The following is a 102,305-nucleotide window of genomic DNA, read 5'->3' as shown; positions in this document are numbered from 1 at the left end:
GGCAGAGATTGGGGGATTGTGGCTTGAGGCCAGTCTGGACAGTGCAAAAAGAAACTAAAAAACTTCATCTCCACCCATGGCTGGGAAGGGTGGTTCAGGGGCCAGTTAGTCCAGTGACGAGGGAAAGCACAAGTAGGAGGATGGTGGTCCAGGCAGCTCAGGCACAGAATGGGACCCTAATACCTTGAATATAGCAAATGCAAAAAAGGAGACTGGAGATGTGGTTCAAGTGATAGAATGTCTGCCTAGCAAACATGAGGCCCTGAGTTCAATCCCTAACACAATTGGAGGACAAAGAAAACAGACACTTGCATGCTCAAAGGTCCTAAAGCCCAACATCTAAAAAAACACTTGCTATATTTTGCCCATTGTTCTAGTTTTTATTGAGGGGGCAGGATTCTGGCTTACCTCACGCTCTCATGGTCAGTTGCAGAAATCTGCCTGTTTTTATAGCTATTATGACCCACACTCTGGCTTAAGCAATCCCTTAACACTAAGAATTTAGTGATGCTTTTCAAGTGGAGTATTTGGTTTGTTTTCTTTCTTGCTTTGTTTTGCTGTTGTTGTGTTGTTGTTTTTGTGCTGAGGCTTGCACTCAGGGCCTGAACACGATCCCTGGACTTTTTTGCTAGCTAGCACTCTACCACTTGAGCCATACCTCCACTCTTGGCCTTTTGCTGGTCCTGCCCGGTCTGGCTTTGTACCATGTTCCTCAGATCTCAGCCTCCTGAGTAGCCAGGATTGTGGGCATGAACTACCAGTACTCAGCCTTATGTCTCTAGTTTTTAAGATTATTTCAGTAATGTTTTTCTTCTGATTATTTCTCTATTTTTTAGAAAGTGATACAGCATACTGATATGAACATTATTTGAAAAACAAAATTTGCCAGTCCTGGGGCTTGAACTCAGGGCCTGAGCACTGTCCCTGCCTTCTTTTTGCTCAAGGCTAACACTCTACCACTTGAGCCACAGAGCCATTTCTGGCCTTTTCTGTTTATGGGGTGCTGAGGAATCGAACCCAGGGCTTCATGAATGCAAGGCAAGCACTCTACCAGTAGGCCATATTCCCAGCCCCCTTGACATGTTCTTTTTGTTACTGTTTTCAGCCAGTATCCTCCTGTAGAGCCCAGGCTGACCTTGTACTTAGAATTCTCTGCTTCAACCTCCCAAATGCGGAGATTGTAGGCTTGTGCCAGCCCACCAGGCTTGGAGAACAATTTCACAGTTCTCATCCGAGTACGTCCTTATTGTCCCCAGAGAGAGGAAAGTGATTTCCATTGCCACTAGGAAGAGCACGCATGTTTCTCCTGGTTGCTGACACTGGATTTCATCATTTTAATTTATTTTCTTTCATGAATAATGATGCCTAGAAAGTGATTACAATTACTTTTTTCTTCTATTGCTAGGAATGTTGTGCATTTTCTCATCAGATAACTAAATGGCTGGATTTTTCTTGTGCAGAAATTTCCTATGCATCAATTTTGATGATGTATCAGGAAAAATTAAGGACCTAATTTGAACCTAATTAAGTACCTATATTGTGGAGGCTCATTACATTTTGTAGGAGAGTACATTGTTACCCATTGTATTTTCTTTGTATTTTCTACATGACTTCATTCACTTTGTTTACATATAAGTTTTACATAGCTTACATATCTTAGTTAACATCGAGCTTGCCTCTTTCAGGCACACCTCTTAAAAGCCATGGATTGATCTATTTTTGTTCTCCATTTTCTCAATGGCTTCTCTTTCTCCAGAGGATGTCATCCTTTTTATCTCAGTAGAATTGGCACGTCTGTATTTTTACAAAGCATGTTCTAAGTGTATTTCCATTCCCTCTGTGGTGTGGTTGCTCTTTCCATTCATGGCTGTTGTAGGAGATGTGGACAGCTGGCTTTCCCTTCACTGGGCACTCACACTTTGGGGGAAGCCATGCCTGTGAGCTGCACCCCTCTCAGGCCCAATTCTGACCTCAGAGCCATTGGGGAGATCCACTATGAAGGCTCCCTGCAGACTCTGTGTGAATTCACCTCATCATCCGAGCTCTTTTATGAGAGGCAATTTCACATCTTGTGTTTCTCAGAATTTACGGTCTGTGTACAAGCGGTTCTGCTCCCTTGCTAACCAGGCAGCTAGAATTGTACTAAATTTCCTTTCCAGAAGCTTCTGTTCATTCAAACCTGCATTTTCCCAACCCCACAGACAATTCTTGCAGCCAGGGAGTTGGCAAATTCTTCTAGTGTTTCCCTACCCCCAAAGGAAAGGGCAATCTGATTTAGGTTAAAGGTCAAGTTAAAGGTCAACCCCCCCCTCCTCCCCTTTCATGGTCCATCTGACCAGGCCTGTGGGAATACTGACAATCTGGACTCTCATAGTTTTGTCTATTCTATCTTCTATAATTTAAATGAGATACTCCAATTTTGTTTTGTTCTTATCTCTCTCAGTGTACCTTCCTCCCCATCCTTAAAATAGTCTGCCTCCCCACCACCACCACGTTGAAGATGTTGAATAGAAGGTGTCTCCGTGGGAGCCTCTCTTCGGTGGATTCTCTCCTAGGCCTGCAGTGTGGTGGCCATCCAAGGTCAGAAGTTTGATCTTTAATCATTTCTATTAGCCCTGGCCTTTTCCCTGGAGCCCTGGATGAGGCTGGGTCTGCTTGTCCTATTCCATTTATTGAGTTCCTGCCAAGACTCCCAGGGCCTGTCCATCTTTCTTGTATTATAGTGCTTGCCTTTGTGATTTGGTTTTGATTAAGGTTACAGTACAGATACCTTCTACTTCACTGCGGGGCTCTCCGTGCCAAAGCAAAAACCTTCATTTAATCTCTGCACGAACCATCCAGAGAGAGCTTGGTTGAAATGAAATTCTATGTAGAAGTCCAGTTTGAGGGAAAAAAAAAATGTCTGACCCAGAGCTCCATCAGTCTGAGGTGTTGAGAGTGGAGAGAACTAAGGATGTCTGAAGACCTCCCCGCAACTTGCTCCATCCCCTGTCCCCCAAAATTCTGAGAGAGAACTGTGAGCCCAAGGGCTCTATCAAATACCTTTATTCACTTCATTTCTCTTATGGCAGATACTTTTCCACTTTTATTTACTCCTCAGTCAAATTTATGAGCTTTAAATCTGCCCCTAATGCCTTTCCTTCCTTCTTTCCCTCCCTCCCTCCCCCTCCCTCCCTCCTTTCTGGTATAGGGAATTGAACCTAGGACCTTACACTTGCTAAGCAAGAGCTCTACCAGATGAGCTATAGCTCAACTTTGTTTGTTTGTTTTTCAGATAGGGTCTCGTGCTTTTACCAGACTGGCCCCAGGCTGTGAATGCCCTACTTCTGCCTCCTGAGTAGGTGACATCACAGGCATAGGCCATGTGTGTGGTTCCACTTTCTTTCATAAAAGTCGTCACTTCTTATTCAATGTTTAATACTAACTCATATCTCTTACTTTTTATGCTTCCTTGAGGATTTTTGGAAATCCGGGTGGAATTGGTTAACTTTTTAAAACTATTTACACTTAGGGATTGTGAGGAAGCCAGGAAAGAAGTGTCTTGGATTTCGAAAATACACATATGGGCTTCTTTTTTATTTATTAACAGCTTTTATATATTTTCAATATTATTCCTGAAAGCAGCTGTTTCTTTGAAGTCTCTTTCACACCTGCCTGTCACTTTGGATTTTCATTTGTTAATTTACAAATCTGAATTAGAAGTGAGAAAAGCAGAGCACAAGGTGATTTTTTTCTGATTTGAAATTTTCTTTATATATCTGAGTGTTACTTAGAAGCTGGTACAGGCTGGGGATATGGCTCAGTGGTAGAGCACTGCCATGCACGCAGAACACACACACACACAAGCTTTTCTGGGTCTAATGGTATAAGCCTGCAATCTCAGCACTTAGCGGGAGGGCAGAGATAGGAAAATTGAGAGTTCAAGGCCAGCCTGGGGTATATAGGGAGACACTGTCTTTGCAAAGGATGAGGAAGAGGAGAAGTTAGAAAAGGGGGAAAAGGAAGAGGGGGAGATGGGAGAAGATGAAGAATTGAGGAAGGAGCAGTGTTTGGGAGAGTGGGAAGTTGCTGGGGAGAAAGGGGAGAAGGAGAAATTGGGGGTGGGGGTGGAAGAAGATGGCAATCAGAAGCTCAGACCATTACCAGCGAGGGTCACTGAAAGCAATGGCTTATTCTTCACCCCTAAATATTGTTTCCAGGTGTTAATATTAATATATCATTTGCCAAACATACTATTTCTGTTCCTCCACTACATTGTAAGACATTAACAGGATGAGGTCACTGTGGACCACAGAGGGCACCATTGCAGGTGCCAAGTGGCACTTCCATTAGTGAAATGGCCCCAGGACTGGCAGACAATGTGCAGGTAGCTCTCTAAGGTGAAATGCTAGGAGGAAACATCAAAACTGAATAGATGCAAGGTGGTTAGGGACCACTGGGTATGAGATGCCTTTATTATCTCTACTGTAAGTCCCCAGCAAGGACCTAGCACAGGCACAGACTTGCTGCCATTGGAATTGGCGGAACCCCGCACTGTGGGGGGCGGGGGCGGGGTGTCTCTCATGCTGGCCCAGGGCACAGGTGCTGCTGCCCTGCTCACCTCAGGACTGGGCTGCCTTACCTGGAGGGAATCCCCTGTATCAAGTTAGTGTTATTTCAAACACAAGGTGAGAGTAAAATAAACCCCCACCAAGCTTGGTTATTCATTCAGTCAATTTCCCATGCATTTATTGATTGAGACACTGAGAAATAGCAAAATGAATAAATGACAGTACTTACACTTGTCCTCGAATCAGCCTTACGGATTCTAAGATAATATAATTGACAGGAAATTATGTAGAATCTTAGTCTTTTTCCTGCTTCTATAACAAGATGCGTTGGTCTGGATAACTTATAAATAATGGAAGTCGTTTGGCTCACAGTTCTGGAGTCTGAACAGAACACAGCGCTGGCTTCTGGCAAGTCTTCACCCTATGTCATAACATGGGGGAGAGTAAGTGAGCCCACGTGGGACACAGACACAGAATCCAGTCAAGCTTATCCTTCTCAGCTGCAACCAACCTTCTATGATAAGGAAATTAATCCACGAGGGCACAGGCCTCTCGATCTACCACCTCTTAAAGGTCCTGCCTGATCGGGCATGATGGCTCACACCATTTAATCCAAGCTAATCAAGAGACAGAGGTCAGGAGAATTGTGGCTCAAATCCAGTCCAGTCCAGGCAAACAGTTGATGAGAAAGTCATCTCAGCAAATAAACCAGACATGGGGGGGGAGGGGGGAACCTCATACTTATCATCCCAGCTCTGCAAGTGGCATACATAAGAAGATTGAGGTCTGCAGCCAGTATGGCAAAAACGCAAGTCCGTACCTGAAAAATAACTAAAGCAAAAAAGGGCTGGTGGTGTGACTCAAGTCAGACAGCACCTGCCTGATAAGCCTAAGACCCTGAGTTCAAGTCCAGTTGCATACACACGCACACGTGCATGCGGCGTGCAGGCACACACACATGCGTGTGCATACACACACACACACACGAAGACCAAGCTCATACTTGATACAATGGCAATTAAATTTCAGTGTAAGTTTTGGAGGCACCATTCAAATCATAGCACAAGGCAAAGCACAACTTCGGATCTTGGAGTTGGGGGTGGGGTAGGTTTAGGCAAAGAAACTTCACTAAGATTGTTGTTGGCCTCCTGGAATGGGACTGAGCCTCTTCTCATATACGAGTCATCCAGAGTCCCAGAGAAATGCCATGACATTTCCAGTCGTCCTAATGAACAAACAGAGCCAGGCATGGTCTTGATCTTGAGTATGAACGGACAGCCAAGAATCCCATAAGGCAAAGAGAAAGAAAACAAAAACCCCCGAGGAAATAAGGAAGATTAAGCCAAGCAGTAGTGCTGATGTCTTACAAAAGGTAGGAGGGGCTACTGTTTGCATAAAACAAAAAACAACAAGAACGAGGAACCAATAGAGAATCAAAAGATTCTTTCAACTAGTGGCTCACAGCTGTAATACTAGCTACTCAGGAGGCTATGATGCAAGGATGGTAGTGCAAAGCCAGTCCAGGCAGGAAGTAGAGACGTGGCTCAAGTGGTAGCACACTAGCTTAATGGAGGAGATGGAGAAAGCTTAGGGACAGTGCCTAGACCCCGAGTTCAAGCCCTAGGACAGGCAAAAAAAAAAAAATTCTTTGAAATGGAAAATAGCTAGTTACAACACATCCAATGAAAAGGCAAGGAAATAAATATACTCACAGGAAGAAGGTTTGTAAAAAAAGATGTGAGAGGTGATTAATTTATCCAGGAGGCACAACATTCCACTAACAGGGATTCCAGGAACATAACATAGCTAACAAGAAATTATTTAAAATTTATATAGAGGATTTTCCCCAAAAGTAAAGGACAAACTGTGTGCTTGGCACAATGGATTTAAAACCCCACACCAAGAGATCTAATCACTACAAATTTCATAATACCAGAAGCAATCTTCCATAAAAGAGAAGATAGGCAAATAGATAAATAAAACTACCTTTTATCGGAGAACGCAAAGAATAAAAATGACAATATAATGAGTATCTTCTGGTTGAAAATGATGTTCCAAGCCATTGAGCTTCACACCTCTGATTCCCAGAACCAAAGCAAAATGTAGCGAGGAGGAATAAGAGTGATAAAGTCCTAAAATTGCTGAGAAAAGGGGTGGAGCCTGCATTCTCCGATTGTGAGGGTAGAAAGTAGGCTGGGTGACAGACAGAAGCAGGCAAGGGAGCAGGCCTGCCCCAGACAACAAACACAGGCAAAGAAACTGTAGGAAATCACCCAACAGCTTCCTTCCGCCTACCATTGATAGTGGCATTTGAGCCCAAGCTGGAATCCAGAGACATGTGCTCTAAAGGACTGAGCTAGGATTTAGAACCATTGGTGGCTGAGTCCTTAGAGAAAGCCATCCATCTTCAGACTTGAGGAGAAGAACTCAGTCTGTCTGCCTGCTCTGAACTTGGATATGCTCTAGAGAAAGCCTTTAGTGCTACCTGGATTTCATTGTTGGATATAAATGAGTAAAGATTCTAAGTCACCCAAGAAAATGCTACTGCACAAAGGAAAACTAGCACACAATGAATTCTATGTATTAGTTTGGGCTTTTTGAGGTAGGGCGTAGTATCCATGCTAGCTGGATGTATGCAACCATCCTATGACTACTCAGTGAACCAGATTCTATTGCAGGTATTACAGGAAGGGCCATGAACAAGGTAGAATAGGCCCCTCGTCTACAGAAGCCATCCAGGAAAGCAGCCAGGGCAAAGGTCCAGAGATGGGAGAAGGTTTTGTCTGCTGGTTCACCTTAGGAAGAGAAGGAAGGAAGACTGATGGGAGGTAAGTTCAGCTTACAGTGGATTTGGGGTCATTACGAAGTCTAGGCCTCTGAGTATGACTACCTTGTGATTTAGGCATTTGGTTTTTCTCGGAGTGCATGATCTAAGAGAGAGAGAGAGCTACAGAGTGCCTTAGAAGGAAGGCACAGAAGTCTTATTTCCTAATCTCAGAAGTGATGGCCCTGTTCAGTCAATGAAAAAAGAGTTCATATGCTCAGTCTGCCACACTGAAGGACAGCATATCATACTTGGGCACAAATACTGGGTGGTGAGAGTCACTGGATGTTTCTATGGCAAAATCATGCAGGCAGTTAGGAAAAAATAGGCTAGAAAGACATTTAGAAAAAAATGCAATTTAGCTGGGCACCGGTGATTCATGCCTGTCATCCTAGCTACTCAGAAAGCTGAGATCTGAGGATCAAATTTCGAAGCCAGACTAGGCAGGAAAGTCCATGAGACTCTTATCTCTATGTAACTACACAAAAAAGCTGGAAGTGGAGCTATTGCTCAAATAGTAGTGTTAGCAAGATATAAGCTCAGGGGCAGTGCCCAGGTCCTGGGTTCAAGGTGTAGAATGGGCACACACACATGATTTGGGGAATAAGTGAGTCTGGAAAGATATTATTATCAGGATTCATAATTCATTTACCAAGAATATGTGTATTACTAGGAAATCTTTGAAAGGACTGGAGGAGTCTGCTCTAGCATGTCGTAGGAAAGTCCTCAGGAATTGGTCTGGTAAGAGCTCTGCAGTGGCACTTGCTGATACCAGAAATACTATCCTGCCAGGGTGTCCCAAGTAGTTTCCTCTTGAAACTCACTTTAGAATCAAAGTTCTCAAAGGAACACATGTTGCTTGGAAGAACCAAAGTTTATACTGTAGTTACACAGTGGTAATTGTTTGGAAATACTTGTTATTTTAAGATGGAATTAAGATCAGGTACCAAAGTCTGGAGAGCATATTTGAAAGAGATGTTGAAATGACAATTGTCCATCTCATTGGAAAAGCAACTGAGCCGAAATTGGAGGTCATAAAATAAATCTAATGAAGAGTAACAAAGAGATATGGCTAGAGGCTTCATCTATTAGAAACTCCAACATGCTGACCATAAGAAGCAAAGAACTCGATGTACAATGTGAAAATTAAAGACATGAATGCAGAGATCAATTGTGAAATCATTAGGTTGAAGAAGTAAATAAGAAAATCTCCCAAAATACAAAAACAAAAAGACAAAGCAATGGAAAATTGGAAGAAAACAAAGACTATCAACACCTAAGATTGATCTAAGAATTGAAATTTAACAGTGATGTCCTAGAAAGAACACACACACACACACACACACACACACGCACACACACACACTTTAAAAAAAATCCTAGGAAGTAGAGTTATGACTCTAAATAGTATAGTGTTAGCCTTGAGCAAATAAAAGCTCAGGGACAGCACGCAGGCCCCGAGTTCAAGCCCCAAGAACAGCAAAAGAAAAGAAAGAAAGAAAAGAAATCCTAGAACAAGAAAGAGAAAATGGAAGGCATAGAATTTTTTTTAATTCCAGAAATAGCAGGACACCCGTTGTTCACGCTTATAATCCTAGCTACTCAGAAAAGCTGAGACTGAGAAGATTAGTGTTCAAAGACAGCCCAGGCAGATAATTCGAACTCTGTCTCCAGTTAACTAGCAAAAAAACAGACTGGTGGTATGGCTTAAGGGGTAAGAGACCCAGTTGAACAAGCAAGATAAACAAGCACAAGCCCCTGAATTCAAATCCTGGTACTAGATGGGGCTGGGGATATGGCCTAGTGGCAAGAGTGCCTGCCTCATGTACATGAGGCCCTGGGTTCGATTCCCCAACACCACATATACAGAAAATGGCCAGAAGTGGCGCTGTGGCTCAAGTGGCAGAATGCTAGCCTTGAGCAAAAAGAAGCCAGGGACAGTGCTCAGGCCCTGAGTCCAAGCCCCAGGACTGGCAAAAAAAAAAAAAAAAAAAAAAAAAAATCCTGGTACTAGAAAAAAAAAGTCGAAAAAAGAAGATATTTGAAAAAGTGTCCCAAATTCCTATCTCACAAGTGTAAAATGACCCTCATAACAAGGAAATCATGAACTTTCAGAACACTCAGGATGGACATTGATGAAATTGGTTTCAAGAAAAAAAAAAAATAGCCACCCCTGTTCTAGGTACACTGTGCCATCAACGATGCTTTAGCCACTTGAAATGCATGAGCTCATTTCAGCCTCATGGTAAATAATCTGAGTTAGCTACTGCTGCTATTAGCATTTTTTTCAGATGAAAACATATAGTGTATTTTCCCTGGGCACTCTAGCTAATGAGCAGCTGAACTGGGATTCTAATCCTAGCTTTATAAACATAAATATATTAATATGTAAAAATACATAAATGCAAAGCCTGAGCTTTATATTTTAACCACGCCTTCTTCCTTAAGTTTCATGAATTCTAGAGAGCAGTAAAGAAATATTTTAATATCCTGTAGATAAATTATTACAGATATCAAATTGCGCCAAATATTAATCAAGTATTAGGGGAGTAGAATGCGTTTTCGCACATACAAAAGCTTAGAACTGTCTGCCCAGGAGATTGTAATGGTCAGCTAGAGTTGAAGACCATTCTACAAAGGAGGAGACTGGCTCTGTCTCAGGAAAAACGTGTACCACGTGCTGTAGTCTGGATCGCCTATGTCCTCCCAAGACTCCGATCCATGGTACTACTGGGAGGTGGTGAAACCTTTAAGAGGTGAAGCTTCATGGGAAGTCTTCAGGTTATAGGTGTGTGTCCATGAAGGTGACTATGCTTCCCCCACCCCAACTCCTTCTTGCTTTCCTCTCTCTTTTGCATCCTGGCCATATTCTTCTTCATGATCTTCTGCCTATCACTGGAACTTTGAAACTGTGAGGCAAGAGCTGGGTGTGGTGGTACATGCCTAGATTCCCAGCACATAGGAAGCTGAGGGAAGAGCATCATTAGTTTAAGGATATATCCCACACCTGGGATACATAGTGGCCATCAGAAAGAAATTGGAAAAATGAGAGAGGGAAGGAAGGAAAGAGGGAGGAAGGGAGGGAGGCAAATTTATATCTTTCAAGATACAAATGCGAGAGAATAGTACTCTTGCTATTATTATTTTCAATGCTGTAGCTCTTCAGCACTGTTGAAATGGCATAGAACTGTTTACCACGTGTATTTTCTTAATACCATCCATTTCCTGCTACTTACATCATTTTTCAGGTTGCTACATTATACATCATGCCCCCAGTGAATACTTAATTACAAAGGTCTCTCAGATGTGATTATTGTGCTTTCTAAAAGCCAATCCTATCTAGAGTATGCAGGAAACAATGAGTGATAATTTGGCTCTGGTCATGTTCATTGTAATTTGCCATTTGGAATTTTATAGCATAAATGTAGGATGACAGTCTTCTCTTGAACTTTGGGGCTGTGACTACTGCATTCCTAACTTGTGGTCTTGCCCAGCGTCAATGGAATTCCTGCCATCCACATCCTGTCAGTCACCAGCCACATCCTTTCACAAGGTTTGGGAGTGGTACTCAGGGCCCAGGGAGTATGGGAAGCGTGGTCCCATTCCCCCATTGAAGCTTGTTTTTAGACTAGCACAACTTAAGAAAAGTACACATCACCATAGCAACCTGAGGCAAGAACACTGAGTAGAAGGGCCAGCTGCACAGCAGTTGTCTTAAGCATTTTGGGACAGGAGTAAATGGCACCCCCAAAGAGGTTCCATGAGGGGAGGTGAACAATCAGCAAAACAACCTGAGGTGGGCATTGGTAAGGCGGGAAAGAAAGCAAAGAGCAGCCTCAAAGGCAGAGGAAAGGAACGGTGTCAGGGGGAAAGACTGTCAAATGCTCTGAGAGATTGCTTAGTGAGACTTTTTGTTGGGAAATCATTTGGCAAAATGCAGGCTGTTGGTGACCTTGACAGGAATATTTAACCGTGAAATGCCAGTTCTCCCATTAGACAAGGCAGTTAGAGACATGTAGCAGGCAGCTGGGAAGTTGTGGATTAACTTGATGTGCTAGGCAGAATTGCCAAGATCTTTCATATCAATCTTATGTTTTACATGGGCCACATTTAACTGCTTAGGTATAGGTATATGGCTGTATTAAATCAGAGCTGATACTCTGCCCAGCATGAATGGATGGATGGATGGATGGATGAAGGAATCTAGGTGTGGTCACAAGAGGAATAAGGGAAGATGAACATTTAACACTCAAAACTGGTAAGACAGTGGATTGGAGGCAAGTTGGTAAAAGCCCAAGTTACCATTCTTCATAAACACCATATATAATACATCAGCCAGTCTCTTCTAAGAGAATTCCACACAAACAATGTTCTGTAGTTCATCAGAAAGGAACACATGAGGCGAGGTAAATATTTCTTAAGTTTTATTCTTATTTCAGAATACAACAATTAAGATGACAGAAGCCCACTATAAATGGGCATTTGACGTCTTAGGTAGAGTATAAGGCAACAAAGCCCAACTACTCAAAGACTTTTAAAATGTACTTCATTTGGCTAAATCATTGATAGTCTATGGCATGGAACTTTTTACATCTCCCAGAAAATACATTACCATAAGTTTCTATTTTAACAGGTTCTAAGAAATTTTATTTTTGAAAGAAAAAAATGGTTGGTGGGTAAGAATAAAAATATGATTTAAAAAGTTTATTCATGTGTAAATAAAGTATCTAATAAGTTAGTGCAATGAAGAATTTGGGAAATCAGGAGTTTTATATGGTATAAAAATAAATACTTTTATCTGAGTGTGGTAGCACATACCTGTAATACCAGCACTGAGGAGGGAGGGGCACGAGGATCTTGTGTTCAAGGCCAGCCTGAACTATAAAGTGAGATTGTGTCTCAAATAAAAAAACAAAAAAAAACCCAAACCTTTTAATTTACAATATATAAAACTGATAATAAATTACTTTTATAAGTAAAGAAGACATCTTATTGTAACTTATGTGAAAGCTTCCAAAGGCCAATCATCATTTTCAAAAGGATCTATATCTTTTTATAATTAATTCAGCTATTTGTGGCTGATTCCCACTGCCCCACCGCCTCCCCCCCCCCCCCCCCCCCCCCGCATACACACATGCTTTCTCAACATTCTATTGCCCTAACCAAGGCACAATCCTCATAGCCACACATGGCAAACCATCAGCTCTGGGGAAGGTAGCGGCAATCATATTCTCTATGAAATTAGACATTGTTTTCTATTCCTAAGTGTCCAATATACAAATGAAAAATTGTAAAACTAAAACAGGTTCACTATTTCATTAGGGTTCTTGATCTCGGGGACATGAATAATTTACAATTCTCACAATTTGAATGAATTGGATGGACGCTTTCCTGTCTGCAATCTGAAAGCTACAACAATACTGGATTTGTTGCCCTGCTGATGACTGCTCAGTCAGCTAGGTAGGTGCCTGGAACACTTGGAGGATCCCACAGAGATCTCAGGCCTGGACTTAAGAGAGTTCGTAATTTGGCCACTTTTCAGCCATGCAACTTCAACCACATAACTCCTGAGTTTCCCATATGCCAACTTCACAGGGATGGTGGTAAGTAAGTATAAAACAAGGCAATGTATTCAAATGGAACTCAGAAGGCATACTGCACCAAACTACACTTATCAGTTCGTGCTTTAAAAATGTAGCTTGTTCTGAATTCTTTTGTGGTCAAAAAAAAATCAACAAAAATAATTGAGAAATGTAAATGTTCATGAGTCATAGAGCTGGGTGTATGTAAGTATGTTACAAACACTTTACAATAACATCAAAGGTATTACTCATGGACTTTTTAAAATTAAAAACAATCTTTGAAGCTAAATATCCATCAACTTAAACTTATCCATTCTTTCATTTACAAGAATATTCACTAGAGACATTATAACTCTCCAAAGGAGAGATTCTATAATTAGTTCAGCTCTCTGCCCTAAACACTTAATTATAAGGCAGAAGAATGAAATAGTTTAAAAAATATATAATTCTACACCACAGCCCCATTATTTTAAAGCGCTTAATAAGAGTACTTCCTCAATATATTTATAAACCATCTAGTATCTATACAATAGCACTAACTCACAACTCGAACCACAATAATCCAAGTCAATGTGCATTTTATTCCCATTTAAATTATTAAAAATCTAATGTTGTTGAAAATTGCACTGCATTAAAAAATGAACAACAGATGAAAAAAATGATTACTATAGAACAACTAAGTGTTAGTTGAGTGTTTAGAATATAGGCCTGGGATTTAGAAAAACTATTAAAGAAATACAGCAGTGTCCATGGCAGGGTTCCAGTAGAAGTTGGTTTGTGCAATAGTTACCACGTACAGCCATGCAAACTAAGTAAGGTGACTGGCAACCTCTCATTCAGAGGAGCAAAGGAAACACTTCTTAAAAAGGGATCATTCTAAATCATATCTCTGAATTATATTAAGTGATACAGCTACTTTTAAGAGAGAGAGAGAAGAAACTTACACATTGTAATGTACATAATTACTACTAAATTTTGATCAGTAGCAAAATTTGGGGACCAAATGATGCAAGTATATCAATATGCTCAAGAATAACTTGAGGCTGCGCATTGGTAGCTCATATCTGTAATCTTAGCCACTAGGGAAGCTGAGATTTGGAAGATTATTGTTCAAAGTCTGGGCAGAAAAATCCATGAAACTCCATCTCCAAAATTACCACCAAAAGCAGGACTAGAAATGTGGCTCGAATGGTAGAATGCCAGCTATGAACTAGCAAGCTAAGATGTGTAAGGCCCTGTCACATAAAGCCAAAAAATTTAACTTCATAATGCTGATGTTTCAATAGTACTATGACCTTTTACTGTTGGCAACGGAGATTTAGTTCTTCATCAAAGTCTTCTGTTTCTCTTTGTTTCTGTTTCTCTCTGTCTGTCTGTCTCTCTGTTTCACTCTCACACACATTCGCACACATAAATTACCATACCATCTCATAGCTCATCCACCTATTAAGTTTTCCAACAAATCAATAGTCAAAATCAGCTCACTGCTTTCGTTGAAGACCTCTCAAGAGCTTTCTATGATCCCAGAACTCATGATGCTGAGGCAGGAGGATTGTGAATTTGAGCCAGCCTCCGCTAAACCCTGTCTTTGAAAAAAAAAAAGATTCTCTTTAAAGAGTGGCCTGCCAAGACCTTTCAGAGTGGAAGTTGAATTGGCATTGGCCGAGGGTGATGTTAGACACAGGGAGAGTTTACCCCATGCCATGTAGAGCACAGGCAGGTCATTTTAGAACCTTTACATTTGTCCCCAGATGGCACAGAGGGTATATTTAGCACAATGAGAAGCATGGTTAGTACCTTTCATTCGATAATGTCCCCTTTGCAGTACAACATACCTACCTATGCAAAGACAAAACAGCTAAACTTTAAAGCTCAGTTGCTTCTAACCTCCTGTTACAACTCAAACAATAATAAAGTATATTTCCGCTAGGTCTGTGGTTTCAAAAGTGTCCACTGTAAACATCCTGTACCCTTTCCTATTAAATTAACTTCAGAACTTGAGCTTGTAGCTATGTCTATGTCAAATTATTTATTCTACAAAAAGCAGCACAAATACCATTGATTCTAGTTTCAGTACAAGTTCCTTTAACAAGAAAAAAAAAGTTAAGGCCATTTCATGGAGCCAGGGCCAAGTGAAGATTACCCTGCAAAGTCACACAACTGACGCAGAACTTCTGGAAAGGAACCAGCAGTTGGTTCTCTTGAGTTTCCTTCCTCAGCAGCTGGAGGACAGTATGCAGGATTCTTTAGTCTCCAACATCTCCATCTCGGTCTCCAATAAGCCAAAGGAAGTGGAAACCCATGGCTAACAACGCTGTCCCAAGCAGGTCACCCAGTGCGGTCAGGTAGGGGATGGAGAAACTGTCCGGGTCCTTCCCTTTCCTCCAGAAGTGATGGACCATCCAGTCAGCGATCCACAGCAGGGTAAAGACCTAGGAGAGACATGAGAGATGACTTAGCCATCGCACAATATTTTTTATTGAGTGTTGCTGTCAAAATAATTTTGGAGGCAGGTGTGGAGGTGTACAGCTAAAATCCAGCCCTGTTACACATGGCTATGAGTAGGAGCGATGATCTCTCCAAGGAAAAGCATGCACCCAAGTCAAGTGCCATGCTGAAAAGAAATATTTAGTCAACAGAGTATTTCCTATTTGCAAGAAAAAATAGTGTGTGCTTGTAGTTATTAACATTTTTCTTCAACTTTTCACTTTCAGGCTCTCCTTCTGGCCAGCCTCCCTTAACAGCCACAATGGCCCTTATGTTCTAATAGCACCACAGGCTTTCCAAAGCACTGTGTGGCTGTTGCTCTTCCTGTGTGATAGATCTGTGATGAAGGAATAAGACCTACAAAGAAGGGACTGGAAATTAAAATGAGGAATTATTTAACAGCTTCTTATTTCAGGTGCATCAAAGGAAACAGGGACATAAGTTACGCCTGTTCACTAACTAAAAACTAAGCATTGGGACTGGGGATATAGCCTAGTGGCAAGAGTGCCTGCCTCGGATACCCGAGGCCCTAGGTTCGATTCCCCAGCACCACATATACAGAAAACGGCCAGAAGTGGCGCTGTGGCTCAAGTGGCAGAGTGCTAGCCTTGAGCGGGAAGAAGCCAGGGACAGTGCTTAGGCCCTGAGTCCAAGGCCCAGGACTGGCCAAAAAAAAAAATTAAAAAAAAAAAAAAACTAAGCATTATTTCATTAGGAAGATGAAAGCTGGAAACCTTCAATATTGCAACTAAAAGTCAATGGATAATTCCTCAAATTGATAAAGCAAAATTACCCAACAGGAAGTGGCGCTGTGGCTCAAATGGTAGAGTGCTAGCCTTAAGCTGAAGAGCTCAGGGACAGCACCCAGGCCCAGAGTTCAAGGCCCAAGACCAAAAAAAAAATAAAAAAAAAAAACCCAACAAATAAAACACAGGGATAAATAAAAGAAGAAAAACCAAAGGGGGGGCATGAGGGACAAGGCAACAAACAGTACAAGAAATGTATCCAATGCCCAACGTATGATACTGTAACCTCTCTGTACATCAGTTTGATAATAAAAATTTGAGAAAAGAAAAAAAAAAAAGAAATCTGGAGCAACATTAATGCTGGTATTTTACAGACATGTACATTTACATGCACATATCTATCTATATCTATGAAACTGCTCTTCAAAAACTGAAGTTTTTGGACAAAACAGAATTGTCTACACAAGAAAGAAGAACATATAGGTACACATGAAGAGTATTTCATAAACCTTTTGTTTGTACTTATACATGTATATGTATTTATACATACAACTATATGCTTTAGTTAAAATATTTTTTGTTGAGTGTTACTATCAAAATAATTTTGGAGGCAGGAGTGGAGGTGTACAGCTATAATCCATCATTTAAGAGGCTGAGGCAGGAGAATCATGAGTTCAAGGCCTGCCTGGACTATATACTGAGATTCTATATCATAAAAACTGAAAAATGAAATAAAAATAAACACTCCAAAATTACTCCTCCGGAAGTGATGCTGTGGCTCAAGTAGTAGAGCACTGGCCTTGAGCACAGAGAGGTTCAGGGACAGAGCCCAGACCCTGAGTTCAAGCCCCACAATTGACAAGAAAAAAGTTATCATCTAACAAATACAGTTTGCAGGTTAGGTTCTAAGATTTAATAGTTAATTTCTGGGTAGGAGAGAACCATGTCTCCTTTATATTTGATCCTTTGGATTTTACGAAAATACTAACAAATTATAAACCTTAAGCAAACAGTTGTGAAAGGGGCTCTATCTTTGAATATTATAGTCAATATGAAAAAAAATCTTCATGCCTGATTTTCTTCATGAAACCTACTGCACATGGGCTGGCTCTGCACAGCAATGGATGGATTATGTATGCAAAGGGCCATGCCCACGCCCATTTCCAGAACCAACTCACTATATTACATCAGTTACTGTACTGGCTCAGAACGTGTGTGGCCTTTATTTAAAAGGTTAATGGCACAGAAGCATGAACACTGGTTTCTAACATCAATGGGCTCCATGACTCCTGGACCTTGGATCTTTAAAATTAATGAGTGTTTTCACAGCCTGTTTTAGCTCTAAACTAGAAAGGTAAGTGATTGCTGCCATAAAATACAGTGATCACTCTACTCAGATTTGTGTTTTCCCCTCCCACACTCCCTCCTTACTCCCTTCACTTTGTGTATTTACATAATATGCCACGACTAAAGTTCCCTCCTGATGCAATTTTTCTCTTAAAGGTATTATGATGACTTAAGGTTTGAGAGCAGGTTTGAATTTTATCTATCTACTATTTTGCCAGTCCTGTGGCTTGGGACCCAGGGCCTGGCTTCTTCTTGCTCAAGGCTAACACTCTACCTCTTGAGCCACAGTGTCACTTCTGGCCTTTTCTGTTTATGTAGTGCTGAGGAATTGAACCCAGGGCGTCATGAATGCTAGGCAAGCACTCTACCACTAAGCCACATTCCCAGGTGGTTTGAATTTATTTTTTAAAACTCCTTTGCAAAACTCTTTTTTTCCTCAGAACTGTGTGTAATAAATTGTTAACAATTATATCAGCTCTTTCTCAGTGGAACATGTTTTGTTTCAAAATGGAATGATCATTGAAGGAATGCAGGCTTTCCACTGGGACAGACATCCATGTCAGCTCTCAGACCAAGGACAGACTGCTATGTTTTCACATCGTCTACCTTTTAAAAAAATTATTAAATATGCATAACCTCTCTAGGTAAATATGGCTCTATCAAGGCAACTTTGTAATTCTGGCTAATTATGCAAGTTACAGATGTACTGCTTGGATTTAAATAAATATGTAAGCAGCAGAATATATATTTGCTTTGGATGATCTTGCTTTCTAGGCCAAGCTCCTTGTCTGAGAATGAGCCTTCTCATGTATTAGTATCCTTGTAGTGCGGCCATCACCAGTAACAGCCTGCAGGTTGTGTAAAGAACCTGGGATAGGAATGCTTAGAAACACGGGACAAATAAACCCCACAAATGTCAAGTTAGTACAGTTCTTCCCAACCCCCAGCTTTACAGAGGTTGAATTCATGCCTCAACAAAAATCCACCCTTGTTAAAAAATCTAACATTTAAATGACTTCTAGGAATTATTTAGAATTCCCATTCATCAGGAATTCCGTCTGCTCTCCACAGACTGCTTTCTGTGAGGTGGCAGGTGGGGGCGGGGGAGTGAATGTTCTGCAAAGGCAAAGGCTTCCTGACCTTTTCCTTCCTAGGCACTGTGGCAGGGTTCGCACCTCTGTTTTCAGAGCAAAAAACCTAGGTGCACTAAGGCTTGTCCAGTCAGACCACTAGTTGAGACCTGTTTACCCACCGAAGCCCACGTGGCTTCCACTGCTATCGCTACTCCTGTGGAGCAGTGACTGAAGAAAGTATTTCAACCTGTAGATTAACACCCTCCAATAAAACTACACTTTACAACACACACACACACACACACACACACACACACATTATATAGTTCACTTGAAGCTCCTATTTTTTAGCAGCACTGCTAACAACCTTCCCAATGAAGACAAGCTAAAATGTTTCATATACTATAAGCAAGCAAACATCTTTTAAAAAATGCATCACTGCGTTGCATGGAGTGAAGAATGCCCAGAGGGAACCACATGTGCAGAAGGTCTGGAGCACCCAGGCCTGTGGCCCTCAAGGTAGTGAAGTGCCAGAATCAAAGCCCTGGTATTTCAGTTTTCTTTCTTTCTCTCTCTCTCTCTCTTCTCTCTGTCTCTCTCTCTCTCTCTCTCTCCTTTAAAGAGTAGACTTTAAGCACTGTCATCACAAATGAACAATTAAATGATTATATTTTATTAGATGACTTGAAAAACTTTGAGAGGCTAGGGTGTATCTCAGTAACAGAGTGTACCTAGGGTATACAAACCCTGGGTTCAATTTCCAGCACCAAGGAAAAAATTCCTCATTTTGAGGAAGCCCATAATATATATATATATATATATATATATATATATATATATATATTTTGCCAGTTCTGGGGCTTGGACTCAGGGCCTGAGCACTGCCCCTGGCTTCTTTTTGCTCAAGGCTAGCACTCTATCACTTGAGCCACAGCGCCACTTCCAGCTTTTTCTGTATATGTGGTGCTGAGGAATCGAACCCAGGGCTTCATGTATATGAGGAGAGCCCTCTTACCACTAGGCCATATTCCCAGCCCCCCATAATATTTTTTAAAACTTAGCTTTCCAATAAGGGAAGCATGGCTCTACATAGAGTGCCTGCCTACCTAACAAACACAGAGTGCTGAGACCAAATCTCCAATACTATTAAAAAAGAGAAAAATACAAAAACAAAGAATATATAAAGGATTCATGTCCAGAATATACAAAGGGCTTCAAAAACTATACAGAAAGGAACTAATACAACTGATAAATGAACAAATTAATGGAACAGATAATTCTCAAAAAAAGTACAAATGATTAATAAAAATATGAAGAAATTTTCAACATTCTTTTCTATAAGGAAAAGAAGAATAAAAATCACACTGCGATTCCATCTCATCCTAGTCAGAATGGCAACCATCAGAAAAACAAGGAGTTCTGGTGAGGATATGTGTGTGGGCTGGGGGAGGGCCCTGATACACTATTGGTGGGAAAGTAAATCAGTGCAGCCCTATAGAAATCGGTATGGAGGCCTCTCAGAATAATGAAAAATATGATCCTGATATGTCACTCTTGTTATAGTATATATCCAAAGGAGCAAATCTGAAAACAAACAATAAAGACACATGCACACCCATGTTTATAAGAGCACTATTCTTTTTTTTTTTGGCCAGTCCTGGGGCTTGGACTCAGGGCCTGAGCACTGTCCCTGGCTTCTTTTTGCTCAAGGCTAGCACTCTGCCACTTGAGCCGCAGCGCCACTTCTAGCCATTTTCTGTATATGTGGTGCTGGGGAATTGAACCTAGGGCCTCATGTATACGAGGCAAGCACTCTAGCCACTAGGCCATATCCCCAGCCCTATAAGAGCACTATTCTTGACAGCCAAACTATGGAATCAGACCAGATGTTCAACAATTGATGAATTAATAGAGAAAATTACATACACACACAGAATTATTAAGCCATAAAGATAAAATTATAAAAATAAGAAAAAAGAAAAAATATATAGAATAAACAAAAATAAATAAATAAATAAAATTATGTCATTTTCAGGAAAAAAATGGAATGGGAGTTCATTATATTAAGTGAAATAAGCCTGTTTCAGAAAGACAAATAGTATGTATTCTCTCCCATATACATAAATATATACATATACATATATACATATAATATATATGGAGTATATACATATATACATATACACACATATGTAAACAGAATGTCACAAATGTAAAACAGAGGGACAGTTTGGCAGAAGAAACCAGTAGGAAGAAGAGAGGGTAAAAAGGAGTAGGCCATGTAAAGGTGAACACAATCAAAGTACTCCATATGCTTGTACGGAATAGAACAACAAAACCTGGTAAAACTGTTCTATAAGGACGATAAGAAAGAGTCATAGAGGGCTGGGGATATGGCCTAGTGGCAAGAGTGCTTGCCTCGTATACATGAGGCCCTGGGTTCGATTCCCCAGCACCACATATACAGAAAACGGCCAGAAGTGGCGCTGTGGCTCAAGTGGTAGAGTGCTAGCCTTGAGCAAAAAGAAGCCAGGGACAGTGCTCAGGCCCTGAGTCCAAGCCCCAGGACTGGCCAAAAAAAAAACAAAACAAAAAAAAAAAAAGAAAGAGTCATAGAGAAGCTGGGAATATGGCCTATTGGTAGAGTGCTTGCCTCGTATACATGAAGCCCTGGGTTCAATTCCTCAGCACCACATAGATAGAAAAAGCCAGAAGTGGCGCTGTGGCTCAAGTGGTAGAGTGCTAGCCTTGATTAAAAAAAAGAAGCAGGGACAGTGCTTAGGCCCTGAGTTCAAGCTCCAGGACTGTCAAAAAGAAAAAAGAAAGAAAGAAAGAGTCATAGAGAGGGTAAACTGGATTGAAGTATGTTATATGCAGGCATGGGCATATCACAGTAAAACCCCTTTGTATGATGAAGATAAACTAATAAATAAAGAAAGAATTCCCAAAAAGTCCATGACAAGAAAGTGATTAAGATTTTCTGTTAAAGGAAACTCTTGTATTCCAGAAGACCCATATAATAACACAGCCATGATTTTTAATAGCAAAAAGCTAGAAACCAAGAAAAGGTCCATTAAAAATATGGGTGAACAACAATCATATACTAAAAGATCATATAATAACAAAAGAGTTGTATTTCAACATATTTTAGACATATTATTTAGACCTCTGAATATATTCAATAATATCATAAGGAAAACTAGATAAAACCTGCCCCCAGTTATATACATTCCGCTCCTGTCTAGTACCTGTCTAACAAGTACTGAGTTCAAACCCCAATATTACCAAGCAGCAATACTACTAATAAGAAAAAACATAAGGAGGATTTGAAAAAGAAAAGACAACTAATTTTATTGGGAGTATTCGGCAAGGAAAAAATGTGAAACTGAGAAAACAGCTCTTACCTTGTTATGAAAGAGCCTAATGCCACTGGTTAAGAATAGAATTTGGAGAAAATCAGGTAATAGAGTTTAGCATACAACAGGAAGAATCATGCTTAATTAATCTGATTCACATCTTGGAAAAAGCTGCCATGAAATATGACAAGTGTAAGAGTCTAGACATAATCAGCGTGGACTTCCAGAGGCTTGTGATGTAGTCTCACATAAGAACTTGCAGATCTAATTACTGAACTGCTCAAGTGCCAGCACACTAAGAAACAGGGAAGGGAGGATGCAAGTTTAGCAGAGTAACAATGGCAAAACATCTACATTTGACTTGGCTATTTAGCATATCTGAATATATAAATAAATGCTCAATAAGTAAACTGAGATCTACATAAAGAAGAGAGGTTGCAATGAAGAAAAATGACAAAGATTTCTTTTTGAAACTAAAATAAAAAAGATAAGTTATGCCTCAGATGAGTCACTTGTGGGCTCAACCGAGCCACATATCAAGATCCTGTCTCAAGAACAAAGCAAAAAAGGTAATAGTGTGGCAGTTTAAACTCAGCAAGCTACATACTTTACATACATATTTTACTGAACACCTTGATGTTGACTTTTCAATTGCCTTTTCATGTGTACATTGTGTGAGTGTGCCAGGTGCTGCCCCTGAGCATTTTTTGTTCAAAGCTGGCATCTACCACTTGAACCACAGCTCTACTTCTCACTTTTTCTTTTTGTTTTTTTGATGGCTAAGTTAACTGGAGAGAAGAATCTCATTGGCTTTTCCTCCCAGGGCTGGCTTTAAACCTTGATCCTAAAATCTTAGCCTCCTGAGTAGCTAGGATTACAGGTCAGCGCTTGGTTTCAACTTCCTTTTCAGGCTGCATATTTTACATTGGTATATTGAACAGTGTGTGACCCTTCCAGGAGCAGCCCACACAGCCTGGCTACAAATATGGCCTCGTATGGCACCAAGGTACACGGCTGGGAATGTGGCTTAGTGGTAGAGTGCTAGCCTTGAGCAAAAGAAGCTCAGGGACAGTACCCAGGCTCTGAGTTCAAACTCCAGGACTGGCAAAAAAAAAAAAAAAAAAGCACAGGGCACTGGAAGCTCAGGAAGCTAAGATAGAAGCCAATCCCAGAAAAATTATCTAGACTTTCAACTCCAATTAATCAGTAAAAGTCAGTTTTCAATTGGATGTTCTTTTATGGGAAAAGAAAGAAAGAGAGAAGGAAGGTAGGAAGGCAGGCAGGCAGGCAGGGAGGGAGGGAGGGAGGGAGGGAAGAGAGAAAGGGAGGGAGGGAGGGAAATAGGCAAGGGTTGAGGGAAGGAGGAAGAGCAACCAAATATACCAAGGCTATTGCCTTGGTATATTTAAATGATGTAAAATATAATTAGTTATAATTAATCTTGAAATGTCATAGTGAAGAAATTATATCTCTGAAATGCAAAGTATTTCTCATCTTTAGAAATTATTCTACCAATGGCTTCTGGTAAAGAGGACAAATTACAAAAATGCATGTACTCCAAAAATCCCATTAAAATGACAGTAAAAACAAAACAAAATAACACAAAGGAGAACCAGAGGTGAAGATCTAGACAATTCTTGACTATTTCTTTTGTAGCTTCAGTTGAATGAAGAGCAAAGGTGGGAAAACAGAATAAAGTGTTCTTGTAGTCCTAGGAAAAGACATTGTCCTCTAGCCCTGGTATTAAGTAGCCACCAGATGGCTTTAAACCTCCAGATGGTTTACAATCCGTCAATCAATAAACAACCTGGCTCACTGAAGACTGCCAATCCTAGTTTCTGAAGTAATCAATTAGGAACTAATCTATTCCAATAAACATACCAGCGCGGGCCACATCAACAGTGACACCCAAGTAACCATACTTGTTCAGATGACATCAACCCACTTATGTCTGAATGCCTGCCAGTTCCTGAAGTCATCTTCCCTAAGTCCCTACATAAGATCAATAGTGCCTTCTGCTGTGCTCATCCTGATTGGTTCCCTTATAACAGAAAATCAAAACTAACCATTGTCTTTTTATGCCAGCCACCAAGTAATGGTTTCATCATGCTGTGATACCATTTCAATAATTGCAAAAAAAATCTTTGAAATCTTTTTGCTTCAATGCATATTTCCTTAGATGGTCCAAAAGTTCATTTAGGTTACTTTCTTATGCTGAATTAATATGGACATTAATAAGGCTTACACTGGTAAAGGCTAAACATTTGTTTCTAAAAATAACTGAAAATATTTAAATCCTGAATGTCAGTATTTTTAGAGCAAAAAAGACCTAATGTCAAAATCAACTTGTTAGACTTTATTCTAATAAATATCCTGAGTAATGTTTTTAATGCTTTAAAATTATTAATGTATTTAAGTGCACAAAGGGGTTTAATTCATGCTTATAATGTATGTTTAACATACATTATTTGTATGAGATTCCCATACATACATATATATGTACTGTGATCAGAATCACCACCTCTGTTATTCTTTCTTATCTCCCCTATTTCAGACTTCTCTTTCACTAATTTAGTGGGTTTCATTATTTTACTTTTGCACATGCATATCAAGCACTTCATATTCAATCCCCCTTTCACCTTTTCCTTTTTGAGCTACTCCCTCTCTCTGGTTCTCCATCCCCAAACAGCTCCCTTTTATATAAATGACATTTTGGGGGAAGGAAGGTCTAGATTCTGCCTGAAAGAGAAAATGTACAATATCTGTCGATGTCTGACTTTGCTTAAAAATAAAAATCTCCAGTTTAAAACTGTTTTTTTAATTAAGTGCTTTCACACAGCTATGTTATAGTAATTTGGGAGGAAGATAATATGAAAATTCTTCTAAGTCATGTCTGTAGTCACAGCATATTCAGAGGATCAACAGGGACATCCTATAGAACCTTTGAGAAAAAATGGCTCAGCTTCTCTGACTCTCCCCCTTCACCTTCATCAGGATTGGTAAGACTGACAAGAGCTCTTTCCTGGGTCTCCCTCTATAGAGAGCTGGCGTACTGTATCTCCAACAAGGCAGACAGGCAGCTGAGCTTCTGTGCATAAGTGGCCTGGAACCCAAGCACGTCTACCTAAAGACTTCTTCATAAATATTCAAAGTGTCCCAATTTTAAAACTCTACAAACTAAGCTATAATAATAGTATAATCATACCACTATATCACAAAAATGAACAAGGCTTCTAAAACAGAATCCCCAAATCCACCTGCTTTGACTTTCTATCATAAGTTAACCATATTAGACTATTCTCAAAGTTAAAGTAGATATATTTATGCATGAGAATTCTAAAAACTGCATGCCTTTCCTTCACATCTCCTTTATTATCCTCTTTACACTTCCTCTCAACCCTCTCACATTTTGCCCGATTTGACAGAAATGAACCAAGAGACAGATAAAACAGTCACAGAAAGAATAAAGAGATCCTAACTTTGCAGTTGGAATCTGGTGGATTTAAACTCTGAGCAGCAAGAAGTTACAGAGAACGAAAATAAGAGTATCCCTTGGTTGCTCAGCTCTTTCCTTTGGCATGCTGTGTCACATGAGGTTCGAGTTAGTGTCATAATAATAATGATATGGTAGTGGATGTGGCAGCTCAGTGGGAGAGCAATTGCCTAGCACATTCAAGGCTCTGGCACAGATAACATCAAAGCCATAATCACAAATTTAATAAGGGATGACGATTTACCAGATACTCAAATACTGAGAGTACTATGTAAACAGAAAATATTAGTCTCATTTCACATGCAAGGACAATATTACAAAGACATTTACCAAGGCTAAGATAATTAACTCTTAGCTACTGAGTGGTTATCCGGAGATCCCAATGACAGTTATGTTGTCACCATATGGTGACATTACTCTACCCAAGCCAGGGAATGCAACGGGGTGCAAGAATTATTAAAACTGTTAATGTTAGCTCCAAAGTGACTTGTCCCAATAATCTACACTTACCCATGATCATGATGGTGGTAGTTACATTAAAATAAGAGGACAATGACATTAACAAAAACAACACACACATTATCTAATTTCATCCTCATCACAACTCACAGGTAGGTTTATTCTTAGCATCCTTTTCCAAAAGTGAAAACACAGTCCTAGATATGAGTTTGCCTAAGGCAATCCCTTTCATAAGCAAGGAAATTTCTTGTTATTTTCCATAAATGCCCTGAGTGTTCCCATGTACCAATACTCTGTTTTGCTGAAATGGCATTTTTCTATGGATTCCACAAAGCTAAAAAAAGTTTTTTCAGTCAGTTGTGGGGCTTGAACTCTGGGCCCTGGGTACTGTCCCTGAGCTCTTCAGCTCAGGGCTATACAAAGCAAAATTTTATCTACTATAAAACTTCCTTCCCATAGAGAACCACTCTCACTGGTGAAGTCCCACAGCACTTTGACTTTCCCTCTGAACATTCAAGATATGTTTATACTCCCACCAGATTCTTAATTGGCTTCTGTAGGCCTAGATTCTATGTGTATTTGGGCAACAAATACCTTTCTAAGGCTAAATGTCTATAAAGAAGAAATTGAAAGATAGAATGCAACCCAGAGGAAGGAACAGTTTTAAGCTCTGAAGGTTGCCATTCTAAAAGTGTCCAAGTTAATTTTTACAAAATACTCTGACTTTCCATTTTGCTGTTTGAACGTGGAGAAATCCTGATGTTTGTCATTTTCAACTTTACATATCAAGAATCTGTTGTCCTGGGGCACTGTAATCCTAGCTACTCAGGAGGCTGAGATCTGAGGATTGCAGCACAAAGCCAACTGGTGCAGGAAAGCCTATGAGATTCTTATTTCCAATTAACCACCAGAAAAGGAAGTGGCACTGTGGCTGAAAGTGGTAGATAACTAGCCTGAGCAGAAGGGGATAGCACATAGGCCTTGAGTTCAATCCCCATGACTAATAAAAATTGTTGTCATTTTACATTAAGGGAAACATTTTGTCCCTTCCATGTGAAAACACAGATATACCCAGGGCAAAGGTTGTTTTACAATTAAATTTTCACAATAAATTTCTCATAGAATTTCATGCTGCTTGAATTTTAGTAGAGCCCTGAATAATCTAATTTTCTTATAAAACAGTTTCTAAAATAGAGAATTAAGACATTCATCTTGGCTTACGAATTATGTAAACAAATACTCTATTGGAATTCAATAGGCATCAAAGACTAGACAAGTCTTGCCTTTTCTTTTCTTCTTTTTTTTTCCAGTCCTGGGGCTTGAACTCAGGGCCTGAGCATTATCCCTGGCTTCTTTTTGCTCAAGGTTAGCACTCTGCCACTTGAGCCACAGCACCACTTCTGGTCTTTTCTATATATGTGGTGCTGAGGAATCGAACCCAGGGCTTCATGTATACGAGGCAAGCACTCTATCACTAAGCCATATTCCCAGCCCTTGCCTTTTCTTTTCCCACTGAGATATTTTTCAGAGCAGAAAAATACTAACATGCACACATATATCTATAATCATAATAAAAATTCAAATAGTAAAAAGGATTTTATTTTGTGTCTAATAAAATTAGTGAAATAACTAGAATAAAATTAGTGAAATAAATAGAAGGCTTGAACAGTCACAGACTGAGTCACATTTAAGATCACCCATCTAACTACTTCCTTTTCCCTCTCCTTTTCAGATTGTCTACAATAATCATTCGCCTCTTCGAAGATGTCATCCAAATTTATGCTTTTGTCTTTTCACAGACAAAGGATGAATATTTAAGATTCTAATACAAGGAGAGCTGGTAGATAAGAAGACAAGTGAACCAGGATGTAATGCTGCTCTTGGCACAAGAGACTGCCAAGTATGCTTATTTGATTGATAGTTGTCTTTGTACTTTGTCAGGTTTATTATGCCATCTAGGTACTATGTCTGCAGTACGACAAACAAAGAGAAAGAAAACCTGAAGAAGAGTTAGATTTCCTTTGTCATATTTTAGAAGGAAAGCCAATGAAGTCCATCACAGCTTGGAATTCTGAATAATGCTTTTGATTTCATTAATTAAATGGCTTTGAGCAGTCAATGGAGCATTGGCAGGAGAAATCACTATTTGCAGAGAAACAATCATCTCTAAGTTTGTGGGGAGAAATGAACTAGGAAATGTCCTATGAAATAAAAGTTGAGTTGGGCTAGTTTGAGTTGGGTGAAAATCTGTTCTAAAACCAATAGTTGTACCGTTGACCACAGTGAAGTAGTCTCATATGCTGACCAATGACCCAAAAAGCCTAACAGGTATACAGGGTAGCGCGCTTGAAACCAATCCTTCCTTCCTGTTGAAGCAAAATGAACTCAAAATTGAGCATGAGTGCTGGTGAATTAAATATGAATAGATTTTAGCACAGCACTCCAGCTTTGACATGTTCCAACCATTCTGATGGATCTTGGAAATGGACAAGAATTTAAGTGTAAGTTCAATCTCTTGCAGCTACTCACTGGTCCACTAACCTACTGTCACATAACAGAAACACATTTGCTAGATTCCTTCTAACTGCAAAATACATTAAGTATGCTTAAGCAATGGGAAACTGAAATATAAGTGGGTTTTAAATTTTACCCTATTTTCAAAAACACCCTGAAGCTACTGTATATCAAGGGCAAATAAGAAGCAAACTCTACTGTTCCAAATCCCCCAAAATGTCAAAATCAAGATGACTTTTTACTTTTCATTTGAGTTAAGAAAATAGTCAGCTAGAGAACCAAAATCAGAATTGATACCCTTTGAAAAAAAATCCTGTGTTAACCTCCTGAAGTTAAAAACTTAATTAAAAACTTATTATAGAAAAATGTACACATATACACTAGATACACAAAAGTATAAGCCCACCCTTTCTCAAGAACCATCATTAGTCAGCTCCATCTATTATCAGCTATTACCAACTTAAGGCCAGTTTTATCCTTATTCTTCCTTTTCCCTAGATATCAGGTCATTTCCACTTGAAACATTTCAATAGAACCTTACATTTTAACTAATCACTGTTAGAATGCATGAGTTTTTGTGTTTTATGTTTTGTTTCTTTTATTTTGAATACCTATGTTAGTAAAAAGAGAATAAATTTATGAAAGGAAGGAGATGAAAATTTAAGAATTTTTAGTTCTCTGGAATTTCTGGAACATAAATACTGTTCTACTGAAGGTGGAGACAGAGCTGACAGGATGTGATCATTCAGCTTAACTAATAGTAATTGAGCACAGGAATGGGCTAGGTGCTGGGGATACCACAATGCATAAAACAAAGACTTTTTTAGAATGGGTGAGGCAGATACATAAACTAATAATATGGATACAATGTATAAAAGGATGGGTCAATGTTCACAGGGTATAATGGGAAACAAAATATAAGGTCATTCAGATTATATTACATATTCAAGAAAGGCTTCTAGGAAGGAAGGGCATCTGAACAAATGGAAACATGCTGCAAAAAAAAAAAAAACACCCCAGAAGTGTGTGTATATGTACCTATGTGTTTGTATATGTTAGTGTCAAGGACTTAAATCTGGTCTGAGAATTCACATTCTCATTCTATGCTATTCCAATGGAGTAATGTCAGACTGCAAGTGCAGAGTTCTATTCTAACAGTTATCTGACTCTTAAAACCGAGTGCAGGAGGGAAGACTTTTAAGTCTATAAAGGTGATATAAGAAAAAACAATAGGGGCTGGGGATATAGCCTAGTGGCAAGAGTGCCTGCCTCGGATACATGAGGCCCTAGGTTCGATTCCCCAGCACCACATATACAGAAAACGGCCAGAAGCGGCGCTGTGGCTCAAGTGGCAGAGTGCTAGCCTTGAGCGGGAAGAAGCCAGGGACAGTGCTCAGGCCCTGAGTCCAAGCCCCAGGACTGGCCAAAAAAAAAAAAAAAAAGAAGAAAAACAATAAATACTATTAGACATCTGCTAAGATAAGATACTAAAATGCAACCCAAATAGCATCTGCTATTCAGAGATCAATGGCATACATTTATATTCCATATTTAATAACAATAATAGCATCAGCTAAGATTTATATAACACCTACCATATAGCAAATCATATAAGTAATCATTTAATCATCAAAATAGCCTCTGAAGTAAATACCACTATGCCTTCCTTTTTCACAGAGGCATGAATGAGACATAGAGAAATAACTATTCTTTCTTAAACTCCAGTTTTCCAACTTTCAGTGGTAAGGATTGGGATCAGAGGTTTAAAAAAAGGCATATAACTATATTGTAAATAGAAACTGAAATCTCATTTTTTAGCAAACTCAGAAAATTGCTTAGCTTCTTCACCAACTTAAGTGAAATGATACGTGACATTATGTCAACATAGAACCATGAGCATAAGTGGCAAATCTGTGAGGCTGAAAGGCAGATTAGTAAACATGAACATGTCCTACCAAAAGCAAGCTTGTCAACAGAGGAAAGCATCTTCTCCATAATGGAGAGAAGAGCATCATGGTAAAGGGTCATCTACAACTACATCACATAAAGTAATAAAAATAGCCAGTAGCAAAAAGTATTTGAAATAAACTTGTGTCTGCTGAACAGTGGAAAAATATTATTTCCCAAACCCTGAAAGCACTTTACACATATGTATGCCCAGCATTTATCTTATATTTCAATTATCTATCTATCCATGTAGTAGACTGCCCTCAGTCTTTGATGTGTTTTATTGCTCCTGGGACTTAACAGCTATCCCCAAATCTAATAAAAGAAAGCCTTATTGAACAAATACACTATTATTTGATAGGTGATTTTCAATAAAGTCTAAAGATTAGAAAGCTTTCCAGGAAAATTTAAGAACTCAAATTGGAAAAGCTTGTTGTTTATGAACAGGTCCTAACCTCCTTCTCCTGACATTTATGGTCTTTCTACACCAGCCCCAATCTACTTTAAGACCTCTCTTCTTTTTTTCCTTCTTTATTGTCAAAGTGAAGTATAGAGGGGTTACAGTTTCATGTGTAAGGCAGTTTCATATGTTCTGCTCTGTCCTTTTACTACTCAATAATCTCCAAAAGTATTAGACTATGCACGTCTCTCATCATAAAATATTTGAGCACACTTATTTAATGTTATTCTACTGTTGATTACTAAGAAATCATAAAATAGAACAAAGTAGATATTTTAAGCAAAGAAGGTAAAGAAGTTTCATTTCTTTATTACTTTTGTGTATTCTACACTGAAAATCAAAGGAACAAATTGCTCATAGCATTTTGTGAGAATTAAGTGAAACAGAAGAGTTCTGCACACATAGCAAACCCTGCACATGCCAGTTAGCTCCATTATCATTCTTAGCACCAACTCAGCTTCTTTGACCAGACACAGATCCACATACCTACTCTCCAGCTTCATTCCTACAGGTCAAGTTGCTTTAATGCCAAAATCAAATGCTATTTATTCAAAGAATTATTTGAATTCATCTTTTAAGGAATAGAATTGTTCACTATAGGAGGCACTAAATCTATAAAGTTTTAACAAGAAGTCATGCCCGAATAAATACCAGAATAGATAAAATATTTCAAAGTAATGGTTTATGAGACATGAAATTGGGAAAGTAGAGCCTTTATGACTATTTAATTTTTAAAACTTACAAGTTATATTGATAACACATTTTTTAAGTAGCAGCAATTTTATTACATTATGAAGTTAGATTTCTGAAGATTATCCTAAAAGTGGCCCTGCGTTTATCTACTTTAAGGTCAAATCATGGACTTTTGAAGTGGTAAACTATGCATGTGATTAGATGTACAGGGTTGAGTTTCACACCAGTATGAGCATCAAAAGAGATTTCAGGAGGCTTTAAGTCTTACCTGTAACACAGCAGCAAATAAGTACACAGCCACAAAAATTGCTGTCAGAGAAGTGTGGCCACTTTTCATCAGATGAATTGTGTAGAGGAAGATCAAGTGGCCAGGAATCACCAAACCCAGCAGAACTTGGGCAGACTTATTATTTACACCTAAAATACAAGGTAAAAGTCAATCAAATAAAATTATATTTGGGTTACTGATAGGCCATGATTAAAATTTGAAGGCCAATTTTAGATATAGTGTCTCATGGCATCACACAGAGTTCAATTGCTAAAAATTCAATTATTTACAATTCTCTTAATTCTTTGGAATTCCCACTTGGTGTTATCAGTGAGTAAATGAAGTGGTTGATTAAAAACTTGCTATGAAGGCCATCTGCCGAACTTTAATATCTATCACGGAATTAGGGACAAAAAGAAAGCACAAGGCTCTTCAAGCACAGAAATGTCTAATTTTATGTTTTCCTTTAGAGTTCTATTTCCTATACAACAAGAGTAGTAATTTCTGATTTTCATTCAAAAGTCAATAATCAGGTGGTAGATCACTTGCTTAGCAAGTATGAAGCCCTGAATTCAATCCCCAGTACTACCAAAAAAGAAAAATAACAGAAAACTATAAAAGTTATAATAATCCCATTTATTTTGAAGCTTAAACTTATTTTCTTATAGAAAAGTAGGGCAGGTACTACTTTTTTCTTTATAGAAAACAAAGAAACAGAGCCTTGGGACAAATAGCTAACCTTTTGAGGGTACTAAGCTAATAGGCAGAGGCCAGAACAAGTGTCCAGTTTCTGATGAGAAGCATGACTCTTTACCCCTCATCAAGCATCAAAACAAATTAACCAAGCAGCAAAGCTAAATGTTTTAAGTTTTTTAGTCTATCTAAACACTTTATTTCTACATTTACTCTGATTAAAGTTTGTGATGAAAGTCTGTTTGGTAAATAGAAACCCTTCTTAGCAATGTTTTGAGTGGCCCTAAATGAGTCACAAAATTCTGGAATCGTTCATCTCAAATGAGTAAGCTGGGAACCACAATTATAATACCTACAAAGCATGAGTTAGACAGGGAAGGGAGAAGAGCAATGAGGCTAGTATTTTCCCAATAAAAGGTACCTCAGTTCTTATTCTAGAAGTTCTGTGGGCTTGTGCTTACCACCAGAAGCATACGTTCTTCCCTCACCCTGAAGCGTTATTTAAATATATTCTTATTGTGTGTGTATATATCTGTAAGGGTTAGACTGTGCTCTCATTAGAATTACCTTAATTTTACTGAAATGATTTTGAGAGGGAAATGTATATGGAAAATTTGGCACAAAACATTTCTTTCCACAGTTAAATATGTGAAAATTTTTGTTTTAATCATTTAATTTTTAAATTATTTCAATTACTTCAATCCTTTAACTTTTAAATTAATTACCTTCAAGTAGTAGTAAAGAGAGGTTTAAATTCAACCTGTTAATTTGGGAAATTAAAAAAAAAAGGAAAGAACAAAAATCTCAGCACTAGCAAAGAAAGAGAGGAAAGGGGGATCAGAATACACTGTGGAAATATAACCAAGTCCCCCTTCCTCCCATACAACTAATATAAGTTAATCAAAAATAAAAAATAGTCTATATCTCCATAAATCTCCTGGAAATATTTCCTTTCGTGACTATTAAACAAGATATATCAAGTAAAATAATAAAAGGGAAATTTTAATCAAAGATTCTCAACAACTACAGAAACAATACAGATAATTGTGATCACTGAGATTAGCTCTCAGCAACAGGAAAGTTATACAACATTCGCAAACAAAATATATATTCAACAAATGTTGCCTGCTCAAAATCTCAGAGAGAATTCCACAAGCACATACCTGGACCAAAAAAAGTCCTAAGTGGGTAGTAACAACCTTTGGGTTCCTCAGGCAATTCTCCTGGGATGCTATGCAAGTGGAGGTAGGTAGAAATCCTGCTGGCCTGAATGGCCACCAAATTACCACCAATACCTGAAACATTGGGAAAACAAACAGCAGAGTTATCCTCACACTTTAAACAACAAAAACAACCCTCTTTGGGTCATATTTCCTAGCCAAGAAAACAAAATAAAGAGCTCTTCTGAAATTCAGGTTTGTTTACTGTTAAGGCAGGTATTCCAAAAGAATAAAAGAGTCACTGATAAGTGTTTCAAATCTGATTAGTGTGAAAGTAGACCAGAGGGTAATTTTTAAAAATTATTACCACTATTCAAGATATAAAGCTAGGTAAAAATGTTTATCACTTAATGAAAGAGGGAGGGAAGCTAGATTGATTTAAGAGAGGAAGGGGAAGTAGATTTATTCAAACAGACAGGCTTTGGTATTTTTCTTCCCAGCTTATTAAAGAAATTGGTATAAAGTACTGAAAATAATTATTCAAGAAGATCTGGATTTTGAATCTACCCTGGGCTACATAGAACCCTTTCAAAAGGAAAAAGAGAAGAAAAGAAAAAGAGCCAGGAAAGGGAAAGAGAGAGAAACAGGAAGGGTGGAAGGAAGAAAGGAAGGGAGGGAGCAAGGAAGTTTGTCAAGAAAGTCACCTTTTTCACTAGACTATCCTCTCATTAACTGAGGCAAATAGATGCCAAGACGGAAAATAAATTATGAAGGACAGAATGCCATCTCCAAGGCAAGGCAAGATATCCAAATCATTTTCTCTGCACAGTATGGAGAAAGAGAAAGCAAACATAAAAACAAGTAGGAGGGCTGGGGATATAGCCTAGTGGCAAGAGTGCCTGCCTCGGATACATGAGGCCCTAGGTTCGATTCCCCAGCACCACATATACAGAAAACGGCCAGAAGCGGCGCTGTGGCTCAAGTGGCAGAGTGCTAGCCTTGAGCGGGAAGAAGCCAGGGACAGTGCTCAGGCCCTGAGTCCAAGGCCCAGGACTGGCCAAAAAAAAAAAAAAAAAAAAAGCAAGTAGGAAGCCAGGCACCAGTGGCTAACACCTGTAACTCTAGCTACTCAGGAGGCTGAGATGTGAGGATTCAAGTTCAAAGCCAGCCCAGGCAGAAAAGTACCAGTGAAACTCTTATCTTCAATTAACCACTTAAACACACACACATACACACACACACACACACACACACACACACACACACACACACAAACAAACAAAAACCCAAAAGTGGCACTGTGGCTCAAGTGATAGAGTACCACCCTTGAGCACAAAGAGGCTCAGGAATAGTGCCCAGGCTCTGAGTTCAAGCTGCACAACTCACCAAAAAAAAAAAAAAAAAAGGTAGGAAGAAGAAATACACATATTTCAAACTCCAAAGTGCTGAGTGTGTACTAACGTAGTGTTGTAGGATGGGTGAGTGTTCTAGATACAAAGAGGGGCCAGTTATTTTCTATAAGCCCCTACCAGGTGCTTTCAAGGCAGACTGTGGCTGGCCAGGAGACTCAAGGAAAAGAAGCTCAGTGGTACACAGGTAAGAAGTCACACCCATCTCCAAATACAGCCATATATTTATCACGTACAGCAAAAGCTACCTCAGAGATGGAGAAACACTTCAGCTACATAGTCCTGGACAAAGATGGGTTTCACTGTTGATGTAATATGAACAAAACCGGTTTGCTGCTGTAGACTAAAATCTTCTTGCTCAAGACCAATCTGGTAGAATTTGATTGCCAGTGGAGGAGGAGGGGGCATAGAAGTCCTTCTCTGGAGACTGAGCATACAAGGACTGCCAACAATTGTGGATAGGCAAGAGAATCTCAAACCCTATTGCCCCCACATATTTGAGCAAGAAATACAAGCAAGTTGCCTGCTGAAGAAGAGCAAGAATGCAGACAACTAAATCTGCCATGCTGAGGGCATATGGCATTCCAGTCTTCACACTCAGAATGAGGTCACAGGAGCCCATCATTCATCACTTTAGTGCTACCATGAAAACAAGCCAAGTTTAACCATTGACAATCCTACCATACTAATAACCAGTGAAAGAAAAGAGCTTTCCATTTCTAGGCATAAATAGTATTTATTTCAATCTCCAAGATATTTTATATACAATGCCATATAAGCATTGAGCATCAATTTACATTAGAGTGGAAAAAAAGACCCCCAAAAAGAAAATAGATCATTGTAGGAGTTAAGAAGTCAGCAGAACCAAAGACAGAAATGACTCATGTTAAAATTATTTGACAGAGCTGGTGGAAAGGTGAAGAACATGAGTTAAAGAAGAAAGAAACAGGCCAAGCATGGTGGTATACGCCTGTTTGCTATCCAAGCTACTTGAAAGGCGGAGATCAGGCAGATCATGGCTCAAGGCCAGCCTGTATAAAAAGTTCACAAAACCCCATCTCAACCCACAAGCTGGTTACAAAGATTCATGCCCAGAGTTCAAAGCCCAGTACCATGAGTAATAATAATCACGATCATCATTTGAGGACATTAGTGAAGTAAAAATATGAAAAAAGATAAACCATGTAAATGCTAATGAAAAGAAAGCTAAAGTAGCTTAAATATTGGAGGTGGGGAAAGCATTAAAACAGAGTATTACCAAAAAAAAGGTGGACAATGAATAATGTTTAATAAAGACAGTTTATAAAACAGACCGAACAATACTAAATGTAGATGCACCTAAAAGTAAGCCTTCAACATACATAAAACTGATAAAACTGAAAGGACAAAAATAAATAAAAATAAAGCCACTCAAGTCTGTGTTTATACTTAAAACATTTGACTAGTCTCCCATTAAGTGAAAGACTACACAGACTTAAAAGTCAATAAGTATATAGGCTTTAAAAATACCATCAGACGGGCTGGGGATATGGCCTAGTGGCAAGAGTGCTTGCCTCGTATACATGAGGCCCTGGGTTCGATTCCCCAGCACCACATTTACAGAAAATGGCCAGAAGTGGCGCTGTGGCTCAAGTGGCAGAGTGCTAGCCTTGAGCAAGAAGAAGCCAGGGACAGTGCTCAGGCCCTGAGTCCAAGCCCCAGGACTGGCAAAAAAAAAAAAAAAAAAAATACCATCAGCCAACATGATGACATAAGTGAACATATCACCCAACAACAGCAGAACACGTTAGTTACAAGTGTAAATGTGGAACAGTCCTGATAACAGGAGGGACCACAAACCACACTACAGGCCTAAAACAAGGCTCCACAAATTTGAAATGAGTAATATGCAAAGATGAAATGATGCACAGAAATGATAGTCACCTGAGAAATTCCTCAAATATTTGGAAGGAATATTCTATACTTTTAAATGACTTATAGATCAAACAAAAAATTACAGGAAGATGTGGGAAATAGAAACAATGTATTGGAAATGAAAATACACTGAGGTGTGAGATGCAAAATAAAGTCCTTCCAAGTTCACAAAATCAAATACTTACATGATAAGCCTAACTTACCTGCATACTTACTACATGTGGTTTTCACCAAGTGTGGTCAATAAATAAAAGCAAAAAGAAATTTCAAAAGCAAAAATGTAAAATTCCTGTGTGTATATGGTTCACTTGAGGCAGTCAAGTTCCCCATTGGTCCTGTATTGTGGTCAATTGTGTTTATTGTATGATCTGCTGAATTTTGTTAAAATATAGTATGCCTTCCAAAAGCAAATGGTGCCCAAAAAGCATAGTAAAAATTAATGTGCTTAATTTCAGTGATAAAGTGAAAGTTCTAGATCTGTTGGAAGGCAGCATGTACTCAGTAGAAATTAGATTGCATGTTGGAAAAATGAATCAAGCATGCGCAGCACAGCACTGAACTCTATGACTACTAAGCATGTACTATTTGTCCTTAGCTGCAGTCCCCTTGAAATTAGATGCAGGCAGATAGCAATGATCTAGTATATTAGAAAAGAAAAAAGTCATATCAGTGACCTAAAGTTCATGGGTACAAATTAAACTAAAGGAAAGTAAAAAAGAACAGTAAGTGTCAGAGCATAAATAAATAAAATACAAAACAAAAACAACAGAGAAAATAAAGGAAACTAGAGCCTGGTTCTTTGACTAAATCAAGAATAGAGAAGACACAAGTTCCAATATCATGAATAAAAGAGAAGAGCTGACTCACATTTGTAATCGTAGCTACTCAGGAAGCTGAGATCTAAGGATCATGGTTTGAGGCCAGCTCAGGCAGCAAAGTCCATGAGACTCTTATTTCCAATTAAGCACCCCCAAAAAAGCTGGAAGTAGAGAGCTGTGGTTCAAGTTAGACTTGAGGAAAAAAGCTCAGGAACAGCTCCCAGGCCCTGAGTTCAAGACCCAGGTCTGCTCCCCCAAATAAAAAAACAATGTAAGAGAAGTCACCACTGCAGACCATCAAGGCCTTAGGAGGACATTTACATCAATGTCATAAACACACTCTCAGCAAATTAAATCCAGCAAAACATCAATCTATAACACACCTAAACCAAATTGGATTTATCCTACAAAATACGATACCAATTTAATAATTGAAAATACATTAGTAATTCAGCACATTAACAATTAAATACATTAATAGATGGAGGAAAATAGCATGACTGTATAAAGGGAAAAATGGTAATTTGACATTGTGATTAAAAACTCTCAGAGGAATCAAGAGGGACTTCAGGTTTCGGCTCATTAAGGGAATACAGATGTCTCTTCAAACTACCAATTTCATTTCCTTTGAATATGCACCCCGTAGTGGAATTGCTGGTGGTCATTTTTGTTTCTTATTTCTTAAGGAATCTCTATAGCATTTTCCATAATGGCTACAATAACTTGTATCACCACTAACGGTGTTCAAAAATTCCCTTCTTTCCACTCCCTCACCAGTACTTAGCCCGCGTCTTTTTGATAACCGTCATTCTTACTGAAGTAAAATGTTCTCTCATAGTAGTTCTGATTTCCATTTCCCGGGTGATTAGTGGTGCTGATGGCAACTTTGGGATCTTTTGAGAACTATTTAAGTCTATTGCTAGAACTGGAAACTTGAAAATAAATTCATTCAGGATTTCACTCATCTTACACTAGAAACAAGGTTATGCACTGCTAGATAACAGAGATGCAACTTGAGAATATGTTAGGTGATTTCCTTGCTGACTATCAGAGAGTACATAGTGTGCACACAAATGATGCTTGGCAACACAACTGGCATTGTCTTCACAGATGAGACCCACTGTTGACCAAACCATTATGCAGTGCTTGACTGCTGGCACAAGAACAGTAACAGAACAATTCCAACAGGATACCTGAACAAGGTGCTGAGAGCCAAAATCTCTGACCACACTAAAGAGAATAGACAGCAAACCGTTGCCAGGGCTCTCACTTACTTTGCACCCAAGTTTCTGGAAGACAGAGTGGAGTGACTTTGTTCAAAGTCAATCCATACCACCTGCTCCTACTCTTCTGAAGCTATAGACTGTATGATACTTACTGAAACCAAATAAAGCGATTGTGTTTCTTGGGAAATAATATTTGAATACTTTTAAACCACAGAATAAATAGGAAAATCATGGTCTCTTTTTATCTCAATGCACCAAAAATACAGTAATTTTAAGTATTATATTTTAAATCTAAAATTGTGACTTGATTTTACACTACATGCAGCTTTAAAATTTCTTCATCACATGTCATTTGGCAAACAGAAAATTCATTAAAAGCAAATGTGTGAGCCAAGTGTAGTGGTGCATGCCTATAATCCCAGCACTTAGGATACTGAAGCATTTGGGTCATGAATTTGAGTCCGCCCTGAGCTAGTGATCTTATCTCTAAACAAAAAGTAGAAAAGCAACACAAAACATGCTTGAGATAATTTTAAATGCATCCTATCATAAGCATGTTTTAAAAACCCTACAGCTTGGCTCATGCCTGTATTCCTAGCTACTTAAGAGGCTGACATCTAAGGATCATGGTTCAAAGCCAGCCTAGATAGAAATCTCTGAGACTCTAATCTTAAATTAACCAGAAAAAAAGCCAGAATTGGAGCTGTGACTCAAGTGTTAGAGCACTAGACTTGAGCAAAAATCCAAGTGAGACTACCAGACCCTGAGTTCAAGCCCCAGAACTAAAAGAAATTTAAAAATAAATTTAAAATAGCCATTAAAAACTGTCTTCTGTTTACTTGATGAATTTTCTAATGTAAATTTGTAATTATTATTTTTTAAAAAAACAGATTTCCTAAATCTGAGTTTCCTTTCTAAAGTATACAGTTAGAATGAAACATTACATCAGTGGCACAAAGTGGCAATCATCCACTTATTACATAAACGCAATAGTAATAACTTACTTCTCTCATTATAAGTAAATAGATCATAAAAATTGGAAAAGCTAAAAGTGTTTGCACTACAGAGTACAAGTGTTTTCACACAGAGTTTCTGGGGAAATCAGTAAAGTAGAAAGCAATTTAAAATGACTTAATGTTCACAACTTCTCAAAAAGGAGAAAAATTTGGTGTTAATGCATTTAGACACATTTTTTCAACACAAGATATTTTGCAAAGGAATGGACAAGCTGCATTTCACTCATTTTTATCTTCATTTACTGTTGGATTCTTCTGGGAGCAATGATCGGACTGGTATCTCATTAGATACAGAAGCTTTCATGCACATGCAGAAGGCATAGGCCATTAGGTCGCAGGATCTTGAGCTACCACTTCCCTTGGATTAAGTCTGAAACAAAGGCTACTAATGATTACCTTTAACAAATTTACTGGCAGCACTTTATAAGATGCTTTTGTCATTGCTTTTCTTTTACCATGAAACAGAATAGATACATGATAATAGCTTTTTAAAACGCTCAGAAAAAAAATCACACAACATCTTCTCTGTGTTCCCTGGATTGCTTAACCCTGCAGAGCAGAAAGGAGACATAACTGATGCTGCAATTGTGCTAAACTAAAACCAAAATGTACTAAGACTTTGAAAATGTACTGGTACAGAGCAGGGGACTACAACTTTACAATAAACAATGTAGTTAGTGAGGAGACTAATTAAAGGGTTAACCTTTCATGGTCTTAGCATGATCACTGGTTATATTTTTAAGTTACTGCAGAATTATTACCTTGGAATACTTTCTTTCATGTACAAGAATGTTTTCTTCCTACCATTCTATTAAAAGCTTATTGATATTACTTGTAAATTATTTAAATTCCCCAGAGACGAATTGCATTACTCAAGCCAGTGGAGAGCATCTAAAGATAGTTTCACAAAGAGCAAAAACATTAGTTAAAATAACTGGTCCATATACTAATTAGTGAGACTCCTCAGTACTCACAAGACCTGATTTTTGGTGTGTTAGGTTAGAATAAGTTGATCATGAAAACATTTGGTGTTAGGAAGAAATTATCAGCAGGCTTATGTAAGCACTGCTTTGGAACTCAATTATGTTTTGTTAAACTTGTTAAAAAAACGTTTGAAAATGCTTAGCACTCACATCATAGGATAGATTTCCAATTCTGTCAAGAATTCTTTTGTAAATTTTCAAAAATTAAAATAAACAAAAGTTTATTTTCTTAAAAATAAGCCCTCATAATCCACCTCCCATCAGACCCAACACCTACATACACCTAGAAATTTTACTACCTCTACCTTCCCCTGCCTTTTGATCTGCTTTTCTTTCAAGACACTGTTTTAGAACCCACTTACAATTTCTTCCACTTTCAAGAAATGCAAAGGGATTAAGAAACATGTCTTCCATATTTTCATATTTTTTCGGAAGAAATACATAGATTTTTCTCCTTCTTAGGATCCTTTCAGATAAATATGGGCAGGTACATTTAAACTCACCAGCCCAAGCCATCAGTTTTACCATTTCTTTCCTAATGCACTTCTGCACATGTTATCGAATGACTGATATGTGCTTTCCACATCCTCCACATATTCCTAATGAGGGCAAAAAATAGTTCTTGGGGAGAGAAAAAGATTTTACTTTTTTATGTATAAAGCACACATACATTACCAAGAAGCATTGTATTCCAAATCTGACATGGAATTGTAACCCCTTTATACCAGTACTTAACATTTATTATTAATTTATTTTATTGTTATTATAGAGGTGATGTACAAAGGGATTACAATTGCATGACTCAGGTAATGAGTATATTTCCTTTCGTACAGTATCTTCTGTTCCCTCACTCTCCCAGTCCTTCCCATCCATCAGTTTCATCAGTGTCCAGTGAGCTCCACTGTTGTACTTTTTCACCTTTTTCCCCCCTTGAGTTCTGTATCCTTCCCCCAATCCTTCCAAAGATATATACTTCAATACACCATATGTAAGGTAAAAAAAAAGAATAATCAAAAATAAAAACTAAAACCTAAAAAGACAGGAGAAGGGTTCTTGTTTCCATAACTTATCGTTTGTTTCAGTATGTATATTATTTTCTATTAATATGAAGAGGCACTTAGACATGGCGCTTTGTGTTCCTCTCCTATAGTGTCCTCTTTTGGTCTCATTCTGTGTGGATATCTAGAATCCTGTATAGTTTATCATATCCCAGTGTATTTTAGATCTAATTGCCTCATATCATAAATTTAGACCTAATTGCCTCATATCATAAAGAACATGCCCCATTTGTCTCTGAGCTTGGTTTCATAATTTTAAAAAGCATATACACTATATAGCATACATATAGTAAATGAATAAGCAGTGTATTTATGATGCTAATATTTCATGAGTTGGCATAGTTAGAAAAATTACTTTAGATGGCTCTTTCAAAGTATGCTCTGTGACAATGAAAAAGTTTGAGAAACCCTGCTCTGGGTCAAAACTCTCCAGCCTGCATGTCTCCAGTGGGTGACAGATGTATGGAGGCTGATCAGTTATACTCTAAGTATGTCTACAAGTAGCTACCTTCTCCATCTTAGTTTGCCATCTAGTATATTTTTCTATGGCTGCTATAGGAAATATCATCCTGAGGAAATGAATCTGCATGTTCTTTTGGGAAAACTAGACTATCAGTTGAACATCTCTTCCCCTCAGTTTCTTCTCTATCCCATACCTCTGTGTTGCCACCTATCTCTGTGCCTTGCTTCAAGTATCCTTTTCTCTTCACACCAAGGTTAAACTACTCTACCCTACTGGGCCCAACATGTTAACACTAAATAATTTCAACTTCATAGCCTGGGAAACAAAAAGCAAATTCTGATCTTTGAGAAAGGGACAAGATCAGGTTTGTCAGGAAGATAACAGATAAATAGATAAGTTAAATTGGACATGAGAAGAGGTAGGGGGGTAACTTTTCTGGCACTCTACCCAAGAAAGATAGTGAACAAAAGCAAGGATGAAAGAGGCATAACCAATCCAGAAGCTATTTCAAGAGCAGCTGAAAGTGGAGACTTAAGGAACAGGGTTTATGTGACTTTGAGATGTCTTGCTTAGTATTCTAGGGAGATAATGCCAACACTATCTGCAGAAGAAAGATTGGCTTGGGAAGAGGATAATGAATTGAGTTAGGAGCTTCAGGTCCAATTTGACATAGAGATCTGGAAATGAACATGTGTCAAGGGTAGAGATAAAGGGTCAAAACCTTAAGACCAAAACAAAGGATTCCCAAACGTTTGCATTTTAGTGAATCGACTGGGAATTTCTATCCTAGACCCTGAGATAAGGATATGACTGAACTTGGAACACTTTAAAACTCGGAACTACGCAATAAAAAGGCTTTAGCTGATGATCAAGGACAAAGTCTTGAAGAATACAAACACTTAAGGGGCAGAAAGAAAGCATGAGCCAGTAAAAAGGAAAATGAAGAAAAATTTCCAGAGTACTGGTTGAGAACTGGAAGAGTGGAAAAGAGGTGAATTAAACAGTATGGAAGGGCTGAATGGAATGAAGAATGAAAACAAGTAATGAGACAAAAATAATGAAAAGGTCAATGGAAAGATTGGTAAGTAAGTACAGTGAGAGGGAAGTAAAATACTGTAATGAATTGGGAAAATACAGACTATACTTGGGAAAGTATGTTTGTAAAGAGAAGAGAGAAAAACAAAGCTTGAGAGGCAGAACACTGTGAAAATGATCTAGATGAAAAACATGAACACATCTTTAAGTTAAAGGGAAACATGGAAGAGAAAATATGAGAGATAGAGAAAATGCTAAATTAACTGAGAGACTGAGAATTCCATGGAGTGATAAGGAATGGTATCCAGGAACATGGGAGAAAACTTCTCTATGAATATTTTTAGAGTAGAACTTAACATAAGACAAATTCATTGTGATGCCCAGCCAAGAGGTTTACCTCCTACCAGCCAACCTATGTGCCAGAGTGCTTATTTCCAAGGGGATACTTTAGGTAGCTCTATACTAGTTTCTTATGGAATGTAAATAACTGAAATACTCATAAAAACATGCCTCTTTTTTTTCTTCTCTATGGTTTACCCCTGTGTATCTGATTTTGGTACCCTGGGTATCGTATATATGTGTCTGAATCAGGGAACATCAAAATGGTGAGACAAATGGTAAAAGGAGAACCAATGCACCAGCAATACTTACAAGACAATATGCTATAAATCAACTGTACCACTTGGGTGGGGGAGGAGGGAGTTGGAGAGGAAGGGAGGTGGGAGAAAAATGAGGGAGGAGGTAACAAGTTTGACAAGAAATGTACTCACTGCCTTACTATGAATCTGATCCTCTCTGTACATCACCTTGACAACAACAATTTTAAAAAAAAACCCTTCCTAATGAAAGGCTTATTACGGTTGAGGCTTCTCACTAGAATAATGTTTGATATAGTTCTAAAATTAGTTTGTCAATTGATAGTCACTGAAGAAACTTTGAATAGGTAGAAGAAAAAAAGGTATTGAGTCCAGACAGCGAAAATGCGATAGTCTTTGTAGGGACACTATAAGAATATAGTAAGAATAACATGGAGGGCTGGGGATATGGCCTAGTGGCAAGAGTGCCTGCCTCATATACATGAGGCCCTGGGTTCAATTCCCCAGCACCACATATACAGAAAATGGCCAGAAGTGGCGCTGTGGCTCAAGTGGCAGAGTGCTAGCCTTGAGCAAAAAGAAGCCAGGGACAGTGCTCAGGCCCTGAGTACAAGCCCCGGACTGGCCCCCCCCCCCAAAAAAAAAGAATAACATGGAAAGTGGTATGTGTCCTTTCGTAATAAAGACCAATAGCATATGGAGGGTTTTGAAAGCTAGATAGGGGGATTGAAAGTTGGTTTACTACACCAGGAAAATCACTGTTATGTTGATCTTGTGACTGACATGATGAGAGCATTGTTTATAGAACACTACTCTCTTAGTGGCATTTAATTTATATGGAATAGGAGTACATCAGGAAGGTTACTTTGTTACTGAGACAGATGAACTCAGTGAAGACATTAGACTACAATACTGAAGCCTGCTTACTGTATATTAAGTGGATGAACAAGTGAATTATTTTTTTTTTCTTTTTTTCTTTTTTTTTTTTTTTGGCCAGTCCTGGGCCTTGGACTCAGGGCCTGAGCACTGTCCCTGGCTTTTTCCCGCTCAAGGCTAGCACTCTGCCACTTGAGCCACAGTGCCGCTTCTGGCCGTTTTCTGTATATGTGGTGCTGGGGAATCGAACCTAGGGCCTCGTGTATCCGAGGCAGGCACTCTTGCCACTAGGCTATATCCCCAGCCCTGAACAAGTGAATTATGTACAAAGGAAAGTAGACAATGTTTGGCCATCTTCATGGTAATGTAAAGAGCAAGGTTGACTCAGATGGCTCCTGATTTTTAAGGATAGAATGTGGGAGAACAGTAGCACCAGAAATACTGGGAGACACTTGTTACAGAAACTTCTTCACAGATATTCTAAAGGTAGAAAAGGTTTAATTGTTCAAAATAAATTTTAAATATGAAAGCTTGCCTTTATATAAAATTTTTGTAAACATTAAATGTAATTTATATTGCTAGGCATTGTTGGCTCACACCGGTAATCCTAACTATTAAGAGACTGAGATCTAAGGATCATGGTTCAAAGTTAGCCCACGTGGGAAAGTCCCTGAGACTTATCTCCAATTCACTACCAGAAAACAAGAAGTGCAGCTGTGGCTCAAAGTAGTAAGGTGCTAGCCTTGAGAAAAAAAAAGCTCAGGGACAGAGCCCAGGCTCTAAGTTCAAGCCCCACAAGTGACAAAAAAAAGTAATTTGTATTAAATGTATAGCTTATGCTGATAAGTTTTTCTTCAAGTATAATGTTCTTAAATTATACTAGTCTAGGCTACAATGAAGTCCAACTTAATGACAGCTGCATCCAAAACCAATTCAAACAAAGATCTCTGTGAATTTAAATATTGTAATTCCATTTTATGGAAAAGAAAAATGTAAGGCATATTTTAAAAGGACAAGCAGAGGAGTAATAGATTCCAATAAACCAAACAACTCAAAGAATAGTTAAACATTGCCAATGTTCAATTATTCATGACAACCAACAAAAGCAGCAACAAAATAATGCAAGAGAACAGAAAAGCCCAAAGTAAAAGATAATGCAGATCTGAAGTATCATACTTTACCACACTAGCTTTAAAAATCAGGTATGTCTAGCTGTCAAATTAATATCTTAATGATATGACTGAAAAGCAGCTTTTCCCAAAACTGTGATCTCCACATGAAGATCGGGGAACTTAATTTCTACTCTGCAAGGGGAGCAGCAGCTAATGCTTGTAATCCTAACTCTCAAGAGACCGAGAACAGGATTAAGGCTAGAGGCCAGCCCTAAACTGGCCCAGGTTAGCAAATCTGAGCGATTCTTACCTTCAAAAACCAGAAGCAGAGGTGTGATTCAAGTAGTAGAGAACCAGCCTTTCCAAGGAAGAAAGAACATGAGGCCCTGAATTCAATCCCCAGTAACATCATAAAAAAAAAAATTGAAAAAAAGATTTTATATCCTTATGAAACAGTACATCTAATTCTTACCATTAATAACTGGTGTGTAAACAACAATCCCAACCAAGTTTGGATCAGATACTGTTGTGTCCAGAATAAGGCCCCCAATGCTGAAAGAAATAAAATCACATTTTTTATGGAAGAAGGGAAAAGTAATTGAAGTAATTCTGTACCTATAAAGACTTCTGCTTTGTAAAATCAAATATTTAATCATTTCAAAAATAAAGTAGAAAGGAAGATAGTAAAAGTAAAACTCAATATGAATACTAAAAGGTTGGAAATTAAAACATGTCATAAACTAGAGCTCCAAATTTCAGGACGCTGATCTCTAAGTCTTGCCTTGGGTAAAAAGAAAAAGCCTATGCTTTCTAAATGCATCTGAAGTTTAAATTCATCAAAATGTCCAGAAGGACTCATAAGAATTTACTAGCCGTGTCTGCTTCCAGGGAGTCAGACTGCCAGGGGACTGATGTACATTGTATATCTCCCTGTGCTTGTTGTTTTTAAAATCATGTCATATATTATTCTTCTAATTTAAAAAATAACTATAAAAGACTACTTTCACATTTGAGGGAGTCAAAGCATTAAAAGGATGGTTTGATTGTGTTAAAACTATATATTCAGGGACAGGAGAATGAAACTGGGGGAAAGCAAAGGTTGGGGTGCCATTGTCCAAAAAAAAGGAATGTACTCATTACCTAACTTATAATGTGGTAACCCCTCCTGATAATAATAGTAAGCCTGACCTTACTAATAACAATAAAATTATATTTAAAAAAATAACTACATATATCTGGGTACCCATGGCCGATGCCTATAATCCTAGCCATTCAGGAAACTGAGATCTCAAAGCTAGCCCAGGCAAAAACAAATCTATCAGTCTCTTACCTCCAATTAACCAATAAAAAGAGAAAAGTGGAGTTGTGGCTCAAGTAATAGAGTGCTAGCATTGAGCAAAGAAGCTCAAGGACAGCACCCAGGCCCTGAATTCAAGCCTCAGGACCAGCACAAAAACCATCAAAAAGTGTAACTTTTTATAGGTAGGATATGGCTTATCACTGGTAAATTCAAATAGTAAGTTGTATTCACAGAAAGAGTTGAACTTGAGAAGCCTAGAAAATACTATGGATACTTCTATTATAGGAGTTAGCTACACACTCTGAATATCTCAATGGAACTTGGAGACTTTTAAGTTTCCAAAGTGCTTATAATTGGTTAACTTCAGATTGTTCATCTGTGAACTATAAAACACTGCCAGTATGCCTGGTTGCCTAATACCTTCAGAAATTGCAATCACATTACAGCAAAATGAACCACATGCTGATGCAGAATGGGACTGTTTGTCACAATATCAGAACAAATGTGCTTACCCCACTACCAGATAGTAAACATCAGGGAATTATTAGCTCTTTATAACTTAATTCTTGAGTAATATTAATGAATCTTGTCATAACGTACCTAAACTGTGGGAGTTTTCATTAAAAAGGCATATTGAAAGGTTCAAAAATAATATTTAAGATCTAATTTTAAATGTACATATTTCTAGAACAAACTACTTTTGATTCAGAGAGTAAGTCTCATTACCAGAACATTTATTAAAACACATTTAAAAATATTTTTGTTACCCTCTATGGCTGTTTGGGGAGATGAAGGTAAGCAGATGAGAAAGAGAATGATGAGTAAATAACATGCAAGAATAGAATGTATATGAAATTCCACAAGGAATCCCTCTGGAAGCTGTTGAACAATGGGAGTTGGAAGTTGGGGGGAAAAATAGAGGTTACTCTAATTTAAAGATAATACATGTACATGTGAAATAACATAGTGAATCCCCTTGGCACAATTAATATACACTAAAAAATGTGACTGATAAGAAAAATATCAGAGGCTGAGGATATGGCCAAGTGGCAAGAGTGCTTGCCTTGTATACATGAGGCCCTGGGTTCAATTCCCCAGCACCACATATACAGAAAATGGCCAGAAGTAGCGCTGTGGCTCAAGTGGCAGAGTGCTAGCCTTGAGCAAGAATAAGCCAGGGACAGTGCTCAGGCCCTGAGTCCAAGCCCCAGGACTGGCCAAAAAAAAATAAAGAAAGAAAAGAAAAATATCAGAGTGCTGGTATCTCACACCTGAAATTCTAGCTACTGAGGAGGCTGAGATCTGAGGACTGCGGTTCAAAGATAATTTATAATCTTGATATTATCTTGTCTTCCAAGATAATTTATAGGAAATAATTTAAAATTATACACAAAAAAGAATATAAAATGTAGTAACATCATTCAGATATAGTATATGTGTATACATACTATATGTACCACATTATACTATATATGTATATATACCATATATTCAAAGTAGAATATATGTATATACATTATAACTATATAAATACCATATATGTGTATATATATGGTATACATATACTGTTATACTATAGCCTTTCAGATATTTATTTATATATCTTATTTATTTAAATTGACAAATACGAACTGCACATATATGAAGTTTTGAAATATATACACATACATGCATACATACATACATTTAGAATGGCTAAATCAAGTTAATGCACATATGTATTATATCATATAATTATCACTCACCCTGTAGTAAGAACACTTAATATCTGTCTTAGAAATTTTCAGAACTACAACACATTCTTATTAATTATAGACACTATATTATAAAACGGAGATCCAGAATTTAGTCCTCCTATCTAACTGACATTTTCTATGCTTTTACCATCCTCATAACCATACTCATACATTTTGAGATACTTTTTTTAAAAAAATTGGATTAAGTTGGAAAAGTAGTTTTCTTTGTTTTTATTAAATATTATTGTATCCATCAAACATAAGTATATTATTGGAAAAGTAAGGGTACCATAAAGCTTATCATGAACCAGTAGTCCTTAGCATCACTCCTAGTCCTTGCCAGTACTAAGAATTCTTTTCAACTTATCTAGCTGTTTCTTCTAGTGCTTAATTCTATGCTTCTAAATAACATGCTTTTAACTTCTATTTCTAATTTTTAATTTTAGACATTTTTCTAATTACCTCCTACTACAGGAGATGAAGATTAGTCTCATTCTTCCCTCCCTACTTAGGTCACTTCACAAATCTTTTCTTCCCCTATTCTGCCATTTGGGTTATAATTTATGATGAAATATTTAGGGTTGATTTCATGCACATATGAACGATAAGTTTTATTGTAACAATGGAATCATTGCTCACTACTTATACACAAAGTATATTAGATATTCTCACATGTACTTGTTTGTTTTGTCTTGAATTTATTTCACTTTTTAAGTCCTTATTCCTAATTCATCAAATGTATAAGTTAGTAAAATATTTCTCCATACAACAGACTCAATAAGTAATTAATTAATTCTACATCTGTTCATTCTAGAGAGCCCTATCCTTATGCTCATTGTTCTTCTGACAAATTTGATGGTGGTCTCTAGACATAAGGTCCAGCTGTCCTGTTGAATCTTCCCTGAATGTTGGCTCTTGGTCTCTACACTATTACCAAATCCTAGTATCTCATAGGATCCCACTGCCTGAATTTCCCCCCCAAAATGAACCATAGCTAGCACAAAATGGGATTCCTCATTCCTGTTTCACCTTCTTTCTTGATTTGGTTCTCACTGTGATAGGCCACATTCTTTCTCCACTGTAAATGAAAGGGAAAGTAAATTCTAGGAGATCATATTTTCTGATTTGGTCCTTGTGACTGTGTTTAATGTCCAAAACCATTTCCCCTTAGAATTTTGAAAAAAATCAATTTTGATATTGCTATGAGACATTACTGTTACTAAGTCTTTTAGAGGTGACTTCTTATTTCTCTGAAAACTTTTGACTTATAATGTCATGCTTTAATTTCATTTCCTCACACTTATTTTTCTTTCAGTGCAAGGGTTTGAACCTAGGGCCATACCAGTTAGCTACACCCCATCCCTTGGTTCCCTCATGTGCTAATTCATTATGTTGAAATATCTTTAGTGAGCCCTTTCTATCTGAAAATCCTGCTTATCATTTGTTTCGTATTTTTCCCACTCTTTGCTTTCTATTCTAATGTCCAGCAAAGTTCTTCACTCTTCCAATGTTTTGACTTCTTGTTATTTATATATATATTTTAAATTCTCCTAATTATAATCTGTTCTTACATTATGGATGCCATAGCTTCTTTGTCAAAGAACAGTGATCAAAGTGTTTTGAGATCTTTTGGGTATCCCTACACTGTCTTCCATGTTAGAAGCCTTTCAAAATCTGCTGATCCTTCATATGTACTCTTCCTCAAAGAGCTCTGCAGGGCACATGTGGGACTCAGTGTGCACATGGGTAAAGCCTATTGTCAAGTGGACCAGTCAACAATCAGGAAGGCTTGCAGCTAGGCCACTAAAAGACCTATAAGGTCAGTATCTGCCAGCTTTTTCTGATGATGTTTCCCCAGAGACCAACTCTCTAACCTTTCCCTGGGAATCAAGTCTGACTATGAGTGTTCTATGAACAAAAAGAGAGAAGTGGGGTGGGTTCTCACTATTCAGCATTTATATCTTTTCATGTAGCCCTCCTGATTTTCACACAATACTTAACTCACATGCCCTTACTGAGCATGCCCATTTGAGTGGTTCTGAATCATTTTTCTAAGAGAAGGGCATTCATCTGGGTGCTTAAGCTGGAGATAAGTTGTTAACCGATATTCTTCATTTTGGCTTTCAGAAAACCTCAATAACATTATTATTATTTTTTTTTTTTTGCCTGTCTGGGTTTCTGGGGTTCAAATCAGCTGGCTTCTATAAGATAGGTGATTTTTTTTTTTTTGGCCAGTCCTGGGTCTTGAACTCAGGGCCTGAGCACTGTCCCTGGCTTCTTTTTTGCTCAAGGCTAGCACTCTGCCACTTGAGCCACAGCGCCGCTTCTGGCCGTTTTCTGCATATGTGGTGCTGGGGAATCGAACCTAGGGCCTCGTGTATCCGAGGCAGGCACTCTTGCCACTAGGCTATATCCCCAGCCCAAGATAGGTGATTTTTAGCTGTTCCTTCTGCTTGTTCAGTTAGCAACCATCCATCTTATTCCTATCTTTCTAATTGTCTTAATCTCTCACCTGCTGTCTTCTCTGCTCCCCCGTCTGTCTTATGGTTTTATATCATTTTTATCCTTTTGCTGTCATTTTAGTAGTTGCAGGGAAGAAGAAGATAGACATGTCTTAATTTACCATGTGTTACAGGAAATTCATACTCTTTCTAGGTTATTTTTCATTAAATATATTGAACATCTTTCCATAGTAATGAAAATGTAATAATGTTATTTTAAATATCTAATATTACATTGATGACTACACTACAACTTATTTAACCAACATTTGATTACTGAACTTTAAAGTTGTTCTCTATTTTTGGTTATTGAAAACTCTGTTATAATGAGGGTGCTCACAACTAGATCATCTGCATGCATCCTTAACTATACTCAAAGTCAGAGTCCTAGGTATGATATGTACATTCCTCAAGCTTCTGATACTTACCTGAACAACTTAATAGCTCTGTTGAGGTAAAACATACGTAGAAATTATTTAGGGAGCTGTTTTTGCTGAAAAGCACTCACTTTTAACATAGGCCTACAAATTCCAAAGCATAACGAAAAACAAGACATATGCTTTACATCCCTGTATCCTTTACTATTGCCAGTCACCGTGTAGCTACCTTAGAATTCAGGAAGAAAGGGCTAATGGAGAAGCATCCTGTAACTGAGAGGAAGCTTTTTCCATTGCCAGGCAGCAATGACTTTCTTACTGTTGCAAGGTTTGGCCTGACCAATCCTGAGGTAAAGAGCCAACTTGGGCCACTCATCTGATGGCAGAACACACCTGTAAGTAATACTGTTTAAGAATTATGCACATGTCCCTTATCCTATTCCTCAATCTTCCCCTAAATGTAAAGCTCATGTAGTAGCATAAAGTTGGGCTGAAGTGCTCACTTTTCTTCTTTCTTGTGCTGCACAAATAAGCTTCCCATGTCTGTCCTTCACCACTGAATGTTTCTTTATTTGTTGTTTTGGGATGAGTAGCTGGAACTGATATGTAGAGTTTGGGCATCTGGCCTAGAATTCCATTACATACACACCATTAAAGTTCAATCATCAATCTGATAGAAGGAAGTTTAAAATTGAGGATCAAAAGAGTTTCAAGTTTTTCTGATTTCAATAACTCCTGAAACTAACATCTTATTACTGAGAGGATTATAAGTGGGCTCTGTACAATGGTTTATCCAAGAAATAAAAACATACATACCTGTAGATACAGTGTACATACACATTTAATACTAACCTACTTATAACCATGGCTGTTATGACAGGCTCCCAGCCTGAGTGCAGGACTGTCCTTGTGGCTGGATGCTTGGCAGCTATTATAATCCAGATAGGAGTTAGAGCCAAGAAAAGGACACCGACTAGTGGAGAAACGTAGTAATAGGTCTCTGAAATGCAGAAAAAGACATTTCACTCCTCTCATAGTAGCAAATCTAAATGATCAAGAATATAATTTAAGGGCTGGGGATATGGCCTAGTGGCAAGAGTGCTTGCCTTGTACACATGAGGCCCTGGGTTCGATTCCCCAGCACCACATATACAGAAAATGGCCAGAAGTGGCGCTGTGGCTCAAGTGGCAGAGTGCTAGCCTTGAGCAAGAAGAAGCCAGGGACAGTGCTCAGGCCCTGAGTCCAAGGCCCAGCACTGGCCAAAAAAAAAAAAAAAAAAGAATATAATTTAAGGGGCTGGGGATATAGCCTAGTGGCAAGAGTGCCTGCCTCGGATACACGAGGCCCTAGGTTCGATTCCCCAGCACCACATATACAGAAAACGGCCAGAAGCGGCGCTGTGGCTCAAGTGGCAGAGTGCTAGCCTTGAGCGGGAAGAAGCCAGGGACAGTGCTCAGGCCCTGAGTACAAGGCCCAGGACTGGCAAAAAAAAAAAAAAAAAAAAAAAAAAAAAAAGAATATAATTTAACAGAAAGGATGATTCTATCAAATATGTTACTTTTATATAAACTCAAATTTAGAACTATAGATAAGTTAAATTTTAAATATTATAACTGAAAACTAAGCTATTTATTCAACAGACATTTATTATGAAATAGCTACATGGCATACAGGGGAAAAAAACAACAATAATAGTATTCCTTTTTTAAAAATCAAGTAAAAAAAGCTACCATTGAACAGATTTCCAAGACTTTGTTATACTTCTCTGTGATAGATGCCTTCCTTGATCATAATTATTCCTTTCCATTCTTATTATACTTGACTATATAGAGAGAAAGCCTTCCTGCCTCACTGACTTCAAGCATTGCATTTGTCTTGTTTTGTAAATATGATTTATGCCTTTCTGGACAAAAATTTAAAATGTGCTTTTAGAATTGGCTTAGATTTTTGTGTGTGAGTGTGCGCGCGTGCGTGCGTGTTCACACATGAATGTGTATAAGAACAGTTTTCAGATATGAAACAGCCGGCATTGAAAAACCACAGTTTCTGGAAAATGAGGGAAGAAAGGAAGAAATGAAAGAACCTTATCTAACAGACCTGGTTTTCTGATCTGATGACTCATGCCTGAAATCCTAGCTAATCAGGGGGTGAGATCTGATCATCGTGGCTCAAAGCCAGACTCAGCAGATAAATATGCAAGCAGAAAGTAGAGGGATTTCTCAAATGGCAGAGTACCAGCTTGAGCAAAAAAAAAAAAAAAAAAAAAAAGCCAAGGAAAGCTTGAGGCTTTGAATTCAAGCCCCAGCACCAGCACACACACATAAAATGAACACTTCATGATGTTGCACTCACAATGTCTAGCATCCAACCAGACACTGAGTTTGTAATATTTGATCCCATTGAAAGACCATTAGACATTCTATTTACTTTACATAGTTCACTTAGCTCATACATTTTCAAGTACTTAAAGTAATTCTTATAAATATAAGAAATTAAACTTATAATGACTAAAGTTTTGGTAAATAGCCAATTAATATATACAGTTTGGTGAGGTTCCTATTTAACAATCACAAGAATAAGTCAATTTCTTAACTTAATCTTTTTTTTTTTTTTTTTTTTTTGTCGGTCGTGGGGCTTGAACTCTGGGTCTGGGTACTGTCCCTGAGCTCTTCAGCTCAAGGCTAGCATTCTACCACTGGAGCCACAGGGCCACTTCCTACTTATTATTAGAATCAGAACCCTAACGTAACTTAGTGGGCTAAGTTACAAGTAGATACAGATGTAGTGTCCTTTTAGTGCAAAGCTGTTAATTCCATGAGTTTGCTTCACAATTATTTTAGGCTTAATTCCAAATTCCCTTTAGTTGGAAGTTGCAAGCTCTTTAAACAATTACATCATCCAAGGCACTTTTGAGGATATTATTTATCATCAAGATTTCAAGCAGGATCTTCCTGGAGTCTTCTTGATAATGCTAATATTTATTGAAACTATTAAGGGCTGTCAGAACTTAAAGACAGAGTTGCTCTCATGACCTTTCAGCCTCCCAACCACAGGTTTCAGTGGAATGTTAATTCATATTCTACTGCTTCACAGAACTCTGTAGCCCTTACCCAGCACTCATGCTTGATTGTAGTTCATAGTGGTTTAAAGATCTTCACATCTAAGACTACAATTTTTGAATGAGGTAGGATATAATATTTTTCCATCAGAGACAGCAATTATTTAAAACAACACCTAGTTTCCTTGTTGCTCCCTCTAGATTTTCAATCATGCATTCAAAATGATTTTAACAAAAAAGTCATTTTTATTTCCTTCCATTTAAAGAAGAATAACTAATGCTACACTTACAAGATTTTATCCATTACCTTTTAGAAGATGAAAAACACAAAACAGCTTGGCACCAGTGGCTCATGCCTGTAACCTTAGCTACTCGGGAGGCTGAGATCTAAAAATCACAGTTTGAAAGTTCATGAGACTCTCATCTCCAATTAACTACTAAGAAAAAAAAACTGGAAGTGGAGCTGTGGCTCAAATGCCAGCCTAGGCAAAAGTTCATGAGATTCCCTCATCCTCCTGCCTCAGCCTCCGTAGTGGTGAAACTACAAATGTGCACTACCACACCTAGCTTTTGGATTTGTAAGCCCAACACATGTCCATATAGTTTAGTGTTAGAGCAATTCTGTGCTGCAAATAAAATACATAAAAGTGAAGAAAATCAGCACAGTTAAAGTGGCTCAAATTGCTCTGATCCATCTCTCAAACATAATTACTCTCTTTTGTGACTCATGGCTTTCACCTTTTAAAAAATATTATCGGTGGCATTTTAAAACTATTATTATATCATTTCACTAATAGCTTTTATCATTCTCATCCAAATTCTTCTATAAACTGCAGCTGCTATGAGTGACAATTTTTATACATTAGCTATTGCTGGGCAAATAGCAAAGCAAGAAGCATTGTATACTGCATGCCATTTTTTTTTCTAAATAGCTATTATACTTTCTCAGGAACATCCCATGCTAGAAATACTTCTAAACTAAGATGACATGGTGCTAAAAAGCACTCAGTACAGTGATGCTAAAGATAAATTTTGGTACTGCTCACATCAGTACATCAAGTCAGAAATACTCTGGAATGTCTTATGGATAGCTAGGAGCATCGATAGTCTCACAGGATAGAAACCACCAGTCACTGGCTGCTGCTACCTTAAGCCATCTTTTAATATTAACCTTGAAGAATAGGAAATCAAATGTTGTTTCTAGGGGCTGGGAATGTGGCTTAGTGGTAGAGTGCTTGCCTAGCATGCATGAAGCCCTGGGTTCCATTCCTCAGGACCATATAAACAGATAAAGCCGGAAGTGGCATTGTGGCTCAAGTGGTAGAGTGCTAGCCTTGAGCAAAAGAAGCTTAGGGACAGTGCTCAGGCCCTGAGTTCAGGCCCCAGGACTGGCAAAAAAAAAAAAAAAAAAAAAAGGAAAACAAATTTTGTTTCTAGATCTTTCCTACAAACAGAAAAGCTGATCCTTTTTCTTCATTCAGTAAGTATCATGTAAATAAATGAATTATATAGGCACATAGTTATAAATACTTGAGAGTTCCTTAAATCCTAAATTATGTAAACAAGAAGAGAGAAAGGGCATCTGTCACTGGGGTGGAGGAGTATTCAGTTACTGCCTCAATGTTGGAATCTTGTTTTAATTTGTTTTTTTATTCAAACAGGATGCAGACAAGGCTGCACTTGAACTCATGAACTTCTGCTTTACCTCCTGCTTTACAATCTAGAAGGCTTAGATTTTATAGATGTATACCAGCTCTCACAGTTAGGTTCTAATAGCTTTTAAAGACAGGTACATATTTAAAGAATAACTGAAGGGACATAAATATGCCTTTGTATTTCTCTGTAAAACATAAAAAAGTGTATCACAGTTTAATTCTCTATTTCCTTTGCTATTTTCACTTGAAATACTTCTCTTTTAGCATATGTTGCCATCTTTATTTTTCTTCAGGGATACCTATCTTAAGCACTTTAATTTCACATGGGTAGTCTCACATTTTTTGCCTGGACAAGCCTCAAAGTTCGATTCTCCTGCCTATGGCCTCTGATGTAGCTAGGCTCACAGCTCACATAACTAGCTTTTTTATTAGGATGGGATCTTGCTATGTTTTCCCTCTGGCTGGCCTTAAACTATCATCCTCCTAATCTGTTTCCCAAGTAGCTGGAATTACAGGTGGAAGCCACCACACTTAGCAAATATCAATGGTGCTGGCAAAACTGGGTCAACACCTGTAACAAACTAAAACTAAATCCCTATTTATTACCCTGCACCAAAATTGATTCCAAATGGATCAAAGACCTCAAAGTAAAATCAGATACCCTGAAAACACTGCAAGAAGGGATAGGAGAAACACTTGGACTCCTTGGCACAGGACAAAACTTCCTTAAGAAAGGCCTAGAAATGCAACAAACCAAAGAAAGGTTGAACAAACGGGAGTACATCAAACTGCAGAGCTTCTGCACAGCAAAAGACATAGCTTGCAAGATAAACAGAAAGCCCACAGATTGGGAGAAGATCTTTACCAGTCATATAATGGACAAAGGCCTCATATCTAAAATATATGCAGAATTCAAAAAGTTAAATTCCTCCAAAACAAATATTCAAAGAACCAACAGCCCCCTGAAACTTTTTCAAAAAAATAAACTACAGGGAATATTATCAAACTCGCATTATGAGGTCATCACCTTGATACCAAAGACATTACAAGAAAAGTATAGTCCGATAGCTCTGATGAATATTACTGTAGGTCCTTGATAAAATACTAGTAAACAAAATTATTTTTAAATATATATTAAAAAGATTATGCACTACAACAATGTAGGATATATCCCTGGATGCTTAGTTGGTTTAACATATAAATCAATCCATGTGATACAGGATATTAAACAAATAAATGCTGAAAATATCTTTGAAAAAGTTCAGTGCCTTTTCTTTATGAAGAATAAAAACTTTTTATTTAAAAATGCCTTTATTACAAATTTAAAAATCAGGGGAAACTCTTTTTCAAGTCCAATGGTCCTTTATTAGTTTTCTGTTTGAAAACGAATGGGTCTAACCATTGTTGAAAGTGGGGTACTGTAGCCCTCTACTTTTACTACTACTACTGTATTGTTAACACCTCCCCTTAAATCTGTTAGTAACTGCTGCATATTTTAGGTGCTCTTATGTTAGGTGTACATATTTATATAATTATTATATCCCCTTGATGAACTGATCTCATGAAACTTATTGCCCAGTCCTCTGAGCCATGTAATATACAGCTTTTGTAACCAAAGATATAGCTACCAAGAAATCCTCTGTTTACAGACTGCTGAGTATATTCAATATAGTTCAGAAATTAAACTTTGCTTCTACATAGGATTCTCACCAAGAGGAATACTGCTTAAATATGCCTGTTCGGAATCTTTGTATTGGGAATAAAAGTAACAGGCATCCAAGTGATGATCTTATGGGGCCCCCTAGTGCTCAGAATGCAGATGCCTTAGCAATTTCAACACAATGTTCAAGTAACTATGAAATCAATCTGTAACCTATTAAAAAAAAAAATCCTGAGCTGGGTGCCTGTGGCTCATGCATGTAATCCTAGATATTCAGGAGGCTGTGATCTGAGGGTCGCAATTTGAAGCCAGCCTGAGCAGGAAAGTCCATGAGACTCTTATCACCAATTAAATCTCAGAATAAGCTGGAAGTGGCACTGTGGTTCAAGTGGTAGAGTGCTAGCTTTGAGCAAAAGACACTCAGGGATAGCGCCCAAGCCCAGAATTCAAGGCCCATGACGGGCCAAATAAAAATCCTGTTGGGAGAATCACTAACACAGATGACATGTAAAAGACCTATTTTAGTTAATTCAACTTGAGTTACTCTGAGACAGCTTTAAGAAGTAAAAATCTAAAAAGAGCCTAAGTAATATTTAATAATAATTTTTTTCAAAATGCTAACATTCCATTTTACTTTATTCCTTGATCCAGTTGAAATATTAATGTGTCCCTATATAACACTGAAAATATTAAAAATGTTAGATAACGCATTATGATGAAGTTTTTTTTTTATTTCTATCTTCTCAACACTGTTAAGGAAAACCTCTCTCTCTTCCCCTTTCTCTTTCTTATCTTTTATCTCTTCCTATCTCTCTAACTAGAAAGGCTAGAGAAAGTGGTAGTGAGCATGTCTGACTAGCTTTCTCTTTAAGGATGAGCCTGTTGATGACAGGATTCTTCTCCAGTTCAGTCATTCTTACACAGTGAGGACTTTAATTGTCGAGTGGAATAAGCATAAGAAAAGCCACATTTGCTTACTAGCCATAAGCTAATATTTCAATCCCTATACTATTTCAACATCCATACCTAAATTATACAATAATTTAGAGAAGGAAAAAAATCAGCTTATCACTCCCAAAATAAAAATTAGAGCAAATTTAAGATTATCTCTTTAATAACGTAATTCTCATTTTGAATAGGAAAAAGTGGAGTTGAGAATTAGCCTGAATGCATTGAACACACATCATTCTTGTATATTGTACAGTGACAAAAGGCTATACTACGGTGACAAAATCCTATATTCAAGTCATTACCACTTACAGTGCTGTGCTTTACCTCAAGTGAATGCATCTGTATCTTCCCAGTGGGAAAAAGGTTCCCGGAACATGCACTTCAAGCCTTACTGAATAGTGTCTTTATGTAACACATTAAACAGCTTAAGGCAATTTTATACACTAACTGAAGCTTCTCTTGACATCTCCAAAAGTTGTGAAAATCATGGAATTTAGGATGTTCTCAAATAGAGCCTTTTCAGATATGCTCCGAGAACACATATTTGAGACTCTTCTTCAAACCAAATACTAGTTCCATATATGTATATAGAACTCATAGAAATATGTAAGAATATGAATAGATGTTTGCTTTTAGCCTGGCTTGTAAACTCTGTTGCTTTTTCCCCTGTATTACCGTGGATTTGTTCTCTTTTTCTTTTTTGCCATCTAAAAAGCTGAAAGCACAATTATATTTGTGTATCATTGATAGCTGTCCCACAATACAAATTTGCATTAAAGCAATTCATTAGACTCTATAAACACTCTATCTGTATTCATCAGGAATTATATACATAATAAGTCCATCCCCACACAGCATTCAGGATCATTTCTATGGTGTTTATTTCCCCTTTTGTTAATTGCCATGAAGCTACTTATTGGTATCAGTTTCCGACAAGGGAAAATAATCTCATTGGTAAATGGAATCCATAGCATTGCTACAATAATATTTTTAAAGAGACTCTGAATAAAACATTATAATTTAAAGCCAACTTACCAAGACATGAGTACAAACCCTGACTTATCCAAGCTAAGATGGCAAGAGTTATAAGGTCTCCAAAACTAGCAGCAATGGGTGTAGCAACATTATCTGGATTGATACCAGTCTTCTTTGAGCCAACAATAACTCCAACCATTATTATCCCTGAAAAAAATAAGGTTGATTACTTTTAATGCTATGATTCAGAAAATCATTCCCCCAAATAGTAAAATACATAGACTAAACAAACAGCATGTCATTTCTAGTTACTCAGCTCAGAGAAGCTGATTAAGCAAACAAGACACTTTTTACTGTAATGCTTTGGCAAGATGCCCTTCCACAAACTCCAAGGCAAGGTCATGGAAGATTTGAGAAGTTCAGTGTTTAATTTATAATGCAAAAGTTACTATAAAATAATCTTAAAACTAAAATTTTGAATTGAGCAATGTATATAATACCTTGGATATAAAGTATGTGTGTATCAAACTCAAAGATTTAAATTTTGATTCTCAGGTAAGGCATGAAATGTAAGGTGAGTTGTATTAATGTGCATAGTAACTGAGAAGACCAATAAAAATCTACTTGTTCATGTGTGGTACAGAAATGCTTGCTTTGTTTTATTTCTTAAAGTGTTAAAGTATTAAGAAACAGGAAGTAATTAAATTTTGAGTACTACAGTCCAGAACACAAGAAATAGTCTTTGTGAAAGATAGTCTTTCAACCTAAAATTTCCATGTATAAACCTGAAAAGGAAGAGAAAAATGTAATTATGTACTTGGACTTTCAGATCCTTAATTTTTTGAATCATAGAAATGGGAGAAAATGATGGTATCTATGGTCAAACCCAACTGTAAGTTCTCTCATAGCAGTAAGTTCATGAAGAGGACACAGAACATTAAAATTTTTCAATGTTACTTCATTTATGTGCTAACTATAAGTCAACTAAATATACCTATGGAAAAGATCACCACGCTTTGAGAATATAAGTGACTGTAAATGTTTTGATCCCAGCATACTCAGTTTGTAAATAATGAAATTGAGATCTCAGGGAATAGTGCTTGAATTCTTGCTTAAAGTCACAGAGTTTGTCATTCTAGAACAGTATAATTTTTGGCTTCATTTTGTTTTGTTTACTCTAACCCACAAAGCCCAATCTGCAAAAGTTGAATTTTTCTCTAACATCAAATAATGTCCTCACATTATATTATATTCAATCATTTTGGCTTACTTTTTTCATAATACCATTAAAAAGAGAAAAAAAGAGGCTAGAATGGCAGCAAAGTTTTAAAATTCCAACAGTAATCCATAAAATGTAATCATACAGAAATGTTATTTTCTAAATGAGTATATTTAAAGATCTATGTTGAGCCGGGTGCCAGTGGTTCATACCTGTAATCCTAGCTACTCAGAGTGAGATCCTGAGGATCACAGTTTGAAGCCAGCCTGATCAGAACAGTTTACTAGACAATATCTCCAACTAACTGGCTACATGGGTAGTATTCATACAAGTATCTTGGTCCCAGGTCATACACAAGATTCATTATGAAAATAACTAAAGAAAAAAGAACTAGGAATTTACTCAAGTGGTAGTGGTAGAGAGCCTGCCTAGTAAGCACTAGGCCCTAAGTTCAAACCACCCCAGTAATGAAAAGAAGGAAGGGAGGAAGGGAGGGAGGAGGGAAGGGAGGGAGGGAGGGAAGGAGGGAAGGAAGGAAGGAGGGAGGGAGGGAGGGAGGGAGGGAGGGAGGGAGGGAGGGAGGGAGGGAGGGAGGGGAAAGAAAGAAAGAAATCCAAGAACTGTGGTGACCCACATCTGTAATCCAGCATTTGGGAGTCTAAGTAGAAAGATAGTGAGTTCAAGACCAGCCTGGGTTTCATAGTGAGCCCTGCCTCCAAAAAGCAACAGAGTGTTGGCAGAGGAAGAATAATCTAGCTGAGAAGCTCATGTAGGGGGTAAGGGATAACCTAGTTGAGAAATTCTAATGCAAATAGATTTTTAATCTTCTATTCTTTCTCATTATAGTCAACAATATGCTGTATTTGTAATGCCACAGAAACAATGAAGGTATTTAATGGGTTTGGGGGAGGTTATGGTTTGTTTATTGAGACTTGAAGCTTTAAAACTATTTGATAGAAGAACAGAAATTATAAAAATTCGCCTACTAAAAACACTTATTACTCAAGCGACAAGCCAATAAGTTACCCTACATGTTTTCCAGAAAGGAGCTTCGGAAGGAGTTTAATTTACAGAAACAAATTCCCTGATCTTATTTGGAAACTATACCTGAGTGCCTAGAGCCAGGAGTCAGTGGCAAAAGCCTGTTTCCAGAAAGTTTTATAAAGAATAAAATGTAAATGTATCTAAAGTAAAATTTGAAAGTATGTAATAGCATTTTTCTGCCATTTTAATCAGAAAGAAGTACCACTTAAAAAGAAGTCGTCATCATGTAGGGAGATCAGCCATGAGGCATTTATTTGCTTACCCTGCAGAAGGGATGCAATGAAGGCGGTTGCCACGCTGCTGGAGCACAGAAGGATGGAGTGACTGAGGTAGTATTTCCCCTCTGGAATCCAACCCAGTACAATTGCTGCCACAGCTGCTAGGAACCCAACCACCGTTGCCTGAACCTGAAAATATTTTGATAAAATCCAAACCAATGAGTAATCTTTAAAACATATACACTTCTTATTACACAAACATTATACACAAGAAGTCAGGAGAAAATACTTATGGTAACTGGGCTATATTATCTTTTTAAAAAGTTTTGTTTTAGTTTTAATATTACTTCAGATAGTGGGCTCCCAAACCTGCCCTGATCTGCTGGCAGCAAGTATGAAAAAGGATCTAGGATTTTAGTAAAGCACCCAACACTTCCTGTTCACAATTTTAGTAGGTAAATTTTCTGCAGAGTAAACTTTTCCCAGCTCCCACCCACCCCTCCACCTTCTCTCTCCTTTCTTTTGTACACTAGTAATAGCTCCAACCAATTGCTACCTCACCAGCCGGCACCAGCGATGTATTGAGTGAGGTTGCTGCTTGGGGCTCCCTGTTTTTATACACCCTTGGTGGAGTAAGGCAGACACAAGCACTGGATCGCAATAGCTAGGACCAGCAAATCCCTCTCTCATGATCATGCAGACCAATCAGGATGAGAGTACAACCAGGAAAGGGGGGCACTAGGAATGAATATGCTATTAGAGGCTGAGATGGAAACTGCTAGATAATATGATGAATATTTTTATACTACAACATAGTTTTAACTATGGGTTACAACTCTCATTAAGAGTTGAAGATAGTGGGCTGGGGATATGGCCTAGTGGCAAGAGTGCCTGCCTCATAAACATGAGGCCCTGGGTTTGATTCCCCAGCACCACATATACAGAAAATGGCCAGAAGTGGCGCTGTGGCTCAAGTGGCAGAGGGCTAGCCTTGAGCAAAAAGAAGCCAGGGACAGTGCTCAGGCCCTGAGTCCAAGCCCCAGGACTGGCCCAAAAAAAAAAAAAAAAAAAATAGTTGAAGATAGTTAAAGAATACAATTAAATATATGTTCAAATTTTTATATATCATTTATAGTACTCTAGTGGGAGGGAGGTTTGCCTGGCTTTAGTCTTGTTTTCTTTTTATTTTGTGTGGTGGTGGTAGTGATTGAACTCAGGACTATTTGCCTACTGAGGCAAGCACTCTATCACTGAGCTACATCTCCATTCCAATTGTCAGCTGTTTTGATTATCACCTCTACATATCTTCAAATAAGTTTAAACCAAAAGGACATTAAATCTTCTTTAACATACTATGACCTAAAAGATGAAAATGAAGTCCAAAAAGGTCACGTAAACTGGTAAAAGTTATAGAGGTGGTAACGTAGCTATGGTTAGATCCCAGCCCTTTTTAGTTCCAACCCTGCAATTTTAAAAGCAATTGCATGGATGTATCTTTGAAATGCATTATATGAGAGCTGAACACTGCTACTATCTCAGTTTTATGTCCTAGCTGAGCTAACCTTCCCTAAGCTCACATTAGCTAGGCAAGCACAAAGGATAGCAGCAGTGTTCAGCTTAGAGTTGGGAGAATATGGAGGAAGCACTGAAGAAACATTCACCTAAGATCCTGAGATTAGAAAGTGCCATAGATCATATAGAATTCATGGTCAGGTTCATATGTAATCAGTAATTGAATGTATTCAATAATATTAACACTAATAACTGGGGCTGGGAATATGGCCTAGTGGCAAGAGTGCTTGCCTCATATACATGAAGCCCTGGGTTCAATTCCCCAGCACTACATATATAGAAAATGGCCAGAAGTGGCGCTGTGGCTCAAGTGGCAGAGTGCTAGCCTTGAGCAGGAAGAAGCCAGGGACAGTGCTCAGGCCCTGAGTGCAAGGCCCAGGACTGGCCAAAATCAATAAATAAATAAGTAAAAACCACTAATAACTTAACAATTAAGGGAAACAAAACAAATGGCTGGCAAAAATACATAGAAAAGAGCTCCATTTAAATGAACAATATACTTAAAAAAAAAACCACGTAAAATAAGTGGGGCATAGCAGTGTATGTCTATAGTTCTAGCTACTTGGAAGGCTGAGGCAGGAGGACCACTTAAGTCTAGGGGTTTCAAACTATTATGAGCAACATAGAAATTTTATGTTTCAGAATAAATAAGTACCATAAAAGTATTAAGAGAGCACCTAAACAATAAAATGTTAAACAATTGTTTGTATAAATATTAACACAAATTCTGGGTTATGTTCTATTAGGATGTATTCTTATATTTGTCTATTTTTTCATGCTTGGAAGAACTTGACTAGTTTCTAGAAATGTAACTTTCAGAGGTCATAAGTACCCAGTGATATCATCTTTTTTTTTTTTTTTTTTTTTGGTCAGCTGTGGGGATTGAACTCAGGGTCTGGGCAATGTCCCTGAGCTCTTTTGCTCAAAGCTGATGCTCTACCACTTGGAGCCACAATGCCACTTCTGGTTTTTGAGTGGTTAGTTGGAGATGAGAGTCTCACAGGGACTTTTCTACCTGGCCTGGTTTTGAACCATGATCCTCAGATCTCAGCCTCCTGAGTAGCTAGGATTACAGTCATGAGCCACTGGCACCCAATTGATATCATCATTTTTTAAAGATATTCAGTAACTATTTGGTGTTTTCTGAAATAATTAAATGGTAAACTTCATGGTACTAACATTTACTGCATTCCTACAGTTAACACTAAGGCCTATAAAGAAGTCTTGCATTACTTACCTGCTTTAACGCCAAATTGCCAATTATTAGGTTCCACTTTTCAATGGGTGAGTCCATTTTCCCAATGTTTACCTGTGAAGGAAGATATTTCCATGAATCCAGTAATCTATATGCTATCTGCTCTGTTTAAATAGCCTATTATGTTTCAAAGTATAAAATGAGTCTTCAGTCAATCTGACAAGTGCAAATTGTACTTTTAATATAATTCCTATTTCACTACCAGAGTGGTATCTAACATTGAGCATGGCTGAGACTTCTTTTTTCACTTAACTAGCTTTCAGATACTAGTGGACCTGTTACCATTATCCATCTGTTTGCAGAGTTGTTTTAGAACTAACATCATCAACTATGATCTTAACATGCCAAATCTGTGTATTGAGGCCCAGTAAAAGTAATTACATAATCTTGAGCTGTTAGCATTTAATTCCATGTTACAACTACTGTAATTTGAAAAATTATTGACCAGAAAACAAGATATAAACAAATCAGTCATTTGTACATAGATTGTATTTTAATCATTACAAAAATCATTAGCAATTAGAATACATTCAGTTCACAAATTTTGGTCATGTACTTCAACTATTAAAATGTATATGTTTCCACTAAAGTGAAGGATATTCTCCAGAATGAGGCTATTATTCATATAGTCAGTTGCTCTATAAACAACATCATATTTCTCTACCTACGATCCAAAAGGTATGTATCTAAATGTGCCAAGTTTTTCTAATGCAGCCACTGGAATGCAGTAAATGTTCATTAGTAAAAATTTTATACTGAGGTTTATTTCAATTATTCATTTATTTTACCATCGAGGATTTCAAATATATATATATATATATATATATATATTTTTTTTTTTTTTTTTTTTTTTTTGGCCAGTCCTGGGCCTTGGACTCAGGGCCTGAGCACTGTCCCTGGCTTCCGCTCAAGGCTTAGCACTCTGCCACCTGAGCCACAGCGCCCCTTCTGGCCGTTTTCCATATATGTGGTGCTGGGGAATCGAACCGAGAGCTTCATGTGTAGGAGGCAAGCGCTCTTGCCACTAGGCCATATTCCCAGCCCCCTCAAATATTTTTTTAAAGTCGACAAGTGAATGGGTAAAGAAGGAGCTAAATAAAGTTTCTGATTTCTGGGTAGTTTTTTCCCATGAGCAGACTATTCAATCAAGCAGGGTAAGTGAAACCTCAACCTTTCCTCAGTCATCTTGGGAAAAAAGATTCTGTTCAGTTGTCTCCTCAAAGTATACAATAAATGCAAATTCTGAGCTTTCTCAGTATTTCCTGAATAATTATTTGTGCAGTCTTAAATTATTGTAGCACTAAAAGTGTGGGGCTCTGCTCAAGTGAGCAATAACATAAAAGATGTTTAAAAACTGAATCTACTTTGGGTTTAGAGTTCAAAAAGCAGGCAGAGGAAAAATTAAGTGTTATTTTTAAATAATTTGTAGGAAGATGTCTATAGCTGTACAAAGCAATCTAAAATGATTCCATAAGCCACTGCACAAAGTATAAGAAGTCAGCACTCCAGAATTGCTTTGTGAGCAAACAGGGTTTTTAGGAAGAAATCAAGGAAGGTGGGGTGATAGAAGTACAATAAGGTTGTTGCTGCACCGGCCTTTTCTAGGGTCCAGTGCTATATTCCTCAAAAGCCAGTTGTAGGCTGTAGTCTGTCCATGACAGGAATTTTACTAAAATTTGAAGGGCTTATCAAGGCAGAAGCCACTGCTTCTGATAGGAAGTCAGACATGACAAGCCTCTAGCCTCTGCTACAAGATACATATGACAGGCTTTGAAGCCCTGCTCCAGGGTTTCAGGTCATTTCTCTGATTCTCCTTTACTTCTGCAACATACTTACATTTGTGTAAGCTTCATTTCTGCTACTTTTTTTTTTTTTTGCCAGTCCTAGGCCTTGGACTCAGGGCCTGAGCACTGTCCCTGGCTTCTTCCTGCTCAAGGCTAGCACTCTGCCACTTGAGCCACAGTGCTACTTCTGGCCATTTTCTATATATATGGTACTGGGGAATCGAACCCAGGGCTTCATGTATACGAGTCAAGCACTCTTGCCACTAGGCCATGTTCCCAGCCCTAAGCTTCATTCTGCTACTTAATTCCATATAGTTTCAGCACATTCCATGACTCTGTTTTCTGAGCTAAACCAGACTGGAGTACAACTTTCAAGTGTTAAACCTATCTGTATTATAAATGAAGATCACATTCTCTATGCCCCTTCCATGAAGAAGTCTGAATGAACAACCTTTTAATATAACAAAATGATTTCAAATTAAAACAATGTATAATGTAAAAGAATTTTAGAAGCAGATTTAAAAGTAATAATAAAGAGAAATTATCACTTGGGAGAAAACAAGTATTGTAAAATGTGCACTGAGATTGGGTGGGGTTATGGCAAGACACAGAAAATCAACTTTTTCCCTCCTGTCATGTACCATCTATTCTACTGTCCAGTAATTTAGGATGATATGAACTCATTAAGTGTTTTCAGAATTGGAGAGGGAGAAGCATGACTATTTTCCCAAAAGCTTTTGAAGTTCTACTTTTACAAGACTAATTGACCTGATGGTACTTAGCCAGTCACCAAGACATTGTAAAGTGATAAGATAGGAGGGCATGATCTGATGAAGACTTTGCAATAATTTAAATTAATCTTAAATTATTAGGAAGAGGCTAGTAGGTTGCAGAGACACCAACGAATTTGCTCATTAAGATACTGATTTAACTCTGAAAGTATTTTCTTTCAGTTCTTTGAACATATGCATACCAGTTGCGTGGAATGACTCAACATTGGGCCCACTGGGAGTCGCTCTTCATTGGCTAGATGTGCATCATGCTTTGGGGTGACACTTTTCTGTTTCTTTCCATATCTAATGTTTGTTACAAAATGATAGTGTTGATAATATGCTGCAGTGACTCTGGATACTATCAATGTTCTTCCCACAGTTACTGTGTATTCTTCCTAGCAGGCCAACAACTTTCTTTGACTCAAATGAGACCTTCTTCCACAGTGCAGAGCAGTTCAGCTCCCCACCTGGTTCTTCTAGCTAGCAGTTCTTGCTTTTTGCCTAGCCTTTTGGGGATAGCTTGGAGAATACTGCAGCTGAGAATTTATGCTCAGATTGGTGGGTTCATCCTCATGAGATTCTTCCATCAACTTCTACCTGCTATGTTAGCTGCAAGTTCTGGCATCTAATAATTTCATAATAAAATTTCACCTTTCTATTACTGAAGATATTCACAGGCCACAGAGGCACTCATGTCAAAAAAAGGGAGCCAGCACTTCAGTCTTTCAAGCATCTAAGTTTCTTTTCATACACGGCTTACTATTATACTTTTTTGATGGCTTTAACCATCACTTGGTTCCACAATGGCAAATCTTAAAGGAGTATTATGGTGATATAATGATACCCTTTTGCAGCTCTAAAACAAATTCTGACAGTGGCAGTATTTTTAAACATGTTAAACTCTTAAACCTCTTAAAAGATTTAAAACTCTAGACCTATTACTTTAATATAGTCAAATATAATATATTCTAAAAAATAAAGTAAATAAGAAATGTACTTACAAGAACATTCATCATAAGCTAGGCACAATGGCTCATGTTGCAATCCTAGATACTTGGGAGGCTGAGAGTGAGAGGATCTAGTTTAAGGCAATCAAAAGCTGGGTACAATGGTGTATGCCTTTCATCCCACCTAAGGCTAAGGTCTGCTAAAGTCAGCCCAAGCCAAAACAACAACAACAACAAAAGTTCATGAGACTTTGTCTTAATGGAAGAAGCTGAGCATGTAGCTCACACTCGTTATCTCAGCTATAGCAGGGTAAGTAAAATAAAGGACTGCAGTACAGGTGTGTATCTAGGCAAAATAGAGACCTTATTTCAAAATAACCATTATGTAAAAGGGCTGAAGGTGTGGCTCAGCAATAGAGCACCTGCCTAACAAGTGAGAGGCCTTGGGTTCAAACCACCACCAAAAATATAAAAGAATATATGTCATATTGTTTTTATAATAGCAGAACATTAGAAAGATAGATCAATCGATATTCAGTAATAGATAATGAATTAAATAAGGTAGCATTATATGACATAAAAGCGCATGGCCAAAAAACATAATGATATGGACCTACATTTACTGACACAGAAAAACAATCATGATATATTTTGAAGCAGGAATTACACGTAATAAAAAAGAAGATGTAGGATTCCAGTTCTTTGGGGGTACATAGTATGCACATGCATTATGACATACTTACTATATATAAGTACAGATGTTCAAGTACAGAGAATTTTTTTGGAAATACTGGGAATCAAATACGGGACCCTGCCTATGTTAGGCAAGCATTCTATCATTGAGCTATACTCCTAGTCAATTAAGAAAAAGCAAAACCAAATATTAATAGTAGTTGTGTCTAGGTAGAGAAGCAGGGGTAGTTTTCTCTAGGTAGAGAAGCAGGGGTAGCTTTCGATTTTATTCTTTCTACCTTTTCTTTCTTCTCTTGTTTTCACAGTAAACATGTATTACATTTACATCACAAAAGGTTTAAGTACTGTTCTACCAGCCATAGTATCATAGAGACTCTCAGTATCTGCCTTACCCCATATCTTAAACATGACAGTAATTGCTAGAATGCTTTGAATTAAAGGGGGCAAGAATATTACTTCTTCCGGTGATAAAGTAAAGCCTGTAAAACCAGATTACAGCCTTGAGAGCTTCAGAGTATTGTAAGTCAAATCTGTTTAGCATAGCTCCTACATTCAGAGAGAAGAAAACAGCCTCTTCCTGACACAAGCTCTTCTGCTTAAAGAGAAACTAGCACGAGTGATTTACATAAACTGAGGTAGGAGAAAACTTACTGCAGTGGATAATCTGGATGCCAATGTCATTTCCAAATTCCCTTTGAGGCCGAGAAGAGCAGGAACTAAAATGAAAACTTCGGTTACATTTTTGAATACTTCCCAATGCTGTAAAAACATGAAAACAAAAGTTGGACCATCTTTTTAAAAAGTGCTTAAAGCAAAGACATTTTTAAAATATGATAGTGCTATTTTTTTTTTCAAACTTTGCATCTAGGTTTTGAAGGAACTAGTGAACTTTCAGCTTCACCTCAACCATTCGACCTCTGAAGCTCTAAGTTACTCAAGAAGACTCAGTTGGAGAGATAGCTGCCATTCTACATCCACATGCTATATAAGCCTAATTTTTTTTTTTTTTTGCGATGCTGTGAATCAAATCTAGTACTATGCAGCACATGGCAGGAAAGCATTTTACCATTGAGCAACATCTCTAGCACTTGGGGGGTGTGTGTGTGTGTGTGTGTGTGTGTGTGTGTGGTGTGTGTGCATACATGCACGCCAGTTCTGGGACTTGAACTCAGAGCCTGGACACTATCTCTGAGCTTCTTTTGATTAAGATTAGTGCTCTGAGCTATAGTTCTACTTTTGGCTTTTTGGTGATTATTTGGAGATAAGATTCTTAGACTTTCCTACCTGGGCTGGCTTCAAACCATGATATTCAGATCTCAGCCTCCTGGGTAGCTAAGATTACAGGCATGAGCCACCAGCACCCAACAGCACTTGTTTTATTGAGACAGGATCTTCCTTATATATAACTCAGATAGGGTTATAATTCACAATGCCCTGCCTTAGTTTCCTGAGTGCTAGGATTACAGGTGTGAACCACCACATCCAACCTTATAATAGCAAAAGTTAATATAGTTAGTGGTTAAGAGCACGCTAGTGGTTAAGAGCACAGGCCCTGGAACCAAATCATCTGGATTGGGGGGCTGGGGATATGGCCTAGTGGCAAGAGTGCTGGCCTCCCATACATGAAGCCCTGGGTTCAATTCCTTAGCACCACATATACAGAAAACAGCCAGAAGTGGCGCTGTGGCTCAAGTGGAAGAGTGCTAACCTTGAGCAAAAAGAAGCCAGGGACAGTGCAGTGACCCAAATCATCTGGATTAGAATCTTAGTTCCAACACTACTTACAACAGTGGCATTATTATCTAATTTCATAAATGTAGAAATAAAGGTTCCAAGAAGTTAAATGACATTCCCAAAGTCAAAAGACAGGACTTAAGGCTAGGTATGATGGCACATACCTGAATTCCAGGTATTCAGAAACCAGAGATTCAGAGTTGAAAGCCAGCTTAAGTGGAAAATTGGTGAGACTCCATCTTAACTAATAAAAATGTGGGTATGAAAAAAAAAATGTGGGTATGGTGTCCTGTGCCTGTCATCCCAGCTACATAGGGAAGCCTTCATAGGAGATCATGGTCTATACAAGCCTGGGCACAAAAGAGAAACTCTATCCCCAAAATAATTAAAGAATAAAAGGGTGAGGGTATAGCTCAAGTGGTAGAGCACTTTACCTAGCAAATATAAGTAAGACCTTGAATTCAAACCCCAGGTTTTAAGAGTAGACCTCAGGAGTTCTAAGTAGTCCCATGTTCCGACTCCTATTTTAGGCTATGGGGATAAGAAGGTAAATGAACACAGGATAATGAAAACAAGTCCAAAATGGAAATCAAATATGTGCCTTTAGGCATAAACCTGACCTATTCAGCAGGGCAACCCACGTTATCTTTCAGATCTTAATGTGTTTGTGTATAAAATGAAAATAATATCCGCCCAGTCTAGCCATCAGAGATACACTGTGACAATGAGAGTAGCAGACAGGAAAGTGCACTCTGAACTGAAAGAGAATGGTAATATCTTAATAACACAAATGACATTTAACAAATAATAAGAAGAGGTGATTTTCTCTGTAAGAAACTTTATGAACATATTACCTTCATGCCAAAAAAGTAACACAAGCATATATCTAGTCACTAACACTAAGACAGATGAGTAAAAATAAATCTGTTTTTTCCAAAAAAGGCTGTTTAAAGAAATACTTTAGCAGTTGGGGATATGGCCTAGTGGCAAGAGTGCGTGCCTCATATTCATGAGGCCCTGGGTTCGATTCTCCAGCACCACATATACAGAAAATGGCCAGAAGTGGTGCTGTGGCTCAAGTGGCAGAGTGCTAGCCTTGAGCAAGAAGAAGCCAGGGACAGTGCTTAGGCCCTGAGTCCAAGCCCCAGGACTGGCCAAAAAAGAAAAAAAAAAAGAAAGAAATATTTTAGCAATGCGTATCAGAACAATCTTCCTTAAAATTTTGCTATGAAGAATTCATAAAGGAAATCCCTCCAAGGTCCATCTCAACTAAGGATGTGCCTTACAACGTATTGGAGAAGGCCAGGCATAGTTGCCATACCTGTAATCCAAACAACACAGGAAGTGGGATGGAAGGATCTTGGTTAGAGGACAACTCAATATGCAGAGATGATAGGGATGATGATGATGATGATGATGGACACAAGTGTAATAAAAGCTAACAACCTCTAATTCTCACTGGTTGCCACAGGCAGTTTTCTTTAGACCTAATTCACTTAATCTTCATAATGAATCTAGGAGGTATGTAGTATTTTTAAAAATCAAATCCTGGACATAATTCAGGACTACATTTTACCTGTCATCATTTTAAGACACTAACCTACAGGGCTCAACTTTAGAAGCATGAAAATCTCAGCCATGTACAAGGGCTCATGGCACCTGTCCTAAGTGTTATAGTCACAACGATAGGCACAAAAATAAAGAACTGTCTCAGCAAGGCAAAATTTACTTCTGCAGAAAGGTGTGCCATCAACCAAAACTGGCAAGCAAGCACACAGAGCAGGCAAGCAGGCAGGCAGGCTGCCCTCACTCCATCCCACATTGCTTAGATTGGTTGAGCTCAGGCTCACAGTCTACTCATGAATGGCTAGTTTGAACAGGGTAAAATAAATGTATATAGTGACTTCAAAATAAGGTTAACATTCATAAGTAAACTCAAAATATACCCACACCCTCTGCTATTTCTTGAACAGTCTGGGGTATGTCTTAATTCCATTTTGAGAAGAAACCAATTTAAGACAAAACCTTGCCAGGCCCATGGCTCACACCTGTAATCCTAGCTACTCAAGAGGCTGAAATCTAAGGATCACGGTTTGAAGCCAACCCCAGGTAAGAAAGTCTGTGAGACTCTTATCTCCAATTAATCACAGAAAAAGCTATAAGTGGTGTTGTGGCTCAAATGGTAGAGTGCTAGCCTTGAACAAAAAGGAGTTCAGGGATAGCACTCAAGCCCAGAGGACAAGCTCCAAGACTGCAAAAAACAAAAAACACATTACATTTCAAAAACCCTTCCTAGGCGGAGTGCCAGTGGCTCACACCTGTAATCTTAGCTACTCAGAAGACTGAGATCTGAGGATCACAGTTAGAAACCAGCCTGGATGGGAAAGTCTGGAGACTCTTATTTCCAATTAACCAGTAAAAACCTAGAGAGGGAGCTGTGGTTCAAGTAGTAGAGCTCCAGCCTTCAGCAAAAGAACTGAGGAACAGCACCCAGGTCCTGACAAGCTCAAAAAACAAAAAGAAAAGAATAACCAAAAGAATATCCAATGAATATCCAATGTCTTTTTAAAAATAAAGAGAAATTATAATTTGTATAAACTGGTACAAACTTTGGAAAGCAGTTTTAAAGTATCTACAAAATTGTACATAAATACACATATTCTAATACCCAAACATTTCATTTTTTAATCTATGAAACTATGAAAGTAATAATTAAGTATGTAAACATATGCTTAAAAGGATATTTATTAGAACACCAATAATAAAAATGAATTTTGGTATACACATACAATGTAGTATCAAACACCCATTTTAAATTCTAAAAACCTTTGTGGAACTGGAGATGTAGCTCAGTGGCATAACACTTGCCTACCATGCAGGAAGCCCCAAGTTCTAGCCCTGACTCTGCAAAAATAAAAAATGTCTGAGATTCAAAACCTCCATTAAAGCATTTTAATCAGGAATGGAATGATTAAAAAGATAGTGCAGTTAAGGATGCAAACTCACTTGAACTATATCCAAAACCATGCCGGCCGAAACTGTGCCAAAACCAGCTAGCAAAAATGGCACAAGAATCTGCAATGCCATGATGCCACTGGATTCCTTTGGTAATTTGGGAGTTGTTTCTATAATGACATCATCGCCACCTTCACTAGACAGATCTTCCTCCCGTAACATGGCAGTACTTTCAGAAGCCTCCCTTCCATCACAGTAGTTGTAGTTAGCGTAGTCGTCATACTTCTGGCTAGAGCCTGAAGGTGTATGCCCATTATTGCCATGGTAAGGTTGCTCAGAGAAACTGTGATACTCCATGTGCTGCTCAGATCGGTTACTCAAAGTCTGTGCTGCATTTGATAATCCATCTTGCCAAATGCCACTTGTTCTTTTGTGCCTATCTTCCTGGTTTTTCTGGTAAATTACTGGGACCATACTCAACACTAAGTTTAAGAACTTATCAGATTGAATTGTATTTAAATTTAAAGTCCAGTCTACCAAACCTCCTCCACTACTTGGACCATCGCTTGTTTTATTAGTAATAGATCTTCCTTTGCTATTAGTCATATTGTCATCACTGAAATTCCTGTATTCTCAGATCTCAAGCTTCATGAACCATTGGAGATGAGTCAGAACCATGCAAACACTTGCTTAATAAAGCTGTTGACTTCATTGTACAGAAAATGACTCCACTACCAAAAGATGTTTACAAGTTCCACAGATGGATTAGATCTGTAAAAAGAGGAAAAAATAAATTAAAATTTAAAACTAAGACTAATTTGACTCAATATAATAATAATATTATTATAATATTGAGGTCAATAGTAGAACACTGGCCTGGCATGCACAAGGCCCTTCTAAGCCAGAACCACACACATACATACACACACACACACACACACACACACTCACACACAAATGAGACTGACCATCTTTAAACTCAGATTTTCATTGCTCAAAATATAAACCATGCTTTAAGCTAACCCTAAGGTACTGGCACTATACTGTGTGGCCTTGAAGCTGAACTGTTTTGTGCCACACAACTCTTTGGGGTACAGAGATTTTTTTTCTTGTGATCAATCTTGTATGAAAGTGTTTCTTATATTTGCATGCACTTTAGATCTTCTGAAATTATAGAATTTATTAAATAAAGCAATGGCTTTTATCACCAAAGAGAGGTCTCAGAATCAAATTATACCATCCATTTATATATGTCACTAAGCAACAAAATCCAGTGAAGCAGGAACATGTTGACTTGAAACTTCTTTGTATAACTACTTATTTTTGAAAGTATATATAGGTGTTAAACTTAAGTTGAACTTGCATTGTAAAAATTTCAGCATTAGCGCTTACGTTGTTTATTTAAAAATTATTAAAATAAGTATATGTTAGTATCAATGCATTAGAATCAATAATACCAATCAGTTATTGACTACAACAATCCTATAATCCTCAGCACCAATAGACTGAAATAGGAGATTGTAAAATCTCAGCCTCCTGAGCTGCTGGGATTATAGGCATGAGCCACTGGCACCCAGCCAAACAAAACTTCATAGATATTGCACATGTATTTCATTGCTTTATTACAAACTCTATGTTATTTTGGATAATTCCTAATACGTATTTAATTGAATAACAGGTTCATAAAGATGAGGGTTATACCAAAGTAATTTGCAATTACAGTTCTCAACAGCAGGATAGCTCTGTGGCCGCTTCATTTTCCTCAACTGCTTCCATTTAAAGATCCATCTAGGGGCTGGGGATATAGCCTAGTGGCAAGAGTGCCTGCCTTGGATACACGAGGCCCTAGGTTCGATTCCCCAGCACCACCACATATACAGAAAACGGCCAGAAGCGGCGCTGTGGCTCAAGAGGCAGAGTGCTAGCCTTGAGCGGGAAGAAGCCAGGGACAGTGCTCAGGCCCTGAGTCCAAGGCCCAGGACTGGCCAAAAAAAAAAAAAAAAAGTTTAAAGATCCATCTAAATATCTTCTGTTCTTGCCTTCCTATCTCCTCTTCTCTTCTCTTTCTTTCCTTTCCTTTCCTTCCTTCCTTTCTTCCTTTCTTTTTCTCTCTTTCTCCCCCGCCTTCCTTCCTTCCTTTCCTTCCTTCTATCCTTGGTTCTTTCCTTCTTTTTTTGGTGTACTGGGGATCAATCCCAGGGCCTTATACCTGTTACAGAAGCATTCTAACACTAATCTACATCCTCACCCCTCTTCATTTCAATCAACTTTCCTGCTTCTACACTATGACTGTTCCTAATCTCCTCATTGAATAATCAGGGTAAAACTAAGCCACTTCAAAAAGAAATCTACCCATATTAACAACGAACTAAGAATACAAGAAGGAATGGTCAAAATTAAATGACCAAAACAGCCAATACTTTTCTTACCATTTTCACTTTAAGAAATAGCTTTCAAGTTAAAAAGGATGTAGCTCGTCCCCTCCTGCCAATTTATGTGTAATAGAGATGAACACATGAAACATGTGATATTTAATGTATCATTTGGCTCTCAAAAGTTGAAACTCAATAAAGTTCTGGGCATGGCGCCACACACCTGAAATCCCAACTACTGGAGAGGTTGGAGAGGATTAAGAGTACAAGGACAGCTTGATCAATTCTGTAAGACTTCTTAAAATTTAAATGTGTGATGTCTCTGTGTGTGTGTGTGTGTGTGTGTGGTATGAGCATGCATGCATGCACACACACACACACACACACACCACATTACATATGGTAACATAAAAGAAGTCTCCAGAATTCCACTGAGGTGTTAGAAATGACTACTGGAAGTGGGATGCATGGATCTCTTCTGCTTCCCTAAAACAAAGATCCAAGCCCAGGCAACAAGGCTAAGAAATAGGATGAGCTCAGTAAAAGTCGTGTGAATTTTATATGGTGAATTTATAAGGATGAGTATAAGCAGTGAAGTTATAGTAATTTATAAACATTAGCAATTTGATTATTGTTCAGCTAATTTAAAGTACTTGGAAACTGAAATATAATAAATATTACTCTACAAACACTGTCCTCCTTGCTTAAAAGTTCACTTCTAAAGTAGACTATAAATATCTTCCTTTGGAGGGAAAGAGGCTAAACAGAATTTCTAAGAAAAACATTGACGGCGACACTAACAATTTCCTACCCAAATTCAATCCAGGATCTCAAAGCTTTAAGTTTCATTTAAGTAGCAAGTAGTGATATCTAGGACAGGAGAGGGGAGGTGTGGCCAGGTGAGGGGAGGTGGCTGCCTCTAGGTATACCAGTTACCTACATAAGGCAGATACTGGGCAGAGACTTTAGACATATGGGGGCATATTTCCACCCTCCTGGGGTGGACTTTACAGTGGTAGCTTGCCTAGCATGCTGGGTTCAATTCCTCAGTACCTCATACACAGAAAAAGTTGGAAATGGCACTGTGGCTTAAGTAGTAGAGTGCTAGGACTGGCAAAAAAAAGTGGGGGGGGGGGGCAATTACCAGGGCTTCTATTTGAAACAAGGTAATGAATATATAAGTTGAATCAGAGAACTGTTCTAAAATTGTGAAACTGCTTTTATAAACATGAAGAAAAGATACATTTACCCTATCTTAAACATTTCTTATATGTAATTTATTTTAAATAAAACTGCCACACTTTTCTGAATGAGACATGTTTTAATTCATTAGCTTCCTGCTATTTCAGAAAGCATTACCTCATTCATTAGTACAACCTCCTCAATGTAAAGTGACATGAAATTTTATTTAGAAATAATAACTACATAGAAACTTACTTTCCTTTCATAAGGATTGAGATACCTGGTTTTTTTCCTCCTTCAGTAGCAAGGAATTTACAGCTGCACTGAAATGCAAAGCTTTTCATAAATTTACGCATCTAGTATTATGTTCTTAACTTATTTTGCTCTAGTATTGATTTGATATTTCCATTTTTTTGTAAACCAATACTTCTTTGTAGGCATTTTATAAGGAGACAAAACACTGTGTAATAAGACAAAGTTAGCAATAAAACACAAATATTTCCTTACTTTTTTCTCTACCACTTAAAATCTAAACAAAATAGAAACTAATTGCAGTTAACATTTCAAATCAGCATAAATTGCTTAGACCTTGTACAAAAGTAGTTTCATACTTCACCTTTCTAACACATTCTAGTTCAATTTTTTAAAGTGCAAACACTTCTAGGACCAACTTAAAACACACACTTGACTTCCCGTATAATTAAACTGAAAGTTAAATATAAAAGCTTCCAGAAATATAAGTGCAGGAAAGATGCCAGCCGGTCAAAGCTTAAAAGAGAAAAAGTAATGGAGGGTAAAGAAGTTTTGAGAAACAAAACTTTTTTTACTGAATTATTTGGCACATACAAGGTTACTTTTTTCTCTGCACTTTAAGATCAAGAGTTTCCCATAATGTCCATGGCTATCACATTTCAAATATTTACTCAGAACATTTTTCCTAGTCAGCCAAGAGAACTCCACCTCCACCTCTACCCTCTTAGGCTGACTGCAACAAATAAAGTACCTCACCTTCTACATAGGCAGTAAAACCAAGAAGGGCAGGGCAGCTCCCACACTCCGCTGTTCTTCCAGCAGAGGCTTCCTCTGGGGGCAATGAGCCAGACCTACCTTCCCTACACTGTGCTTTCCCTATGCCAGCCACAAACGCACTGGGAGAGTGTCTACTTGCTGATTAGATAAGCTACAGGTACACAGTGTCATGTTCCTTGATTGTCTTGGCATCAGACTGAAGTGATGACCTAACTTTCACTATCTTCACTCCCTTAAATCAAGTCTTTCCTCTACCCTTTGGTCAGGGCTGAGCACTTTTTTCAATACCAGTGGAAAAACAACACAAAGTAAAACCAAAGAAGATTCCCGGACCAACTCAAAGTTCAAAGTTCAAGATCAAACTATTCGGGCTGGGGATATAGCCTAGTGGCAAGAGTGCCTGCCTCATATACACGAGGCCCTAGGTTTGATTCCCCAGCACCACATATACAGAAAACGGCCAGAAGCGGCGCTGTGGCTCAAGTGGCAGAGTGTTAGCCTTGAGCGGGAAGAAGCCAGGGACAGTTCTCAGGCCCTGAGTCCAAGGCCCAGGACTGGCCAAAAAAAAAAAAAAAAAAAAAGATCAAACTATTCCTGATGCTACCCAACCAACTTAGCTACCATGGAGTTCCCTTTTATTCTTTTCCTTGTTTTTCCTCCCATATAATTAACATGCATGCAATGTGAAAACGAAAAAGGCTGGGGAATCAACAAAATCTGCTTGTCCTGGAAGTGTACTATCCAAAGAAAACCACAGTTGGTTTATGGTGTTAATAGAGTCAGGTTCTTGGATTCAGAAATGGTAGAAATGAGGGGCTGGGAATATAGCCTATTGGCAGAGTGCTTGTCTCGTATACATGAAGCCCTGGGTTCGATTCCTCAGCACCACATATAAAGAAAATGGCCAGAAGTGGTGCTGTGGCTCAAGTGGTAGAGTGCTAGCCTTGAGCAAAAAGAAGCCAGGGGCAGTGCTCAGGCCCTGAGTTTAAGGCCCAGAACTGGCAAAAAAAGAAATGGCAGAAATGAGGCCATACTTGGGCTAGGTTATCTCTGACCAGAAGCAAGGCAGGCCAGTGGATCCCCAAACAAAAGGAAAGAGGCAGCTCATATAGGAAGAATCCCTATCTAAATGTTTCCATCCAGGTCCTTCATGAAAATAGGAATAGTGTCTGAGACAAGTTGTAGGCAGCACATGGGAAACTTTCACAAATAGAGTAAGGCAGGTTTTTTCAGGAGCCTGGGCCCCTGCTTCTATCTGTGTTTGCAGGACATGTTTGTAGCTGGGTCTGTTGTTTTTGATTTTTGTTTTTCACTTCAAGGGCTGTAAGAGATCTGGGTCTCCTCTCTTGGCTTTTCTGTGAAAACTCCAAACAGATTTTATCCCTGGCAAGGCATCTGTCTCAGCATCTGTTCATTCTATCCTTTCTGTGGGTAGTCCAAGATCATTCCACTGGCATATATAATGTTAGTATGTTTTTAAAATAAAAACAGGTATATATTATATATGTACAGCATACAGTTTATACTCTGCTTTTTTAATTTTATAAACTACCAGTGAAATTTGCCTAATCAATATTGTGTGTGTGTGTGTGTGTTGTGTGTGTATTTGAGAAATAATGGAGTATGAACTCAGGGATTCCTGCTTGATAGGCAGGCATGCTACCATTTGCGCTCTACCAAACCCCAATAGCTACTTAAAATTTCCTTTATTTATAAGCTCCCAGAAATTCAATACTTTCTTCTGTTTTCTTTTCTCCTCTACCTCCACATATTCTGCATAAGAACAGCATATCTAAGAGACAACAACCTTCATTCAATAAAGACAGAAATTCGAAACACTTTCTGGCAACTCAAAGCTTACTGCACTCTACTGCTCAGAGCCAAGATTTAATTTATGTCTTATATTTGTTAGATGGCTGTGCAAAATAACTTCTCCTCCCAGCAAGCTTTAATGCAGGGTCAATACTGCGCATTTTCCCCTGTCCTAGTGCATGTAATTCAAAATGAAAATAACCAAACAAAAGAAGTGTCATAAGAAGCCAATTTGCCCTGCAACTATATTGTGTGTGTGTGTGTGTGTGTGTGTGTGTGTGTGTGTGTGTGTGTGTGTGTCAGGGACAGGAGGAGGTCCTCTAACTCAAGGCCTTAGCTGTCCCTGAGCTTTTCAGCTCAAGGCTAGCACTGTACCACCCACGCCGCCACAACTTCATTTCCAGCTTCCTGGTGATTAGAGGGAGATAAGAATCTCAGAGTTTCCTACCTGAGCTGGCTTCAATCCACAATCCTCAGATGTCAGCTTCCAGAACAGCTAGGATTACAGGTGTGAGCCACTGGTACCTGGCTACGTATAGAAGTTTATCGGGCTGGGAATATGGCCTAGTGGCACGAGCGCCTGCCTTGTATACATGAAGCCTTGGGTTCGATTCCCCAGCGCCCATATATATAGAAAATGGCCAGAAGTGATGCTGTGGCTCAGCGGTAGAGTACTAGCCTTGAGCAAAAAGAAGTCAGGGACAGTGCTCAGGCCCTGAGTCCAAGCCCCAGGAATGGCAAAAAAAAAAAAAAAAAGTTTATCATCTGAATTTAAGCTTCTATTACTCTTTAGAACAAAATCCTGTTCCTTTCTCAACCCCTTGCTTGCTCAAGAGGCAGTCCAGGCTTGTATTTGGGCATTAGTAAGTATCAAAAAAAAAAAAAGAGAGAGAGAATCAGATAATGTAGTCTTTCTCCAGTCCTAGGGCTTGAACTCAGGGCCTGGGCATTGTCTCTGAGCCTCTCTGTGCTCAAGGGTAGTGCTCTATCATTTGAGCCACAGCACCACTTCCTGCTTTTTCTGTTTATGTGGTACTGAGGAATCCAAACCAGGGCTTCAATGTATGCTAGGCAAGCACTCTACCACTAATCCACATTCCCAGCCCTGGAGTGTCTTAAGAAATAGGCTAGGTGTCAGTGGCTCATACCTATAATCCTAGCAACTTCAGGAGGCTGAGATCTGAGGACTATGGCTCAAAGCCAGCCCAAGCAGGGAAGTCCATGAGACTCTTATCTCCAATAAACCACTCAAAAACTGGAAGTGGAGCTATGGCACAAAGTGGTAGAGCACTAGCCTTGAGCAAAAGAGCTCAGGGACAGTGTCCAGGCCCTGAGTTCAAGCCCCATAACTGGAAATAATAATAATAATTGTTATTATTATAATAAAATAAACTTCTATACATGCCTGAGTTTATAGATTTCAAGCAGACACACTTTTTTAAATGGAAAGAAGCAACTATTTGGAACTGTACTACTCACTGTTATGGGGTTCAAGGGAGGGGATTCCCCATCCCTCTAAGAGTCCACCACTCAGAGACAGTCTCAAGCAAAAAGATGGGTTTATTCGGGAAGCATAAAGTGAACTGACCAGCCAGGGATGCAGCACAGACTCGGGAGCTGAACTGCGACAGCAAAAAGCGGGCTGATCCTCCAGGGACACAGTGCAGACTCGGGAGCTAACACAGTGACCCTGAGCAGTCCTCAAATTGGGGTTTATAAAGGTAAAAGCATAGCACAGATGTAGGGGCTTGACACAGGGGTACAACAACAAGTAAAGCAAGCGTGGCACAGATGTAGGAGGTTGACGCAGGGGGTAGAGCAAATAACAAGTTAAGCAAGCCATTTACAGAAGCAGAATTTGGGGGTCAGGTTGACCTAATAATCAAGATGGAGTCAGCTCTATTCCCCTCAACATTTCCTACCATGTTTCCCTAATCAAGATGGAGTCAGCTCTACAACACTCACAGAGAGTCTTCATGGTAAATGATGTCTATGTTTGAAAGTATAGTTTACTGACCTATTTCTAACACATTTGTTAGGTGAGAAAGCAGAAGTCTTTTAAGTAGTCAGAGTTATTCTTTATTTTGTTTCTTGTCTGTTATTTTGTAGGGCTTTGGAGGTTGAATCCAGGATCTCATGCACGCTAAGCACATGTACTGCCACATTAATCTACATACAACTCCAGTCTCATGTAACCAGTATTTTAAAAGCAAAAAAAAAAAAAAAAAGTTGTAGCAGGAAGTAGTTCTGTTTCAAAGCTTGAATATTTTTTTTAACTTGAAAGCAAAACCCAAATGATAGTTTTATAATTTACAAATAAGTAGTCTCTCACAGTAGACAGGTAATTCAGGGGCAGAGAACCAAGTCTGCTTAAGCAGAACTCATGAAGCATTAGAAAGAGGGATTCCACTCTGAATAGGTCTAGGATTACTTTGAAACCCTACTAATCCAGAAGTGCTACAGTTCAGAGATTTCTGACTTTTTTAATTAAAATTTTTACTATAGAAATTGCTTTTTTTTTTCTGAGACAGAGTTACAATATTTAGCTCAAGCTGACCTTGAATTAGCAACTTTTCCACCACATATTCAATACTTTACATTTCAAGGAAAGGAATCTCAGGGAGATTAAGAAATATGCCCCAAATAACAAATTAGTAAAATGAAGACAGGAGGCTTCAGTTACCTGGGAGGTAGAGATGGAGATGACTGTAGTTAGAGGCAAGCCTAGACAAAAAGTAAGTGAGACACAAATAAGCCAGGTATGGTATTGGATATCTGTGATCCCAGCTAAGCACAGTAAGCATAGTAGGTAGGAGGATCAGAATCAAAGACAGACCAGGGCAAAAACTGCCAAACCTTACCTGAAAGTTAAATGGCTACGAGAGTGGCTCCAGTGATAGATGTTTGCTTACAAAGTACAAGGTCCTGAATTCAAACCAGGGCACAAGACTTGAATGCAGGACTTTCTGCCTACTTAGTTGATAAAAAGGCAGCCACTGTGGTATCTCTGTATCAAGATCCTTGTACACAAGTGTACGTGGCTAAAGGTTCAATGATTGATCTCTGATTCATAGGAGAATTCTTTCTGCATGAACTTCTATTAATTAATAAATGATCAGCTGGGCTATAATCCTATACACGTCTGATCCTAGCCAGAGGATCTCAAGTTTGAGGCAAGCCTGGACTACATAGCAAGACTGTCTCAAAAATAACAGTCATTGGTGGGTGCCAGTGGCTCCCATCTGCAATCCTAGCTACTCAGGAGGCTGAGATGTGAGAATCATGGTTTGAAGCCAGTCCAGGCAGGAAAGTCCATGAGACTCTTCTCTCCAATTAACTACCCCCCAAAAATCCAGAAGTGGGGGCTGGGGATATAGCCTAGTGGCAAGAGTGCCTGCCTCGGATACACGAGGCCCTAGGTTCGATTCCCCAGCACCACATACACAGAAAACGGCCAGAAGCGGTGCTGTGGCTCAAGTGGCAGAGTGCTAGCCTTGAGCGGGAAGAAGCCAGGGACAGTGCTCAGGCCCTGAGTCCAAGGCCCAGGACTGGCCAAAAAAAAAAAAAAAAAATCCAGAAGTGGAGTACTAGCCTTGAGCAAAAGCAGCTCAGGGATAGCACCCAGGCCCTGAGCTCAAGCCCCAACCCAGCACCATAGACAGACAGACAGATACTTTTTCAAAAACCCAGAAAGATAAACCATATAATAAACTGCCTCATTTGCAAATATCACTTAAAACAGTGGAGAACTTGCTTCCATGGTGCTCCGCTTTCTATTATATCACCGTACTACTGCTTGTCAAGCACTCAAATGTGTCCACAAAATATGTATTCAGAGGCGTGACTAAAATATTGGGCTGAGCCTTAAAGGGCAAGTAAGACTTAGAGAGATAGGGAAAACCAAGCAAGGAGATGCAGCCCAACCAAGAGAATGGCCACCCAGAAGAAAACAGAAGAGGAAGCAGAAAGGTCCCTGTGGCCATTTATAGAACCCAGCAGCACGTGGTCATGTGGGAAGACATACTTGGAAGTCCTCTCTTTATACCTGGAAGGCTCTATTTGTTCAACTAGACCAAACACTCATATTTTTTTAATGCAGAGCAACACTTGGTTTCCATCAGGCTTTGTGTGAAATCCCAGTGCTCTGTAAAAGCAAAGCAGCCACAGTTGGAACCTTGCTTCCCATCTACTTGGTCATCACCTCATCCAACTGGGAACACTAAAGCCATCCTCAGAATTGGAAACCCTTAAATTAGAAATAGCAAGGGACAGATACCAAAGTGCTGAAAGCATTTGCCTCTGGGGACTGAGTTGGTCCAGGTGGGGACAGGGAATCATGAGGAAGCATGCTATATCTCTTCAGATGGGGTGCATGTTTTGATGCAGAACATTTTTTAATCTGAATTACATTGCAATGAAAATAAAGGACTTGGTATACAGGCCTTTCCCATGTTTAGCATTACTTCTTTCAGATAAATTTACACAAGTTAACAGTTTCAATTTGGTTCTGTGATGCACTACTTAAAATAGGCCTCTGAGGGACATAAAAATATAAAATTGAGTATTTTTAAAGCCATCTTACGTTAGCAACATTTGATTCCAGCATTCTAGTTTATCTATATCTGTCTGTCTATCTAATCTATCTACCTACCTACCTACCAACCTAGTTACTTAAAAAGCTAGGGAAATTTCCACCTCAAAAACACACTAAGGGAAACTCGGATCCAACTGAAACCTCTCTACCTTTCATGAATTCTCCATAAATTCTCTCTCCACTTATCAGAACTGTGGACTTGAAGATTTTTTTCCTACATGGCTGGATTCCACAATGTCATTATGTGAAGTCATACAACTGTGACAGAAGAAACATTCTCTGGCAACAAACTATTAGATTCTTATTTGTAAACACAGGGACATGGGGCATTCTATTTTTAATGTTAAGAGCAACAATCCAATTTCTGTGTACTTGAATGATGGATACATTTTCAACAGCATCTTTCTAGCACTGTCTTTGATTAGTACTCAGAGAATACCTATATGTTTAATCAAATATCAGTGATGGCTAGATTGCCCACCCCTGTGAATAAACATGCCCTTTCCATGACATCTGGAAAGGTTTTTTTTTTCTTCTTACCTTTATTTCCAATTTAATATAACATCAAAGTATTTTTTGTTAAATAACCTTCGGAATATATGAATGTCATTCCATTACTAACATAATTTCAACTGAGAAAACAGAAATAGAATAAAAACATCCCTAGCTGAACATGGCAGCTCACCCTTGTAATCCCATGTCCTGGGATGGTGGAGATTGGGAGGATCACAGTTCAAGTCAGACCATGAAAAATAGTTCATGAGACTCCATCTCAACAAAAGCTGAGCATGGTAGCACCCATTTGTCTTGCCAGCTTTTCAGGTAGGGCAAATAAGGCTGGTCTAGGTATAAATGAGACCTTGTATGAAAAATAACAAAAGTAAAAAGGGGCTGAATAATGGCTCAGGTGGTAGAGTACTTGTCTAGCAAGCAGGAGGCCCTGATTTCAAACCCCAGTATTATCAAAAATTTTAAAAAAGAAAAGAAAACATTTTCTTTGCCCAAAAGCAAGTCTCACTAGAAACAACAAAGCCATGTTTCTTCTATTAGTGACATGTAGTTAGACTCCATTCGCAAAGACTTGCTTAGTTTCTACTGTGTACCAGGTACTTCATCCTGGTTGCCAGATTCAACATGAAAAGACAGAGAAAGATCTGTCCTCAGACAGCTCTGTCTTACTGCAAAGGCAAACAAGGAATCTTTTACAAACTGAGAGGTTCTAATAACTAAAACAATGGGAAGACTGTTCGGAGTAGATTGGAAGCAGAGTTTGAAAGACTTGTAACACTTAGCCAAGAAATCTGAACTTTATATTTGAATTGAAAGGAAAGGCACCCAAAGAGACTTTCAGAAAATATAAATCTAATAGGCTGTGGTTAAATTCAATAGCATCCCATTTCTTCTAAGATAAATCCAAATTCTTTAATAAGGTTAGCTAAACCTTGCATAAACAACTGTACTTATCCTCCTGATCTTTGTGCAATACATTCTCTTTTTCCCCTCTGTGCTGGGGATTGAAACATGGTCTTGTGAGTACCAGATAAGTGCTCTGACATGGAGTCACAATTCTTATTTCTGTTGTATGCTCTTTTTTTTGTCCCTGGCTTCTTTTTGCTCAAGGCTAGCACTCTACCTCTTGTGTCACAAGGCCACTTCCAGCCTTTTCTGTTTATGTGGTGCTAAGGAATGGAATCTAGGGCTTCATGCATGCTAGGCAAGCACTCTATCACTAAGCCACATTCCCAGCCTTTACTTCTGCTTTAAAGCATGCTAGTCACATAACCCACTAAAGTGATTTCACTATCTACTAACAGGCATTTGCGATTTGAAAGGTACCACTTTAATGCACAATACTCTCTCTTAGTTCTAGACATTTTAGTGATTTTTATTGTTGTTATTGTTTGCCCAATTTTTTTGAGACAGGATCTTATTATGTACCAGGCTGGCCTTGAACCTGTAATCTTCCTACTTCAGCTGCATAAATGCTGAGATTACAGGCATATGCCACCACATCTAGATTCTCCTAAAGCACTCTTGTCCATCCTTTCCCCAATACTTCTGATCGTAATCACAATCTGAGATCTTGAACATCATTTTCCTGGTCTTGTAAGATTAGTGCTCCTTCCTTGGTGGCCCCAAAGTCCTCTCCATACTTCTGCAGTTGTCTTTTTAGGCTATAAATGCCAAGGAAGCCAGGGTCCATTTGCCTCACCACTGATTCTCCAGAGCCTAGCCCAGTACCTGTTACACATTAGACATTAAATAAATATTTGAGGAGTGAAACAAGTAAGGAAATGGACTTGAATAATCTACGTACCTAACTGCATAGTGAAAGGATCACCCACTCGCAAATGTTTAAGAAGTTTAGCTATTCCCAAGGAAAATACATGGTCAGTTCCATTTATAAACGGTGATTAAATTCCTAGACCAGCTACAAAACTCTACTACCCACAACACACTTAACCTGGGAACAAAGGCTGCTTATCCCCTCTCTGTATGGCAAAGTGCTTTTCACATGTTAAGTGCTTCCAATCTACTCCACACTATTAGGAGAATGAAGGGAACACTTATTTTCCTCTATTCTCATCACTAGTTCCTCCAGCAGAACATCCACCCCACAGGCCATACACAGCCCATGGAATTATTTGGTCTGGCCCTACTAAGGTAACCACAGACAAGACTCAAAATTCAATAATCGGGAGCTTTTGTCAAAGTGAATTTCAGTAAATCTAGGTCCTGAAATACTGTTATAAATATCAAAATAGTCCTTGGCACAAAAATGGTTCTAACCCTGTCCCACGGGAACTTATCTACTTGCTATGGTAGTGATAAAGGTCAGGCTGTACTAGAGCCCACTGGGCCTCTTCATGCCCTAAGGAAGAGAAAGGTTTCCTTTCCATGCCAACTCCTACCAGGTAAGCTCCTCAGGACAAGCCTTTCCTTCATATATTATTTCATGGTACAGTTTCATCAGGCCAGACATGCATAACTATGGCTCTAAGCTAAGTTCCTGATTCCTGATTTAGAATACTATTTATTGTAATAGTATTTATTGTAAGAGTACTCTAAATCTCACTTGACTTCTAAAATCTGCAGTTTTTTTTCTCTTTTCCCTTGGTCCTGGGGCCTGAACTCTGGGCCTAGGTGCTGCCCCTGAGCTTTGTTGATCAAGGCTACTGCTCTGCTCTACCATCTGAGCAACACTTCCCGCTTTTTGCGGCTAACAAAAAGCTGAAAGATAAGAGTCTCAGGGACTTTCCAGCCTGGGCTAGCTTCTAACCTAGTTCCTCAGATCTCAGCCATTTGGGTAGCTAGCATTACAGGCGTGAGCCATTGGTGCGTGGCTGATTTTTATTTTTTTACTTGGGATCTACCTCTATTGTCCAGGCTTATCTGGAACCTGTGATCCTACTGCATCAGTCTCCAAGTAGTTGGAATTTTAGGTGAGGGCCACCACACCTAGTCTCAATTTTGAAGGAGGGTAATGAGCACATTGGTAAAAGCTTGAACAAGAAAAGCACTAATCCCAGCCTTATTTCTACAAAAGTTGGGAAGGAGAAGCAAGTTGTGACCAAAGAGAAGAAAAATTGAACAGAAGAAAAAGACTTTTCCTACTTAAACATTTTTTCCTGGGGGGAAAAAAATCTTAGTTAAACCTATCCAACTATCTTTAATCCTGTTTTTTTTTTCTTCTTTCCGTGGTACTAGAGATTGAACTTAGTGCTTCATATTTGAGTCTGCCACTTGAGTCATATCCCTAGTTAATTTTTTGCTTTTAGATTCTCTGGGGGTGGGAGCCTGTGGATGTGGGTGTGTATAGTCTTCTATTCTTTTTTTGTTGTTGTTGTTCCTGGCTTCTTATTGCTCAAGAATACCACTCAACCACTTGAGCCACAGTGCCACTTTCGGCTTTTTGTTTATGTGGTGCTGAGGAATCGAACCCAGGGCTTCATGCATGCTAGGCAAGCACTCTACCGCTAGGCCATTCTCAGCCTGTATAGAGTCTTATGCATTGTTGCAGCCAGCCTCAGACCATGATCTTCCTATCTCCACCTCCCAAGTAGTTGGGATTATAGGTGTACAGCACCAAACCCACCTTCCTTGCTTTTCTATCTTTCAGACACCTTGTACTGTCCAACACCTATACCTTGTGAAATACAGAACATTTGCCCACATCTCTAAAACATTGCTTGATACAACACATACCTCTTCTGTTCCCCCTTCAAGTTAAAAGGCCCACTTCCTTAGCTGTGGCTGATAAGAAAGAAATCTGATTAAATCCATCCACACTAAAATAGAGTAATAGACAATTCTATTTCCACATATGTATATGTGTATATAAACACAGATATGTGTGTATATGTGTTTATATGTATGTGTGTACTATATATGCATGTACAAATATATGTGGAAATCTACTTTTTTTTTTTTTTGCCCAGTCCTGGAGTGTGAACTCAGGGCCTGAGCACTGTCCCTGGCTTCTTTTTGCTCAAGGGTAGCTAGCACTCTACCATTTGAGTCACAGCGCCACTTCTGGCTTTTTCTATATTTAGGGTGCTGAGGACTCAAACCCAGGGCTTCATGTATATGAGCAAGCACTCTACCACTAGACCATATTCCCAGCCCAAATCTACCCATTTTTAAGCTAACCAAACCTAACCAGTAATTTCAGAAAGAGGATGAGGCATCCCTAGAATTATCAGTCAGCTCTGGCTGTCAACTAGGAATCATGTCCCCAAACTGTTCCCAATTTTCATTGCCCTTTTCTTTTGACTTTCTAGAGTATTACTAAAAATGTGAAGATAACCCAGTACCAGTAACTCCTATCTATAAATCTAGTTACTCAGGAGGCTAGAATCTAAGATCAAGGTTCAAAGCTAGACTAGGCAGACAAATATGCCATATGAGAAACTCTTATCTCCAGTGAACCAGCAAGAAGCCATAAGTGGAGGTATAGCTCACGTGGTAGAGCACCAGCCATAAGCAAAAAAGCCAAGGGAGAAGTGTGGGGCCTTGAGTGAAAGCCCCAGTACTGGCCTGTGCGCGCGTGCGCGCGCACACACACACACACACTATGAGCCACTAGTACTAGACTTTCACTTCACACTTTTCAGTTGCATTGCTATTATTTCCATTTGAAAATCTTTAACTTGGTTTTCTATAAAGTTTCTGGCATTTAGTACTTTTAAACAGTGATCAATTTTAGTCATGCCCATCTGTGCACTTCCCTGTAAAATTGTTTTAGTAAATTATGCTATGGAAACCAGTTTAGCCTGAGGCTCCCTGGTCATCACACCAGGCTCTTCCTCTACCACCCATTCCTAAGGTGATGTCTGGTGACCTTAGCCCCTCTCCAGCAAGAGTCCTATTATGTTGACTTTAACAGAATTCCCTTAACCTCTAATGCCTCCTCTAGTATATTTCTATCCAATAACCTCACCTTTTCTTGGCTCATATAGTATTTGGAGTTTCCCCCAAATGCCAAATCCTATTGCATGGCTCCTATACCTACTCTGATGGCCTGAATAAAGTCTTCCTAGATATGCCTTAAAACGTATTATTAAATATTTTCTTTATTTTTCTTTTTCTTCTTTTTTGGGGGGGCAGTGGGTGAGACAGAGTCTGGCTCTGTAGCCCAGGCTCACCTCAAATTTCTGATCCTACTGCCTTAGCTTCCTGAATGCTGGGATTACCAGCACGTACCATCATACCTGGCTTTAGTTTGTTTCTTTAGTGACAGTTATATTAATCCAGAGGGAAAAAAAGAACTTGAATTCCTAGGAGAAAGTGTCATGATTTTAAATAATATTTGGTGTAAAAGACCTGATGCTGAATTTGTGTGCGCTCAAAAAGTAAAACTGCAATAAGCATCTCAATGTTCATTCAGCTATAAATGGCTTAACATTAGCGCCATCAAAAATATTTACTAAAAAAAATTTACCACCCACATATAATTATAATAAAAACTACATAAACAAGAGAAAATAAGATCTTCAGCTGTATATGTAGGACATTTTAATTGATAATTTCTGCTTGCCAATTCAATATTAGTTTAGCTAGCCACTAGTATGTTATTTGTCATTGAAGTGATTAGCACTGAATATATGCAAAGGGCAAATGAATGGGTTCTCTTCACCCTAGGCAGGACCACACCTTCTTTGGCTTTTCTCAAGATGCCAGAAAACAGGAAGGGCCAATACAATGCCTGAGAATTAACAGGTTGGTATTCTGAAAAACTTAAATGGCACCCAACTTTTACCCAAGTACCTACATAAGCACTCCAGTTTTTGGTACAACATCTGTTGGTTTTATTTTTAGTCTGTTCCAGTTCTCAAAATTAGATATTTTTCCCTATATGGACACAATATAACTCAAAAGTAAAAAGTCAAACAACCCAGCCAAGCACATTGGCATACACCTATAATGTCACCACTGAGGAGGCTGAGGCAAAATGCTTGCAAGTTCAAGACCAGACTAGACTATCTAATGAGACACTGACTCAAAAATAAATAACAAGGAAAAAGGAAATAAAAATATGGGCAAATGGTTTGAACAGATATTTTTAAACATACATAAACGGCCAATAAGCATATTAAAAGACACTCAATTCCATCCTTAGAGAAATGAAAAATGAAACTACAAAGAGATAACAGTTGTACCTACTACTAAAATGGCTAGAATAAAAAATACGCAATAGAAAATAACAGAATAATCTAGAAAGTACCAGGTCCTGAATTCAAATCCCAGTACAAGAAAGGAAGAGAAAGAGGGACAGAGGGAGGAAGTGGGGAGGAGGAGAAGGGAAGAGTAGCTTGAGAAGGGAAGGAAAAGAAGAAGGGAGAGGGGGAAGAACGGAGAGGGAAAGGAGAATAAGAGGAGGAAGTGGGAGAGAAGGGAATGGGCGAAGGGAGGGAAGAGGAAGGGAAGGAGGGGAGAAGGAGAGAGAGTGGAAAAGTGGAGGAAACTGAAACCCTCTTCCACTGCTTGGTGGAGTGTACGATGGTGCACCTGCTTTGGAAGTCTATACGTTTTTCAAAATGTCAAACTTTTGAGTTGCTCCACTCCTCAGACTATGTCCAAGAGCACTGAAAACATAGGACCACCAAATGCCTACAACGGTATTATATCCAACGGCCAAGAAGTGAAAAACATAGTGCTTATGAATGGATGGAAGGATCCACAGGCACACGGTGCTGCAGTGGTACACAGAATGTCATTGAGTTGCACGAAAACAAAGTACTAACACGACACTGAATGAAGCTTGAAAACAGTTACATGAAAGAAGTCAGACACGAAAGGCTACATGTTGGATGATTCCATTTATATGAAAATGTGCACAGTAGGCAAACTCACAGAAACAGAAAGTAGTGGTTGCCAGGGGGGGTGGGGTCAGGGTGAAATGAGCAGGGACTAGTAACGGGAACAGGCTCTCATTTCCTGGTGATGAAAACGTTCCGGGTGGCAGTGATAGTTGCAAAACTTCATGAATAAACTAAAAGCCACACTTGAGAGGGGATGCGTTGGTGGGGTATGATGTCTATTTCAATTAAGAAATCATTCACAAAGAGATGGCATGGGTGTAATACACAGACAGACGTAACGGCCAAGTAACACATAACATCCTATTCCGCGCCATCTCTTCCCACGAAATGGGCACTGGATGGTTTTAACTGCACATCCGATAAAGCCCAGAATGGCAGACCACGGTGACGGTGACAGGGCAAAGCCGAGTCCCCCGAGCAGGAATCCGGTGTGCCCGAGCCTGCCTCGCATCATCTGCATCCCAGCTCACCTTCCACCCATCGCCCGGCCCGCCGCGCGAGGCGTGGCCCCCGCTCCGTCTCACCAGCCCGGTCCCAAGGCCCGGGGGCGGCGGGTCCGCGGCGGCTGGCCTGAGTCCCGGCGTCCCGCCCGCGCTGGGCGGGCGCTGTCCCCGAGCCCGGGGACTGACGAACCCCTGGCGAAACCCCATCCATCGCGCGCACGTCCCCGAGACCTCCCCAGTCCAGCGCCCCGGAGGTCTCCGCCTCACCTCCTTCCCCCGCCCGGACACCTGGGATGCGCCGGCACCCCCGCGCCGCGGCCGCAGCCCACACTTTCCCTCAGCGACCACTTGCCCGGAAGGAGCGCGGGCGGCGGCCCCGGGGTGATTAGAGGTGGGGGGTGGGGGGAAACCGAGAGGGGTGGGAGGGGCATTCACCTAGTCTCCGCACCCATGGGCGGCCGGACTGGCGGCCGCTCCGGCCCGGGACTGCGTCCGGCTCGCGCACCTCCTCGCTACAGCCGCCGCGAGCTGACTAGCCGGCCGGCGCCTCAGGCCGCTCGCCGGGTCCCGCCCCGCCCCGCCCCACCCCGCCCCTCGCGCACGCGCCCCGCCCTCTTTGCGCACGCTCTCGGCCCCGCCCCTCATCCCCCCGCCCCTCATTCGCCCCCCCCCCCACGCCCCTCGCGCAGGCGCACACGCGGGCGGCTCTCCTGGCCGAGATGAGCTTGCACTGATGATGTGGCCGGCTCGGTGGCGACCCGGGTCGCCAGTGCCGCCCCGCCGGAGATCCGTGGCCGCGCCCGCTTAGACGTCTGCCGGGAACTGGCGGGTTAGCCACGGGCAGCACCGAGCTGCCCAGGAAAGGAGGATTGGGACCTTCTTGGGCAACCCTGATGCGCACCCCCGCAGCCCATCCGCTTCGCCCCTTCCAGCATCCGAACCCCGTTCCTCGTGACTCACGGTTCTGCTGGGTGGCCGAGCGGCCCCCACCCCGCCGGGCTCGGCTTTCGTGCGGACTGTGATGGAAACCCCCCCGCCGCTGGTGATGCTGGGCGTGCTTTTCCGCCTGGCTGCCGGGAGCGCGGACCGGTCCGTGCAGCGGGCCGAGGTCCCGGGCAGAAACGGATGCGATTTAGGTCAGCCCCTGGCGCCTGGGGGAAGGTAGGGGTGGGGTCGGCCGGAGGGGGCCTGAGGGCCCAGCCTTTCCCGTTGCCTACGCTTGCTTCCTAAAATCTAGGGGGGGGAAATGAGCTCAATTTTGCAACGTGAAACTGGAGGGCTCTGTTTAATTACTGGTTATTGAGCATTGATAGATGATCCACAACCGTTTATTGAGCTCTTTGTGTTATTTGAGAAATGGCGTACGCCCCTGTGAGCACAACGAAGGTGTTCATCCCCAAGCACTTAACTCCGAGAAAACTCATTTTTAAAATCACACCGCTGGAGGGCCTGGTTAGTGCAAGCCTGTAATCAAATTCCTAGGGAGGCTGAGGCGAGAGGACCAGGATCTGGAGGCTAGCCTGGGACACAGAAAAACCATTTCTTTAAAGTATAATAACATAAATTACACATCGGACTACTCTCTGCCTGAAATCAAAGCTTCCACCAATTCTAAGCTATACTAGTGATTTAGTTGCAGCTCTTTGAGTGATGAAGGACAGCAGTACATGTTTAAACTCCCAACTCTCTGCCTCTGTTTACCATGAGTCTTTGAGCATTCACCTTCAGGATGACTGGAGTTTTTACAGTACTTTTTGTGTGTGTGACCATCCTGGCGCTTAAACTCAGGGCCTGAGTGCCATCCCTGAGCTTTTGTGCCCAAGGCCAGTGCTCTACTACTCTAGCCACAGATCCACTTCTAGCTTATTGGTGGTTAATTGGAAATAAAAGTCTCTCAGACTTTACTGCCCAGGCTGGCTTAGAACCATGATCCTCAGATCTCAGCCTCCTAAGTAGTTAGGATTACAGGCATGAGCCACCCACACTTGGCTACAGTAATATTTTTCATTAACAGCCTAGTCTGTCATTTTTTGTTTGTTTTTATTTTTTTGGCAGTATTGAGAACTGAACTCTGTCATTCTCCCACCTAGTCCTTCTGCTTTTATGTTATTAATCAGAGAGGTCCTCCACCTTCCACATAACCCTCCTATCTCTGACTCCAGTAGCGAGGACCACAAGTCTGCACTACGAACTATTGGGGGGCGTCAGACTGGCTCCATCTCAGATTAGTTAGAGAGAGCAGAAGCTGGCCCCTGAGCTTCAGAGGTGAAGGCCCCACCCTGTTCAGGGAAGGTCCCTTCGCTGTGATAAGATTGTGTAAACTGCTTGACCCCCTGAGTTGTGGAATGTTCAAGGTTAAACCTGTGCTCTCCCATGGAAGAGCAGCTTTACCCCCACCCCATGAGTAGGCATATCCACCTGCATCATGTGAGCCCTGCCAAATTTGATGGGCAGTTCTAACTAAAATGATACTATGTGGCAAGTTGTAAGTCCATTGGCTACCTGTGTGTGACCTGGCTTGCTCTGTAAGTGTTGTAACCTCATTGGCCATCTGTGTGTGGCAGGCTTGACCATGTGGTATTTGCCTTTATAACCCCAACCCCAGGCATGGCCTGGGGTGTGCGGTCCCAGCCTCCAGGTCTGGGCTGCAGCCCTGGCTGGCCAGACTGCTTTTATGGTCACAGTTTCAGCTCTGAGTCTGGGCTGCGTCCCTGGCTGGTCAGTTTGCTTCCCCCAATAAATTCATCTTTTTGTTTGAGACTGTCTCTGAGTGGTGGACTCTTGGATGGACAGGGAATCCCCTCCCTAGAACCCCATAACATGAACCACTGTATCAAGCTTGTTTTTTTTTTTTTTTTTTTTTGGCCAGTCCTGGGCCTTGGACTCAGGGCCTGAGCACTGTCCCTGGCTTCTTCCCGCTCAAGGCTAGCACTCTGCCACTTGAGCCACAGCGCCGCTTCTGGCCGTTTTCTGTATATGTGGTGCTGGGGAATCGAACCTAGGGCCTCGTGTATCCGAGGCAGGCACTCTTGCCACTAGGCTATATCCCCAGCCCTCAAGCTTGTTTTTGAGGAAGGGTCTTCAGCTTTTGTTCTACCTGACCTGGAGTTAGGATCCTCCCAAGCAGTTGGGAATATAGGTAGGAACCACTGCCTGAGCACTGTTGTTTTACAGAATACTTTTTAAGAGATTTTAAGCACCTTTAGGAATGAATACATAATTGCAAAGAATATAGGTGCTAAATAAAAGTCACAGACCATTGTTTGGGACATGTTCCTGTGCTAGGCCACCCAGCTGGCTAAAAATCAAAATGGAGTAAGTCATCCTAAAGTTTCATGTCACCAAGCTGAAACTAAATTGTTCATATACTCTCACCCAAAATGGGTTAGTTTTAATTGTCGTGACCCTAAAGTAGCCCCGGCCTTAGTCCTTAGGCAAAAAAGCATATGACTGTAAGGGCCACCCAGGGAGGGCTCCAAGCAGATGTCTCCCATCTAGTTAAGGCTCCACCCGGTTACCTGGGTAACCAGCATACCTGGACGCAGTTATGTCTCCCTTTCCTGAGGTCACATCCTAACCCACCTGGCCACACCTCCCTGCCCTAGATAAGGCAGGGCGGAGCAGGAGTTGACCTTCCTCTCGTGCCATGTATCATCTCCGCCACAGGCCAGCAATTTGGTAATAAACTTTCTCTCCTGCCTGAATACCGCATAGCGTTCTCCTTTAACAGCTACCTACTTTAATAACTCTTACACAGACATTGATTGATCTATTACTTTTCTATCTCCCTGTGTCTATCATGTGAGGCCAAGTCTCTTTGAAATTAGCTTTTTGTTCCTTGTTTCTGTTTTTTCAACCCTTTTATGTCTATATGAGAGAATGCTCCTCTCATGGGATCATTCAAACACTCATTCTGTTTTGTGGAATGAAGTATTGCCCGATTTTAGAATAAAAAAGTAAAGCCTGTTAAAACTGATATCATTTTGCCCTTTGACATGGGGAAGTACTGCTCTTATTGCAGTTTCAGATGGTCCTCATTTTGAACTACTATTGTTTTGAACTACACATAACTTGAAAGTAATTAACAGAAAGCAATTAGTAATTCCAATAGATAATCATACACCCCTGGGTCATGTAGTCTTTCAGGATTTCATACAAAGTACACACAGTGAAGAAAACCTCTGTGGGTTTTGACAATTCTGCCATCATTTTTTTTTCCTGACATTGCTGATAGTTTCAACTGCCCTTCGTTTCAATAAATCCACATATGATAAATTTCTACTTACTTTATACCCCATGGTATGTATTTCTGAGGTAGATTGAGCTTCAAGTGGGAACTCAAATGCAAATTAAACTTCAACCCTGAAAATGACTCAAGTTGGCATCAAGTGATGGACGATCCCACTGTGAACACTTAGGTCCTGATGTGTGTGTAGGCAACAACAGTGGCGTCACAACTTCATCTTCCATTTGACAGCTGTCAATTTCAAATATGAAGGAGGTGGCACAGAACAGAGGATTATTACAAGTTGTCATTGTGGTGATTGTTTAAAGGGGAAACAAGCCTGGGAATTATGAATGTATGTAACAAAGAGACCTGTGTGCTCTGGGATAAGAAAGATCTCCTTGAGGAAGTGACATTTAATCTGAGCCTTGATGAACCAGGAGTTGGACAGGCAACAAAAGAAGGAGGAGTACACTTGGCATCTAGTTCCAATGCTCTTTAGAAGCGAGGAGCTCTGCCTGTCAAGGTCTTGGGTAAAGGCCACTGAGGTTAGACTGAAGAAGATGAGGGACAGGATCCTTGGGGGGGCCAAACTGAGGATTTTTTGAACTTATTCCTAAAGACAAGAAGAAGCACTGAAAAGTTGGCAAGGGCAGAGCTGAGCACAATTGTGGTTGCTCTTGTAGGGGATATAATTCTGTTTGTGATGTAGAGATTGGATGAGGAGGGGCCAGAAGGGGTCTGTGAGGACCCTCACAGAAGGGTCCCTCATGGAGATGAGAAGAAGGGCATGGAGGGAAGAAACGGATCAAGGTTAGAGGGCTTGACACTGTGTGTGAATGGTAAAGGGGAAACTGTGTCAAAATGACTCCCGAGTTTGTCAGTTGTTTATTCCACTCTCTGAAGTGAGAAATGTGAAGGATTTGGGTGTCAGACAATGACTCTGCTTTAAAGAAAATGAAGATAATATTTATTTTGAGCCAAATATGATTAACCCATAGCCCAGGGAACAGAGATTCAAGTTATCCTCATTGACATGTTGCACCATGTATAAGGTCAGATGAATTTTTATAGTCACAGAATGAAAGCCATAAATCAATACATGTACCAAGGTGCAGAAATCTTTCTGATATGGCATTCTTGGCTTGATGGAGGCAAGAGGTCTGGTAAACTTAGACATACACTCTGAGAACCTTATCAGGAAAATGTGAGGTAAATGAGTATTTAATGGCCTTAAATAGCCCAAGATAGTTTTGGCCTTTGACCTGCCACATTCCATCTCTCCACAATCACAGTAGTCTAGTCAGCCAAGGTCAAGCAGCCTGCAGAATCTTCAATACCCAAAACCTCTTCAGAGAACCTCAGTTCACAGGGAAGCGGTCAGAAGAGGGCAATTTTGAGTTGCTATAGTGTGTTTTGTGTGTGTGTGTGTGTGTGTGTGTGTGTGTGTGTGTGTGTGTGTGTGTGTGTGTGTTTTGTTGGGAATCAAACCTAAAGTCTCATGTATGCTAGGCAAAAACTCTGTTACTGAGCTATTTATGCCCTTGGCCAAGAGATTTGGACTGAGATAAAATCAAAACTAAATTTTAAGAGAACAAGTAATAGGCGAGTAAGAGAAAGCAACAGGATTTATTTGTAAGGACATAATCTCTAAACTTGAAGAGTACTATTTCCTGTGTGAGATACTTCACAAAGATTAGTTGTTACACCCTATGAAGATGGTATTAAAACTCTGTTTTTCATATGCAGCAACTGTTAGGTCCTCTCCCTGAGGCTCCATGTAGGTGCCCCCACCTCATTAAGTCTCCACCCAGTTACCTGGGTAACCTGCAGACCTGGAGGCAGTTACCTCCCCTTTCCCTGAGGTCACATCCTAATCCACCTGGCCACACCCCTTGCCCCTGCCCTAGATATAAGGCAGGGCTGGGTGGGGGTCCTCTCTCTCTCCCTTCTCTCCACAGGCCCGCAGTTCGGTAATAATCTTTCTCTCCTGCCTGAATACCGAGTGGCGTTCTCCTTTACCGGCTACCTACTTTAAAAACCTAACAGCAACCAAGAGTCAAATTCCAACCAGCCATGGTGCATTTCTGCATATCAGCACTCAGGAGGCAAAGAGAGAGGATTTTAAGTTCAAGGCCAGAATGGGCCTTGAACAGAGATACAAGCCTCCCCTCAGAGCAGTAAATAAGGATCTTTGTGGATGTTCCTGGCATTGGGCTCATACAGCATGGTGTAAACTACTTAAAAGTAAATAAATTCCTCCAATGTGCCCCCTCCTAAGCATTAAAGAATGCTGTCATTCAGAGGACATGCAGCCCTTAGAGCAAATGTTCTACATACACCCTAGTTTTTGTCCCCACCCCCACCATCAGTGTCGTTCCTGAAAGTATCTAGAACATTCATTTATACATTCAGGAAACAAGTGGTCTTTGGGAGATCCTTTTTTTTTTTAATTAAACTTTTTTCTTTATTGTCAAAGTGTGGTACAGAGGGGTTACAGATTCATATGTAAGGCAGTGAGTACTTTTCTTGTTCAACTTGTTACCTCCTCCCTCATTTTCCCTCACCTCCCCCCTACCCCTTTCCTTCTCCCCTCACCAGTTGTGCAGTTGGTTTACACCAAATGATTTTGTAAGTATTGCTTTTGGAATGGTTTGTATTTTTGTCCTTTGTCTCTCAATTTTGATATTCCCTTTCCCTTCCCCAGTTCTAATACCCGTATAAACAGTATCCAGGGTATTTGGATGAGATATAGTGGTGGCAGGAGTACAACCACAGGAAGGGACGTAGGGAGATTCTTGTATGCCAAATATGTGCCATCATTCATTCACTTACAAATACTTACTGAGCACTTAAGTAAATGTTATTCTCCCAGTATCTGTTCTGGGATTACAGTAAAGATCAAAATAAACAGGTGCCTTGCAGAATCCTGTTCAAGTGAGGCAAGACAATAAGCAAGTAAAATGTACTGTGTAACCATATGGTGATAACTACCATGGAAAGAAATAAAGCAGAGTTAAGGAGTTGGAGAGTTTGAAGGCAGAAGTAGGGAAGCAGAGAAGCCTTGTTTTGTTTTTGTTTTTGTTTTTTGGAATAATCTAGGGAGGCTGACAGTTTGGGCAGAAGGAACAAGTGTGAGGGGGGAGAATACAGCAAACACAAAGGCCTTAAGACAGAAGTGTTTGTATTGTGTTCTGGAAACTACAAGGATGCTTGAGGAATGGTTTCATGGTAGAGTACTTATCTAGCATGCATGAGGTCCTGGGTTCAATCTCCAGCAGGAGGAAGAAGAAAAGGAAAGGAGAAAGAGAGGCGTGCAGGGAATATGGAAGGGAAGTAAGAAATGAAAGGCGGGGGGTTGGGGGGAAAGAAAACACAAGCTTAAGGAGCTCTGTGTGTTTGCAGTGAGATAGTAGTAGCAAGTACATCAGAAAAATGGCTATTGGGCCATAGTAAAAGCTTTTGGCTTTAATTCTGAGACACTGAAAGGATCTGACTAGACGTGGCCAACTCTACTTAGATATCAATGAAATCACTGTGGAGAGCAGACTTAGGGAGCCAATGGTGGGCCAACTATTAAATGTCTTCTCTAACAATTCAGGAAAGGGGATGGTGGCCCAAAACAGAATGCAAGCATAGGAAATGGTAAAAAGCTGGCTATGGATTCATCTGTTTGAGCTAATAGAAGTAAAAATAAAAAGGCAGAATTGGATAATATATTAAATGTGGGGTGTGAGAGAAGACAGACAATATGGGTGCCCTTAGGGTTCGGCTCAACTATGAAAGGTTGGGGTTGCTATGGCTTCAAAGGAAAGAATGGAAAGATATATAAAGATAGAATCATGAGGAATAGGGCCATCCAGTGAGGCTCTGTACAGGAACTCAGTCTTCATAAATAGCTTTCTCACTTAGGTATGATCATGTCCCTTATTTGACTAATGAAGAATTGATATTTTTACCTTACAGTGTGCCAAGCATTCCATATTAGTAAAATGGAGATCATTCTAAAGGAAGGAAGGAAAGATCATGCAAGGTAGAAGGAAATACTTGGAATAATTTTAGCTAATTGGTAGAAACTCAGTATGATATTTGTATCTCTTAGAGTTCCCAGTTGATAGGCCCCTACTAAGTTTTTCCACTAACACAGGCAATGCTGCTAACAGGCCATTTTCCTAGTATCTGTAGTAAGTAGCTTTGAGAAAGCAAAGGTCTGCTGATCTTGAATGTTCAGTGGGTCTCCATCAAACTCTGCTCAAAGACTTTGCACTTGCTGTCCTCTTTTAAGTAGGATAATTCCCTTCTGTTCTTTCCACAACAGCCACTGAATAACATGAGCATAACACTTAGGAATACCAAAGCATGCTCAGTTCTGGTGGCTCCTGCCTGTAATCCTAGCCATTCAGGAAGTTGAGACCTGAGGATGATGGTTAGAAGCCAGCTGCTGCAGAAAAGTCGGTGAGACTCTTATCTTTTAACTAGCAAGAGGCCAGAGGTAGAAGTGTGTCTCAAGTGGTAGAACACCAGTCTTGAGTGTGGTGCTGAGTTTAAGCCCTGTAACAGCATGGAATAGGAGAAGAAGAAAAGGAGGAAGAGGGGAAGATTCACATGAATCCAGCATGTGTAAGCTTGTAGAACATTTTAAGTGGTATAAGCCAGCCACTTAAGCAGTGCATGAGTCCACTTATATGCCATAGTCAAAGTCATGGAGAACAGAATGACTGTACCCAGGGCTCTGAGGGAGGGAGAAATGGAGAGTTGTT

At 39.4% G+C, this 102,305-nt stretch overlaps 1 protein-coding gene across 3 annotated transcripts; it reads right to left on the bottom strand.

Annotated features, from left to right (window-relative positions):
- Positions 1-14,555: 14,555 nt before the first annotated feature.
- On the bottom strand, positions 14,556-93,782 carry Slc41a2 (solute carrier family 41 member 2). Of its 3 annotated transcripts, none has more exons than XM_048356816.1 (11): positions 93,756-93,782; positions 74,618-75,337; positions 70,529-70,636; positions 65,663-65,734; positions 62,898-63,042; positions 60,433-60,579; positions 52,925-53,072; positions 46,631-46,710; positions 33,656-33,787; positions 31,800-31,948; positions 14,556-15,388 (listed from the first exon to the last, which is right to left on the bottom strand). In XM_048356816.1, exons 2-11 carry the CDS (start codon positions 75,170-75,172, stop codon positions 15,203-15,205), a joined length of 1,722 nt encoding a protein of 573 aa, XP_048212773.1. In that variant the 5' UTR covers positions 75,173-75,337; positions 93,756-93,782; the 3' UTR covers positions 14,556-15,202. The 3 variants fall into 3 exon arrangements, with proteins under 3 accessions (XP_048212773.1, XP_048212763.1, XP_048212781.1); XM_048356806.1 differs by lacking the exon at positions 93,756-93,782 and adding an exon at positions 79,129-79,330; XM_048356824.1 differs by lacking the exon at positions 93,756-93,782 and having other exon boundaries at positions 70,529-70,593; positions 74,618-74,742.
- Between the last annotated feature and the right edge of the window lie 8,523 nt (positions 93,783-102,305).

Source organism: Perognathus longimembris, chromosome 1, assembly GCF_023159225.1.
Source record: "Perognathus longimembris pacificus isolate PPM17 chromosome 1, ASM2315922v1, whole genome shotgun sequence".
Classification (NCBI taxonomy): domain Eukaryota; kingdom Metazoa; phylum Chordata; class Mammalia; order Rodentia; family Heteromyidae; genus Perognathus; species Perognathus longimembris.
This window is presented reverse-complemented; position numbering and strand designations above follow the sequence as displayed.

Excerpts from the sequence above, each read along its gene's own strand:
- Slc41a2 (XM_048356816.1), bottom strand. The coding sequence starts at position 75,172 with ATGACTAATAGCAAAGGAAGATCTATTACTAATAAAACAAGCGATGGT. Across the intron at positions 63,043-65,662 it reads GCAATTTGGCGTTAAAGCAG|GTTCAGGCAACGGTGGTTGG; the intron begins GTAAGTAATGCA and ends AAATATTTTCAG. Across the intron at positions 31,949-33,655 it reads TAGGACTTTTTTTGGTCCAG|GTGTAAATAATAAGTCTGCC; the intron begins GTATGTGCTTGT and ends CTTGTATTTTAG.